The sequence below is a fragment of the Chenopodium album genome, chromosome 14 (genome assembly GCF_948465745.1).
Source record: "Chenopodium album chromosome 14, dcCheAlbu1.1, whole genome shotgun sequence".
Lineage (NCBI taxonomy): Eukaryota > Viridiplantae > Streptophyta > Magnoliopsida > Caryophyllales > Amaranthaceae > Chenopodium > Chenopodium album.
Genome location: NC_137847.1, coordinates 49,869,218 through 50,002,525, shown reverse-complemented (window position 1 = coordinate 50,002,525; position 133,308 = coordinate 49,869,218). Strand labels below are relative to the sequence as shown.

Here is a 133,308-nt window from a genome sequence, read left to right as displayed (position 1 = left end):
TTCGCACTTGATTTCCCCCAATTACCTTCAGATTCCCCTAAAATTCGCTCCAATAATTTCTCTAACCTCCAAATAATTTTGCTATAATACGAATTTTGTAACCCTAGAAATTTGTTTGTGTAATTTCGCAGACTTTGATGAAATGGGAAGACGATGATGAAATGAGGGAGACGACGATGAAATGAAGGAGAAGAAGGGATCAGTCTTCTTTGATTAGACACAGTTGGTTGAGGGAAGTAAATAAGGGCAAATTAGGAAGTCCAGGTTTTTTTTTTTTTAAAAAAAAAGGTTTTAAGTGTTAACCATGGTTAAATAATCAGATTATATTTTAATTAAGGTTACCAATGACTTAGTCATTCTAATTAAGGTTCACCAAAGATAATTAAATTTAAGATTGTTCACCACTTGTAATTTAAATAAGTTGGAGTTCACCAATGAGAATTTCCCTTTTTTTTTTTTGGGAAAATTAGCCTCAATGACACGAAACTTTTAACAAGATACATATATTAGCATGAACTTTGACTGATATCTATAAGGACTATAACAACATAAACCTTTTCTTCAGGTGCATAAAAATATCATAAATGAAACTCGGTACCAGAGATTTTGTTGAAGTTAGTATACCCCCTCCGTGTTTTAACAAGTGTTATACTTCTTTTTTTTTTTTTTTTTGGCAAAGAGCTACATTAAAATATTATATCTCTTTCCTCTCATGGTCCCCACTCAAACCCACTACTACTTTTTTTTATTATATCTTTCCTCTCACATTCATTACTTTTCAATAAACTATTATCCCCACTATCTTTCTTTTACAATTTTTTAATACTTTAACTACCCCACTTACATCTTATTTTATTTAAGTCAATTAAATTGCCTAAAACTATGTGTCAGTTGATAGGCCGTCGTTGAGCCTACCAAAGATAAAGTCCTATCTTGGTCTCACTAGCTAATAGCAAGGGTAAGAAAGGGTCGAACCCAAGAGAGGCGTTGAATCAACCACCGAGATACTACCACATAAATAAGCTAAATGAAGTCGAGATTGGTTTGGTTTTATGTAACAAGTGCTAGTTCAAGTCAACTAAAGTTAGGGGGATATTAACAATATTTAGAGAGTTCTAGGGCTTGGGATATACCACTCAATTTCGTCACAAATCACAATTAGCAAGTAGCAAACAATGGTAATTTGAGGGGATAATATAGGGGAAGTCATCTAAAGCACCCAACTACTCTCTCAAGCTAGAGGGATTACTCGAATTATGAATACAACCTACTCTCGTGGTTACAAAGCATAGAACAAGTATTAAAGCATAATCACGATGACAAAAACATTCCCTTGACTGGAAATTCCTATTCTCATGGCATTTCAAGTCAATTAAGCATAAGGGAGCTAACTCAAGTTCATCTCTCGATCCTTCGTTGAGAAAGCTTAGATAATAGTTCTAGCAATGGCCATATACAAGAACTAAGCAATTAAACCACTTAAGCTCAACTAATTAACACCCAACAATTACCAAATTAACACATGCAACAAGTAATTAGTGACTACATTGAGGGTTTTACCCAAACCCTAGAAAATTAGACTACTCACAATCCATGGAGATTAAAGCAATTAAGGATTTCAAGTAACTCATGAACAAGAATTAACTAAAGATTAAGCTAAATAACAATCTAAGCATACAAGAATTAAGCAAGATAATTAACAATCAAAGCAATTAAAATGGAAGAGAAGAGTGAGAAAATGTTACTAGAAGCTTTAACTTGAATATCAATGGTGGAACTTGTCTTCTACAATGATTGAGAATGAAATTTCCAAGCTAATAATTATAATCTAACTAATGATTGAGAATATTTGTGTTTCTACAATTGCAAACCAAGAGGAAGCACTAAAAACTTGGCTGCCGTACAAATGAGCTCCCTTGGTTATTTATAAAGACCCCCAAATAAAAAGGACGGAGAAAACAAGAGTCGGGCACGGCTACAGGTCAGCACGGACGTGCTGAGGTTGGCACGGATGTGCAGCTATACCTGCACGGCCGTGCTGAGGTTGGCACGGGCGTGCACCTGGGAGGCAGAAGATACTGTTTTAGTCAGGGCATCCTGCACGGACGTGCCAAATATGGCACGGACGTGCAGGCCTTGAAAGCAGTAGGCAGTAGCTTCTGGTCGTGCTGGATCACTTCTGCACGGACGTGCCATACTTTGCACGTTCGTGCAGACTCTCTAAGGCCTTTACCTTCACTTTTCTTCGGTTTTGCTCCATTGTTTCGGCTTCTAACCTCGTTTTATCACCCAAATGCCTCAAATGGTCGTCTTTGAACCTAAAAACCCAACAAAAACACTAACAACCCGTGAAGCAAGGGATACACAAAAGTTGAACAAAAATAGAGTAAAAGTGAACCAAAATGCCAATATACCAAGTAAACAAGGTTCAAAATCACTCTAAAATCGTATCAAATATTAAGTTATCAAATCCCCCCCAAGTTAAGCTTTTGCTAGTCCTCGAGCAAAACAAACATGTCAAATCGAGAAGGAAGATTACTTGCTAATGATCAAACCAAGAAAAGATACTTAAAGAGGAAACACAAACACAAATCCGCATGGCAAGAACCATAAACACTTTTAGCACAAGTGAAAAGCAATTTAAACCCCTAAGTCGCCTAAGAGGACGAGTTTTTATCTCATGAGGGTTTCCCTTGAGCTTAACCCACAACTCACACAAACCATGCCAAAATTATCATAACACATCATCATCATCAAGGTGATCAATACACACCAAAACCAATGTTTTTATTGCCCAAGTCAACTCATCGGGATATAAATCACAAGCGAGACAAGTGAGCGACTTTCAAGAATTACCGATCATACAAATGTGCACATGAGTTGGGGGTAGAGAGGAGAATTAAGCAAGGTTGCACTAGGATACTTCCTTATACCTTTTACTAGTTCATTAGAGCACGTCTAGATATTCCAAAGTTGCAAAAAGCCCTCTTTCGGTTATAAAATCTCAAAATGCAAGTCCACCTCCCAAAATGCACTCCCAAGCCCTTTCAACTACGCTCTAATTGGGAAATTTACACAAGAAACATCTTAATAGATAGTGTGTGGGGGGCACCCACAAATTGACCTTTAGAGAAGAAAAAGTGAAAACTTTGAGAAATTTGGAAGAGCTTTTGATCTCCTTTTCTTTTTCTATTTTTTTTTTTTTACATTCATTGCCCTCGCCTCTTTTAACTGTGAGCGGCTCTTTCTTTTTTTCGATACATGTGGCTTATTATGCCACTTATTACACAAGATACAAATAGAAACAATTCCCTAATAGAGTTTCATTTAGGGGGAGGAGGGGAGGAACATCAAGGGCACAAGGGACCGCAATTCGATTCAAACATATCCTACTTTGGGCAAATTTGACAATATCCTATACTAGACGTGCAATTGAGCATTCATCGGTTTTCATTTCATATACTCTAATGCAATCAAGATTAATAAGCCTCTAAATGACCCCAACTCTTGCACACACCCTTCTAAAAGAACTTTTACTCATCACTCAAGAGTCAAGCAAGCAAATCATATAAGCATCGTCATTTGAGTCTCATCCAAGAAGTTAAGAAAACTAAGCTAATCATAAATAAAAAAAGAAAAAAAAATTGAAGCACAACTATACATCTAAATAAATAAAGAGAGAAGAGAAGAGAAGTATTCACATATTAAGATATTTGGATTTAGGGTGTTGGATTTCAAAGGGAGCAAATTTGGATGTTTAGGGGTTTTGGATGCTAGGGGAGGGAACAAACAACATGCAAAGTTTATACTAACAAGAACATACAAGAACCAACATATGAACCGAAGAGAAAGACTCCCCCCAAGCTATCATAAACATTGTCCCCAATGTTAAAACAATTAAAGCACAAGAAGGGGAAAAAAGAGAACTAACTCATTGGCTCGGGCCTCCTTGGGAGCTTGAGCCCCCGGGGTACCAATGTCGGTAGACGTTCCGGAATTCACCCAATTCCGATCGAAGATCCTCAAAGCTTGTCCTCATATTGTCGTAGGAGGATCTCATGTCTTTGTGAGACTTTCTCATAGTCTCGAACTCGGTGGACATGCGGTTGAACCCGGCATTCATCATTTGCATTTGTTGCTCGAAGGAAAGGGGTGGGTTGCCCTCACCCATGCCTTGACCTTGGTACCCTTCTTGGTACCCTTGTTGGTGCTCATATTGTTGTTGTTGTTGGAATTGTTGTTGTTGCGGTTGTTCTTGCTCTTGCTCATGCTCTTCTTCATCATCACCGGGAATCCAAGGGTGGTCCCTCTCGAAGACCCAGTTGCTCTCGTCGTAGATGAAGGTCCGCTCCGGATCGGGGAGGTAGGCATAGGGGCGGCCACTCACGTGCCACAAGTAAGGATGCGGCCCTTCCACGTCCGCAACCCATCTCATGGCCCTAAGCGACTGCATGCCTAGCTGCGTCGGCCCTGAGCAAACCTGCTCATCTGCAAAATCAAGGTTAAGAGCAGAAGCAATAATAGTGATCATGCCACCTATGGTGATGTTGCCGGACCCAGTGGCAACATCCTCTAGGTGATCGACAAACCAGGCCCCTACATCTAGGGTCGTACTACCCTTGCTCAATTGCCATAGGAAGTGAAGCTCCCTAGTGGACACTACACCCGAACTATCACCTCTAGCGAACGTCGTGTTCGCTATGGTGCGCTGTGATATCCTAAAGGCGGGGTGGATTATGGCCGTAGCTTTATCAGTCCTAGGGTTGTAGTCGAAAAGGCCGGTGATCTTCCTCCAAAACTCACCCGCACAATAGTTACGGGGGGGCCTATCCTTTGGTCCTATGGTGCCGTTGATTGGCCACCCAAAGGCTTGGTTCACCCTCTTTATGTTCAAGCTGTGTTAGGTGTTCATGAGCTGGAAGGTAAGGCGGCGGGGGGAACTGTTGTTGTCTCGTTGCACTTGAAGGGTGGAGAGGAATTCAAGTGTCAACCTTTTGTAGGTCGAGGCGCTTAAATCTAGCAAATTTCCTAAGCCACAACCCTCGAAAAGCATCCTAACATCGTCCCCTACCCCTAAAGCCTCGGCAACACTCTCGTCTAGGGGTGTTAACGAGCCGAGCTGAGACCGAACATCTCTAGGCTCGGCTCGAGCTCGACAATGTTGAACTCAGGCTCGGCTCGAGCTCGAAGCTCGTCAAACCTGAGATATTGAGCTCGGCTCGAGCTCGAAACACTTATACAAGGGCTTGGCTCGAGCTCGAGCTCGGCTTGGGCTCGGTCCGAGCTCGAGCCCAACTCAAGGCTCAGCTTGAGCTCGAATTTAGGATATGAGAATTAAAAGCCTTAATTAGTCTGAATTTTACCTTTTTACTCAAAATTTAACCTGTTTTAATTTAATTAACTTATTAGAATTAGACATACAATTATGAAGCACAAAATAATATTTTTAGCTATCAAAGTACAACAGTTGAATATAAATACTTATAGGTGGCGAAATTTGGTACAAACTACTACATAAATATTACAGAATTTATAAAGTTAATGGTTTAGCTTTCGATCAATAAATAATAGTAGCATGCAGTAGCGCCTCTTTGTTGCCAAATTTTGTTGGTCTTTCAATATTGATTCCCAAACACCTGCACAATATGTAAGAGATTAAGAGTAGTCAATAGCTCAATATATATTTTGAATAATATAGTATAAGGAGAAAAAGTTACAGAAAACTAACCTAAGGAATTGGAAGAGTGATTTCCTTTGGCTCATCTTCATCAACATTCTACATAGAAGAGTTTATAAAATTATAATAAAGTTATATATACAATTTACACATTATAAATAGAAAAGGAACATATAAAAGAAAAATAAATATTAGTATCTTACTTTGTTCTTTCTTTTTACTCCAAAAAGAGACCTACGCCAATCTCCGGTGCATATTAGCATTTGTACGGTTTCGGGAAGCAGTGAAGCTCGATAAGGATCAATAACCCGACTTCCAGCACTAAAAGTAGCCTCAGAAGCAACAGTTGTAATAGGAATAGCTAAAACATCCGTAGCCACTTTAGACAAAATGCGATATTTATTAGCTCTTTCTTTCCACCATTGCAAGACATCAAACTTAGTTGGGCTATTTCCTTCATCAATATAAGTTTCTTCCTCAAGATACAACTCTACTTCCGATTTCCTAGGTTGAGATGTTTGCCCACTTCTTACAACTTGTAAAATTCTAGACATCCCATGAAGACTTGGCCCCATGTTAGCATTTGAAGTACCATTTTCACATTCACCAAATTCCTCCATCAAAGGGGGATACATATTATAATACTCATCATACAACTCAAACAAAGTATCTCTAACTTTATGTATATTATCCCTAACTTTATCTGAAGGAAACATTGTAGGAAATGTAATTTCAACAACCTTCATTTTTACACGAGGGTCTAAAATCCCACCACTAGCCATGATCAAATTGCATTCACCCCAATACTTATCAAACCTTTCTTTCATATTTTTGACCATATCTTTAACAAACATATCAGGGGAATCATAACTTCTATCCAACATTTCTTTAATATAATATACCTCGGACAAAAATAAATTAGAAGTAGGATATTCTGAGCCCGAGATAATATTAGTAGTATCATAAAACACCTTTAGAATATCAAGCAATTTTTCAATTTTCAACCACTCATCGGCACTAGGACAATAAACATACTCATTATCCTCTAAAGCAAGTCTAGAAAATACCTCCTTAAATTTGATAGCACAAGCAAGCATATCATATGTTGAATTCCATCGGGTCTTGCATTCAAGAATTAGTTTCCTCTCTTTGAGATTAAATTGTTGGACAATCTCACAAAACTTTATTAATCTTGCCTCACTTCCATTAAGGTAATCCACAGAATCGTGAACATTCTTAATGATTGATTTGACTTGTTTGAGACCATGTTGCACCATGATGTTAAGAATATGTGCACAACAACGAACATGGAACAATTTTCCCCCACAAATCAATCTCTTAGTATGTGAGAAAGTGTCTCTCATGATTTGTATGCATGAATCATTTGCGGTGGCATTGTCAACCGATACCGTGAAGACCTAAGAAAAAAAAGTGTTAATTTTATCACTAATAACAAGTATATGGAATAAATATATTCAAATGTATAATCAACAACTTACTTCGTTTTCAATGTCCCACTCCTTTAAACACTTAAATATGCAATTTGCTATGTCTTTTCCCTTTCGAGGAGGAGGTATATGTACAAAGCTCAACACTCGCTTTTGTAATTTCCAATCACGATCAACATAATGACCCGTAAGAACCATGTACTCAATCCTTTGTGGTCTTGAACGCCATAAATCCGTGGTTAGAGAAATCCTATCCACATCTTTTAAGGTTTCTTTCAACTTCTTTTTATCAATCTCATAAGCTTTAAATGCATCATTTCTTATAGTATGACGTGATACACTTGTCCATTGTGGTATTCCCCTCTTTAACATCATATTGAACCCTACTTCTTCTACAACAGAAAATGGTTTCTCATGCATTATAATCCAATTTGCAATTCCTTCTCTCATACTCAACATATCAAGCTTACCATTATGCAAAGCACTAATAAACCCAGAATCAGGTGTACCCGCACTTGAATCAGATGGCACAAAGTTTAGTATAGATTGTTTTTTCAATAATTTTTTTTTGGTAAACAACTAGAAGCATGACGTATTAAATGACTTGTACAACCAGATTTGGGAAAACTAAGAATTCTTTTGCAATGCTTACATTTAGTTTTCCGTTTTCCACTTAAGAGAAAAGGTTCGTCAAAGTCCTTCTATACTTCAGATGTCCTTGCTCTCTTAGCAGGTTGGGATACATCTTCCTTATTTGTCTCTGATTGGTTGTTAATGGGTACCCCTTCTTCAACATTGTCCTCCTCCTCCAATTCATCATTGGGCATTTGCATTTCGTCACCGTGATTCACAAAAAATTCTTCCACAAGAGGTGTAGAAGAACAATTAGGAGTTGGTAATTGTGTAGAATTACATTCATCTGAGGAAAAATAATGCAACATAAAAAAAATTAGAGACAATGCACATTGGTATATTTATACAATTTCAATTACCAACCATTTTAACAATTAAATTCTCTAATTTAACATGCACCCACAAATTATGAAGAAAGATGAAACTCATTGCACGAGTACAAGACATTATTTAACAACAAATTTGTAATAAATTTAATAAGTACAACCAGAAACACAATAATTTGACCAAAAATTTAACAAATTTAAACAAAAATAAATTAATTTAAACTCATAGCCAAACAAACTCGTACAGGATATTAAACATAGATCAACGAATTTGATTTTGTTGTTTATAACCAAAATATGAAATCAAATCTTGCTTAATTACATAATCAATTTATCACTCATAACTAACTTAAATAATTTCATGAGACAATTGAACGAAAATCACCTGCCATTTTTTTGTCGGAGCTTCGGAGGACTAACGGACCAAAAGAGCGAGGCAAACAGGTGAAATCGGAGTTTGATCGGAAGACTACTCACCCGTCAGAGGATTGCTTAATTGGATCGGAGGAGTGAGGCAAACAGTGGAGTGAAGAACTAAGGGAGGCAATCAGGCAATAACGGCTAGGGTTGAAACTTGAAGGTAGTATATTGAGATGTGTATAATGGAGGGTAAATCTATAAATGAAAATGAGGCCCAAATGCCCAATATAAGAATTGGGAAATACGTATGCAAAAAAAGTCTAAATTGTTTTTTTTTTAATTTTATTTTATTTTTTTATTTTTTTAATTTTTTTTGTTTTTTTAATATATACAATAAAATGTTAATATTAAAAAAATATTCGAGCTTGTTCACGAGCTTTCGAGCCGAGCCATGGGTGGCTCAGGCTTGGCTTGTTAAGATGTCGAGCCGAACTCGAACTCGAGTCGAGCCCGCTCGAGCCGAGCTTTGACCGAGCCGAGCATCGAACAATTCACGAGAAGGATCAGCTCGTTAACACCCCTACTCTCGTCATAGAACTTTGTAGGTCGAACTCTCCTCCTACTTATTCTTATATAGTTGTTCAAAAATGTTGGGTCATTGAACACGATTCCCATAGTGTCCACTTGTGGTGGATCAACGGGAGGAGGAGGAAAGGGGTTGCGGTACCTAGCATCCGTGTTTCTAGGTCGATTTCTTCTAGACATGGTCGGTCTTAATGCAATGCAATCAAACAAACCAAGACAAAATAATCAACTCGCAACCACACAAAGAGACTAAGTCCACAAGTCGACCAACCAAAGCTCAAACAAGGCCAATGAACACAACACAATCAAGTCAAGTTCTAAGTCTCCCACCTAAAACAAGCAAATCACCAAGCAACAAAGACCACTTCAATAATGTATCTACAACAATTCTACATCGATTTCATGCAATATTATTAAACAAACCAACACAACAATCCACCTAAATAAGCATGTTCTTCCTTCATGAAAATCAATTTTTCAACCTCACTTACAAAAAATCCAATTCTCAAAACACACCAAAATCCATTCAAACTCAATAATGCTTTTCAATTATCAACTATCAATCACTCACAACCAATTCAAACAAACTTTCTCAAGCAATTTCATGCAAAAATTCAAGGAATTAAACATGAAATTAGTGAAATGGAGGAACGATTATACCGAGCTTATCGTGGGTGTAAAACCCGCAAATGAACCTTTCTAACCTTCCTTTTGCTTACTTAAACTTACTCCTTAAACCAATTGTCTTGAACTTTAACTCCAAAGAAAACCCCCAAATTGATTTTTCAAGGTAAGGGTTTGAGTATTTTGGGTGATTTTTGGGTTTGAATGTGGGAAAAGGAGTAGTAGATTGTGAAAATGTTGAAATGGAGTGAAGATTTTGGAGAAAATTGTTGAATTTGGGTGAGGATTTGGGTGAGAACGGAGAATTGAGTGGGTTTTGAAGGAGGAAGTAAGAGTTTTAGAGAGAGGAGGAGTGAGGATTGTGAGATAGAGAAATAAGAATGAGTGAATTTTTATTTTTTTTCGTTATAACCGTGCTGCTGCCAGCCATTTTCGGGGCGACACGGACGTGCAACAATTGGCACGGACGTGCAGCCTCAGACAGAAACGTGGGTAGGGTACTGACTTATTCGGCACGGACGTGCAATATGAGGATTTTGGAGAAAATTGTTGAATTTGGGTGAGGATTTGGGTGAGAATGGAGAATTGAGTAGGTTTTGAAGGAGGAAGTAAGAGTTTTAGAGAGAGGAGGAGTGAGGATTGTGAGATAGAGAAATAAGAATGAGTGAATTTTTTTTTTCCGTTATAACCGTGCTGCTGCTAGCCATTTTCGGGGCGGCACGGACGTGCAGCCTCAGACAGAAACGTGGGTAGGGTACTGACTTATTCGGCACTGACGTGCAATATGAGGCACGGACGTGCTTCGTTGCACGGACGTGCGTAATTTGGCACGGACGTGCAGCCTCAGACAGAAACTTAGATAACATATTGACTTGTTTAGCACGGACGTGCAGTACTTAGCACGAACGTGCTTAGCCACCTTGCACGGACGTGCTTAATTTGGCACGTCCGTGCCAATATGGAGAAATTTATATCAAAATTTCTGATTGCTTCTGACTGCCTCTGCACGGGCGTGCGATGCTCTGCACGTCCGTGCAGACCTGATGCTGCACGATCCTTCCCCTTTTTTTTTTTTTTTTTTTTTTGAATAATAGTAATAGTAAGGCATAATAATAATAAGATTATTATCATTACCATTATTATTATTATTATTATTATCTACTACTTCACTTCCACAAAAACCTTTTCTTACTTTTCTTTTCATCAACACCTACAAAAGACATTGAGAGAAAAGTTAGTAATAGTAAGAGTGATGGAAATTAAATAATAGTTTGTGAGAGAGAGAGAGAGAGTTGAGAAACTCAGGTTGCCTCCCGGAAGCGCTCTTTTAACGTCACTAGCTTGACGACATTGCGAGATCAATGAGAGTAGGGAACATCAAACTCATTAAGGTGAACAAACTTGGCTTCCTCATGCACAAAACCGTCAAAGTATGCCTTAAGCCTTTGGCCATTCACTTTGAACGGTTCACCATTGTCATTTGAGATTTCTATCGCTCCATATGGAAACACCTTCTTAACGGTGAAAGGTCCACTCCATCTTGACTTAAGCTTACCCGGAAACAACTTCAACCGGGAATTGAAAAGTAGGACCTTATCACCTTCCTTAAACTCCCTTTTGCTAATATGCTTGTCATGCCAAGCCTTGGTCTTTTCTTTGTAAATCCTTGCACTCTCATATGCATCCATTCTTAATTCTTCCAAGGCGTGGAGGTCAAGCAACCTCTTCTCACCGGCGCTTTGAAGGTCGAAATTCAATGTTTTGATAGCCCAATGAGCCCGATGCTCAAGTTCTACCGGCAAGTGGCATGACTTCGCATAAACAAGCTTGTATGGTGTGGTGCCAATAGGAGTTTTGAACGCGGTGCGATAGGCCCATAGAGTATCATCAAGCTTTGTAGACCAATCTTTTCTAGACCTATTCACCGTTTTCTCAAGGATCCTTTTTACCTCCCGGTTTGAAATTTCAGCTTGACCACTTGTTTGGGGGTGGTAAGCTAATGACACCTTGTGCCTCACACCATATTTCTCAAGGAGAGCTTGAAAGGATCGCTTTGCAAAGTGTGAACCTCCATCACTAATCACAACCCGGGGCACTCCAAACCTTGGAAAAATTACTCTTTTGAAGAGCTTGACCACAACCTTAGCATCATTAGTAGGAGATGCAACCGCTTCCACCCACTTTGATACGTAATCGACGGCCACTAGAATGAACTTGTTCCCAAAAGAGCTCGGGAAAGGCCCCATAAAATCGATGCCCCATACATCAAAAATTTCAAGTTCAAGGATGTTGTTCAAAGGCATTTCATTTCTTTTTGAAATATTACCGGTTCTTTGACACCGGTCACAAGCTTTCACCACACCCCACACATCTTTGAACATTGTTGGCCAAAAGAAACCGCATTGCAATATTTTCTCTAAGGTCTTGTTGGCACTCATATGTCCTCCACAAGGTGAGGAGTGACACATTGCGATAACATCTTCAATTTCATTATCCGGGATACACCTTCTAAAAAGGCCATCAACACCTTGTTTGAAGAGCAAGGGGTCATCTCAAAAGTATTGGCGAACATCATGAAGAAACTTCCTTTTTTGTTGATAGGAGAGGTCGGGAGGGAGAATAGAGCAAGACAAATAGTTTGCAATGTCCGCAAACCATGGTGCTGGTGCTTGGAGAATAGCAAATAGTTGATCATTCGGGAATGAATCGTCGATTGGCAAGTTAACAAGATCACCTACAAGGATAGGCAACCGTGAAAGATGATCGGCCACCACATTTTCGGCACCCTTCTTGTCCCTAATCTCAATGTCATAGTCTTGTAAGAGCAAGACCCACCGTATCAATCTTGGCTTTGGTTCCTTCTTGGACAAGAGGTACTTCAAGGCTGCATGGTCGGTGAAGACTATGACTTTAGATCCCAACAAGTATGACCTAAACTTCTCAATTGCATGAACAATGGCTAGAAACTCCTTTTCTGTGGTTGTGTAATTCCTTTGTGCATCATCCAAAGTTTTGCTAGTGTAGTAGATAGCATGGAGCTTCTTATCCTTCCTTTGTCCAAGAACGGACCCAATGGCAAAATCTGAAGCATCACACATAAGCTCAAAAGGAAGCTCCCAATTAGGGGGTTGAATGATAGGAGCCAAAATCAATGCCTCCTTCAACCTATCAAATGCTAGCAAACAATCATTAGTAAACACAAAAGGGGCATCCTTTACCAACAATTGAGTGAGCGGTTTTGCGATTTTTGAAAAATCCTTTATGAACCGGCGGTAAAAACCCGCGTGTCCAAGAAAGCTCCTTATCCCCTTCACATTTGCAGGGGGTGGGAGGCGCTCAATGACCTCAATTTTGGCACGATCTACTTCAATGCCCCTACTAGAAATTACATGACCAAGAACAATTCCTTCTTCTACCATGAAATGACATTTTTCCCAATTCAAAACCAAGTTCACCTCTTGACATCTTTTCAATACTTTAATCAAATTTGAAAGGCTAATGTCAAAAGATGAACCAAAAACAGAAAAGTCATCCATTAATACTTCAATTGATGATTCAAGCATGTCGGAAAAAATAGACATCATACACCTTTGAAATGTGGAAGGTGCATTACAAAGTCCAAATGGCATCCTTCGATAAGCAAAGGTGCCAAAATGGCATGTGAATGTAGTCTTCTCTTGATCCTCGGGTTGGATTGGGATTTGGAAGAATCCCGAATATCCGTCCAAGAAACAATAGTGACTATGTGATGCTAGTCTTTCCAATATTTGATCGATGAAGGGGAGTGGGAAGTGGTCTTTCCGGGTGGACTTCTTCAATTTTCGATAATCAATACACATCCTCCACCCGGTGACCGACCTCGTAGAAATGGTCTCACCCTTATCATTCTTGATGATGGTCATGCCTCCTTTTTTAGGCACAACTTGAACCGGGCTAACCCACTTACTATCGGAGATAGGGTAGATTATGCCCGCTTCAAGAAGTTTTAAAACTTCTTTTTTCACAACTTCCTTCATGTTTGGATTGAGCCTTCTTTGGTGCTCAATCGAGGAAGCATGATCATCATCAAGTAAAATCTTATGCATGCATATAGTAGGACTTATCCCCTTGATGTCATCAATTTTGTACCCAATGACACCTCTATACTCCCTTAAAACAACTAGGAGTTTCCCAAGAGAGGTATCATCAAGTTTAGCATTGACAATAACGGGATAATTCTCACTATCATCAAGAAAAGCATATTTAAGTAAAAGATCATACCCCCTCGTTTCTTCACCTTCCTCAACTAAGCCTCCTGTTAGGATAGCTTGTAAAGGATCTCCTTCAAACAAATTTTCTTGGAACTTCTCTAAGTCCCTTTCCAATGTATCAACTCTATGAACTTCATCATACAATGGCTTTTTCAATGTTTGTGGGAATAAAAATGATATTTTCTCATCTCCCACATTCAAGGTCAATCTTCCTTGCTTCATATCAATCACAACACCCGCGGTGTTCAAAAACGGTCTTCCCAAGATTAGGGGCACCGTAGTATCTTCTTCCATTTCCATTACCACAAAATCACATGGCACAAATACTCTTCCAACTTGAACCGGTACATCTTCAAGAATTCCCAAAGGTAGCCTAACCGTGCGGTCGGCCAATTGTAAGGACATTCTTGTTGGCTTCAAGTCTCCCACTTTTAAACTCTTAGCAATAGAATAGGGCATCAAACTCACACTTGCCCCAAGATCACATAAAGCATCCATAGCCTCTAAATCTCCAATCTTCACCGGTATTGCATAGCTACCGGGGTCACCAAGCTTTTGAGGGAGCTTGTTTTGAATGATTTCACTCACCTCCTTAGGAAGGGAGATGGTTGCACTCTCTTCAAGCCTACTCTTGTTGGATAAAAGATCCTTCAAAAATTTTGCATATGTAGGCATTTGTGACATAGCATGAAGAAAGGGGATATTCACTTGAAGTTCTCTCATGACTTCAAGAAAGTTTGAAAACTTTTCATTCAATTTCTTTTCAACAATCCTATGAGGGAATGGAATGGGAGGCTTGTATACTTTCATAGGGGGCTTTTCTACCTTTACCTCATCTCCCTCATTCTTACTTTGTGGCTCCTTTCTCTCAACATCAACTATCTCATTTTCAAACTCATCCTCATTTCTCACCACAACTCCCTCATCTCTCTTTTGTGGCTCCTCTTCACTCATAATCGGCCCTTCATAACCTCTCCCCGATCTCAAAGTAATGGCCTTAGCTTGCTCTTTTGGGTTCACAACCGTTGTGCTTGGGAAGTGACCACTAGGATTGGAAGATGAACTTCCAACTTGTTGCGCAATTTGAGCCAATTGATTCTCAATTATCTTGTTGTGTGCTTGAAGTTGTTAGATGTTCGCTTGCATATCCGCATTGCTTTTTTCTTGTTGTGTAATGAAGGTCTCAAGTGCGGCTTCAAGGCTAGATTTTTGAGGAGGTGGAGGAGCGGGTTGGTTATATTGTTGCCTTTGTTGGTTTTGGTCCCTTTGGTTAGGATGACGGTAAGGAGCTTGTTGGTTTTGTGGATGAGATTGGTTGTATTGGTTTTGAGGGGGGCCTTGATTTTGTTGTTTCCAACCCGTGTTTTGTTGGGGTTTCCAACCTTGATTGTAGGGTTGAGAGTATTGATCGTTTCTTTGCCCAATAGCCGCAGCTTGTTCTTGGTTAGTTGAGTTGCAATAGGAGGACAAGTGATCATTTCCTCCACAAGTTTCACAAGACATGACTTGTTGTGAAGAAGAGCTTGGAGATGTAAGGGTGGCTTGATCTAGCTTGTGAGCTAGCATGTCGAACTTTGATGCAATAAGGTCTATTGCACTAAGGTCGTGGATTCCGTCCTTCTTTGCTTGAGGTTGCCGTCTATCACTTCCATATGCATAGTGCTTTGCCACTTCTTCAATCATCTTGTATGCATCATCTACCGATAGCTTTTTAAGGCTACCACCGGCCTCGTTATCAAGGTTGGCCCTTTAAGTAGGAGTGAGACCATCATAAAAGCTTTGAACAATGATCCATGATGTGAAACCATGGTGTGGGAATTTTCTAGTGTAGTCCTTGAAACGCTCCCAAGCTTCACTTAAGGTTTCATCAATCTCTTGGTTGAAATTGGTGATTTTCCTTCTTAGTTCGGCGGTCTTTTCGGGTGGACAATACTTTCCAAGGAAAGCTCTAGTGACTTCATCTCATGTGGTCAATGATCCCTCTTCTACCGTTCTCAACCAATGTTTTGCTTTGTCACGGAGGGAGAATTGAAATATGTGCATACGGATGAACTCTTCCGTGATATTGTTTTGCTTGATGGTTGTGCACAATTCGAGAAAGTTGTCCAAATGAGCAAAAGGACACTCATGAGAACTCCCACCAAATTGATCACTTTGTATCATACGGATGAGTTGAGGTGAAAGCTCAAAATTATTTGCATTCGTAGTAGGGAGACGTATGCCACTCCGAAGTGTGAAGGCATTAGGGTGGTCATAATCTCGTAACAATGGTGGAGGAGGATTGTTATCACCCATGTTATCTTCTTCGTTGGTTGCAAAGATTTCCTCCGGATCGGAATCCGAATATACAATAGAGAACTCGGGTGTGCCTTGCAAAAGCCTCCTCACGTTTCTCAAAGTCCTATTTAACTCTGGATCAACAGGAATAAGCGGTGATTGCTTACTCTTCCGTGTCATGCAAGGTCAAACAAAGCTAAGAAAAACGTTAGCAATGACTATCATAAGTTGAAAACACAAATATATAAAAATAAATAAGAGAAATTATGATACAAATATACACACTTAGACTCATTCAACAATAATACATTCAATGTGACTTTGCCTCCCCGGCAACGGCGCCAAAATTTGATAGGTCGTCGTTGAGCCTACCAAAGATAAAGTCCTATCTTGGTCTCACTAGCTAATAGCAAGGGTAAGAAAGGGTCGAACCCAAGAGAGGCGTTGAATCAACCACCGAGATACTACCGCATAAATAAGCTAAATGAAGTCGAGATTGGTTTGGTTTTATGTAACAAGTGCTAGTTCAAGTCAACTAAAGTTAGGGGGAGATTAACAATATTTAGAAAGTTCTAGGGCTTGGGATATACCACTCAATTTCGTCACAAATCACAATTAGCAAGTAGAAAACAACGGTAATTTGAGGGGATAATATAGGGGAAGTCATCTAAAGCACCCAACTACTCTCTCAAGCTAGAGGGATTACTCGAATTATGAATACAACCTACTCTCGTGGTTACAAAGCATAGAACAAGTATTAAAGCATAATCACGATGACAAAAACATTCCCTTGACTGGAAATTCCTATTCTCATGGCATTTCAAGTCAATTAAGCATAAGGGAGCTAACTCAAGTTCATCTCTCGATCCTTCATTGAGAAAGCTTAGATAATAGTTCTAGCAATGGCCATATACAAGAACTAAGCAATTAAACCACTTAAGCTCAACTAATTAACACCTAACAATTACCAAATTAACACATGCAACAAGTAATTAGTGACAACATTGAGGGTTTTACCCAAACCCTAGAAAATTAGACTACTCACAATCCATGGAGATTAAAGCAATTAAGGATTTCAAGTAACTCATGAACAAGAATTAACTAAAGATTAAGCTAAATAACAATCTAAGCATACAAGAATTAAGCAAGATAATTAACAATCAAAGCAATTAAAATGGAAGAGAAGAGTGAGAAAATGTTACTAGAAGCTTTAACTTGAATATCAATGGTGGAACTTGTCTTCTACAATGATTGAGAATGAAATTTCCAAGCTAATAATTATAATCTAACTAATGATTGAGAATATTTGTGTTTCTACAATTGCAAACCAAGAGGAAGCACTAAAAACTTGGCTGCCGTACAAATGAGCTCCCTTGGTTATTTATAAAGACCCACAAATAAAAAGGACGGAGAAAACAAGAGTCGGGCATGGCTACAGGTCAGCACGGACGTGCTGAGGTTGGCACGGACGTGCAACTATACCTGCACGACCGTGCTGAGGTTGGCACGGGCGTGCACTTGGGAGGTAGAAGGTACTGTTTTAGTCAGGGCATCCTGCACGGACGTGCCAAATATGGCACGGACGTGCAGGCCTTGAAAGCAGTAGGCAGTAGCTTCTGGTCGTGCTGGATCACTTTTGCACGTCCGTGCAGACTCTCTAAGGCCTTTACCTTCACTTTTATTCGGTTTTGCTCCATTGTTTCGGCTTCTAACCTCGGTTTATCATCCAAATGCCTCAAATGGTCGTCTTTGAACCTAAAAACCCAACAAAAACACTAACAACCCGTGAAGCAAGGGATACACAAAAGTTGAACAAAAATAGAGTAAAAGTGAACCAAAATGCCAATATACCAAGTAAACAAGGTTTGAAATCACTCTAAAATCGTATCAAATAACAAGTTATCAGCAGTCAAACCGTAACACTTAAAAAAACACGGAGGGAGTACATAAAATTTTATTATTATAAAAAATCATCTTGGATTGTGTGCCTTGATTTACGTGCAGGTAAAATGATCAGAGAGTATGATGTCAAAGTTTGTAAAAGTTAATACAATATTAAAGATTTCATGTCTTCGACAAAATCTCCGATCCTAGGTTTCAGTTATGATATTTTGTGCATCCGGTAAAGAAGTTGGTGTTGTTACGAGTTTACGATTACTAGTCAAAGTACATGCTACTACATGCACCTTTTTTTTTGTTGAAAACAAGCTGCAAATTTCATTAAATAAGATCAATTTCCGCCAAGAATGTCAAGCATTGGGGAAAAGGACCGAGGGATACAAACTCATTACAACCTCTAGTTTCCCATCTCGCTACATTATGAGCTAGAGTATTGCCTGTTTCTGCCTCACATACATTCCACCCTGCTCGTTTAATATGCACCTTGTAAAAGATCGTATTGTTGAGGTCAATTTTGCCTATTTTTTAATTAATAACTATGTACTAAAAGCGAAATTAGGAATAACACATGTCATTTCTTAATTAAAAATTATCCCGCCCATTTTAGTTTCCATTTTTCCCTCGGAACTCTTAAATGAAATTATTTTATAATAATAAAAATATCTTCTTTCCATTTGAATTCTTAACTATAATAATTCTCCATATACATTAAACTAATATTACATATATTTTAACATATATCTAATATTTTATATTAGGTATATTTTTTTTAAAAAAATGAACATATATTAGGCAAATAATATTAAACTATACTACTTTAATGTGTACAACAATCAACTTTTTTTTTTCTTCCAATTTTGTTATTTCTCTATATAATGTTTAATTTAATTTAAAAATAAAATCATTTTGTTACCTTAAAATACTATATTTTCTACTCTTAAAAGTCATATCAATAATAATGCATTAATGCACCATATGCGAGTACTATCCTTATATTTTTATTTATCACAAACATTTAAAAAAATTGGATGTGTGATAAAATATTGTACATCCGCTATAAATAAAAGTTACCTTAAAATGATCAAAAGTTATCCTTTAATGAATTAAAGTTACCCAGTATATAAACAAAAGTTATTTATACTTTATTGATAAAAGTTACTAAAAAAGTGTAAAAGTTACCCTAAATTCAACAAAAGTTACCTCAATGTACAGTTGTACAGTAATAAAAGTTTTTATTTATTCAAATAAAACCTCATAGACCCTTAATTTTTTATATCAAATCTAAGTGCCAATAATTTGATATGGGTATAGGCATAAAATTCAAGTTTTATTTATTTTTGAATTAGGGCTGTTCACATTTACTGAGCTGAGCTGAACTGAACTAATTGGAGCTGAACTGAACTGAATAGAGCTGAAATGAATATTTTATGATAGAAGGAAATTAAGAGTTGAACTGAAGTGAATTGAACTGAACTGATTGGAGTTGAACTGAACTGAATTGAACTGATTGGAGCTGAACTGAACTGAAATTAAGCTGAAGTGAATAGACCCTTAGTAATACAAGGTATAATTTTTTTTTTAAAAAAAAATTCAACATATAACAACCCGTTAAGATAAAAGGTTCATCAATAAAACTCTAAACCTAGTTTATCTACAATATGGACAAACAAATAATGCATAATCTTGAAATCACATAACCTTTAAATTCTCAAAAAAAAAAAAAAAAAAAAAAAAAATCTCGCCTCTCCTCTTCTCTCCTCCTCTCTTCTAGGGTTTCTCTAAAATCTTGGCTGTTTAGATCGGAAATTAAACTATTTTCGACCCTTTTCCCTTAATTTTATTTAGTTTTACAATTTAGGTTTCAATAAATCTACACAAACAGTATAGATATTCGTCTGTCTCCCTATGATGGAGTCGTTAGTTTTTGTTAGTTTAGTTGTTTGTTTATGCTTAGGGTTTCTTTGTGTGTTAGAGTTTATAAAAAAAGTGATCATCTTTTGCCTTATTATCAGTTCTTTGGTAAAAATTTGTTCGGATTGCAACGGTTGTCAAGTTTTCAAATGCGTTGAAGCGAATCAGATGAAAATCATCCTTACGGCTACAACAAATCGTTGGACCGTCTCTCCGAAAAGGCTGTATATTCCAACAATGTGTGTGAGAGATGTACCACAGTGTAAGATTTTTTCAATGATCTAATACATGATCTGTGCACCCGGGTGTACCATGCTCATGGTAAAAAAAAAGGCCGAAAAAACATTTAGATGTTCGAAAAAGAACATGCAGGTTTTTGAATTAGAATATGTTCGTGTTTAACAATGAACATGCATTATTAAAGAACATAAACACATTACAAAAAGAACGTGATATAAACTTTATTAAAATTTTATAAAAAATTACACATTAACGGAAAAAATCTTTACCAAAGATATAATTTCCCCAAAAATAGTTTTCTCTCTCTCCAAAAATTCAACTTTCCACAATAATTTTAGTATTATCTCTCTAAAATATTTACAACTGAAAAATTCAAGATTTATTTTCAAATTAAATTTCAAATTTCAAAGTAACATAAGTTAAAAGAATATAAGTTATAATGTAAAGAACATATAATTCATACCCATGGAACACATTGATCAAACTCAAAGAACATACGATAATAAAAAAAAATGATATATGATAATAATAATAATAATAATAATAATAATAATAATAATAATAATAAAAAAGAATTTGTATGTCACTCATTAGCTCAAAGAACATATGAGCCAAATTCAATGAATATATTTTATATTATTGAAACCCAAAAAACATGTTTAATTGACACATGTTAAAGAATATAAGTATAAAAGAACATATTATCAAACATATATGGATATGTTCTTTGTCAAACATAAGTATGTTCTTTGTCAAATACGGTATGTTCTTTATTAAACAACCGTATGTTCTTTCCGCCTTTCGGGTGCACTACGTAATGACAATGGGTCTTGGACCCGATCCATATTTTAGGGTCTGGGTCCTTAAATTTTAGACCCGATGGGTCTGGATCGGGTCTAGGTCTAAGTTTAATGGGTCGGGTCTAGGTTCGGGTTCAAAAAATATAGACTCAGACCCGACCCTGATCCGACCCATGGACCCTTTTTAATTTTTTTTTTTAATTTTTTTTATAAGTAATAAATCAGATATAATATTATTAAAAAAAACCACTTAATTAGATATATTTTAATAATATACTACGTAATTAGAGGATGAGATGATAGACTTTAGAGAAAATCGGTACAGCCAAGAAATTTAGTTTTTAAGATTTTTTTTTTTTTCCATGCATTGTCTTTACTTTTTAATGAACAAATTATTTGTTTGTAAAAATTATAAACAAGTTTTTTTTAATGCATCTTTAATTATTTTCAAGTATTAGTATAGTTATAAATTTATAATATATATAAAAGATTATAAAATGAATAAAAATTATAGTTAAACCCATTTTAGACCCGAGACCTGCTAGATCTGATGGATCTGGGTCTAGGTCTGATTTTTTAGGACCCAGTGATGGGTCTGGGTCGGATTTGGATCTACCTCCAAAATTTCGGGTTTGGGTCTGGGTGGACCCTGATCCAGACCCGACCCGTTGCCATCCCTACCCGGGTATACTATCCTATTTTCATTATTGATGAAGTTCAACCATTATTACAAGTTTGTATAGTATCATGAACCATATGGTCATCCATTTGATTTTGACATTCCTAATTTTTATAGTTTTGAATTAAATACTACAGTAGTCCAGTAAGTTAGTAATATAGATTGTTTCATGATTCCTTTAATCATCACAAGTCGTTGTAGTATAGTGGTAAGTATTCCCGCCTGTCACGCGGGTGACCCGGGTTCGATCCCCGGCAACGGCGCAGTTTTTGGTTTTTTGATATATATGAGCATTGGACGGTTTTATTCTTTGATGCACATTTTCCACAAGTCTCTTGATACCAGCATTCCTTGGAATAGAAATAGCTTAAATCAAAACTTATTCCCTATATGTGTCGGATTGAAAAATAAATGTAGGCTATTTCTACTAGGATCAGTATACTCTCAAGTCTCAACATTATTGATAGTGAACTGTATTTTCCATACTATGAACAAGGATCTAATGCAAACAACTTGAATACTTAAATATATTATCACGCATATTTAGCATAATTGACAAATCTTTAAATCCACAACTAGCTGAGGTTAAGAAAACAACTTAACATTACAATAATACTCGATCCTCTTAATCTTCATAAATAATCCTCTTGTCAAAATACTCCGTATATTCTTTTGTCAAAGACATCGAATCTTCTAATTGAACTCTCCTAGCTAAATCCCCAAATTCTCTTCATATCTCTTATTTATTGAAACTTTGAAAGACCGTGTAATACTTATGATTGGAATTTTTAATACATACGTTACTATATATGATGAAGTACAAGACACGATGTAATTTGATGATTATTCTCCCACTTTCCACAAATTAACTTCTTGTATTTATTCTTATATATATTGTCCATTAGAAATATTCCTGTTTCTTAAAATGATTTTTTTAGGGTGTTGTTATTTGTCGCTCCCATTTTACCGGGTAACGCTCCCTTTTTTTCTTGAAATTCCAATCTTACCCTTGATATATAAATACGGTTTTTTCATTCCCGACCCACATTTCTCACTTCTTTACTTCTCTCTCTAACTCTCTTACTCTCAAACTCTCTTACTCTCTAACTCTCAAACAATTTTTTTGTAAAAAAAAAAAAATTCAAAAATTGTTTTACATGGGTGATTCGAGGCGGATTAGGCTAAGATTCGGAGGGAGGACTTCTGGCGGAGCTGGTGGCAGCGGCGGAGGCGGCGGCGGCGGCGGTGGAGACGAGGTAAAATTTTTTTTTTTTTTTTTAATTTCGGATCCTGGAACTTCCGCCCAGAATATCCGGAAGTTCCATGGAGGATCCGCCTGGAATTTCCGGATCCTCCATGGAACATCCGGAAATTCTGGGCGGAAGTGTGACATCCGCCCAGAATTTCCGGATGTTCCATGGAGGATCCGGAAATTCCAGGCGGATCCTCCATGGAACTTCCGGAAATTTAGGGCGGAAGTTCCAATTTTTTTTTTTTTTTTTTTTTTTTTTTTTTGGCCGTTTAAAAAAGTTGTTAATTTTATTTTTTTTTTCGGATTTTGTTTTGTTTTTTTTTTATTATGAAGTGTTATTATTATTGTTGTTATGGTTAGTTTTATTATTATTATTATTATTATTGTTATTATTATTGTTGTTATTATTGTTGTTGTTGTTATTTTGAAGTGTTATGGTTAGTATTATTATTATTATTATTATTATTATTATTATTATTATTATTATTGTTATTATTGTTGTTATTATTGTTGTTGTTGTTATTTTGAAGTGTTATGGTTAGTATTATTATTATTATTATTATTATTATTATTATTATTATTATTATTATTATTATTATTATTGTTGATATTATTATTACTATTATTATTATTATTGTTATTATTATTGTTATTATTATTGTTGTTGTTGTTATTGTTATTATGGTTATTATTGTTATTGTTATTACTAAAATCGGATTAATTTTTAATTTTATGTAGATCGAGGGTTCTGGTGCTCGACATGCAATATCACGACGTCTGAATGCGTCTGTTAGGAGACAGACATCTCGATCTTCACTGGCTCAGCCCGAGCAGCAGCAATACGGGTCTACTAGTGGTTGGTCGAGAGACCAACAGTCTGGTAGTAGTCGGCCCTTGTACTCTGCAAGTGGAGCACCCATATCCGACGAGGAAGACGAATGTTCGGGTAGTCATGCTGGTGACCGGGATGAAGAACAGGACCCTCAGGATTACCATATGGTATATAGGGGTCAGTTTGGGAGATTTGTTGGTAGTGGGTCGAGTCAGCCTACTTCCAGCTCTGCAGAGGCATGGTTAGTGCAGGAACCGATGCCGGGTGGGCCTGAGGATGGGTCAGTTATCCCTAGTTTTGGCGGTCACGTGGCACGATATATCTGGATGGAGCAGGAGCGTAGTGTTTTGCGCTGTTTGAGTAGGACAAAGTTATGTTCTGACTTGTGTACTTGGCGAGGCCGTCAATCTGTGGAGGCCATTGCGGAGATTGATGCTAGTTGGTTGTCTCACTTGCCCGGCCTGATGTTTAAGAGACTTGATTGGCCGTTGATTTCTGCTTTTGTTGAGAGGTGGCAGCCAGATACGAACACCTTTCACATGCCATTTGGGGAGATTACGATCTTGCTGCACGACGTGTACAACATACTTGGGTTACGGGTTGCAGGCAATATGGTGTCCACTACTCCTAGCACGGACGTGTTACGGGACGAGTGCTCGGTCACCATGGATATGACTCCAGATGATCTGTCTGAGGTTTGCGGCACAAAGACCATTTGGCAGGGTAGTGGGGTGTTGACTGATAAGATTTTTGAGTCGACGTTGGCGGTCGACCGGGATTTTAGTGAGCAGCTTGATGCATACTTGTGGTTAGTGCTTGGAGGTACACTGTTTGTAGACAAGAGTGGTAACCGTACGCATCCTTCCTTCCTCCACGAGCTATGTCACACGGATGTCCCTATTAACGAGTATGCTTGGGGAACAGCTGCACTGGCCTACTTGTATCGACAACTGGGCACGGCATCACGGAAAGGTGCTGATTCGATTGCTGGTTGTCTCACGCTTCTGCAAGCGTGGATTTACGAGTACTTTCCGTGCTTTCGGCCACAGCAGGGTACCTTGACCCGGGACCTTCAAATGCCTCGTGCGTCTGCTTGGGATGTAGGAGCGGGATGTCCTAGCAAGAACCTGGAGCGCCTGTTAGCTTTTCGTACTAGGATTGATGCGCTTACCGACCGTGAGGTGAACTGGCTACCGTACGGAGCTGATCCTGCATTACGAGTGCCCCCCACTTTATTCATTGGCTGCATCCAGTACCGTAACATCATTGAGCCGTACATGCCGGATAGAGTGGTCCGCCAGCTTGGTTTCGTGCAAGGCATTCCCCGCGAGATCATCAGGCCAGAGAAGGCCAAGAGGCCGACTAACTTGAAGATGTATCGGGTAGACTTCCCGACTGAGATGACAGCTGTGTTGTGGAATAGGTTTGTCCCTGGGGTATCTCAGAGTGTTGTTTTAGGTGCCCTACCCAGGCTTAGTGCTGCAGCTCCTTCGGTTGCGCCCGGTTACATGCAGTGGCTGTACAGGTTTTCTCACCCGCGGGTATCTCCAGGTCCAGGAGTTACAAGCAACCTGCCTGAGCGGACTAACACTGATTACGTACGTATTAATGCTTAATATTATATTAACAATGACTTCTATTAATTTTTGTGTTATAATATGTTATTGTTTTATTTGCAGTGGATGGGTCGGTCCATGGAGATTCACCAAAGAGCACTAGCTGAGTATCCTGAAATGTCGAGTGAGACTCGAACAATGACTGAGCAACTTGTATTTGATTGGAAGTCAAAAATGGGACTTTAGATTATTTTGATTAGATGTTCTGTTAGTGATGGTTTTAATTATGTTATGAACTTATTTGTATTTTATTTTTAAAAATGTAATGTATAAACTGGACACTTATTTTATTTTATATTTGATGTTTTGTACAAATATCATGTTAGATTAAAAGCAAATACATATAAAATTAATTTCATAAATCTAATTTTCGTACAAATGTTCAAAGTTAGTGAATGTACATTACAAACTACCTAACTAATGCATCCCACATGTCCCTTCTCAATTGATATGCTTGATCCCATCCGTTGACACTATCCTCGTGGTGTTCCGTCCACCAACCGGCGATCGGCGGGAGTGGTGAATCAGGTACAAGGTCAAGACGGATAAAATGTGATCCACCAACTGTAGCAATCACAAACTCTCGAGTCGGTGACCGAACCCCGTTGCGTGCCCTAAGCGGTAAGACTGTGATGCATGGGTAGTAGCAAGTTGGTACTAGGCCTACTCCGAGACAAATCACCCTTGCGTTGAACCACGTAGCAATAGGAAATAAATCTTGAATTGTAACCATCCAATGCCGCTCCAACTTTACGGTGTCCCTCTGGGTACACAATCATTGGGTGGTTATGTGTCCCGGTGTGATCATTTTTCGCAATGATCTTCCAACTTTCGGTGCTGACATCATAATATATCTTGATGTAGAATGGACAACCATTAGCTTTGGTTTTGGTGTCCTTCCGTATCGCGTTCTCCAAATCTCTCGGCTTGCTCCTTCGTGACCGATCACATCGCAAATACCGATACGGCCGACCATAAATGGTTTTGTTATAAGACGATTTCACCAATATAAATCCCAATTTTATGGAAACACCATCAGCCCATGTAACAGCATCGTCAAATGTAGGAAAAAACGTATCGGTGACAAAATTCCCACTATAATTCACACCGTCACCGCCTTCCTCAGATTCCATATCCTATACAAATTAAAACAAAACATGCTTTATGTCAAAATAATAATAATAAAAACAATAATAATAATAATAATAAAAATAAATAAATAATAATAATAATAACAATAACAACAATAATAATAATAATAATAATAATAATATTAATATTAATATTAATATTAAAATTATATTTCTACTAATTAATAATAACAAAATCAACAACAACAACAACAATAAAAATAACAGCAACAACAACAATAATAATATCAACAACAACAACAACAATAATATCAACATATTAATAATAATAATAATAATATTAATAATAATAATAATTAAACATATTACTAATAATCATATTAATACAACAAAATTACATTAATTATCAAATACTAAATCACAACAATAATCACAAGACATATGTTGATAAACGTACTTTAACAATTTAAAAAAAAAAAAAAAAAAAAAAAAAAAAAAAAAAAAAAAATTGGGACATCCGCCTAAAATTTCCGGATGTCCCTAGGTACATCCGCCTAAAATTTCCGGATGTGCCTAGGTACATCCGCCTGAAATTTCCGGATGTACCATGGAACATCCGGATTTTTTAGGCGGATCCCAACTTCCGCTTGGAATTTCCGGATGTTCCATGGTACATCCGGAAATTTTAGGCGGATGTACCTTGGACATCCGGAAATTTTAGGCGGATGTCCTACTTACCGAAAATAAAAAAAAAAATACTTACAGAATGATCCGACGCATTCTCCGGCGTACGTATGTTCCACTCGCCGTCCATGACCCAAGACCCGTCGGAAAATTTAACGATTTTTGAAAATAGAAATTTTAGGTGGTCGTGGGGACCGATTTGGTTGCAAGGTCGTGGGGACCGATTTTGGGAAGCTCGGGACAACAATGTCGTGAAGTAAGGGTACCGTTTCATGTATGGTGTCCAAATGGGGAACAAGTTCATTTTTATAACTCATATTGCATAAAGGGCATAGTGGTAATTTCAAGAAAAAAAGGGAGCGTTACCTGGTAAAATGGGAGCGACAAATAGCAGTTGAGTTTTTTTAATACAAATCATGTAATTTGTATAGTAATTTGAGTCCCTCATCCGAACTCTGTTTTCCTCGCATGTTAACTTTACCCTACTAAATTTCTATATATGCGTATTCAAGTAAACAAAAGACTATTTGTGGCCAAAGAGAGTAGATAATATAATTAGAATCAAAACAACGAACTATCGTATTAATTAATTATAAAAACGAGGGGGCAAGATAGCCTGACTATGCATTATAATAAAACAACTTTTCCTTCCGTCCCTAAATTACATTTGTACTTCTCTCTATTATGTGAGGAATAAATGCTATAAGTAGAAATGTAATTTAGGGACGGAGGGAGTATAATAAAACGTAACGATGTTGGGATAGAAATCCCTTATTAAATAAATAAATAAATAAAAGATAACTAGATTGAGGACAATTTTACAATGGCTACAATAATTTTGTGGCCATCATAACTATTAATTCATGATCGTACATCTGTCAATAATAGTTCCACATCCTTCATATTGACTATTGGATTGACTTGAAAATAATTTTATTTTACCTTTAAATTAAATACTACATTATCAATTTATCATCCTCTTTCACTCTAGACTCACGATTTTTATACTACTCCATTGTTTACCATGAATTGATGAATTCATTATCTTCAAAGGCCATACCATACATAGATGAAATTAAAATGTTTAAATATGTCAAATTCCACCATTGATCATATCTGATTCTCTTCTATATATACCATTCTTTCAATTTTTGTAATCTTTTAATAATGCTACTATGAATCAATCTAACGCTGCTTGATCGTACAATCTGAATTTCTAATACCTATGTAGTGTATTAGTGTGTATGAATTAAAATTAATTTCCAACCTCCCATCAATGGAAAAGCAGTTATTAAATATGTGGTCAATGGTTCAAAAAAAAATAAATAAATAAAAAATAAATTGGTAAAAGCAGTTTTTTTTTTAAATTTAAAAAATTATGATTTGATTTGATAAATGAATGGATAAGATCTCCTCTAAAAAAATGAAGGATTTAGATCAAAAGTTTATAGTGGCCACAATTTTTATGTAGCCATTGAATAGATTGATTACTAAACTTAATTTTATAAGCTTAAAAACTTCGAATTTTTCCAAAGCTCAGGTAAGTTGAACATCGTAAGATCATTAGTCAAACCATATATCGTTGGACTGTTTTGTGGTTCAACAGTCCCACTCCTGAGGTCGAGGGGAACACCTCCAATCTGCAAAAAATCCGCAAGTACATTCTCCGGAACACCAAGTCGCAAAATTGCACTTCCCGTCTCTAGCGACACAGGTAAGAGGTTTGGTTCCAGCACCAATCCCTTCAAACATAATGTTCGAGAGCGGATGATGGTAATCGAGTGGGCGCCCAGCCAAGTTGGTTTGAGGTACGGTTGTCAAAACCACCAAAAAAGTGAGCTTTAGTACAATACTAACGCTCTTTTTCTTCACCAACTCCATCTAAGCTTCTTCGAACACTACTACTCGTAAGATATTTGTTTTGGAGTTCTGAATATTTTTTTTTTGTTACTAATATAGTGAGTTCGTTGCTTGATAAGATTGAGTGTGTGTCCTATTTTATACTCCGTACATAGATGGGCCAAGACATTCATTTACGTTGCATGTGCGTGCAGGTGAAGTGATCAGATTAACATTACTCATAGCATTGGTACTCGTAATTTGCTCGGTTACAACATTTATTTAATTACTAGATTAGAACCCGTGCGATGCACGATTTATACAAAACCTATTTTTAATTTATACATTTTAAAAATAAATTGCTATTATATATGAGTATAAATAAGAATTACATATATTTTATAATTTTAATTTTTTTTTATTTTCATCATAATTATGATATAGTATCTGTTCAATGTTGTCTAATTTATAGTTCATGTAGGAGGTCATTTATTAGTATATTATTTAAAATTGTTTCAATTTCCTACGATAAATTGATAGGTTTTAGTTGTAATTTAGAAGCTTCTAATATTTAAATTTCAAAAATGTTAAATATGACAGCCTTTAAAAAAAAAAAAAGATGATATCATCATTGCATTTAGGCGGAAATTTTTTTATTGAGAAAGCGACAAGTGGGCAATAGTGACGTCAGCATCTTCTGTTTTAGTAATAATTAATAGATTTACTACTCTGTCGGTACAAGATAGTTGTCGATAATTTTTTTTTATTATGTAGAATTGCAAAAGATTTAAAGTTTATTTTGTTTGAGCTAAGCTTGAAATAATGGATTAATAATAAGAGTTGGCTCGAGCTTACTATTAATATTTTTGTGCGAGCTTGTTTTGTTAAGAGTATGTTGTCATGTTCAAGCTTTGTTTATTAATGAGCTTTATCTATTAATAGAAAGATACATGATCGATCTCACGTTTGTATTAATTAGAAGTACGATTACATATGCCTAAAGTTGACAGTTCTTAGATATGTAATCGTGTGCAAAAAGTAAGACATATATTCTTTTTTTGTTGACACGTATTTATATTTGTTGATTACTATTTAAAAATTTGATTTTTTAAAAAAAAAAACCCAAAACACCTCTCTCCTCCCTCACAACTACCCACCACTGCACCTCCCGCCGCACCTCCATCCGCACCGCCGCACCACCGCGCCTCACTCCTCTCTCCTCGATCCACCACCTCGTCACTCTCCTCTCTCCTTCTCTCTCAACTCCTCAACCCTAATCTCCCCCTCTCTCCTCTCTCCTCGTACCCCAGCAACTACCACACCTAGCCACTTGATGCGCCACCACCCCATTCTTCATGCCTAGATTTTCGAACATTTTTCAAAAAATTTTGGGCAAAAGTCGAACAATTTCGACCATTTGAACCATATTCGTGCAGAATTTCATTGGAAAAATCAATTAAAACAAGTTCTGTGTATTTAACTCAATCTAATTGAACTAAAATTGATGATTTAACAATTAAAATCAAATTGGGGGAAAATTTAGGGTTTTCTATTGTTTTGAATCAAAATTCTTTGATTTCAAAGCGAAAACAACAATTAACAACCTAACTTTGCAATTTGAATCCAATGAAACAAATTAAAAGCCCTAAACCAATTTGTCGAAATTTCAGTTCAAATCAAATTCCTCCATTGCATTCGGACACTTTATTTGGTGGTGCACTAGGTGGTGGTGGGGTTGCGATGGGTGGCGGTGGGGCTATGATGGGTGGTGGTAGGGGTCGCTGGTGGGGTTCATTGGGTGGCCTGGGTGTGTTGGTGGGTGGTGGAGGGGTTGGGAAGAGAGAGGATTATTGGTTGGTTTTTTTAAAAAAAAAATTAAAGTTAACAGATTCTTTCATGGAAAGTTAACGGAGGGATTAGGGGAGGGGTATAGCTAATTAAAGATTAGCAATTCAGGGGAACGGCTTAGAACTTTTTCAAAAAGTATGGGCACAGCTTGGAAAACCCAACTCCTCAGGGGCATAGCTTGGAAAAAACTTTTTTTTAAAAAAAAAAAAAATCAATAATTCACAAAAGTTGGTCAAAGTAGAGTCATGATTTGTTAATAATGACAAAAACTAAAACATGTCAATTAACATAAACTACAGAAAAACATAGGTTTCAAGATGTACTGGCATGATTATTAAGATAATTGAGTTATTTTTTTTCTCTAAATTTTCTCTTATAGGGACTGTTACAATCAGCTTGTGGAGAAATGATTGATCTAATCGACACAACCGGAGAGGAGATACATTTGTTGAAATAAACACTGGCACTTTAAGTGAAAGTAACTTCATTACTCAATTTTGATGGTTTTTTTTTATACTCCAGTAAGTAAAATATCTAGTACTGTTTTACCAAGCAAAGCTCGACTATAGTGAAAAGGTTTATATCTCACAATCATGAGTTTGATATTGATCAAACCCTACTAAAGGTACTTTAGAATGGGGATTCTCTTACTATTCCCCCATTTCTAAAGAGCATAGCTCGCTAATAACCTAGGATGGGCCATAGGTGGACCTATAAGAGGCAAAAAATGTCATATCTCAATTCCCAACTAAATTATAAGCTCATAAAATGATCATTTCAGGAAAACATAGCATTTCCATTTTTCGGTTTTATTGCAATATTGTTAAATACGGGTCTGGGCCGCACCCGTCACGAGAGAGTGCAACTCCACCACTTTACAAGTCCAATGAGGTTCCACCTCAAAACCATATGACAATGAGGGGAGTAGCCCCTTAGCCTTATATTGTGGCGGTCACTCTTGAATTCTTTTAATGTGGGATTCCATTACCACTATACTCCCCCTTTAGTCTTTTTTAGTGTGGGACAAGAGAATGCTCACAGGTGGATTGTTCATGGGCTCAACAAATATACATATACGTTAACATTATACATTTGTAAATAATTCTTGTGCAGTTTGCTTGTGCTTTGCTAATGCTAGGTAAGAAGCTGGATGATTACAATGATGTGAAGGACATCCTTTTTGAGATCGGCATCCACTTCCAAGTACAGGTATCTTTATGTAGGATTATGCCCTTCATATCCTAATGCTTCTTTATGTTATTGCTCGGTCGGGTCTGAATGAACCATGTACGGAGTACTAATTAAAAAACAATCTGTCGGGACCTTAATTACCATGAATTCTCATTGACAAATTGTTATAATTAAGTTAATATCAGGAATATTGGGATGCTTATTTGCAGTTCAATGAATAATCTTTTTTCTATTTTTCCTTGTATTGACAGGATGATTATTCAGACTGCTTTGGTAATCCTGAAATTATTGGCAAGGTGAGTTTGTGAAGTGCTGTGATTATGATTATTCGTTGGCTTATATATGTTAGAAAATCTAAGGGAACTTATAAATTTTTATCCTTAGATTGGAACAGATATCGAAGAATTTAAGTGTTCTTGGTTGTGAAAGCTTTAGAAGTTTGCAATGAGGAGCAGAAGAAATTGTTATGCGTAATAACCCCTTCTTCTTCTTACCAAGTGTTTATGTAAATATTGTTAAAAGTGATGCAGATACACCTTAGCTCGATGATGATGAGCATGAGTTTTGTTTTACAGGATAACTATGGGAAATCGGATCCAGCAAATGTAGATGCCGTGAAATGCCTCTACAAAGATCTCAATCTTCAGGTATGTTAAATGAATAATGTTAGGATATATCATGCACAATAATTGATTATGCTTTTCTCCCTTAATCAACTATTTGTGGTATAAATTGTGTTATGGTAGGGCATCTTTGCTGAATATGAAATTGAAATGTATGAAAAGCTAACAACTAGCATTGAAGCTATACCGAGCAAAAGTGTGCAATCAGCGCTTAAGTCTGTCTTAGTTGGGTAAAATGTTCAAGAGGCAAAAATAGACACATACTTAAAAAGGGTCCTAATTGCAAATCAAGACTTTTTATGAATACCTTTACAATTTTATTTGAAAACTATCCTGTTTTTGTTTAATTTTAATGTATGGATTTACAAGTGAGATTTCATTATTGGACTTGTTGTAGGTATTTTTGGCCTATTTTTAAGGCTTCATGTTGTAAGGTTAATTATTGGGCTATCTAAATTCATTAATTCATTCTTGGAAATTAAATTTGGTAAAACATAATCCAAACTATTTTTGTTGTGTGAACTTTAATCGAAACTATAAATGAATTTTGCTATTGATGAAATGAATTACGGAGTATTGGCATATTTGTGCAATGCAAAATGATATGCCCAATTAGCATTGCTATGTTATTCGGACAATGAGACAAGCTAAGAATTAAGTGTCTACTTGAATATGGGTGTCCATATGCCGGACTCGAACATTTTATAGAGGAAAAGTCGAGTTTTTAAGATGAAGAATTCGAGTTTCGAGTCCATCACAATACAACACGATATGAATTTCTGAGGTAAATAAGGGTGTTGAAGTAACATAACCCAATTGTCATTCTACCAAAAATAATAGCCCAATTGTCAATGGTATTCTTGATAACATTTTTCAAACGTTTAAAATAACTAAATTGTTATTTTTTTCTATTCTAAAATAAGTAAAAATAAGATGATTAAACATGACCTAGGTTAGAAATAATCAAATAACTAATTTATGGGCTTCCTTTACAATAGTTCTACTTACCTTTTTGAAAACTTAAGATTTATGATAATCAACAAAACTAATTAACCGCAAGCTTATTATTCAAGTAGTTGTAGTATAGTGGTAAGTATTCCCGCGGGTTCAATTACTTGGTTAATATTATAGGGGTTATTTTAATCTTGTACAATCGAAATCAACACGTGGTCACATGTGGAGTACATAGATACTAGATCATCAAATCATGCATACAACAACATATTAATGTAGTTGGGATAAAATTCCATAGATTACGAGTACGAAGTACGTAAAAAAACAAAACTAGATTGAAGAACTACACTTCATTTATAAGCTTAAAAACTTGTAATTTTTCTATTCCAAAGGTAACTTGATCTGAACATCGTTAGATCATTAGTCAACATATATTATTGTTGGACTTAGCTTGTTTTGGTGGTTCAACAGTCCCAGTCCTGAGGTCGGGGGGAACACCTCCAATCTGCGAAAAATCCGCACGTACATCCTCCGCAACACCAAGTCGCAAAATTGCACTTCCCGTCTTTGCCGACACAAGCAGTGGCGGATCTTGAAGGTTTTTGTTTCAGGGGCCAAAATTTTCTAACATAATTGTATGCAATATGCATGTCTTAAAAAAAATATAATATAATAAGCTTATAAAAATTATTAATAAATTTAATGTGAATTTGTAATAGATGGTAAGGGGTATAAAATATTTTTGGCTAAAAACTAATCAAAATAACTTACCAATTTGATTGCACCAAAAAACAATCGAATTACCGTATATTGATGATTTGTTTGATTTTAGCCAACAATTGCTATTTTGACATGTAATTTGGAAAAAGTGCTTAATTATATTAAATGTAACCGTAGGAGGGTGGGGGTGGGGGGACATGGGGTTGTGGGTTGTCAGACTTTAATTATTTGGGAATTGGGTTGCTTTCCTAGGTGAATAAAAAGAGACTTAGCTTGTTGTATTTATTGGGTCATTCTTATTGGACTAAGCGCATGTAAATATCAGTCTTTTACTCTATTTTACTACAAAAAAATTTCCCAAATCCAACAGGGGCCAAGCCCCACTGAGTCCCTTAAATAATCCGCCCCTGGACACAAGAGAGAGGTTTATTGCCACCACCAATCCCTTCTAACATAATGTTTGATAGGGGGCGATAATCGAGTGTGCGGGCAGCCAAGGTGGTTTGAGGTATAGTTGTCAAGACCACCAAAAAGACGAGCGTTAGTACAACGCTCGTTTTCTTCACCATCTCCATCTATGCTTCTACTCGTAAGATTTTTGTTTTAGTGAGTTTTGAACGTTTATTTTTTACTAAGATATTAAATTCGTTGCTTATTGATAAGATTGAGTGTGTGCCTTGTTTTATAAATGAGCCAAGGCATACATTTACGTTGCATGTGCGCGCAGGTGAAATGATCAGATTAGCATTAATCTTAGTATTGGTACTCGTAATTTACTCGGTAACAACATTACTTATTTTATTATTCTGTATAAGGATAACATTCTTTATTACTACAAACGACGATATGCAGAGTTTATTCTGTTTGAGCTAAGCTTGAAATGAAATAATAATGTGAGTTAGCTCAAGCTTTTAATTTTTTGTGCGAGTTCATCTTGCTAAGAGTTTGTCATATTCGACCTTTATTCACTAACAAGCTCATTTTTGCAAGTTGAGTTAAAGCTCAATCTTGAACAAACTAAATTCGGACTTGATAATCCTTGAGACCTTGATCGAGTTACCAGCTAAAATAAAATACTCCTTAGAAAATATGAATGAATATTGTATACATTGTAAAATGAGTAACATCTCTAGTATGCATGATATGATTTTGATCTTTATAATAATATACTACCTCCAATTTTTATTAGTTGCAACATTGGGTATTATTTGTAAGATATAAAATATTTCAAAGTTGCAACCAAAATGTTGAGAACACCCATATTCAAGCCCAGGCCCATTTGGCTAAACAACAGAATTAGTCAAACAGGAGTTTAGTCAGCAGTGTAATTAGAGTTAGTTATAACAAACTCTTATTTCTTTTTCTGTTATTTTGTTAGCATAATACAGTTGTATAAATATAGGTGTAATAATTGCTAATAATAACTTTCTCCTAACTTTTCCGGGTTTTCATTTTTTTCTCAATAATAAAACACTTTATGTTCTTCATTCTTCTTCGACTAAGCTCTTCTCTGAATCTTCTTCTTCTCTAAATTCGAAGATTTCTTCCAAAATTAACAAAAAAAAAAATCGGAGGTAGTATTTATATAATTGAAGTTTTACCGGTTGATCACAAAGTCAAAATGTGACAATGAATGAACTAAAAGTATTAAGTACAACACGTTTTGAACCATTTCTGCACGCATCACATAACATATGCCATAAATTCACATTGTTAGGAATAATGATGTAACCATGAAAATAATAGAGAAATTAGGGCAAAGATACAATACTCAATTGTAGATCTCATATAAGTTGTGACGCGTTTTACGGCTGCCCTAGAAGCGTATTTCGCCACCACCGGCATGAGGCTCTTAGTGACGAATGCTCTCCAAGGGTAACACAGCTACCTTCTAACTCCATATCCTGATTGGAAGGTTGGAATTACTTCGAGAACTGCTCAGATCTCTATGGGAATTGGCTATGTGTTTAGGGTTTCACAATACTTCGTATGTAAAATAATGAATAGACACAATGGGTATTTATTGGTTATGAACACGCTATCCATAGTTTGCCCCGAATCATCAAGCCCGCCCGATCGGACATGTGGGGTAAGAAGTCCACGCCAAACATAGATCATTAAAACGATGGATTCGTTCGATTTGTATTACTCCCAACACACATCACGTACAGGAATGCGAAAATCAGCACATTATCAATCGGCATCATATGATGCCTATGATTTATATCAAATCATTTTATACCAAATGGAATCGTACCAAAGCAATGATCGGCCTGAACTGCTTCATGTAACACATATTTTAACTTTTTTTTTTCTTTTTTTTTTTTAAATGAAATCTTTGATTATTTTAGTTTAAAAGATTTTCAAATTAACACATAACATTTTAAACTAAAATAATCAAAGATTTCATACCAAAAAAAAAAAAAAAAAAGATTTTCAAATTAACTCATAATATTTCTTCAAAAAAAAAAATTAAAAAAAAAAAATTAACACATAATATTTACTGTACAAGCTAATAATAAATAATGATCAATTTTTTAATAAGGAGATCCGCAAAACAAATAAAAAGACACTTGATCGATCTCATAGTAGGAAGTACGGAGTAGTAAAATCTAATATATATATATATATATAAAGGGGAGTTTTTTCCCGAGTTTTTAGAGAGCTACGTAGGATTTAATTTTCTTAGCGCACCATGTAAGATTATAAATTTTAGTTGTATCCAATCAAATAAGAGATTTTTATTTTCTTTTAAAATTAAATAATTCAAATGCCACGTAAGCAAAATTGGCGAATGAGATTTTTAAGTTTAAATTAATTAAATATAAAATATTATCTTTTGATATTAGGAATTTTATCTAAATATGTAATATTTTAACACATAAATAAAAAAAATATTTTAAATAATCCAAACAAACCGTGCATCGCACGGGCTTCATCTAGTTATTCCTAAAGTTGACTTTTCTTAGATATCTAATGTCGCATAAACGGCATCTATCTTTTAATTTTTTTATTATTAGTTAACACGTATTTATATCAACGAGGTATATTATTATTATTATTTAAAAATTCCCAACCCTCAACTTTTAGCTATGCTACATCAACACTCTAAGTGCCTATGTGAACAACACAACTGCAGTTTAGCCGTTTGCTGGGAACATTATTGATAAAACTAAAGGGGAAAACACACATGTAGTTGAAGTTGCTTGGTTTAGGGAATTGACCTTTCTAACATGAAATTAAAACCTGATATAAGTTGTTGAGATGACTGATCAACTTTGATTCGATTTGATAGGAATTTAGAGGTGCTGAAAATATTTTTCTCATAAAAAAAAACTTGTCAAAATCTTTAATTTATCTGCTACTAGGTTAATTAGGTTTTGTGCCATACACAACAAGTTTCATTATTGAATTGTTTTCAATTTGACACTATATTTAATTATAAAATTTAATGTCTAAAATAATACTTCCTCAGTTCCTCCGTTCCAATAATATTGCAACAAGGATGAAATCACGTATGCCAAATCATATTTTATATGTTAAATATTTATAATTGTATAAGAGGAAAAATTATAAGAAAATTGATATTGTGAAAGTATTTTATGAGACGATTTTAACAGGATTCACATGACTATATTTTGCTTAACATATAAATAATATTATATGGTCAAACAAGAATAATAAATAGCGCAAAAGTTCCATTGTTGCAATACTATTGGAACAGAGGAAGTAGAATTTAACATATCAATTTTAAACTTTTATTGTTAGAGCTCAGCACGTGTTGGCTTTTTAGTCTACGTTAAAGCACTTTTTGCAACATAAATCTACATTTGTATAAAAATTAAGAACAGAGTAATTATTTTGATCGGGGTAGGTTATTATTAGGTTTTGTTTAGCTAGCTTTTAACTCTTTAATCACCATGCAATACTAAATGCAATGACAAATAAAGGAGAAATTCTCATAAGTTTAATGATCATTATTTCTAATTATCATTAGGTAAAATTTATTAAAATTTAATTTTATAAAAAAAATAAAAAAATAATAAAAAAAAAAAAAAACATTGAGACGAATCCAACTAGATTCCACATGATTATAATTAAATTATAATCATAAAAGCTAGTTAGTTAAAGTAGATTTTCGATTTTAATATTGTCAAATGTCAAAACATGTCAAGACATTTTGTATTATAATGAAACGTAACACATCATTTCTTCAATTTCCAAAACCATGATTTTAGTATATATATCATTTGCATGCCTAGAAAATTGTTATTTGGTAGCTTGTTACAATTCCTCCATTGTTTTCACAAAGTTCACCAAAATCAATCACTTAAAGTTTAAAAGAAATAGATTGGGTTAGCTAATTAAGGAAGATGGAGAGAGCAAAGGATGATATGAGAGAAAGATTAAATGAAGTATATCATGTTTTGAAGACGGAGTTGTTACAAGATCCTGCCGTCGACTACGATCATGTCTCCCGTCAATGGCTCGAACAGGTGCAGTGGTTCGATCAATTCATTTGTTCTACTACATTTAATTCTATGATTGATCTAATATATGTTCGATCTCTCTTTTCTTAGATAAGTTCATTGTTACGTGTAGTTAACGTTATTTCATTCTTTAAACTTGACGTACAGATGATGGATTATACTATACCTGGAGGTAACACGTATATTCTCCGAATTACACTATATATTCAATGTTTAATTGATTATTATTTTGTTAATCATATATACTGTACTAAAAAATCATATTATGATCTAATTAATTACAATATTATATATATTAATGATCGAATTTGAGTCATCAGGAAAAATGACTAGAGGGCTGTCTGTGATCGAAAGCTATAAGTTACTTAGTGATGGAAAAGGAAACCAAGTCTCTGAAAATGGCCTTTTCCAAGCTTCTGTTCTTGGCTGGTGCACTCAATGGGTATGCTTGACTCCTTCCGTTCCTGAATAATTGACATATTTAAACTTTTCCTTTTTTTTTTCCTTTTTTTTGAGAAAAATTGACACATTTAAACTTGACACGTATGTCAATGCACAAGTTTAATACTTTAGATAGATAAATATAATTAAATATTAGAAAAAAAATATATAAAAAAATGATATTATTAAACATTATATTAATACCTAAAAATATATTTCATGATATTAAAAATATAAATTACTAGAAAATTATGTATATATTAAAAAAAATAAAGCAAAAATTGTCCGAAATAATCCCACTTTTGGGGCATCCGCTAAAAATAATCCCACCTTTGGGTTATTTTTAAATAATCCGACCTTTATATCTAATCCGCTCAAAATGATCCCGAGTGACTAGTAACCGGTTTAAAAGGTAAATTTTTTTTATTAAGTTTAATTTACACGTGTCACTACTTGATTTGTCCAAAATTAAAAAAAATTAATAAAAAAAGTAAAATCAAATAAATAAATAAAAAAAACCACCACACAAACCCACCAGAACCACCACCATCATCCCTACCACCACCCAAACCCAAAATCCAGAACCACCACTCAACCCAGACCCGAAACCACCGCCACCCACAACCCCACTGCGTCGATCAGAATGCCACCCAACCTAACCCCAAAACCTCCTTCGAAAAATCAAAACCCCACTAACCCAGATCCCGGTTTACGAAGTGGGGAGGTCTACGCGCGGACAAAACCAGGGGCTGGGGAGATAGGTGCATGTGAAACCGGAGGAAGGGAGGTTGGCACGATCGGAATCGTGGGCAGGGGAGTTCAGCGCGGCTGGAATCGTGGGCAGGGAAGGTTAGCGCGGCTGAAATCGTGGGCAGGGGAGGTCGACGCAGTCGGAATTGGGGGATTGAGAAGCTAGGTCGGTGCTGCCGGAAAAACGGACGGGGGACGGGGAGAGGGCTGGGATCGGGACGGGAAAGGGTTTTCGAGGTAAGGGGATGCCGGGATCGGCGGTTCAAGGGAGAGAGGGATGTCGGTCGCTCGCGGCGCTCCGCCGTCAGGGGGCAGGTAAGGTGTCAAGATGGTGGGAATGGGCGGCCATGGAATCAGGAGGCAGGAGGGTGGCAGCTTGGGCAATCCCGATAGGTGGTTTATAAATTATTAATTAATTTTTTTATTTTTTCATTATAAACATTTAACTTTTTAAAAAAAAATTATTTTATTTTATTTTTATTTTTTTGACCAATCACAGGCCGCCACGTGTCTGGTAACTTGTTATAACAAGTTTAATGACTGGTTGGGACCATTTTGTGCGAATTAGGTATAAAGGTCGGATTAATTAAAAATAACCCAAAAGTGAGATTATTTTTAGCAGACGCCCCAAAGGTGGGATTATTCTGGACAACTTTTCCAAAAATAAAAGCCTAACGTGTCAATTATTTAGGAAAGGAAGTGAGTGTTCAGTTGTAAATTAAACTTAACTATTCCTTATAGATGCATGTTTGCACTGCAGCTTGTGGGATACTTTCTTGTTCTGGATGATATTACGGATAATTCTCACACAAGGTGCGGCCGGCCTTGTTGGTTTAGATTGCCTAAGGTTTATGCTGTAATTCTTAGCATTCTGATGAATTGCTTCCCTTTCAATTCTTCTTTGTTGAAGCAAGTTTAGGTAAATTATTAAAGTTTAACTTGTTTATTTGCAGGTTGGCATGATTGCAGTGAATAATGGCATTCTACTTTGGACTCAAATTAATAGGATTCTTAAGAAACTGTCAAAGTAATTAGGGCTCAAAGCTTCAGTTATGCTCATTGATCTCAAATCATATATGTAGAGTACATAGCTTCCTAAGATAACATCACAAGATATGCTAACAATTATCTTGAGTGAAATAAGGCTATAATTAAGGAAACTAATTTATATGATAATAATGAATAATATTCTCCTAATCTTTCCTAACACCCCCCTCAAGTTGGAGCGGGTGGAGTGAAGACGCCCAACTTAGGAAGGAGATGGTCAAATTGCGATTTGCCCAATGCTTTGGTGAAGATATCGGCCAATTGAACATGAGTAGGAACATAGGAGGGATCAATGAGTCCATCTATGATAGCATCTCGAACAAAGTGACAATCAACTTCAATATGCTTTGTTCGTTCGTGAAACACCGGGTTTTTAGCAATATGCAATGCAGACTGACTATCGCAGAACAATTTAATAGCCTTGGGATGATGTACACCTAAGCTCGAAAGAAGACCCTTCAACCACTTTAATTCACAAGTGATGGCATACATGGAACGATACTCTGCATCTGCCGAACTAGTAGCCACGGTTGGTTGCTTTTTGGTCTTCCAAGAAATAGGTGAGAGGCCTAGAAACACCAGCCATCCTGTCAAAGATCTGCGTGTTAACGGGCAAGCAGCCCAATCTGAATCACACCAACCCTGCAGAGTTAGTTCACTGTCAGACCGTAACAAAATCCCTTGACCCGGAGTACCTTTTAGATACCTAACAACACGCAGAGCTGCTTCCCAGTGTTCTTTTCTTGGTTCCTGCATGAACTGAGATAAAATATGAACCGAATAGGCTAAATCCGGCCTAGTGACTGCAAGGTAGATCAACCTGCCAACAAGTCTGCGATAAGATTCAGGATCAGAAAGTACAGGACCACTTGCTAGACCAAGCTTGTGGTTTTGTACCATAGGAAAATCAGCGGGCTTGGAACCTAATAATCCTGCCTCTGAAATAATGTCAAGGGTATATTTTCTCTGACACAAAAACAAACAAAAAGAACTACGGGCAACTTCTATGCCCAAAAAATATTTCAGAGTGCCAAGATCCTTCATATGAAAGCAGTCACTGAGATATGCCTTGAATGCCCTTAGAGCAGCGGAATTATTCCCAGAGATAATTAGATCATCAACATACACAAGCACATTAATTTGTGTGCGACAATTAGTGTAAGTAAACAAAGAATAATCTGAGTATGACTGGAAGAAACCATATGCCTTCAAAGCAGAAGTAAGTTTGGCAAACCAACATCTAGGAGCCTGTTTTAGGCCATATAGGGATTTTCTAAGGCGACATACCTTATTAGGGTGCGATGACTCAAAACCCGGAGGAAGTTTCATGTAGACTTCCTCTTCAAGATCACCATGAAGGAAAGCATTGTGGACGTCCATCTGATGAAGCTCCCAATTTTTAGAAGCTGCAATAGCAAGAAAGGCACGAACAGTGACCATTTTAGCCACAGGAGCAAATGTTTCGGTGTAGTCAATGCCCTCCTTTTGATGATTGCCAAAGACAACCAATCGGGATTCAAACGTTCAATACTCCCATCAGAATTATATTTGATCTTGTACACCCATTGACTCCCTAAAGGACGCTTGCCAGGGGGAAGATCTTCCATTGTCCATGTTCCATTTTTTTCAAGAGCCTGAATTTCATTTTGCATTGATTTTCTCCAACCTGCATCCTTCATAGCCTCCTTAAAAGACCTTGGCTCTTTGCCAGAAGTAATAGCTACAATAAAATTTTGGTAATATGGAGAAAAACTGTCACAATTAATATAATGCGCTATAGGATAAGGAGTACCTGAGGGATGCTTTGGAGACGGAGTGTTAGGAGATGGAGACGATGGACTATTAGTGAGGACCGTGTGAGTCACAAAATCCCGGTGTCGAACATTAGGAAATTTCTCACGCATACCCCGACCCATTTGTGCTTCTTGAGCTGCTGTTTGGGGCTGATCTGATGGGGTCGGTGCTGGTGTGTTGTTCTGTTTCGGCTGGAATTGTGGCTGAAGTTGGCGGTGGCTGGGCAGGGTCAGCAGGCTCACGTTGCTGCTGCACCGTGAGCTATTGTGTGGGAGGGGCAGTGAGCTCCGCGGCCTCCCTGCGGTGAGCACTAGGTTGCCGCGGGTAGCTTGCGGAGTAATCTGACTCCTCTCGTGCTTTAGGTGAGTGCAAGTCAAACTCTTCCCCATTAAATAATGTAGGCATATTATCATTATGCACCACATTATCCACATAATACTCAGCTTGATTGTCCAAAGTTACATCAACAAAGTCAAAATCAACAGCAATATTCATGGGCACAATTTTTTTAGGGACAATGTTGGATGATGTCGGATCAAGAAATGGGAAAACATCCTCGAAAAATTTAACATCTCGCGACACAAAAAATTCTTTCGATTCAAGATCAAATAAATTCCAACCTTTCTTCCCAAAAGGATAACCAACAAACACACATTTACAACTCCGACTGGCAAATTTGTTTCCCTGAGTTTTCTGATTATGGGCAAAGCATAGACACCCAAAGGTACGAATAGTAGTGTAAGACGGAGGAGTGCCAAATAAAATTTCGTAGGGGGTTTTATTTTGCAAAAGAGGAGAGGGAGTACGATTAATTAAGTGGGCAGCAGCTAAAACACTCTCCCCCCAAAAATAAATTGGCAAATTAGCCTGAAAACGCAAAGCCCTCCCTACATTGAGAATGTGTTTTTGTAGATGATTAAATTACCTCGGCGACTGATACCATGTCAAAGTAATTAGGGCTCAAAGCTTCAGTTATGCTCATTGATCTCAAATCATATATGTAGAGTACATAGCTTCCTAAGATAACATCACAAGATATGCTAACAATTATCTTGAGTGAAATAAGGCTGTAATTAAGGAAACTAATTTATATGATAATAATGAATAATATTCTCCTAATCTTTCCTAACAGAAAAACTTTCGAGACCAACCTTACTATGTTGATCTCCTTGAATTATTTAACGAGGTATTGTGGATGAACGGTCTAGTTTTGTTGAGAGGTACAACGTACAATTGGTAGTGGGATCCACCGTGATGTCATCTAGGGGAGTTGGGCAAAGTGGTGAAAAAAAATATAAAAAAAAAATAAAAAAATAAAAAATTGTGAAGAAATGGTAACACCCAACAATACATTGTATGTTAAGATTATTTATGAGAACATATTACTAAAAACAATCAAGTTCAATTCTTATATAACTTGTGTAAAATCAAAGTGATGCATAAAAAAATAATAATAAAAGTAATTTTTTTTCCCTTGCTTCAATAGTAAATTTGCTTTCACAGGTTAAGCTCCAAACAGCATGTGGACAAATGCTTGATATGATAACCACAGTCGAGGGGAAGAAAGATTTGTTGAATTATACTCTAGCAAAGTGAGTGAAAATCACTTCAATAATACTTATAATCTTGGAGGAATTTTTTTGAAAGTTATAGATGTAATTATTAAATTTGTCCATTGATATCTTTCTCATTGCTAGTGAAGATTGTTTGATCCCAATTTAGTGAAGTAATCTTAATTGCGTTTAGAATCTAGAGTTGTAACCATTGTGAGCTAAGGAGAGACACTTCGCATTATTCCAAAGACCATGGTGCTAGTGAATGAAGATTGCATTTTACTGCTTCAAAATGAGTTGCCAGAAAAATTGCAATCGCACATAAGAATAAGCTTGTTGAATTGGTATGCCCCAATAACTCAATTTTTATTGGCTGATATTTGATTTATTTTTAATGTTAAAATTAATTATAAATGTTTTTTCTTATTTTTAAAATTTAATTTTTTTATATATATTTTTACTGTTAATTTACGAATTATTTTTTTTAATTTTAGTAATAATAAAAACTCAACTTTATAAATTAATTAGAAAAATTATAAAAATAATTCAAAAATTATTTCGAAATAATAAATGAACTTTAAAAATTAAATAGATGATTTATAATTAATTTTGGCATTAGAAAGTGATTCAAAATCAGCCAATAAAGAATTAGTATAATGGTAGTCATTTTAAGGATGACTACCATAGAATCCTCCAAATGAAGTAAACTCGATAATAACAAATGTAAGGTGATAATTTTTTATTTTTTTTATTTAGAAAAGATACTAGTATTTATTTACATGCTAATTGATTATTTGATGCTTGCAGTTATCGACGCATCAGCCAGTACAAGACTGCATATGGGACTTTCTATATCCCAGTATGTGGAAATATTTAGCTTCCATGGCCTTACAAAATATTGAATCTATTTCTTGACATTCATATAGCCTATGTTCTCATCACCTAATTTTCATATATTTTAACAAAAGCTAGTTCAGAAAAAATTTAGAAATACCCTAGGCCAGTTCAATTCTCAAATAAAAATAAGTTTTAATAAATGCAAACCGATTAAAGTTTAGATATGTTTCAAGTTCAAATTTGTGAAAAAAAAAAAGTGAAGAGAGCATAGCATTTATTTGCATATGTCATTCTCACTTGCATAATACATACTTGTATACGTCAACATGCATTTTAAAATTTTAAATTAGAATTCTTGTGCAGTTTGCATGTGCTTTGCTAATGCTAGGTGAAGAGAAGCTAGCTGATGATGTTAAGGATATCCTTCTTGAGATGGGCATCTACTTCCAAATACAGGTACTTTTATGAGTGCAGCTAGAAAATCATCAAATTCTTTATTTAAATTAGAAACTTGAATTGCTCCCTACTAATGTAATTCTATCGATTAATCGATCTGATGCTTTGTTTATGTTGCTTGGTCTGAATGAGACGTGCACTATCATAAATCCTCATTAGCATGTTTATGAATCCTTCATGCTTGTTTGCAAAGGGATCGATCATATCGGAATGATTTATTTTTCATTCTATTATTTAGCAGGATGACTATTTAGACTGCTTTGGTGATCCTGAAATGAGTGGCAAGGTTAGTTTGTGAATTGAAGTGTGATGATGAAATTGATGATTAATTACTCAGTTCATTGGCCGATGATAAATTAACTAATTAAAGGAACTTGTAAAATTTTATACTTATTTTATCAGATTGGATCAGATATTGAAGAATTCAAGTGTTCTTGGTTAGTTGTGAAAGCTTTAGAAGTTTGCAACAAGGAGCAAAAGAAACTGTTATGTGTAATAAACTCTAATTCGATCTTTTTACAAATTACATGAATAGTGTTAAAGCTTAAAAGTGATACAGACGCACATTATTACCTCAATGATGAACATGAGTCTTATTTTACAGGAAAACTATGGGAAAGCGGACCAACAAATGTTAATGTCGTCAAATCTATCTATAAAGATCTCAATCTTCAGGTATAACGACGATTGAATATAATGATAGAAAATATCGTGCGCACAATAATTGCTAATTCTTCTCCCCCTCGTTTAATAAATTGTGTTATGGTAGGGCATCTTTACTGAATATGAGATTGATGTATATGAGAAACTAACAACTAGCATTGAAGCTCTACCCAGCAAAAGTGTGCAAGCAGTGCTGAAGTCTTACTTGGATAAAATCTTCAAGAGGCAGAAATAGGCTAACATAAAAAGGGCTCTGAATTACAAATCAAGACTGTTTATATAGTTATATGACTATTTTCACGGTTTAATTTAGAAAGTGAAACTCTACTGTTGGTTTTGCCTAGCTTATTCTTAAGAACGGAAAGGATTTACCAATTTACAAACGAGGTTTTATTACATTACTGTCCTTATTATTATGGGAATTGCTTGGCTCCACGTTCTTACTCTTGTATGTAAGGTTAATTATTATGCAGTACAACCCTTTGTTGCGAAATAAATGTTCCATGTGTTTTGATTTTTTTCATATTTTTATGAACACTATTTGTACTTTATACATAAGATTAAACATAATCATGTGGATACTTAGAATCGTTTCAACTCGATGACAATGTGTAATATAGTATTTAAATATCAAGTTCTTATCATTCATAATTTTATACAGGCATATTCAAACTAAATGGTGAAGTGTCAAAATTAATCCAAACTACGTAACTTGCTCTTGGTAACATAAATTATTGCCAATTTTGTGCTATGATTTACTTTGATGAATGTAAATAGAGTAGTTGGCATCCACTGAGTTAAATGTATACGAAGTATATTTATGCCCAATTTTAATGGTATTGACCTTTAAACATTCTTGCGAACAATTTCTAATTTTAAAAGAAACCATTTTATAAGCATTTTGTGTTAAATTTAAGCCACCAGCAAAATAATTTCCAAGTTTTTGACAATTACCATCTACAATTGTTGTTGTTTTAGGAATTACCACCTACAAGTTTTTTTTTGTTAAATTTACCACCTACATTTTTTCAAAATACTAAAACTTCCCACCACTTTAACCAACCCCTCAAAGATGACGTCATCCTTGCTATTTTCCTCCGTTTTCTTTCTTTTTCACTCAATTCTCACTTCCCTCTTCTTCCACTTCCATCTAAATTGAGGCATACCTTGAAATCGAATTGCTAAAAACCCTAATTTTTGAATATTCAAAGCAAGACCAATGAATTTGAAACCCTAATTTTTAATTTTAGCAATTTGATTTTAGTATATGTGCAAAATTAAAAAGGAGATGAAAAAGAAAGACAGAGTATCGAAAGAGGAAGGAAGGAAAGGGAGAGAAAATGAGGGGAAGACCGTTTGTAGCCCCACCACGACGTCATCTTTCAAAGTGGTGGGAAGTTTTCTCATTTTTATAAAATAAAGATGGTAAATTTCAATTAAAAAAAGAAAAAAAAACTATAGGTGGTAATTCCTAAAACAACAACAATTTTAGGTGGTTGTTGTCAAAAAATCCTTATTATTATTCAAATAATAATTGAAACAATCAAACTTGACACATATCATGAATATATGGCAATAACAAGAGTACGTCGTAACTTTTAATTTTAACCTTATATTCCGTAATAAAAAGTTTAATTCTCTCTTCTTGTATTAATACTTCATAAGATATACTCACCTATAGTCCTATATGGTATTTGGGAAGTTCAAACTACAAAATTAACATATAATACCATTAAAAGATACTCCATCCATTTTTAAATACTTGCTTCACTTTTCATTTCTGGTCATGTTTAAATACTTGTTCCATTTCCTTATTTGGAAAGTTTTTACAATATTTAATTTTTCTCTCAACTAGTGACCCCAACATAAATCATATTTTATTAATTTCATGTTCTCTTTTCAATTCTCTCAATTACTTTTGCTTTTTACGAAGTATAATTTTTTATTCTTCTACCTACCCTACTACTTCTATATTTTATTATTTTCTTCAAATTCTCCTAAAATTTCAGGAATAATGAAGGAGAAATGGAGCAAGTATTTAAAAATAAAGGGATTATAATGATAAAAATAAATACGTAGATTCAAATACCAATATGAGATCTGATAGTTAGATTATTTTAATACGGAGTACATTATATAATAATCCAACTATGTATTAATTGAACTATGTATTAATTTGGATCGAAATAGGATCAAAATAACCCCAAAAACCTTATCTGATCAATGTCTCCCACGACAAAAATAATGACTGATATAATCCTCAAAAACATTTTTTTCTCTTAAAATTATATCTCTATATATCCTCGCAGGCTCTCATAATCCCCACCCAAACCCACTACCACCTTTTTATTATTTCTTTCCTTTTACATTCATTATTTTTTAATAAATCACTGATATAATTGCTGTATATAACTGATAGAAAAATGATATCCTTTGCATGCCCTTGAAAATTGTTATTTGGTGTACTGTCTTGGTTAAAATTCCTTCATTGTTTTCACAAAATTCACCAAAATCAATCAAGTATTGGAAAACATAAATTGGGTTAGCTAAGCTAGCTAATTAAGGAAGATGGAGGGAGAAAAGGATAAAATGATAGAAAGATTTAAGAAAGTTTATTATGTCTTGAAGACGGGAGTTGCTGCAAGATCCTGCCGTCGATTATCACCATGCCTCCCGCCAATGGCTCCAACAAGTAAGTAGTTCATTTGTTCCGATTCTTTGATTTTTTTTTTTTTTTTTTTTTTTTTTTTTTTTTTAAATATACTTTTTCTTTCGGTTGTTGCTTGCTAATTATATTTTTTTTTGTCATTCTTTATTTATTTATTTTTTTGACAGATGCTGGATTATAACGTTCTAGGAGGTAGCTTATTTCTCCTAATTACACAATTTAATGCTTATAATTAGAAAAATTTGTGGAATTACTTACCTTAATGGTCACCCTATTTTTTATTTTATCGAAGAAGGAGGTGTTTTTTTTTTTTTTTTTTTATCAATCGCCCTTGTTGGTCGATCAAATAGGGCGATTGTTTAAGTCGCCCTTATTGTTTGATAAATGAGGGCTAATTTAATTCAGTCGCCCTTATTGATCAAATATAAGACAATCACCCATTTTTCAACCTCTTTGTCGTCCTATTTGATGGTTTATAAGAAGGCAAAATTAAAGTTGCTCTCTAAGAATAAAATCGCCCTTTTTGAACTATTTTCTTGTAGTGCTTATTACAAGGTTTGCAAATAGACACCTTATATGGAGTACACCGTAAGATTTTAAAATTACATATCTTACTATATGAACATTTTGTGTCGTTAAATTAGCAAACAGAATTCATTTTGTTTCAAAAAAATAGCAAACGGAATTCATTCAATTTCCGTCAATGGGCCCATCACCACCTTACCACTATGAGGAATTATATCAGAAGATAATTCTAACCCAAGATGTTCATAATTTCGTACTTCGTATAAGGTAATTATTTTTTTAAAAAAAATTAAACTTGCAAAACTTATGTTTTTAGATAGTTCCACATAAACTTTCAGAACAATAATTTGTAAAGTACAAGAGATTTTTCGGTTTATAATTGATTTGTAATTTTGTTTTAGGAAAAATGAACAGGGGGCTATCTGTAGTTGAAAGTTATATATTACTTAGTGAAAGAAAAGGAAACCAGCTCCCAGATGAAGACGAGCTTTTCCGCGCGTCTGTCCTTGGTTGGTGCATTCAATGGGTGTGCTTGAAATTCATGTTAGAGGACCAACTCAATCAGAAGTTTTAGCACGCAGATTTTGATTTGTTAGTTCATCGATCACATGCATCGATCTTATGTGCTAAGTAGTCCTTTTGATATATAGATTTTTGTATGCATTGCAGCTGGTGGGCTGTGTTCTTGTTCTTGATGATATAATGGATAGTTCTCACACCAGGCGCGGCCAGCCCTGTTGGTTTAGATTGCCTAAGGTTTCTTAAATATTATTATTGCTTCTTTCAATTCCTATTTGTTGAAATTAAACAAGCTTTTATATATGCTAAATGTTTGTTTGTAGGTTGGCATGATTGCTGTGAACGATGGTACTCTACTTTGGAATCATATTAATAGGATTATTAGGAAACACTTTCGAGACCAACCTTACTATGTTGATCTCCTCGAATTATTCAATGAGGTAGTTGTTTATTGTTTTGTTGATTACAGTATTACGTTTTAGCCTGCAAAAGTATTTTTTTAGTCAACAATTCACAAAAGCTGGTCAAAGTAGAGTCATGATTTGTTAATAATGACAAAAATCACATGTTGACGGAGAAACATAGGTTTCACCCTGTACTAGCATGATTAAGGTAAATGAGTTGTTATTTTTTTCCCTTCTACTATGTATAAATTTTCTTTTATAGGGCTTGTTCCAAACAGCTTGTGGAGAAATGATTGATCTAATCGACACAGTCGGGGAGGAGAGAGACTTGTTGAAATATACCCTGGCACTGTGAGTGAGAGTAACTTCATTACTCAATTTTGATGATTTCCAATTGCATCGTGTGACTAAAGTCTTTGCTTCTTGTTAATTGATTATGTCTGCCACACTTGCAGTCAATGACGCATCAGCAAGTACAAGACTGCATATGGGACATTTTATACTCCAGTAAGTAAAAATATCTAGTTTCATCAAGCAAAGTCGGGTCTAGTGAAAAGGTTTAAACCTCACAATTATGAGGTGAGATAAAACCATACTAAAGGTAATTTAAGATGGTGATTCTCTTATTTTTTTCCCCCATTTTTAAAGAGCATAGCTCGCTAATAACCTGGGGTGGGTGGACCTATAAGAGGCAAAAAAGCCTTATTTCAATTCCCAAGTAAATTATAAGCTCATAAAATGATGATTTCAGGAAAACATAGCATTTCCATTTTCCGTCCTATTGCAATATACATATACGTTAACATTATACATTTGTAGATAATTCTTGTGCAGTTTGCTTGCGCTTTGCTAATGCTAGGTAAGAAGCTGGATGATTACAATGATGTGAAGGACATCCTTCTTGAGATGGGCATCTACTTCCAAGTACAGGTATCTTTATGTAGGATTATGCTCTCTCGTCATATCCTAATGCATCTGATAGATATTATATTTAGGATAATATTTGTCGTAGATTAGGATATATTTTGTATATTTTGTATGTTTATCGTAACTAGGTTTCCTAACATGATTAGGCCTACCATTGTAAACTCTATATATTTTGATCAATGGTACACACTCCAGATTGAGGAGTTTTCCCGAAATCTAACATGGTATCACAGCTTAGGTTTTAGATCTCAAAATTTTTTTATTTTTCCAATCTTTATTGGTTTTTTGGTTTTATTGGGACCTTGCCTTCATCACACTTTCCGCAATTCTTGTTCTCTGCCTCTTCATCAAGATTTCAACTCCTTCTTTTTCCTTAAATTTTTTGCTCATTGTCCCATTACCTATCGTCAGACACCAACACAACCTACTGTAAACACCGCCCACCCATCATGACTAAAGATAGTGAGACACCACCACCGCCTCCACCTCCACCTCCACCTTCGCCTGAATTTCACCCTGCACTTACTGTCAATAACATTAAAAATGCTATTCCCTTAACTCTCGATTACGAGAAGGTACAGTATTCCAATTGGGTGGAACTTTTCGAGAACCATGCCTGCGCTTATAACGTTCTTGATCACATAGACCCAAACACTTCCCGGCCCTCAACGGTTTCGGATGCGTTATGGACGAGGTTGGATGCGATTGTAAAACAGTGGATATATGGCACAATATCCACTGATCTTCTTGAGACTATTCTCTCCCGCAAAGCCACGGCTCAACAACTGTGGGATCGAATCAAGGAAATTTTTCAAGACAATAAGAGTACAAGGGCGGTGTATCTTGAGAACTTATTCAACTCTTTGCATCTTGATAATTTCTCCAACGTGACTGCTTATTGCCAGCAACTCAAGAGTATTTCCGATCAACTTGCTAATGTCGATCAACCCGTCTCGGATCAGAAGATGGTTTTACGGCTTGTTGCGGGTCTTAACAAAACTGATTTTGACACAGTGGCTTCTATGATTGCTCAAACCGACCCCTTACCTTCTTTTAACACAGCCCGATCCCGTCTTCTTCTTGAGGAAACGCGTCGTGGCACTGATAATTCTAATCCGACCACCACCTTCGTCGCACAACAGCAGGGCACCTCCGACTCTGCTCAGTCGAACCAGCAGCAGCAGCCCGCCGGCCGAGGGGGCGGTGGTGGCGGAAAAGGTCGTGGCGGCGGAAAACCCACTCGTGGAAAGGGTCGTGGCCGCGGAGCTCAGGGTCGTGGTGGCTCTCCTGCCCAGCAACAACAGACCCCGCAACGTCAACAGCCCCAACAAAATTGGCAGCAGCAGCAGGCCTCTTCTAATGGTCAGAATTGGGCTCCTCAAAACCCTTGGCCCAATCCGCCTTATTGGCCTCAAGGGTGGGCTCTTCCACCAGCCCCATTCCCAACTTCTGGGCAGGCTACACACGCGTACAATTGTGGGCCATCTCAGCAGGCCTACACAGTGGGGCCACCTCAGCAGTCTTACGGGCCTCCCATGACTCCCACGGAGTTCGGCAGTGCGTACTCTTCCATGAATTTCACACCACCAGACAACGGTTGGTACATGGACTCTGGAGCTACATCTCACATGACCAATAATGCCGGTACACTTCTACCCCTTTTTAATTTAAGCACTAATAATCATATTTTAGTTGGTAATGGTCATCGCATTCCAATCACCGGTTATGGTCACACCACCCTCCCTAATCATACATTAGCCCTTAAAAATGTTCTTCTCGCACCTCAAATTATTAAGAATTTAATTTCTGTTCGTAAATTTACTTCTGATAATTCGGTGTCTATAGAATTTGACCCTAATGGTTTTACTGTGAAGGATCTTCGCACGGGGAGGGTAATAACGAGATGCAATAGCAATGGGGAGCTTTATCCAGTCACCTCAACTACTCCAAGCACTTGCCTAGCCACTTCTCTAGCTGCAGCCACCCCGTGGCATGATCGTCTAGGACATCCCAGGGCTTCCTCTTTAAGTTTTCTTAGGAGCAATAAATTTATTTCTTGTAATAAGGAGCATGACTCCACTGTTTGCAATTCATGTCAGATAGGGAAACATGTTAGACTTCCGTTTTATGATTCAAATAATAATACCTTTTCTGCTTTTGACATTATTCATGCTGATTTGTGGACCTCTCCCATTAAGAGTATTAATGGTCATAAATATTATTTAGTGCTTCTTGACGATTTTACTCATTATGTGTGGGCCATACCCCTTGCTTATAAATCTCAAGCCTACCAATCTTTTCTTCACTTTAGACAATATGTGCAAACACAATTTGAACGTCCTGTTAAATCTTTCCAAAGCGATCACGGTCGCGAATTTGACAATGACCCTTTCAAAAAGTTTTTCCTAGACAATGGTATGGTTTTTAGATTCTCATGTCCCCACACATCCTCTCAAAATGGGAAAGCCGAACGTATGATTCGGACCATTAATAATGTCAAACGCACCTTATTATTTCATGCCTCATTGCCTCCTTCCTACTGGTCACATGCTTTAGAGACGGCCATATATCTTCTTAATATTTTGCCAACAAAATCTCTCAAAAATATGACCCCGGCTCAGGCTTTGTTTCATAAGTATCCTTCATATGACCACTTGCGGGTCTTTGGTTGCCTTTGTTTCCCTAATCTTTCCGCTACGGCACCTCATAAGCTTGCTCCTAGATCCACTCCTTGCGTTTTTTTGGGATATCCCTCTAATCACCGTGGTTATAAATGTCTTGACCTTGCAACCCGCAAAATCATCATCTCACGACACGTAACCTTTGATGAGACGACATTTCCCTTTAAAAACTTGGAGCATTTCACTCTTAAAGATTATGAATTTTTGGGTAATGATGAGACATCCCCTTTGCTGACCCATTATTATTTGCGCCACTCCTCACAGCAAGCCCAACCCCATGCAGGCCCAATACCACAAGTCAGCCCAAACCATGTCAACCCATTACCCAATACCCCACCGCAATCCCCTGTTCTTCAGCGAACATCGCAGCTTGGCTGCGGCACGCCTTCCCATGCCACACATACCCCGCGGACCCCACTGCCATCACACCACACGGCCAGCAGTACACCCGCACCTCCACTGCCTTACTCACCGCCACCTTTGTGTGGTGTTCCCCCCATCCAACCCACTCGGCCACCACCTCCCTCTCCTCGTGTCACCCGTAGTCAACGGGGTATTTTCAAGCCTAACCCGAAATATTGTAACCTCTCTGTTCAACACTCGGGTCCATTTCACCAAAAATCACCTCTTCCTAAATCATATAAACAGGCCTTAAATGACCATAATTGGAATGCGGCGATGAATGATGAGTATAATGCTTTAATTAAAACAGGGACATGGGAATTGGTGCCTAGGCCTACGGGGGTGAATATTGTTAATTGTATGTGGCTATTTAAACATAAATACAAGTCTAATGGTGACCTTGAAAGGCACAAAGCTCGTCTTGTATGTGATGGCAGGTCGCAGGAAGTTGGTGTGGATTGTGATGAGACTTTCAGTCCGGTAGTTAAACCGGCCACTATTCGTACTGTTCTCAGTTTAGCTTTGGCTAAAAAGTGGTCGATACATCAACTTGATGTCAAAAATGTCTTTTTACATGGTAATTTGCAGGAAACTGTTTATATGCATCAACCTCCGGGTTTTGTTGATCGGAGGGCTCATACTCATGTTTGTCGGCTCCGCAGGGCTCTATATGGTTTGAAACAAGCTCCTAGAGCTTGGTACCAACGCTTTGCAAATTTTCTAGTCAAATTGGGTTTTGTCATTTCTAAGAGTGACAACTCTCTTTTTACTTTCCGGCAGGGTGATGATATGGCATATTTGCTCTTATATGTTGATGATATTATTTTAGCTACCTCATCTGACAGGTTGCGTAATGGAATTATTTCTCAGTTGCAAACTGAGTTCCCTATGACTGACTTGGATCCTTTGAGTTATTTTTTGGGGATTGTGGTGACCCGCAAACCCTCTTATATGCTACTTTCCCAGGAAAAGTATGCACAGGAGATTTTAGAGCGTGCAGGTATGGCCTCTTGTAAGCCTGCCGCCACTCCGGTTGACACTAAGTCCAAACTTAATGCAGATGCAGGACCACCTTTTCGGGATCCTACTTTGTATCGCAGTTTAGCAGGTGCTCTTCAGTATCTCACATTTACCAGGCCAGATATTTCTTATGCGGTACAACAGGTGTGTCTATTTATGCATGATCCCCGGGAACCTCATTATGAGGCATTAAAACGCATTATGCGTTATGTTCAGGGTAGCATTGATCACGGCTTACATTTATATCCTACTGTTTCTCATCGATTGATTACTTATACTGACGCTGACTGGGGAGGTTGTCCCGATACCCGGCGTTCCACTTCGGGCTATTGTTGTTTCCTTGGGGACAACCTCGTGTCTTGGTCATCTAAACGTCAACATACTTTGTCTAAGTCGAGTGCAGAAGCAGAATATCGAGGCGTCGCAAATGTTGTCTCTGAGGCATGTTGGCTTCGTAATTTATTACTTGAGTTACATTGTCCTCTACGGCAAGCTACTATAGTTTATTGTGATAATGTCAGTGCTATCTACCTTTCTGGCAACTCGGTACAACACTAACGCACCAAACATGTGGAGATGGATATTCATTTTGTTCGAGAAAAGGTTGCTTTGGGGGAAGTACGAGTTCTCCATGTTCCTACTAGATATCAGTTTGCAGACATTTTCACCAAAGGCCTACCACGAGATTTATTTCTGGAATTTAGGTCCAGTCTTAGCGTACGCCCTCCTCCCGCTACGACTGCGGGAGTGTGATAGATATTATATTTAGGATAATATTTGTCGCAGATTAGGATATATTTTGTATGTTTATCGTAACTAGGTTTCCTAACATGATTAGGCCTAGCATTGTAAACTCTATATATTTTGATCAATGGTACACACTCCAGATTGAGGAGTTTTCCCGAAATCTAACAGCATCTTTATGTTATTGCTCGGTCTGAATGAACCATGTAAGAAGTACTCATTAAACAACAATCTTTCTGAACCTTAATTACCATGAATTCTCATCGACTATTGTTATTATTAAGTTAATATCAGGAATATTGGGATGCTTATTTGCAGTTCAATGAATGATTTTTTTTCTTTTTTTCCTTGTATTGACAGGATGATTATTTAGACTGCTTTGGTGATCCTGAAATGATAGGCAAGGTGAGTTTGTGAAGTGTTATGATTATGATTATTCGTTGGCCTATATATATTAGAAAATTTAAAGTAACTTGTGAATTTTGATTCTTAGATTGGAACAGACATTGAAGAATTCAAGTGCTCTTGGTTGGTTGTGAAAGCTTTACAAGTTTGCAACGAGGAGCAGAAGAAATTGTTATGTGTAATAATCCCTTCTTCTTGTTACCAAGTGTTTATGTAAAAAGTGATGCAGATACACCTTAGCTCGATGATGAGCATGAGTTTCGTTTTACAGGATAACTATGGGAAATCGGAACCAGCAAATGTAGATGCCGTGAAATGCCTCTACAAAGATCTCAATCTTCAGGTATGTTAAATGAATAATGTTAGGATATATCATGCACAATAATTGATTATGCTTTTCTCCCTTAATCAACTATTTGTGGTATAAATTGTGTTATGGTAGGGCATCTTTGCTGAATATGAAATTGAAATGTATGAAAAGCTAACAACAAGCATTGAAGCTTTACCGAACAAAAGTGTGCAATCAATGCTCAAGTCTTACTTGGGTAAAATGTTCAAGAGGCAAAAATAGACAAATGCTTAAAAGAGGTCCTAACTGCAGATCAAGACTTTTTATGACTACCTTTACAATTTTATTTGAAAACTATCTTGTTTTTGCCTTTTAATTTTAATGTATGGATTTACAAGTGAGATTTTATTATTGGACTTGTTGTAGGTGTTTTTGGCCTATCTGTAGGCTTCATGTTGTAAGGGTTAATTATTGGGCTATTTGAATTCATTAATTCATTCTTGGAAATTAAATTTGGTAAAAATAATCCAAAAATATTTTTGTTGTGTGAACTTAAGTCAAAACTATAAATGAATTTTGCTATTGATGATATGAATTACAGAGTATTGACAGATTTGTGCAAAATGATATGCCCAATTAGCATTGCTACATGTTATTTAGACAATCCCTTCAAAAAAAAAAATATGTTATTTAGACAATGAGGCAAGCTAAGGATTAAGTGTCTACTTGAATATGGGTTGCAAGTGCCGGATTCGATCATTTAATAGAAAAGAAAAGTCAAATTTTTAATTAAGATGAAGAATCCGAGTGTCAACTCTTATCACGATACAATACGACATGGATTTTTGAAATAAATGAGGGTGTCGAAGTAACATAGCCCAATTGTCATTCTACCCAAATAAAATAAAATAAAATAAAATAAAATAAAAACCAATTGTCAATGGTCTTTCCTCGTCTTCTTGATAACATTTTCCAAACCTTAAAATAAAACAAATTGATAATGTATTTTTTCTGATCTAAAATAAGGTGATTAAACATAGCCTAAGTTAGAAATAACTAGTTTATGGGCTTCCTTTACAACAGTTCTAGCTACCTTTTTGAAAACTTAAGATTTATAAAATAAACAAAAATCACCACTAACTAAATATCAAAGTCGTTGTAGTATAGTGGTAAGTATTCCCGCCTGTCACGCGGGTGACCCGGGTTCGATCCCCGGCAACGGCGATTTTATTTTTTTTATTTTTTGGCTTTTTTCATAAAATTATCGATTAAAAAAATTTGCTCATTTAATTTACTAGCTCTGGATCATATTATATGCAATTTTGGAATTTTTTATATCTTACAAATAATACCCCAAAATTGCATATAATATGATCCGGAGGTAGTATATAACATACTCCGTATTTTAGCTTATGCACGGCACAATTACCGCTTGTAAAATTTGCTTATTTAATTTAATAAGAAAAACTTGTACATTAGTACTAATTATAAGAATAATCACATAAGAATTTCACTTTAGTACTAAGAATAATTCACATAAGAATTTCACTTTGCTCATTTAACAAAAAAAGTATTTGTTTGGAAAGTGGAAAACTTTGTCTGAGTTAAAAATTTGGAAATACTAAGGTGGTTGATGCGTGCGATGCGTTACATAGTTAAGCTTGTCTAGAATCTCTTTCAATTGGTTTTATATCGCAACTTTAGTTTTAAAAGGTATAATTAACCAAATGATATTTATTAGACTAATCTCAAACTTTTTAAAAGGTAGGGAAAAAAAAATGCTATAGTAAAAACAAAAGAAAAAAATAATGTCAGTGATTTACATGCATAAATGGAGATATTTATATAAATAATTTTTTTTTTAACACTTAGAAGGCATAACATTGTTCATAAGCGTTTAGTTAATAAGGTAGGAGACCGGATAATTGATGTTGTTTGGTCGTGTACTCGTATTCTCGGAATATAAAAATTACTTCTGTAGTAAATGTTGAGATTAAACAAGAATTTAAACTTTAAACCAACCAATATTCCAAGTCGTTGTAGTATAGTGGTAAGTATTCCCGCCTGTCACGCGGGTGACCCGGGTTCGATCCCCGGCAACGGCGTTTTTTTTGTAATTTTTTTTTTGTAATCTGTATTTTGTTCTTCCCTTTAACTCTGCAATCCACTCAAAAACAGATGAACCTGAAATTAGGGTTATCAAAAAATTATACTCCTATTCATCAGGTAAAATTACTTTATTCCAACTTAACTCTAAAATTTTCCATGTCTTGTTTCTACTTACTTCTAATATTTATGCCAAATTTTAATGAACTTAGATAATTTTTATTCTTACTGTCTGTATTATGTTCAGTTTTTAAACGAATTGAGTTTACTTTTTATATGTTAGATTTCTAAAGAGCTGAATTTATTCACTTAAAAATTACCCCCAAAAAAAAATTGTTGAATTGGGTTTTATTTTAGCTTTTATATTCTTTACGGTGCCAAAAGATTATGCTGAAACTTTTTTTAGTTAATTTTTGCTTTCTTGTAAATTGGCTGATGATATATTAGATTTGAATGTTTGTCCAATTTTCTGTGCTTCTTCATCATAAATATGTAATTTAAGGGCTAAATTAGTCTTTTGCAGTATAATTATATGATTACTCAGCTAGGTAGCTTTAGCTGGATCAATTTTTTTTAGAAAGCAGAAAATTTCATTGTTAAGTACATCATTGTGTGTTTGATTGTGAGGGTAGGTTGCCTAGAGCGAGGCGATGAAACTGTTTGATGCACATTGTCACCTCCAAGACCCTAGGATTTTAAACCTCGCCCCACGATTAATCCGTTCGTCTCTTGATACCGGCATTGCCCATTTTGCTGTTAATGGGGTTTCGGAGAAGGACTGGCATTTGGTTAAGCAGATGAGTGAGTCTTATCCTTCTGTTGTTCCGTGTTTTGGTGTTCATCCGTGGTTTGTTCCTGAGAGGACGATGAACTGGTTTACCATTTTGAGACAGTTTTTTGAGTCTACACCTACTGCAGCTGTTGGGGAGATTGGTTTAGATAAAGGGTCGCGGGGGAAACAGATTGATTTTGATGATCAGGTTGATGTATTCAGGAAACAGCTAGAATTAGCGAAAGAACTGAAAAGACCGGCTTCTGTTCATTGTGTTCGTGCTTTTGGTGACCTTCTTGATGTGATGAAGGCAACTGGGCCTTTTCCTGATGGTGTAATTCTTCATTCTTACTTAGGGTCTGCTGAGATGGTCCCTGAATTAGCAAGGCTTGGTGCTTATTTCTCCTTGTCTGGATTTCTTATGTCAATGAAGTCACAAAAGGCGAAGAAGATGCTGAAGGCTGTGCCTTCTGATAGAATCCTGCTCGAGACTGATGCACCTGATGCCCTGCCTAAGTCGAATTTGGGTGACTTGTACTTTGTGGAAGGTGATCCTTCCCTTACTCCTGAACTTCAGGCACTAGGAGAGAATCCACATTTGAGGGCTAGCAGTAATGTGTTAGAGGTTGAGAAAGATACACCAGAATTGCCAAAAGAAATGCTGAATCATCCGGCTAATATTCATAATGTACTTACCTATGTGGCATCTCTGCTTGAGATGAGTAAAGAAGAACTTGCAGGATTAAGCTACTCAAATGCAATTCGCCTGTTCTCTTGTGAAGGTTCTAAGGTACTCCAAGAAGGTTAGTGCATTGTTTTGCTTGTATCTATTCTGAGAATATATGTAAATGGATACTTTCCATTGTCCTTCTTCTGCCCTGTCATGTTATGGCTTTCTGATTTATGTTCTTTCATAACGTTCTATCTGCAAACAAATGGTGTATAGTTTTAGTAAACAAAACATGAATTAATCAGGGCACAAATATCATTCATGGAAATTCTTTGCAATGACATTAATTTAGCTAAAGGCCTTTCTTAAATCCACCCTAAGGATGCATAAAACTATGTTTGAAGGTTAAAGATGTCCAGTAACACCATTATTTTCTTCCACTGAGCCACAGAAGTTGTTTAATTTCAGTAAACAGCTAGGTTTTTTCATGAGCACCATTTGTTCCCTGTACAGCTGTACTGAGCCCATTGATATTGTTCTGCCTAAAATCTGCTATATTTCTCAAATGATTTGCCTTTAATTGGAAAAATAACAGAAGTGTTCACTACTACAGAGCTTTTCGAGGTCTAATCCTGCTGATAAGTACACAAATTCTCATAAATTAAGGCCTTATTAGAAATTTGAACTAGAAAATCAAATCATCTTTTTGGGAGCATTATTAGAGGATTGTACTTAACATGATGAGTAACCTGATTTGCATTTATAATTCTAATTGTGGCCAATCAACTGATTAACTTGTTGCAAGAATGCAGCTAATTATGGAGGGTTAGTTTCAAGTCCATTTGCCACTATTCCCCCTTTATTAAACCATTAGCTCATGCTATTCTCTTATAAGATTTCAAATACCTGATAAATATCGTTGAATAGAAAATCCTTGAAAATGTGGGGAGCATCTAATAGATATTGCTTTCCTCTCTGTCCTTTAATATGCTCAAATGATTATTTTTTTTTAGTACAAGGCTATGTGTGAGTGCAGTAGCGAGTTGCCTCTTAATATTTATATCTGCCATGAAAGTGATGAAACTAGTCCTATGTAGCTATGTTAGTATATTGTAGTTATGTTTGCTAATGTGAAGATTGCTACAGAAGGTGAAAGTCTCTGCCAGATTAAGGCAGATGAAGCTGAGTTGATATAAAAATCCTCATCAATATGCTGTTCTATCTGATTACTCTTTAGATTGAGTGATGGGGAAAAGGTGAAAATCATACTATTATACAGGTATTATAACATCAATATCTTAGTTATGAGGGGTACGAGCAATGTGACAATATCTTGTTAATGGAGAAAGTACTCTTTAGGTAGTGTTATACACTAGGAATATCTGATTGATATATTGAGCTAGCTATCCCTTTCCATCACATCATCTGGTTCTCCATCTGGTTGTGCGACGGAATTTCTATTCTCTTAGGATGTGACCCTGTTATTATCTTGAAACAAGTGGCAATATATGTTTCTCAGGTAACACTGAAGGTCCTGTTCTGGAGTAAACTGTGGTAAACTGAATCTCTTGTCTGCATCACAAACTACTCAAGATCTGTGTCAAATGTTCGGCCAACAATTGTGGCACCTGTCCTTCGCTGCTAACTCCATGTCACATACATACATCTCTTGAGTGTGGTGTCATCTCTGTGCTGTTGCTCTCCATAATTGTCGACGTCATCTTGTGGATGTGGTTGTACTAGTAGTATTGTATTAAGATCTCTTTGGAAGAGGATGGATGGAACTTCTTTTCACCCCACAGTGAGGTGTACAAGAGATATGTGTAAAATCTGTAAATATGTTTTGACAGCTAAACGTTATCCTATTACTAGGCAAATTGGATGGGCAGCGAGTCGTGTTAAATGCTCCCTCCATCTGAAAATGATTTCACAAACTGTATTTTGAATTGTCCCAAACAAAACTTCAAACTTCCTTTTCGTACTTTGGTTATGTTTGGTTCAAAGAAAATTTCCAAGGACATCAATCAATCTCGATTATTACCCTTAGTCTTTGTGGCATTGCACCAATTTCAAGTGTGAGCTACATTTTGGAACGGGGAGAGTTTAAGTTAACTAAACCAAACGATTCTTGTCGTATGTTACTTGGCCTCTAGTCTGTTTAATAATGCAGTACATTATTACATTCATTATAGGCATCGTTATTGTTCTGATACATAAGGAGCAATTCCTAAGATTCAACTAGACTATTCAATTCATTCATATTACTTCAAAATATTCAATATGATAGCATTCTAGCAATATGTTTCTCCCTATAATACTGCAAAATACAGGGCCACAACCCCAATAGTTTTTCTTCAGCTACATGTGTCGACTGAGGTCAAACTAATAAATAATGACCAAACTTGATTATTCTCATCATTCATTCTTCTTCGTTTTCCATTTACCAACATCTCCCATGTAAGGTTGAGCGCTGTAGGCATATTGTTGAAGAACAGAGAACACAACCATCTCTAAGCAAACTAGCACATTCTGGATTCCTTCTTCAATATGTTCAACATCCAGCCAGGAATATCGAGATCGAATAATCCCCACAGCAACCAGAAGCTCAAGCACAATGCCCTGACAATATTAAGACAACGAATGAGCTTTTTGTATGAATTGAAGTGGACTAGCACAAAAACTAATGTACACAAAGATTGCTACATAAAAAGCCAGCATATTACTTTAATGGAAACACACACAATATGATTTGCGAAGATTTTACCTGCCAAAAGCAAAAGAAGACGATGCCCTTAACGCATAGGAACTTAGCAAGCGGCTTGTGTGGTTCAAGTTCCTTACCAAACACATGATAAAAGACCACCAAAGAATATAGAGCCAGTGATACTGAAACATTGAGGACTATTGTGAAAATCCAGCTGATTGTAGAGGTGTATAGCCCGGCAAGTTGTAATGCTATCATTAAGATGGAGCAAACTGGCCGAATCATGACAAATTGCCATGTCCATAGCTTCAGAAGCTTCAGTGTATGGTGGTCTAGGCGTACAGTGTGAGGCTGCATTAGCAGGCCAGATCAGCAGTAGACTTAGCAAGCAACTTATCAAGTTAATAAATTCAACTTGACCCTTATCAAACACTCATTCAGGAGTGTTCTAATTGTGATATATGCTTAAGAAACTTCAAATATGCATGGAACCATAAAAGCCAATTCCTGATCATATTTTTACACAAAATATGCTACCATTTCCATATTACTTTCTTTGAAGTTCATCATCTCAACAGAATATTCATGGTCTTTCTAACGGTCACTAGATAAAGGCCGATGCATGCATGAATCCAAACCTCACTAGACCTGGAAAGCAGTAGGATGCACATTATGGTGTCGGCAGTGATGGTGGTATTGATCATATTGCAGTATGATGTGTCTCACCCACAAGCAATCGGAGTACGGACTAACTTGTAGTCCTAGCTTAAATCTATTACAAAAGATGCCTTATAATAACATAAATAAAGTGTGTGTGTGTGTGTGTGTGTGTGTGTGCGTGCGCGCTTTTCTGCAACAAGACTGCTATGTGTGAAATGTGTCAATGTTAAATACTTATGATTCGGTATACTTAACATTCTAGTATGGCATTCTTATGTATGGCCATGCAATACAGCATGAAAACTTTAGCTTAGAAAACAACTTGCAAATTTCAATACTACTACTACAAGAGACTGGGCTGCCAAGTGCAAAGTTTGCTTGCTTAAAAACTGCCAAGTTCAACAGATCTCAGAAGGATTCAATTTGTTTGGCTTGAGAAACACCTTCACAGTCCTGTTATCCTGTCCTTTATGTATTTTTATTCAATTATGAAAAGAAAAACTGTCGGTATATAAACTCACCTGAAATAGTGTCATTGGAAAAGAATGGTGGATTTCTCTTCCTTTGATTTCATCAGGCACTATATTTTTGCTGATTGATACATTTAAGTAACTATACATTAATGCCATAAATTTAGCAATGACCTGCATGAAATTAATGGGGAAAATTAGATTTATAGTAGTTAAGCTAACAAATCACATGATTAGGAGTTATGCAAATAAGAAACTTACCAAAGCCTCATAACATTCCTTGATCGATTCCAAGGTCATGAAAAATGCTTTGCTGCCACGAATATCCATCAGACCCACAAAAGACACAACAGCATATATGGGAGCCATGAGGATAATGACAATGATAGCCTTTTGTTCCTTAGGGTTTTTCCAGTAAAAAAGATGCTGTGATAGAAGTTGTATCGTGAAATGCAGTGAGAGCAATACACAAAATGCATTTCCCACTATGATAATCTCACCACGATTCATTTTAGTGAAATCCAACATGGGCAACATCTTGAGTATTTATGAGAATCCAGACAGTAGACCTGCAAAATGAAAACCAAAGCATCATTAAGACCGTAGTTCAAATTTATGGAAATCATTTTATGATATTACACGGAATAATTTTGGTTGTAAGGGAAGGAGGAAGATTTTGGTCGATGACTACACATAATAATCAAATTTGGTTCATGTAGCCAACCCACTTATGGGATTAAGGCTTAAATTGATTGATTTATTTTGTGATATTACAAAGAGCGGTGTTGCAGTGAGCTTAGAAGCAGAAACGGTAAATATCAGAAGAGTCATGACAACTCGCAAATAAGAGTTAAGATTCATCACCAAAATCTAATGTGTTCAAAGTCAAAATATGTTGTCATTTTGAAAACAGCTATTTATTTTTGTCAAAACAGAAACCAAATATCAGCGTTCGTTTTTTAATCATCTGATTCGGTTCTGAAAGTAACCATTCAGGGCAAGATCAAGTTCACACTACAGAATGTTTACAAATTACAACTAGCATATCCCTTTTCAAACTCTCTTCTCCAGTTTTAAGAAATGAAGGTTACCAATTTGCCATAATCTTCCTCCCAAAGAGTTACACTGTCAGTTGCCATAATTGCCATTCGCGAACATCTGAGCACTTAATTTACTAATATGAAGTGATTAAAAAGTTAAACTACCCTAATCATCCAGCAGAATAATTGATAACATTATCCAAAAATTAATAACAAGGCATAACTTGATCATTCAAGATGACTAGCATAAGTGCAACCCTTCTAGAGTAAGCTAAATGCTTGATTAAATCAAATTTATAACGATGTATCAGTTCCGAAAAACTAAGAATACTTTATCAATTATATTCCTCATGTGTCTTATGATTACAGCCATCTTAGTTTCCCGCAACAGAGAAGGTAATACAACAAACAACCCTCAAAATTTCCTCAATTTTCTCTATTGAGAATTCGAAACACCCAAACACACATTTCACTTCTATTCATCAAAATATTGATTAATCATGGTGAAATACAACAGTTTTAGCCAAAGTATCTCCAGAATCATGGTAAAATCCCCCCCCCCCCAAATAAAAAAAGTTAAATTCTTTGAAAATCCCCCCCCCCCCAAAATAAAAAAAGTTAAATTCTTTGATTAATTTAGTTCAATTAAACTACAAGCTCATCATTACATTAAACCCCAAAAATCTAAATCTTTATGAAATTTAACAAAATTAAACCCAGAAATGACTAAAGATGCAAGATCCTTCCAGAAACCAAAATTTCAACCCAGAAAAAGTAAATTACTAGAAACAGTAATAGCTTAGTGATTATGCAAAAAAAATACAGAAAAATGCAAGAAATAATTGAATAGGAAGAACTTACTTTTATAAATTTGCAGAAAATCGATAATTATTTTGCAGTGAGTAAATGTAATGATCAAAACATTATCAAGATTTAAGCAATTTAATAGAAGCAGGGTTCAGACTTGATGTGGGGAAAAGAGACTTTGAATAGTTTGATAATTGAAATAATGTCAGGCATTTAGGCAATGGGTCAAGCCTCGCTAATCACGTGTACCATATCATGACGTCTGATTTTTATTACTCGTACTCGCTTTGTCCATAAATGATACCCGTTTTTATATTATTTGTAACGATTAGACATTTTTCCTCTATATTTTACGTCTAATTATTGCAAATAATATGAAACGAATGTAGTACAAAAATCTATCTCAAAACTCCGTTTAGTATATTTAATTAAAAAAAATCAATCATACAACCCATGTAGGTAGATAATCTCGTAAGATTATACGGAGTAGTATGAAATCATATTAGATTATAGTATGAAGTCATACAAGATTCTACACAATCATATACTTTTTAGTTATCTAAAGATCTAATAATAGGGGATTGATTCTTAAATAAATGTTGCATAAGAATTTTTGAATGAGAAATGGGTCGACATTTTTTGTATCGTGGCATGAAATTGCCTCAAGCTTGAATTGGCCTTTTCCTCATACCAATAATAAGAACACTTAATATACTCGTTTGTAACAATCCAAAACAAAACACCACTATGTGTACAAGTGAAACATATACTTGTATATCAAATAAGCATCTTAAGGAAACAAACCATTAAAATATCAACAATGTAAGATTTCATTTATTGACTGTAGATCTTCTCAAAAACTTAAATATCCAACATACATTGTGGCTAGAACAATCGGCCATTAAGGTTGTTTCTAGGGGTATATTTACTGCACTTGTTCTGAGTCGGGGCTGATTGGGAGAACCACCTCATCTATCATGGAAGAAGCAATATTTTGCCAATGTGCTTGCTACTTTCCATAAGCTGGTGGGCTTCAGCTGCCTGTGAGAGAGAAAAATACTTGTGAACTACAGGCTTCACCTTCTTCTCTTTGATAGCAGGCCACACATTCTTCCCTACTTCCTTCACAATAAGCGCTTTGTTCTCTGGAGTTCTATTCCGCAGGCCAGCAGCTAAAAAAAGTAGAGAAACATTATCGACTTAACAGTTGATCAGGAGTCTAAATTGTCTTATCTTGTCCAAACTAGGTATGTCAATTGCAGACTTTGCAATGGAGAAAATTAAAAAACGAAAAAACAAAATTAAATGTTAGAAGGGTTTAAAGGTGGAACATGTTGTAAATTAACTTTCCTGAAGGTAAGGTTGTGTACCCTTTACAAAACTAGACCTGCTCCACATTGACCAACAGGTTGAACAGGCCCAGCATGCGCGGGAAACTATCATGATCCTCAACAACTAAGGGTGTCTCCAGTGGACATGAGGTTGCTGATGTTTGGGTGTCACTTAAAGGGTAGGATGTTGGATTGGAGTGATCATGTTGCTAGAATACAAAAGTGTTGTGATTAAGAGAAATTCCTACAAACCTTTCTAGAGCAATAGAATGCCAGCTTTGTGTAGAAAAAATCTGCATACCTTGCACCGTGAGTCTCTTCGCTGCTAAACTTGCAAGGTTGATTTGTGAGGTAGATCCACCTTGGAAGCCAATAATAAAAAGCCGTCCATCAAAATTCAAGCTGTCAATGTTTCGCTGCAAGTAAACTCCTCCCATGTTGTCCAATATAACATCAACACCTGTTTGTTCAATACAATCAATTATTCTTACTAGATAGCAAGGATAAAGGGAAACATTATCCCCTTGCCAAAATAGTTCACTTCTCTGTACCAGACATTGGCTGGGTCGTAAGAAGAGTATATCAATCATAAGAACGTGGCCAATTATGTAACATCACAAAACGGAAGTGAAACAATACATCGGTAACAAAGCGGGTTTCAGTCATCAAAAAACAATTTGAATACCCCGTACTACAGCATATATGATCTGATCCTCACAAATAATACCTTTTCCAGCTGTTTCTTCTTTTACTCTCTCAACAAAATCTTCTGTCTTGTAATTGATACACACATCAGCTCCAAGATCTTTACAAAATGCCAACTTTTCTTCAGAACCTAGAGAAGAGAGCAAATAACAGACCTTTAAGCTTAATTTAACCCACTCGATTCTCCAAAAAATACAACTTAAGTCTGTCAACCTGCTGTTACAAATACTTTGGCTCCATAATATTTAGCTATCTGAATAGCGAAGGTACCAATGCCACTAGATCCCCCATGAACCTGTAAACATAGTGATTGTAGAGAAAATAAAAAATTACAAGAATAGTTCATCAGCCACTTACAAAGAAAGAAAGCTTATGAACAAATCATTAAATGAGATAGCACCTAATGATACGAACAGATATCAGAAGATGGTAATTTGACAGCAAACTTAAGACTCTCTTTGGTAGTTCTCTCAGTAGACCTTTTGACAAAAGAAAATCAAGTATTTCCCGTGTAGCATGAAAATCAATAACATATATTCATCAAAACATTCCAAAGGGATTTGAAATTAGTAAGAAATCTGCAAATCACATGTTTGCAGTTGCATTTTCCTACAACTTATTTAAATGCTTCACAGTATCTGATGATACTAGAATCTCTTGAAATTTATATATGAACCTCCATTCTCATTTAATCATGTGGGCAACAACCAAAACACAGCCTAGAATTCTAATTGAAACAAATTTTTGTACATAGAGACATTTTAGAATGTAGGAAAGGGATATGGTCACTGGTATGGAGTCACGGAACTCAGCAACAGTCACTACCAAGCCTCCCATTCAGGTGTACAGCAGACGCAAGAAACAGGGAAAAAGGGAAACAGCAGTAGCAGAGGTCCAGATGGCAGAAGGTGACATATATAATCAATGAAGCACGAAGTGGAGGTGTATCAAAGGCCCTGTAGTGATTCTCTGCTAAAGGGAGGTGAATGGCAAATATTTTTAATGCTGTAGTAGGTTAACAATTAGCTTGAGTATATATAGAGAAGAAGGAATAGTAGTATGTTTATGTGAGAATTGAGATATTGTTGGAGAGTTGTAACCTTAAGTTACTTTTGAGAGTGATAACCTCAAGTATCAACTGTCTTGTATTCCTTGCCATTAGTGAATCAGAAATCAAGCTTACAACCTATATTTTTGCTCTTTGTGTTAGAATATATCTGTTCCGGTCTTTAGTTTATAACAGTCACATAAAACTTATAAACACTGACAAAGATACAAAATCAGAGTAGCCTTGTAAGTTACCAAAAATGCCTCTCCTGCTGAAAGCCGGCTTGTCATGAAAACAGTCGACCAAACAGTGCATGCCACCTCTGGGAAACTTGCAGCATCCTTGAGAGAAACACCATCTGGGGCAGGAAGAACTTGCCCGGCAGGAACAGCCACTTTCTCAGCATAACCTCCTCCACTAAGAAGTGCACAAACCTACATTACAACAAACACCATTCATCATCAATATAGCATGATAGCTTACCTCTGAGACTCTGAAACTCAAACACCAATTCCAATCCAAAGTACTAAATTCTTTAATATGTATGATATCATTAATATGACATTTTACCACTTCAAAGGAGAGCAGAAGCAAATGAGATTTATAACAGTATAGCCAAGTCTGATATCAAATACATGCACTTGTAAAATCATCCGAAGTCCGCTGTAAAAAATTAACTTACTTTTAAATGAATCTATAGTACTAGGACTCAGAACTCATGACTCAGGGTTGCTAAATAAATACAATAGTAAAATTATATTCAGATCACTACAAGTCTACAATGCTTTTAGGTCAGTCATAGTCTTGCATGTCTGCGATACATTTCTCATGTTCTTACAGAATAACAAGTGAACAAATGCATCAGAAATCAGCAAATGATAGTTATTACGAAATAACAAAAGAGGCAATCAGGCAATCCACCATTACATTTACAATGCTATAATTGTTCACCAACAGACTATTGGGTATACTAATCAACATGCCTAGTTTACACCATTATACTCTCAATTAATTCCATAAATACCACAATGTTCCAACACAAGCACCTTTGGGGTTGGTTCCATTCTTTTAAGGTAGACCACCCCCCCCCCCCCCCCCCCTCTTCCCCCTCTTCCCCCTCTTCCATGCTTTACTTAATACAGATTCCTTAGGTTTTGCCAGCTTTGGATTTACAACATTCAAAATCAAAACTTTCAGGGACGATTTTCGGCCAGCTCTAAATGCATTTCATCTCTAGCATTACTGATTATTCTGCTACATCAAACATACAACCAGCTTATATAATAACAATTAGGTTACCTCCACTATCATCAATCAACAATTTATTGAACCAAATTTAATCACAATCCATCCAAAATAACCCATATCAAATGCAAAGAGAAAATGCACAAATTAACATGATAAACTAATCAATTCAATCGCATACAAATCAAAACTACCAGTTTATCAACACCCCCACGTTTAAAAATTGACAAGATTACAACTTTGGAAGACCCAAATCACCATACTCCAAAGTACAGCAAATAATAAGAAAATTGAAGCAGAAAAGGCAAAAATTAGTAACCTGATCACCAACTTTCCAGCGAGTGACACTGTTGCCAAGTTGAAGGATAGTTCCAGAACATTCTAGACCAGGATAAGGACTAGCCCCAGGTGGTGGAGGGTAAGAGCCCTTCCTCTGAATGGTATCTGCTCGATTAAGGGCAGTTGCTTCAACTTTGATTAAAACTTCATCGTCTTTGATTTGGGGGTCTTCAACCTCTTGCAGCTGCAGTACTTCTGGACCTCCTGGGCTTGTTATAACTACAGCTTTCATGGTTAATTTTGCTCCTCTGAAGAGAAAATTTTAATGGGTTCTGGGGGAAATGGAAATTGGGAGAAAGATTATACAAATGTTTATTGAAATGATGATATAGCCATACAGGTGTTTTCGTTTGAGCTTTGGACACAAACCGATGTCTAGAGTCTATGACCTCGCTTATATTGATTTGATTATTTATGGCCTAGAAAGTGTCCGGTAAGATGGCTTAAGGTAATCAAAGTTAGAATTTTCACACAAAGACACAAACCGATGTCTACAGTCTATGACCTCGCTTATATTGACGTAGTTAGGAAATAATGATGGAGCAAGCGGTTTAGATTCATGGGGCAATACTCTGTACAGTACAACCTTACAAATGGAAATTACAAATGGGGTAACATAACAGATCCTAATTCTTAAGCGTTTAGCCACTAAGATAAAACCTCATTAGTATATACTCTGTATAATTAATTACTACAAAGTACTCACTAATGAGTAGGCTAACTCGTCCGGCACGTGTGTTTTACTTCGTATTTAGTTAATCCAGCAGCTTTACGTTAACTCATTGTTTTTATATCTACTACTCTACTGGACTACTAGTAATCAATTACAAGTATTAATATTAAATCCTTAACTCCATAGGGTGTATCAATTTCTATTTATTTTAGTCCTAATACATAATTCACATGTCGAATTGTCGATGATAAAGGACGTAGTAGAAAAATACAAGTAGCTCGGAGTAGCTCCAATTCAAATTAAAAATAGTACACAGTATGGAATATTAGGTAGATAATGTAACATATAATAGTGAAGTATAAAAAAATGAACCAAAAATCTCAATGCTGATCTCAAAGTTGCTTATAATAATTAACAAACTCAAATTTCTCCAAATCTTAGTAATAACAAAATCGTAGTTTGATTCATCTAGCCAACCACTCTAAAACACTTCACATTGTATCTTGGTTAAGGTGATATTTGCAAATAGTTTATACAAATTTGAGTATTTATGAAAAGTTGATTAATTTTATTAAGTATTCTTGTTGGATAACAATTTCAGAAGCTATGGAGTGTATGAAGCTTAATTGGATTGCTGGGGTGCTTACTTTTTTGCACTTGGTTCCTGCAATTCTTTGTTGGGGACAACATGGCCATTATGCAACTTGTAAAATAGCCGAGGTAAGAACTCGTGTGTAATGTAACGTGAATTAGACTACTTAGACGTGTCAAACGAGTTGTTCGGATCAGATTAAGGTTGATCAATCTGATTTTTCGAGTTTGAAGTGAAGTTTTTATGTACCAATTTCTAGTAAACTTTCAAGATTTGACAGTCAATCTAGCTTGCATAAGTTTAATGATTAAAATTAGTTATCGGATCCATAAATGGATTTTGTCTGATGCAATGCTGCAAATGATAATGCTATTGTTTTTAGGAATTTCTTACTGAAGATGCTAAGGCTGCAGTCAAAGAATTGTTGCCTGAGTCGGCTAAAGGCGAACTAGCAGCTGTTTGTTCTTGGCCTGATCTGTCTGAGATTCGTAAAGGATATCCCTGGAGTTCTGCATTACATTATACTAACACCCCAAATTTTGTTTGCAAATATGATTATTGCCGTAAGTTTTACTTCATTCATACTATTTACCATGGATGCAGTGGCCGATCCAGAAATCCAGCAATAATTTGACAGTTTAGCTAGTTTTCTTTTTACTGTCAATATTGTCTCAAGAGTCTTAAGAGTCTGAACTCAGCTAACCATACTATATGAAAATCTCGATAGTATGGTATAATGTTGACTTCTTATTTTCATTTTTACATTACAGGAGACTGTCATGATTCTGCTAACCAAAGAAATAGATGTGTGATTGGAGCAATGTACAATTACACCATACAACTTGTGTCAGCTTACCATAACTATGGTGCTCAACAGAAATGTATGTCGTATATGCTCTACAAATATGTATATTACTTTGTCTTTCAGTTTCTATTAATCTAACTCATAGAATCTACTGTGTATTCATAGATAACTTAACAGAAGCTCTCATGTTCCTGTCTCATTTTGCTGGTGACATTCATCAGGTAAGTCCTGAGTAATTCCCTAAAACATCTAGTAGACTTTCCTACTAATTAAATTTGGCATCATCAATTTATAAATAATGGTGGCTTTTTTTTTTTTAATGCAGCCTCTACATGTTGGCTTCATCGGAGATCTAGGTGGAAATTTGATTAATGTCACCTGGTACAATCAAAGCACTAACTTGCATCATGTACGTTGTTGTATTGGTTCCTGTATTTCCTTCTCTTTTTTCCTTGCGTACTGTAAATAAATGCTAAACCATTCTTTAGTCTTTTATGCCGATGTATGATGTATGTATGTATTGAAATGATTTTTTTTCCCTTAGGTATGGGACACAGAAATCATTGATTCTGGCTTGGAGAGATTTTATGATTCAAATCTGACAATCATGATAGGAGCGCTATTAAGTAATATCACGGTAGGTTTCTTTGCTGAATCAATGTCTTGATGGCCCTTTCTAGCTAAAATTCTTTATTACATCAGTAAAAATGTTTTCAAGAGCTGTATGACAGTATATACTATATGGTAGATCAGAGATGTAGTTTCAGCATACTTTCAAATGTTGCGCGTGTATGATTTATTTCCTCTAGCATCATATTGTGATGCACATCGCAAAACTTAACAAATTGTCTGTGTTTCAACATCTAATTTTCATGTTAATTTTTTGGGTATAATCAGGATGACTGGTCCAACGAGATCAAAATCTGGGAAAAATGTAACCATACAGTCTGTCCTACTCCGTAAGTTTCTACTTGCACTCTTAATGCTGTGTGTTTTCGGCAAATTTCATAATCTCCCCTGCTCAACAGAGGTAATGTAATACTATAAACTTGTGCAGGTACGCATCTGAGAGTATTTCTTTGGCTTGTAAATATGCGTACAAGAATGCCACACCAGGAAGCCACTTGGATGGTATATATCCTTAGTTTCCTATATTGGCAATAACAAAAAATTATTATATAAATATGCATTTCTTAATCAAAGAAGATACTCCATGTAAAATAGAAAAAAATGTGATCTCTTAGCTTGGTTGCACAATAAAATATAGGCTACTAAGCTAGTTGTAGATAAAACTTGTCATGAGACTATTGTTATACAAGCATCTTTGTTAGTCTTAGAGATGCATATTAGCATATATTTGCTTCCTAAAATGGATATCTGTTTTTGTTTGTAACAGATGAATACTTTCTGTCGAGGCTGCCAATTGTGGAGAAAAGGTTAGCTAAAGGTGGGATTCGCTTAGCTGCTACGCTTAACCGGATTTTTGATGGACAAGTCACGATTGAGAATCATAAACTTAGTTTCTTGTAGCAGGATTGGTGATTTGGTGTTGATAGTCAATGAGATAACTGTTCTGAATGCCACAAACATTTTAATTAGCATTATGCATTCAAATTAAGCTTTGTTAACCGGAAGATTGATTATGATTTTGTGTAAAGATATCAGATTCAAAGCCAATGCATATTGATTCAATTTAAATTTACAAAAGCAAATAAGAAAAGACAAACCAAAAATTGGGCAGGAAGCTTTCTCATAATCTATCAGAGCCAGGTTTCGATCCTGGGACCTGTGGGTTATGGGCCCACCACGCTTCCGCTGCGCCACTCTGATTTTGTGACTATAATTGCGCTTCAAATATAAGACTCAATCATTTCACCTCATTTACATTTTTTTTGAAGGACCTCATTTGCCTTTCTACTCATTCTATTTTAAAAAATTTCTTTACTATTCTTTTATTTAATTCGAATAATAATTTGCTTGTCCGTCTTATAATAAGATCAAAAAAATAATAAAAATTGTTGATAGTTTTTTATTGTTAAATTATGGACTCCTTTAAAAAAAAAAAAAAAAAAATTATGGACTTGCTGTTTTAAAGTTACATTTAACTATAATTAGATTACTAAAAAATATAAAAAGTATTTGTTTTTTTTTTTTTTTTTTTGAAATAAATATACGAAGTACTTGTTACTTTAATGTGATTTTTTTTTTAGATTAATGTTCTCCGTTCTTCCCATTTTTTTATTTTATTTTTATTTTTATTTTTATTTTTTTGTCATATGAAAGTCACATTTGTTATTGGAAATGCTAACCAAAATTCAATTTTTTTTGAGAATTTAAACTTTCTCTATTGAACTAGTAAGTCCTTAAATACTTCTATATAATTTCATCTAAACAAATTCCCCTCGTCAGTATATTCAAGTACAACTTTATACAAAAACAAGAAACAAGATATTAAACTATACTTGCAAAATTCTTGAATCCCCAGAATTATGAAGCTACTAAGTATCTTACAAGTTTACTACTACAAATGCTGTTCCTTTTTGCAGCTACTAGCCGATTCTAGAGCTGATCCCATCCACCAAAAAGAACTCATTGCCGTTCATTTCTTTCATCAGTTTGAGTGTTAGGTTCTTGCCGTTCTTCATCCTCTGTATCAATATATGCTATTCTGTTCACTTCACTCTGTAAAGTGAAACTCAAATATCAGGTAATTCATTATTGAAGAACTTTAAATAAAAGGAAGAACTGAAGAATGGAAGAGGAGGTATGTTCGAGAGCTGTATAGAATGTAGCTAGTGGCTTTGCAACAACTCCAAAATTTCTATGCCTATGCTACTTCAATGATAAGACAAGTGACATATTTCTACCACCGTATTCAAGCGATATCCATATTGTAGAAGCACAAAACCAGGACCGATAGGAGGAGACTAAATTCAAACGAGGCAACTAGACAGCATTTTTGGTTCACATGAAGACATCAACTGCATAATAACGGGCAAGAGATTATATGGTATGTCTAAAGTGACCATATTCCAAGATAGTATCAGGTAAATTTGTCTAACAAATCAACAGCAGTTTGCACACATAGTAATGGGGAAGTGAATAATAATGGGGAAGTGAACACAGAAAATGAAGAAGTGGGGAGTTCAAAGAATGAAATTCATAGAGGCATAAATGTGAAACAGCTGTAGAGCTATAAGCCTATAAGTTAGCCATTCCTTCAGAAATCAATTTTTTGTATATTTCTTTGTTCCTTGTTATTTTCATCCCGTTAACCCAACCTTTTACATAAAGGATTGGATCTACTAAAATGTCCCAGCGAGCCAGAAGGAAGGGGGATATATAATAGTTTGGAAAGTATAATCAAACTTTTGTTGGAGAATATCACAATCACAAGAAAACTGTAAGGAAACTCAAAATGAATCGATCACGGAAAAGCTATAAGGATAGCACTCTTAAAAGTAAAAGGGCCACATGAAATGGAACAGGCTATATGTTAATCAACAATTTTGATTCAATTGTCTAACATACAGATTTAACATCAAGTAGATATACAGCTGAAAATGTAAAGTTTGAACACATAACATCAAAATGTATGAACATACCTTTTTATTCAAGCCCAAAGCAGATGTGAGCTCATAGAACTTACGCATTAGCATTTCTTCTTCTACCTGTAAGTCCATGAGATCATAATAATCATGATTATGCTTAAACTCATCCAAAGAAGAAAACAGAAGAAATAACTATGGTGTTCTAACAATTCAACACCAACATAATGTCAGATCCTTCAAAATGTACCATTAGTTTATGTTTTGAATAAACTAGAACTAAATACAAAGATAAAATCTATATTTTTTCCTAAATGTCTTTTATGTTCCACCGAGAAATCATGTATGATTAACATTATAAGCTCCAATATCTGCAATAAACACTGATATATTAACGATTAAAATAGTAAAAGACCTGCAGCCTATGCAATTCATGAGACATTTTCTTATGAGCATCGTCGAGTAACTCATTCTGCTTCTCCAAGTGCCTACAAAAACAAAGAATTAACTCATTAAAAAAGGACAGAAAAGAACGTGAAGCTAATATAAATATATAATAAACACTTAAGGGTGTGTGAAACAAAGATTCAAAGAAAAAACATACTTCAACATCTCTGCAGCATTTTTGGGATCCATGCAGTTTTCTACAAAGAAAAGACAGAGGGTTAATAGATAGCTATTTGGCACAATCACAAGGAGAGTGAAGCAGAAAGAACATATTCTCAGGTCAGGAGGAAGTGCTAAAAATCGACATTGCAACCAGCCAACACTTGACAATAAATTTTAAACCTCATAAAAGGCATGCATGCAATGATCAATTCCATAAGAGAATCAATATTTAATTCCATAAGCTAGCTCAGCCAACCAGGCTACCACAAGAAGACACACACGTTAACACATACTCAAGCCTCTTTAATAAGTCGCATCATGATATCAAAAATGTATAGGTTCTAGTAAGCATGTGGATGGCATAACATGTTAATAGATGTGGGTTAAAGCTATAACCATAAAATTAACCAGACAAGATTACTCAGCCATTCAGACTGCCAACAACCAAGGTAATGTTTAATCTGACCAAGCTATCAGTTTCATCTCATCCTGCATTGACAATTTGACATCATGCCTCAAGCTTTTATGCTAAGGGACCCAAAAATCTAGCGTACAGCAGTAATACTTGCAGCATTTCCAATTGTATAAAACTCTTGGAAACATATATCCAGCAAACCCATCTTCTCCCACTACCTCAATCTCCCAAGAACTTCTCCTCCCCCTTATTTGGGAAGAAGAGAGGAGATCATAGAATCACTCCTGAAATCACCCACCCCACCCAACACGAAACCACCAATCTAAAACTGAAAATCCACACTACCCACCCCAAAAATCACCTCACCAAGGCACATGCCATACACCCTCTTCAAAACCCCACCTGACCCACCCATAAAATAATACGAAGTATCTATGAGTGAAAAATGGGGAGATGGTGGTAGACCGGCCGGTGACCTCGTAATTATGGGCTTTAGGCTTTTCAATTGAAACTACTTCATTTCTGGAGGAATTACACTTCAAAGCCAGTATCTTCAGCTTTAACATTTAACACGGCTTACGTTATTTAACTTAAAAATCAGATTCTATTTTTTCAATCAAAAATACATTATGATGAAAGGGAAAAGCTCATTAAACATGTACCCAAATACACCCATGATGCAATTGTTAACAATACCAATCAAGTCTAAACTGAATACGCCCGTTGAGTTTAGCTACAAGCTTTTATATTTAGCCAAAACTCATTCAATTCATTCACCATAACCATCCATATTGAATGGAAAGCACCCGTGCCATCAACATAACCAACATTATTAACCTCCTTCAATTTGCATGTTTAGAAAAACAAGCCAACACCATCATCCTTAAGTTAAATTAAAATTCAAGATAACTCGAAGTACTCCCTAATTGCCTCTATCAACAAACACCATAATACCACAAGAAAAGAACATCCAATGCAAACATTACTCCATCAATCCAATCCAAAACCAAATAAACAACCAAAAAAATTAACAACAACAATATAACTACCAATAATACCTGTATCACATTATAGCAAAAAAATCAATAGAATACAAAGTAACAAGAACAATAAAAGAACCCAAATTTCAAATATGATGATACTTATGATACAGAAGGTGCAGAAAATATCAATCAAGATCCTAAACTAAATAGAAATTGACTTGAATTTTGGAATTTCAAGTAAGCTTACGCGTTTTTGAAGATAAACCCAGAAAGTATGACAATGGGAGAAATGCGGTGGATGTGGAGCGACCGACGATCAGGCGTTGCGGTGGAATTAAAGGGTTTTGTTGAAGTCTTGAAGATTGGTGCCGCTGGTAGACCGTAGGAGTAAAAATGGGAAGTTGAGATACAGTATTCCACAACTCTGCCGAAATATTGTTAATGTACACCCGAGCGTAGGACACATCGAGCAATTTGTTCTCATTTTTATTTTCATTTAATCATCAAGTAAAGAGTAATAACTAAGGGTTTTTTTCTCATAATTTCATGAAATTAGGATATTAGTTGGTGTACTGTTATGATGATTTGTTGAAATTGATGTGTTGTTTGAATGAATTTTTAATTTATGTTGTTAGATTTCGATTTATTTTTGCAAACATAATGCATTCGTTGCAATTTATCATGAACTTCATTACAAAATAAGTTAAAGAAAAGTAATTTGGGAGCACAAGCTAAATATAATAATTAAAGTAATTAAATAAATTAGAGAAGATTTAAAAAGAATGAAAATTGGTTTAAAATAATTTTAAAAAAAAAAAAACACTTTTTCGACAAAATCTCCATCATCCGATGTCATTTATGACATTCTATACACCAAACTTAGGGTCTGTTCTCTTCAGCTTATTTTCAGTTCAACTCCAATAAGTTCAGTTCAGTTCAGTTCTTAATTTCCTTCTCTCATAAAATATTCAGTTCAGTTCAACTCAGTTCAGTCAATCAGAACAAGCCCCTTAATAAGTTTGTGATGTAGAGTGCACCTCAACAAGATTGTGCTATTCTCTGCACCCAACCTATAATTGGTGCTATTGAGGTCAATTTTGACCATATAAAATAAAGAACATTACATATATACGAGACTTCATAAAAACAAAACATTACATATAAATAAAAGAACATTAAATTTGTCCCAATGTTCTTTTATTTATATGTAATGTACTTCTAGATGTAACATGCACATGGTACACCCCCTCTACCATACTATTTTCACTCATATAGCTATACGTTGGCTCGCTTGGTAAGGCTTTTATTTAGATCGAATTTTGTCAATTAAAAGAGATCGTCCAAAATAGTTCAGGTGCACATAGCTGTTTAAGAACGGATTTTTCTTTTCTTTAAAGACCAAAATGTTTTCATAAAGTATTAGTAGACAAATAGATAGAATGTCTTCATATTTCCTTCATTCTCTCTTAGTCACATCGTTAGAAAATTTACATTATTTATATACATATTTTTTGTGCTGCATTATTATGTGGCATCTTGATTTACAATTTCACGATATCAAATTTCATTTTACTTGTGTACAATTAGAGATATAACGAGTTAAAATTATGCATAGGCAAGCGTAAAAGTCAAAACGTTGCAACTAAAAGAGAACCGATGAAGTAATACTCAAGGCTCTTTGTTCTCTTGGTGCTTAAAGCTAAATCTTTTAAATACATCATCAAATTGTTGGCAAGCTAATTATATATATTAGTCACCAATGAAGAATGAGGAATTTTCCTTCACAATTAATGAGATGCCAATTAGGTCTAATTTGCCAATTTAGACTACTAAAACATGCATTATGGAATTGATTTGTGGGAGGAGTACGATAATTAGCATCTCACTTAGGGTCTAAATGGTCCTCCGAAATTGAGGAATTTTATGTATAGAGCTTGCAAGAGAAATGATGTGGTGGTATAGAGCGTGCAAGAGAAATTATGCGGTGTAGGAAAGATTACTATGGTGCATGAGGTTGCGTACTCATTATGTGGGATGAAAAATGAGATAACTATCCATGATTTGTTTAAATGTGAAAGCTTATTCCATATAGCAACTTTCCATGCCAGCAATTTAGATTGATGTCGCACCTTCTTCGTTTTTTGCACTGAAGTGGCTATATGACAGTGAAGGACAAATCGTTTACTTTAATGGCTTCCAAAGAGCGAGTTATGTAGGGGTGGCAAACAGATCAGGTCGGGTAGGGTTCATGTTTGGGTCAGCTGATTTCGGGTCAGATGTCCTCCAACCCGAACCTGATCCATTTAAGTTTTCAGGTTGAAAACTCCAACCTGAACCTAATATTTTCGGGTTCGGGTTAACCCGAAATTGACCTGTTTTGACCTGATTTTTTTGTTTGGGTTTAAATTGGGTTGCTTTGACCTGAAATTGAACTAAATCATCTGGAATTTTTTTTAAAATAACCTGATTTTTTTAAATTCAAACAAGTGCATCTTCAAGTTCTCAAGCAAAACAACACTTTAATCCTAACTAAAATAAAGAACATTGCCTAACAAGCCTAATTATATATTACAATCCAAAATAAGTCTTTAACGAATTACAAACCAGAATTACAAATAAGAATTACAAACTTTATTTAAAAAGAACAAGATCTAAAGAAACAACAAGATTTAATTCTACTACCACACCGTATTTCAAAAGAAAAACTGTAAAAAAAAAAAAAATACAAATTGAAATGTAATTATCTTGAATCGTGAAGAAGATTAAAGCTTGGAGGTCTGGTGAATGGCAAGCTAACAATTATTCAAGCAGATTGTTAAGAGTTGAAGAGAGAAAAAAAAAATGTAAAGTGAATGAGGCGGCTGGGAAGAAAATTAGGGTTTTAACTTTTAACATCTAACATTTGTATGTGCAATTGGGCTTGGGCCAATATTAACAATTTTTTTATTTGGTCTTGAACCTTTTAGTGTTCGAATTATCAGATTGGTTCCGACTTGATTTTGACCCAATAACATTTTCGGGTTACATGGGTCATTTTTGGGTTGGAATTTCAGGTCGGGTTCGTGTCGACCCATTTAAGATTTTGGGTCGAAAATCTCACCCCTAACCCGCTATTTTCAGGTTGGGTTATCGGATCGGGTCAACTTTTGTCATCCCTAGAGTTGTGTGCTATCTTCGTTTTTGTTTCGCTCATTTTGTTCTGCGTATAAAGTCTCAAAACTATTCACTCATTTTGTTCTACGTATAAAGTCTCGAAACTATTCCCTCGGTATTACTTTTTTATTATTTTCATTTAATTCCTCAATAAATCCTAATTACACTCTCATTAAAAAGAAAATAATAATAATAATAATAAACTTTCACTTGCTCAATATCTTAACAAATTCATCTCAATTACATTAAAGATTTAAAGTTCATGCAAGCCAAAATGTTTTAAATATGGAGGAAGTAACGAGTATTAGTATAATATACAACTAGTTTAGGCCCCGTGCAATCCACGGATTTATAAAGATTTATTAATAATAATAGTCAATTGAAATAGAGTTAAATGAAATTAAATGAGTAAATTTTTTTTTTCAAATTTGAATTTATTAATTTATATCATTTAAACTCTTATGTGTTGCATATTATATATATAAATAAAATTTATTAATTGTTGTAAAATAAAGGGAACATGAGAGAAATTGGGAAGAGAATGGATCAGTCTATATTATTCCATAGAGTGGGGGATATATATATATACAATATAACTAAGGTTTGCTTAGATAACAAAAAACCTTAGATCTAGAATATTCTGGATGATAAAAGGAGGATAATGGATATCCACACAATATTTCATAAAACTCCCCCTTGAATGTCCATTATCGAAGAATATGCCTCGTTAAAACCTTATTAGAAAAAACCTAGTGGGATAAAAACCTAATCTAGGAAATATAGTACAACATCTTCGTAATACGCTCGGGATGCTGCCTCGGTAAAAACCTTACCAGGAAAACCCAATGTGGGACAAAACCATGATTAAGGGAAAAAGAGTGCAGTGCGTATTTTCTCCCCCTGATGAATACATAACTTGAGATTATCCAGTGCTACAATGAATCCAATATGGTTAGGTGTCTTCTCATATGCAGTGGAATATCATTTCTTGCTCTTCAACCCTCCTAATTTGAATTTGCATCTTCAATTTTTCACGTGAACATATAAAGTGTCTTCATTTCATCACCATGTATGGATTTATCTCTATATCATTCCAAACCTCTGTTTGAATAAAGTTAATTTAAAAGTTAAACTTATGCTGTTACGCCTTCTTCTGGAGGTCGTGAATAATGGAAATTGATGATCATTATTTGATCAAACATTCCTTAATGGCAACATATGATATTATTCATGTTGCTCTTCAATCTCGTATGAATTAATATAACATATGTAATTATATACATTGATCATGGTTCTTCTAGACCATAATAAAACACTCTCACGCATAAATATCCCGTTGATATTCAGTAGAATATTCATAATTGACATGATAGTTCTCTTGCAAATACAAATAGTAATTCTCAGTAACTTTCATATGTTCAAACTTCAGGTTGAGATGTCAATTATATAGTCACATAGACTAAAAGTTTGATAATAATTACAATATTCAAAATATAAAATTTGTAGGGCTATAAATACGTTGCATTAAGTTCTTCGGGAACTTTTCTTACATTATTCATAAATAATATTAGATCAACATCATATATAATTTCATCATAATTATAAGCCTATTGGAATATAAATATGTCATTCTAATTTTCCATCAAAGTTGTAAATATGCCTTACTATATATATAATGAACATTTATATATACCACAAATATTATATAGAAACTAATGCATGCAATTTGAGATATAGTAAACATGATAACACATTAAACAAAATATACAATAAGTAATAATGCATCTAACAACTTATTACATATGCAACGAACAATCCATTAACCTATGCCTCATACATGCATATGAACATACATAGGACTCAAAAATAATGCAAGACACTGTATAATGTGGATTTTAAAATCCATATTTCATTGGACTTCTGGTCCATGATAAACTTTTAATTATGATAATTATGTCGACATATATAAATGGACATATATATTTCTGATCCCTTATTCACTAGTCCATTCTATCATGCATATGCATAATTCATCAGTTTCATTGTTACTGGTATCATAAAATTCTTTTAATTTACATTCCGTATGCTATTTTACCACGATATCTATATACATACATTTCTCATTGGTACCATCATAACTTTTCTTACATCATAAGCCATCTATTGTAATAATTCAGATATCTATACCACTTTTGGAGTATTTCATACACTATGGTAATTCTATATTATTACACTATTAAAAGTGTTAACTGCACTATTTTGCCATATATATATCATATCTATTAGACATATCTTTATTTTGGAACCGATCATGGGTGTAGTGATTCAAGTATAATTGGCAAGATTTAATCTCAATATATACACATAATTAATATGACCAAAATGTATCTTCAACGCTATGCAACATGAGTCGTAGGTGAATACAAATCAAATCATAAATGTGCAACATATCTTGATAATATATAGACAAAAGTTGGCATATAACTTTTCAAACTACCGTTATAGGGATCATCAAAAAAAAAAAAAAAAAAAAAAAACCGATTTTTCCACCTTTTGCTAATTCTTCTCCCCCTAAGTTGGTAAAATATCTCATTTATAGGGGCGTCTAATTACATACCAACTGAGTATACAAATTTGAATTAAAATTCATTTCATTAGGACAATCACAATCAAAATTTATTTTTTAGAAGATTTGTATTAAATAAGTTTTATCTCTTATGGAGAACAATTTCTATGTAGAATCATTTCTTCATTAACTTTACATTGCACGTGTATTTATTATTACACTTTCCATAATATATTCATTTTTATTTTTTTTTTTATTTTTTTTGGTAATCAATGTCAATGGGGAGACATGTGTTGTGCAGTTGTGTGTTTTTCCTTCTTTTTCAATTTCTTATGTGCTGACATATAATAGCCCTAATTAAAAGAAATGTTATACAAGCATAAATCACTTGCTTGTAATTCTACTAGGTAATGATCTTTAAAGACTTCAATAGTATATTTGGTAAGCTTCCGGTCACCTAATAGTTGACAATAATATATAAGTTATTCTGGTGAAATTCTGGTCACCCATTACTCATTCGTATATAAAAAAAAAAAAAAAAAAAAAAAAAAAAAAAAAAAAAAAAAAATCAAAACATATTAACTCTTGAAATTTTCATCAATACAAATTATTATGAATCACAATCCAAATATAGCTCAATATCAATGTTATGTCTTGCCATTCAATTCATTTCATATATCTAACATTGAGAGAGGGTCCGCACATATCAAATGAAACTTCAGGTTTCTATAATGGGTAATTATTAAACCCGGATGACCTAATTTAATTATCACATCCAATCACTTCTCTAAATTTGAACTGGTCAGTTTTCCAACACTAGTGCTCACTTTATTAAACTTACTTTATGCATGACCATGAATTTGATGTGATATTTGAATACCAACATGTGTTTCTTTATACAATTGACAAGACAATTAACTAATATTTTATCCAATAATTTACTCATACTCTGCTAGAGTTTTGACTATAATCTTGATACATGTTAAACTTGTTGGACATTATATTTTCTACTCTTCTAGAGCGCTTTACATAATCTCTTCAGGAAAGCTATCACAAATTTTTTTTTTCACTTTCTCGAATAAATGTGTCATTACCATCTGTTGCTCCCTTCCTCTTTTGAGGATTCTTATCATTATAAAATATTATGTTACCACGCTTCAAGCGTGCTATATATTCATTAGCAATTGATGTTGTCATTTTGGGACATCAATTTTGATTGGAGCAATTAAAATCAGTATATGATCAATGACATCTATCCACATCCATCTTCAAGATGGTTCATTCTAAATAATTGGTAATTATGTGGCCACATTAAAAAAAATGAAATATTTTTAAGCTAATATATGTGTCAAACTGACCATTAATACATCTTATTATTCATGTGCGCAAGGATTTCATAATTTAATTGAATAAATAATATCTCCCCTAATCATTGCATATGGGGATATGAAATTAGTCCAACAACCTTTCAAATCTCTTACACCTTGTAAGTCATAAATTCTTTTGATAAATTCATGTATCAAGTAAAGTGTTCCTCTTGCATTCATTTTAAATTGGAATATCCTATAAGTATGGGCATAATAAATATATTTATCAATGAGTTGCTCACAATGCCATTTTCAATTTCTTAAACTCATGAATAATATGTCTTGCTCAAAAGATAATATGCACTCATGTTTGCAATTCTTATGAACTTTTCCATGAATTATATATAATCAAAAGAAAATCATGCAAACATGCTTATAACTCTTTCAAGTATGCAATTTTTGATTCACTTCTGGAAATGAGTATATCTTGTTATTTATTAATACCCATCCAATGCTTGTTATCTTGAACATCCACCTAAAAGAGAATATATAACTATACAAATACTTTGTATTTTCACATGACAATTGTGTATATAGGAACACATTATTTATATAAATGGTGGATTATCTAGGCAAAAGCTTGAGAAACTATTAGAAAAGTTTAGGTTAGTACATGTCTTCATATTATTCTGACAGGTTTAAGCTCGTTTATAAGTTTAAGAGGAACTTCAAGTCCATATGTATTAGTACTCTTTATATATATCTAAGGAACTTCAAGTCTATATGTAAACGAGCTTCATCCCAATAATCAGCTTCATGTAGGTGTATATAATTTAATGTAATTAATCACACATCAATCAACATAATATATAGTATGCTTCATAATATTAATATAACCAAGTTATTAAGTTAAAGACCAAGTGTAATGCATATACATGAGATGTTAAATAATTAAAGATGATAGTATTATTTTAGAGAAAGACAGTATCACTTGTAAGTTTCTAGCGGCACACTATTGGACTTATGGCACATTTATTAGGAAATTAAATTTGCAATACGTCATAAAATTGTCATCATGATCACAATCAATTATAATCCATAAATCGATTCATTTCATGTCAAATTAACAAAATAAGAGACTAAGAGTACTATGAGTATATAGTAAAGTTAATTACTTAAGGTAAAATCTGAAACATATTCCAATCAATTACTCCATATTATGTAACTTTTACATAAGCTTTTAGTATTAGATGCAAAAGTATGAATGCCAACAAATATTGTACCAAACATATACGTCCATTTGTTTGGCCGATTCTCGCACATTAGATGCTACATACGAAATACTTGATGTAATTATTAGATCAAATAAATCACATATAGAAGCATATATAATATAATTTTAGATAAGAAACAAAGTAGAGGTATCGAGACAAAATAGTATTTACTTTGTGTTATACTAAGACAAAACTTATAAATCAAAGACAAATAAAAATAAACTTATTTATTCAGTTATGATCATTAAATTAAAAATGGATAATAATAATCAAATTATGTATCATGGTAATATTTAATCAACAAATATTCTTTGGTATATGACTATATATACTTTAAGCCGCAATTCATAATTTTCTATTATTCGATGCTTTAAGTTGCACGGTGATGCATATCCCCTTAACAAACTTTACCTAGTTCACTATAAAAAGTCACATATAAGTTTCAAACAATTAGGGGCGGTTTATAATTATAATTATATTACTGACTCTTATAAACAATACTGAAACAAATCCATATATTTCACTTATAGTTTAGTAAGTCAGAAGTCACAAATTCAATTTTTTGTAAGATTCTAATTCAATACATATTGCTACATAGAAAAATATTAATTGTGAATCGAATGAATTAACAAACTATCATCACATGTACATAACTGAAAACATTTAGTCAAGTTTTAGGTTTTCCAAAAATTAGTGAGAAAAACATGAACTAGAATTAACAATTGTATACTACGTGTACACTATACATAGATTTTATTATTATTACATGTAAATATTGCTTTATCTTAAAATGATAGAAAATAAATAAATATTTTTCTTAGAAAATATGTAAATATCTTTTATAACCATCTTTATGTTATGGTTTTTTTTTTCCAATTTTATCTTTATAACAAACTCCTTATCTTATCTTGGGATCAGGAGATAAATTTATCCTGTTGGATAAAACTACATAATTAAGCAAAACAAAACATGGATTAACTCCCTTCAAAGGAAGGTTAAGAAAATAAAATATTCAAAAAATATTTGTCACAATTTAATAACCATGCAAAAAAAAAAAAAAAAAATTAATATCCAAAAAATAGAATATCAAAGCACATGAACAGATACACTCAACGTCCAAGCAAAACAACTAAACAAGTATAATGAAAGTTAGGCCATGCAAGGAATTAAATAATTAACCAACCATTAAACAGGTTGTACTCCATGATCTAGAAGATCGACAAACATGTTTGCAACTTTGATTTCAATATATGCATAATGAAAATCTAGTACTTAGGGCCCGTTCACATTTACTGACCTGAGCTGAACTGAACTGATTGGAGCTGAACTGAAATGAACATTTTATGAGAGAGACAAATTAGGAGCTGAACTGAAATGAACATTTTATGAGAGAGGGAAATTAGGAGCTGAACTGAACTGAACTGAATTAATTGGAGTTGAACTGAACTGATTGGAGCTGAACTGAACTAATTGGAGCTGAAATTAAGTAAATATGAACGGACCTTTAATCATTATTCAATATATGCAAAATCACAGCAGGTGTGATTAATATGGGAGAAATAAATTAATATACTTCCCTGATAGTGGTGCAAGTCCACAAAATTTAAGATTAACAATCCAAATCATCAGATCATAAATTCATGGTCATTATATTGACACTCATGGACTCCACATCCTCTAGGAGCTTAGCGTGAAGAAGCTAAAACCAATTTAATTATCCTAAAATTGTATTATATTTAGATCAATACCACAAAACAATAATAAGCCCGACCAATTATTGTGACACGATTATTGAATAAATTGGAACATAAATTCGAGCATCCGAAGGAATTATTTAAGGGTTGGTTTTTGGTGGCTTAGAACTTGGTGCTGATAACGTGTTGTAAAATAAAGGGAACATGAGAGAAATTGGGAAGAGAATGGATCAGTCTATATTATTCCATAGAGTGAGGGATATATATACATACAATATAACTAAGGTTTGCTTAGATAACCAAAACTCTAGATCTAGAATATTCTGGATGATAAAAGGAGGATAATGGATATCCACACAATATTTCATAACATTAATAGAACTTTTGTAAGAAATTAAATAAATAGCATTTTGTAGGAAAATTTTTTTACAAAATTGTGCGTTAATCTCGTGCGATGTACGGTTTGAATAATTAAAAATTTACTTGTATGTGTGTAATATAAATATTTTAAGAAAAACATAATAAATCGTGATCGATCCCTTTTGTTAGATTAATTAAGCTAAAAAATAGTCTAGTTTATAGTTATAATAAAATTTTTAAAATTTTATCTTTCGTTTTTGATTCATTATAGAAAATTTGAAGAATTAATAAAGAGGGAAAAATAATCCAAACTCTACTATCACTAATAAATTGTGTAATTAACCATTTTAGTTATAAATAAGAGCTTTTTAAAAAATGTATAATTAATCAATAATTTTCAAACATTAGGTTTATTTTGAAAAGGAAAAAGAAAAAAGAAAAAAAAAGAGAGAATGATGTCACAAATAATTTAGGAGGGAAATTTTTTTATAAGAAGGTGACACATGTATAATGGTGATATCAACAGTAATTACTTTAGTATTAATTATTATAGATAGATAGATTTTCTAACTCCATAAGGAAAAAATTAATATTTTCTTGGCATATTCACCAATTTGACCAAATTAGTTTTACCCGTCGCATTCACCAAATCTATAGACAGATAGTAATCATATATTTGACCCACAGTATTGTATATGATATATGGAGTAATATTAATAGTTAGGAATAAATAGATGTGGAGAATATTTTAATTTAGATTTGGGAAATATGTGAATAAAAAATATCATAAGTATATGATTTGGTGAATATTGTATATAATTTATAAAAGGTAGTTGATGGCATTGACAAAAATAAAAAAATAAAAATATTAAAAAAAGGAGAAGGGGACTTTTGAAGGGAAAATACAACACCAGGAATAACACAACATGTGTTATTCCTGGTGTCTGTTTTAATATTATGTTATTGATTACTAATGAGTACATCTTAATCTTGGTATAGAGGGAGTATTACTTATCGACTAATCAAAAAAATACTACGTAAATAAAAAAAAAAAATAAAAAAAAAAAAAAAAAAACCTTGTAATTATTAGCAAAACATACAAGGGAGTAAAAAGAAAAGAGGAAGTACAGCACAACGATTGAAGAGCCTATATTGCTCTTCGTCTCTTACATCTAGAAAGCCCGTTCTTCTTCCTTCCTCCTTCCCCTTCCCCCAAATCGATTTTCGAGGATCTTTTTGGGCCATTTTCCACTATTTCCAGATCCCACTCGCTATTCATTCGCAGGTAAATCAATGCATCTGCTCTATATTCTTTGATTGCTGAATTCATTCCAATTCAGATTTCTATTTCTAAATTTCCAGATTTGTATGTTCAATTGTATATGCCACCGATTTTTTTAGGGTTTTAACGGTTAAGGGTTCATTCTTGTTCAATTTCACTGTCATTGCAATGGATTTTTAGGGTTTTTACGGTCTATTTGATTAGTGAAGTTATTTGGATTGTCTTTTTTGTAATTAATCGAATCTAAGAGCATTTGATAATCAATTTATTCAATTTTGTTTAGGGTTCTTGAAGGTCAATCGTTGGTCTTAGCACTCTTAGCGTAATCTAGGTAGTGGGATTTTAATTAATGACCTTTTTTTTTTTTTTTTTTTTTTTTTTTTTTTTCTTAACCAAGTTCTTTGTAGGAAGAAAGTTAATTTTAGCAATTACGTTATTGCTTGATTTATGATCAAAGATGTCACTGTCGATCTTTTTTGATGTCGTATTGTCGTTTGAAGTTTTATTCAGTTTCGCGCTAGATTAAGAATTTTTAGTTGCATTGACATTCTGAACTTATGAGTGATACTCTATAGATTGGTAGCTTAAATAAAGTATTAGTGCATTGAAATTTCGAAGGGACTTATGATACGGAATAAAGAAACTTTGTTAATGGTTAGGTAATATGGAATGGAGTTTGTTTATATGCTTTTGTAATTCTTTGAGGAGATAGCTGTATTGTTAGGAATTTGTTGCTTGTGCTTTTAATGATGTTACTTTTAGATGACTTTTGGCCAAAATTTTACAGATAACCAACATGTATAATAACGTGGGAGTTCAGCCTGGGGGCCAAGCCGGCCAACAGCCACAGTTTCCTCCCCAAGCTAGTCCATTTGGGACTGCTTTCACTGGAGCTGGTTCTGGGTTGCTTCGCAGTGGATTGAGTGCATATGGAGAGAAAATTTTTGGTTCAAGCTCAGAGTATGTGCAAAGCAATGTAAGTGCCAGTATTCTTTCTATTTAGAGATCTGTTATGGCTGTCATGCTGTTTTTGTGTTAAAATCTATGATGTTTTAAACTTCTTGAGTTGGCATCTAATTTTCTTGGCTTATGGGATTGTCACATCGCTGTTTTACAAATGTAGAAGGATGCAGATTTTAGAAATAACTTTGTTGGTTGATGAGAAAATCCGGTGAAATTGTTCATCATTTAGAAAAGTGAGAACCCTGGTACTTACTCCGAAATTGCTTGTTGATTATTTCATATGTTTATGAGCTTCTTTGACATCTCGAACTCTGCATTGAACTCCCCCCCCCCCCCCCCCCCCCGTCTCCCTTCCCCCATCTGTACACTGAAGAAATGCAGTTTAATTTTTAACTGCTATACCTTTAGAGAATTACAGCTGTAAAACCAATTAGGCTGGCTAATAAAAGAGTGTTTGAACACTTGTATAGTTTTATCTATATGTTGGAATGGTAGGTGTGTTTCTGAGTGAGCAGATGTTAACTTACTGATCAAGTTGTTATACACATTACTTATTGGGTTTGATTTGCCATTATTAAATTCACCTATAATAAAGTCATTGGAAATCAATGGTGGAATTTTGATTTCTTTGGCTACATATAGCATTTGCTGATAGATATATTGGTTGGAAGTTTAATTTTAAATCATTTGCGCTGAGAAATCACATAATTGGTCATGTGAGTTAGAAGCACACCAAAGGCTCATAACATTTTTTGATCGATTTCAAAGACATGAAAATTGCTTGCTGCCACGAAAATTCATTGGACCCACAATAGACTCAGCTGCATTATATGGGACTCTTGAGGATAATGATAACCTTCTAGTAAAACAGATGCCTTGACAAAAGTTGTATCACAAAATTCAATGTGAGCAATACACAAAATGCACATCCTACTACGATAATTTTGCCGCACTTATGTTGCGGGCTTATAAGAACTTGGACAGTGGACAATGGAGACAATCATAATGAAGACCATAATTCAAGTATATGGTTATTTTGGAAAAATACCCCTATGTCCCTATTTATATGCCCCATTTGACTTTTAACCCGTCTTCAACATACGTTTCAAAACATAAATATCTCCAGTTCTATATGCTTAAAAATTATGAAAATTTGATATTCTAAAAGTGGATAGTGTAACAAATGTAACAAGATCCCACTTGAGTATATTATTTCTTGTAAATTAGTGTGAATTTGTGGTAAATTTTTATGAAATTTGATCCCAAAAGTTACAATGGAGCAAACAAATTGGATATAGGGATTAATAATAGTGGTGACTTGAAAGCGCAAAAAACGGAAGATTTGTGACAATTTGCGACTAAGAGCAAATATTCATTATCCTAGTCTAGCATGTTCAGAATTAAAGGATTTCCTCCGCTCTAGAAATATTGCATCATTTGCACATTTGACACCATCCACACGATCCTTTCCAACCACATATTATGATTTATACTTAAAGAAAGATATATTCATGTGAGGTCATGTTAGATTTGTCTCGGAATATACTTTCATAATGTTAACTTTTTATAATTTTTACTTTTACGTAACTAAAGCTATAAGGTTTAAAATGTGCATTGGGATGCGTAACCTCCTTCTCCCCCCATGATGCAATAATAACATAATGGAGGAAGTATATTTTTATTTCAAAAATAGCTATCCTTTGCTGTCAAAACGGAGACCATATATTCTTGTTACTCAGCTGATTCAGCTCTGAAAGAAACCATTGGGGCAAGATCAAGTTCAAGCTGCAGATTTTATTGCAGCCCTCTGATCCCTTTTTATCCTTTATTTTCTGGCTGTTAAGAAGTTTAGGTTGCAAATCTTCCATAAACTACCTCCAAACTACTTCAACTTAGAAAGATGTGAATTACAAGTTTTGAAGTAGGCAAACATCTAGGTATGAAGGGCTTACAAGAAAAATAGTAATTAGCTGTTATTGCATAGGGAGTATTGTACATGAGTGATAAAGTCACTTAGTAGAAGTAAATTTGTTCACAAATTCTTGATAAAAGCAGATTTTCATTAAGTTATTGTAAGACGGGTTAAAAATCTCTTAAAAGTATTTAAAGTTACCCTTACATACTACGAAAGTTACAATTTTCCTTACATAAATTATACCATTAAAAAACACTTAAATGTATTAGCATGGTTACTCCGACACCTTCCTTGACCATGGGTGTTGCACGTCGACACGACACGACGTGCAACACGACCCTTGACACAGCTCGGGGAAAGTGTCGACTCGAGGATCGGCAAAGTGTCTGAAATAGGTGTCGATTTCAGATAATCAAGATTTGTAATTTAAAATTTTAGGGTTTAATTCAAAATTTTACCAAAATTTCGTGAATTACTGATTTGCAGGACACATATAGACAATAAAAGTATAGGGCTTTTGGTCGCTTGAAAATTCCGATTTCACCGATGTATTTTCTGGCACATTGAACAGATCACCGGCGAGTTGTGGTTGCCATTTGTGGTGGCTGGCTGTTGAATGAAAGAACAAAGAATGAAAGAAGTGTTTGCAAAAATAAATGACATGCTGCCTTTGAAATTTGAAAGAGAAGAGAAAGAGGGGATTAAGTTTGATTTTGCATGCATCTGAATATCTGATTTAATGGAGGAGAGAGAAGATAGAAAGAGAAGATAGAAGAGAAGATAGAAAGAGTAGAATACGTATAAACTAGAAAGAGAAAGGAACAAAAGAAGACAAAAAAAAAGTGTATTGGAATTCCCTATGTATTACTGGCTCCGTATTATTATTTTTTTATTTTTTTGAGAAAAATGTTCCTTATGTATTATTAAGTGTGAAACATTAAAACGTTTATTTTGAAGTGTCACATTAAATTTTTTGGACACTTTATACAGTAGCCGTATCCTAAATATTAGTCAAGACACTCCCTTGACCTTGTCGACGTGTCGACCAAAATTTAGGACTGAGATGTCGGACACTTCGACACCTTGTCGGACACGACACTTAGAGACGAGTCTGAGTAACCATGGTATTAGATTAATTATATTAGCCTTCATAGCATGTATCCGTTAGAACTTAAACAAAAAGTTACAATTAAACCCATTACAAATTAAAAGTTATCTTTAAAGGAATTGAAGTTTACATAAAACTATTTAAGTTATCCTTAAATTGACCGTCCTACAATAAAATTAATGTAAGCTAGCCTTATACAAGACTTATTGAAATCTGTTAGTTGCCTTGAAATGTCATAAAAATGGCTTTGAGTAGTAACTTTTTGTTGGTGTGGATTCAACATTTCAACTGTCTTGACCATTATAATTTATCAGCAATCATATTGTTTTAACCCTTTTTTTTTTTTTTTTCTTTTCCTTGACTTGTTCTGCCTAATGACTAAAAAATTTTAGTGCCATTTGTTGGAGAGACTACATTCTATTTTGGTTATATGTGGCCTATTTCTGGCCCCTAACTGTATTTCTGCTCTCCTGTTTCAAGTGTTTTCATTTTTTTTACTTGCTGTGATGATAAATCTGACAGATAAGTAGGTACTTTGCTGACCCGCAATATTATTTCCAAGTGAATGATGACTATGTGAGGAACAAGTTGAAGGTTGTTCTGTTTCCTTTTATGCACCGGGTAAGCTTTTCACACCACAATTCTTATATTGTCTGGTTGTTAAGCAAATTTCTGTATTTTTATTGCAATGTTGTTCTTATTCTGTTTCTCTTGATGTCTTTTTAATATAGGGGCACTGGACGAGGATCACTGAGCCTATGGCAGGCAAAATCTCCTTCAAACCTCCAATTTATGATATTAATGCACCAGATCTATACATTCCTATGATGGCATTTCTTTCCTATGTTGTGCTTGCTGGATTATCCTTGGGGCTGAATGGAAAGTAAGTATTTGGCTTACTTGTGCATGTCTTGGATCAAACTTTAATCTGTCTATTCTATGTTTTGACTCCCCCTTATTATGTATCATAATTGATTGGGATCCATTATCTAGAATATGTAGGACAGGAATGTTTGTGGGCCCTGTGAGGTGTGAGCTTCATGTGTGGGCTGGTTCTGTCTCCCTGTATGGAGGCCCAACGCCTTTCCTGTCAATAAAGAAAAACTGTTTAATTTGAGTAGTATTCTTCAATTTGATGCTTCTGTAGACACTTTGAGATGGCCAGCATAATCCTATCCATTCGAGCACTTGGAAGTTGGAACAACTTTTAAAAACCGTGTATAGTGTACTTGTTTTATGAACTTAGGTTCAGAAAATCTCTGGAAGTTTGCAACTGAGTCAGTAGAATGAGATTCTTTTGACCTCAATTTTTATGCATATAGATTTGCATGAGAATGAGGTTTTTGATCGTAAGGGATGGAGGAAGATTTTTGTGGATGATTATACGGAATAATCACTTTTGTTCATGTAGCCGACCACACTTATGGGATTAAGGCTTTGATTGATTGATTGATAGGTCACCGGTGGCTGGTTTTATTAGTATATAAAAAGCCGCGTCTAGACGTTGAGGTACTAGGGATTAGGCCATTAGGGTTGACCGGTAGAGCTCCAATTTTGTTTTAGGCGAGGCACATATAAAGAGGCGCATGAGGTGCACTTGAGGTGTACCCTGAGGTGCACTTGTGGTGTATTTTGAGGTACTCATAAGCAAATTTCTTTTAAGTGTTTTATATTGTGCACCTCACTTCAAAGAGGCGCACCGAGGATGCGCGCTTAGGCGCAGTAGGACCTTCATCGCCTCATTGTCTTTGAGCTTTTTTATACATTTTGTTGTATTTCGAGGTTGTTGAAAGAGTTTGTGAATTCACATTGAACAAACAAGATGTAATTAACTCTGGAGTCTGGAGGTATTTTCCAAATGTGGGACTAGGTTTCTTATGTACTTTGTGAAGATGACTGGCCTGTATCACAAGTGTAATGGTGGCCATTGTTTAGTTTATGCCATCTTAATAAAATCTCAACACTTGCAGAAGATTTGATCTGATTCTGGCCTTTTATAAATTGAGTGCCTTTGTATCATAATTAGCATGCAAAGATTTAGTGATTGATATGGGCTTCAATAGAGGGGTAAGCTCTAAAATTCCGTAGATAAAGAAGGAAAAATCTCTATCTTTGATGACTTTGTGGTAGCTGATGCAAGGGGTTTGAAGTCATGATCTCTACCTAGGGCATAAGGTTAAGGATGGCTTTGTTTGATCTTGTTGTTGATCAGTGCTCCTCTAGTTTGAATTAGGAGGCAGTAATTCTTTTGTGTTTTATGATGCTTAAATTTCTTATTGTAATGGTTTTGTGGCCTTTTTACTTCAATCATTTATTCCATGATCAAAAGTATTATAATTCCTGAGCCTCCTGCTGTTTTTCTAATTGTGAATAAAAATTTTGAATTTTTTTTTTCTGGGTTTCTGTTTGTCTTTATACTCTGAACTTAGCCACTTGTTTTACCAAATTGGTTTCTGATTATCATCATACACTTAGCCACTTGTTTTACCATATTTCAGGTTTAACCCAGAGACTGTAAACTGGCTGCTCATGAAAGGATTAGTGGGGTGGTTTTTACAGGTTTTACTACTCAAAATGTCGTTACTGTCACTCAGCAGTGGGGAAACACCATTGTTGGATATAGTGGCATACGCAGGGTATGCATTTACAGGCATATCTTTGGCTCTTGTTGGAAAACTATTGTGGAGACACTCTTATTACGTCACGTTACTCTTGACCTGCCTTAGCATGGGAATTTTTCTGGTGAAGACTATGAAGAGAGTTTTGTATGCAGAGGTGAGGAGTTATGACTCAGGCAAACATCATGTGCTCCTGCTCTTGATTGCATTGGCTCAGTTTCCACTCTTCTTGTGGCTTGGGAACATAACTGTCAACTGGCTGTTTTAGCCCCCAAATATCTAGTTGCTTGTTGTATAGCTCTAGCCTCTGTGTGGTGCGTACTTGGAGACCTGGTTGTCCGGACCATACTGTTGTTTGTTAACAGTATAAAATAGGAGTTATTCATTGTCTATAGGATCAAACTGTAACCCCTAATGTTGTTATATTGATAATTTTTGGTAATTCAGGAATAGATATGATTTTCATATGCAGTTGAATTTTGGGTAATTCATCCCGGAAAGACAAATGATGCATTTTAAATTTTTAAGGATATATGTCTATTAGCTCTGTTAATTTAGTGTGCCGAATACACAAGGAATCTGCTCAACTTATCTTTTGTGTTTGCCATTTCCAGATATCGAATATGGAAGTTGTTAGCCCACTGAAACATTCTAAGGAAATAGATGGGAACTGTTGATTGTGAGTAAAATTTCAGGCACTTCTGGGGAAAGTAAAGTAGTAACCTCATCATTTATGTGAAGTATATGCTACTATCTAGCAAAGCTTGTCTATAATAGCAAAGCAAAAACACATTGTAATCTCGAGGCCTTGAAGTTGTTACATAATGTTAACATAAAGTAAATCTCTTGTTTTGATAAAAAAGTGTATCTCCCATGGAAAACGTGTACCCATACTCCATAAGCACAAAATAAGAAATAGTATAAAAGATTCATTATCTATAAATTGTTCTAAAAAATTTAATGAGAATATTTTGTTGATTAATTAAATAATGTTGATAACTTTTAAAGATTTTTAATATAATTTACCCTTTTTATAACTTAACATGTACCCATAAACACACATTAGACAAATCGTTTTGTTATTTATTAATCATTTTATAAACACCAAGCGAAAACCCAAAACTACTTTTGAAAGATTTTTAGATAGATTTTGTTAGATACAGTTTAGAATTCTCTCTCACACGCACCAAAAAAAAAAAAAAAAAAAAAAAAAAACTCCGTATAAGTAACAAAAAAGTAAAGGTCAAAGAAATTAGACGGGAAACGTTCTCCAAAAGAAAGAAAATGCGCACTGATCACTCTGATAAAAACGGGGATCAAATAATAATATCCGAATTTTCTTTTGCTTATTAGTTATTACAGTATGATTTATGACCAATAATTTGCAGTTTACTTAGGTGCTGTTTCTTCAGCACCAGTACAATCTTCAAAGTGTTGACTTTTCTGGGTTTTGAGTAGCAATTGAAGAACAGGTGAAAATTGTTTCATTTCATTTCCAATTTTATACTGTAATATTCTATGACCCTTTTTCCTTATTTTTTGTGGGTATTAATTTCTGCTAATTAAGATTTTTTCTTTTAAAATTTAATTTATGTGCAGGTAATTGGAAAATGGGGTTGTCCAAGTTTTCATGGGTTAGTGGGATGGCAATTGTGTTTCTTCAGCTGGTTACTGGTAGTTTTGGTTGGGGACAGCATGGTCATTATGTTACTTGCAAAATTGCTGAGGTAAAATTAAGGTAGATTTTGTATAATTCTTGAAAATTTGATTTAATATTTTTTGTTTGCTAATTTATTTTTTTCAATTGATTTTTGAGTAATGATTGATGAATTAATGTTGATTTACAAATACTTTAATTTTATCTAAGTATTGGTTAGTTCTGATTGTAGAGTACTAAACTGTGCAGCATGGTTCATTATTATAATGATGCACCTAAGATAAGATAGATAAATTTATTGATGGTTTATTATTGTTGTGTGGGGGTGTTGTGGTATGACTCCTTCAGTGAGAACTTAATTTTTGGACGGTAGATTAAGATGCTGGATTAAGGCTTTGCTTCTGAATTGATGATTTTTCTAGCTTGGATTATTGCTGTGACCAAGTGTCATACTTTGCTCGGCTACTGTGGTTCGAGTAAATAGAAGTGGTTAAGAATGCACACTGATCACTCCGAATATAATAGGCATGTGATTTGGCTGGATTATCCCCTGGGTGATTATATTTTGGTGTTGGCAATTCAAAGCTTACAAGTGTACTTAGTTTACATAAAAAAATATTCTTGTTTTACATCATTCACATTTTTGTGGCAAAGAAAAACCACCTGAATATCAATTTTGTGGCTAGATGTTGCCCGGTTTGATATATTTTAGTGTTAGAACCCAGCACAGGATACTCTGATACTTAATATGGCTCAGCTCCACTTGAGAGATTTCTGCAATAATTTCAGATAGCATGGGTCTCAGTTCTATTTGCCATATGTTTAAGCTCTGCGGAGCAGCTGAGTTGATTTGTCAATTTGCAACTTTGTATCAAAAGTCAAAGGCTTTGATTAGTTTGCCGGTTACATCAAAAGGAATAATTTTCTATATTTTATATGGGTTTCAACTTTTGCTTGACCAGCCAAGAATTGAAATCCGTTCAAGTGAAATATTAAGTTGCTACGTGCTATATATTGATCATCTTGAACAATTCTCCTCCTGTCACTGCCAAGTATTATTTAATTTCTTTGAAACTCATTTGATACTAAGAGGTGACATCTCTGGATTAGTTTATCCCTTCCTCAGTTCCTCTCATGTCCAGATTTTTTACAGCCTGTCATACTGCTCATTGTTGTCTCTTCTTGGAGGTTGGAGCACTAATTTTTTTCTTGTCATATAAAACCCATTAAAAATAAATAAGGAATGAAAAGCAAGGAAAAGGATTATTTTCTCATGTGAATATTCATATTTCAGGCATATCTTACTGAAAATGCCATGGCTGTTGTAAAAGAACTGCTCCCAAAGTCTGCTGAAGGAGAACTAGCTGCTGTCTGCTCCTGGGCTGATTTATTTGCAGTTCGTTCCCACTATTACTGGAGCCGTGCATTGCATTTTGTTGATACACCTGATTTCAGGTGTAATTATGACTACGCCAGTAAGTTGATTGCCAGATCTCATCTTCAGTCTGCATAATTGCCTATCTTTCACAATCTGAATTAGTGCAAAAACTTGATTGCGGATATGTGACATTTGGCCAATTTAAGGCCTCCAAATTGAAAAATATGTTTCGAATACTTGTTTCCTTAATCCTGATCAAGTTGGCTTGACACTGGCTGTAACATGTGTATTTACATGTTTTTCTACCTTACTATGTTTCCTATATTTGTTTACTCTTACAATGTTTGGATTGTATTCTGCAGGAGACTGCCATGATTCTTCTGGACGCAAGAATAGATGTGTGACTGGGGCGACCTACAATTATACATTGCAATTAATGTCAGCATGCCATAACTCAGCTTCTAAATCTAGATGTATGAGTACCAAAATCTTCTCGTTTTAGCTCTGTCTGCGATGCTGAGAACTGATAATTTACTAAATACAGATAACTTGACCGAGGCTCTCATGTTTCTGTCTCATTTTGTTGGTGATGTTCACCAGGTTAGTGCTCTTCCTTGTTAAATAGGCTTTGTAGCAGTGAAGTCCTACATTGCATATAGTGATGCAGAATATAAAATTGAAAAACTCTGCACAATATATACAAATATATGTATAATGTATTTCTTAGTCAAGTGATCTGCAGGACTAAATTTTATGCTTAAGATAGAAAAATGTTACTATCAAGTGCTCTTATTCAAGTTTCTGGTTATGGTTTCATTTTAGCATTTGAATGTAAATTTGTTTATTCTGGGTTTTTTTTTTAGTTTTACAGTGCTTATTGTCAAGCTAAGCTTTCAAGTCATTTTTTAGACAAGTTGACACAGGAAGAAGGGTTTGTGGCAATATTTTTCCTACTGGAAATGAATTCTTCTTTATGTGTCTAAGCTATCTCTTATTTCCATTATCTTTTTGACCTAATAGTTGTCACAGGTGTGTGTATTCACTAATTACTGTATCTATGTAAAACAAGCAGTTATTTGGGTTTGTCCTGTGTAGCCTCTGCATTGTGGTTTCCTTGGCGATCTAGGAGGGAACAGAATTCATCTTCATTGGTATCGCAGGAAGGCAAATTTGCACCATGTATGTTTTCTGTGTCCCATGATTCCCATTTCCTTTTATGGATTATGAATTCAGTGAATGACGTTAAGATGGAAGCCAATCAAATTTTAAAATACATCATGAGGTGGACATGAGATTTCCTTTCATTTGGCTGAATTACATGAATATATGTGTACTGATGACAGAAAAGATTACTGTAGTGTGTAGTCTGCACAGAAAGTAATTAACATCTAATATTAATATCTCGCACCCTCACACCAGGGAATGTTAATCATTATGTTTGTGTAGTTTAAACTAGTAAGGTAACTACTAATTCAACAGTGTAGAATCATACTGAATAAAATTGTGCAGGGTTTATCCATCTTAAACTGCCTGTGTTTGTTTCAGGTGTGGGATACTGAAATCATTGATACTGCCTTGAAGAGGTTCTATGATTCAGATCTGAACATCATGATAGAATCCATGCATAAAAATATAACGGTAAATTTTCTTTTATTGAATGTTGTCTTACAATAACTGAATATTTCATTGCATAATAAAACTTCTTAAACATAGATTCCATTTTCTGCAAAGATTCAAATTGTGTATGCTTACGTATCTACCAACTTTTGGATTTCTGCTAATTTATTAGTCTTCTAGTCCATCAACATGCTCAAAACTTGTAGAGCTATCATTCAGCAAGATAATTTGTGTCTCTACAATATCTTGGATTCACATTCCATATAAATTCTTCTCAAGAGAGGGGAAAAACAACAAAATGCTGCTATCTCTCTTCTCGTTTATCAGTATCTGCTGTTTCACTAACTTGTTCTTGCTTTCTACCTCCCTTTAACGTTTCTATTTCTTTCCATTTGGATATTTTAGGAGGATTGGTCTAACTATGTTGAGTCATGGGAAGAATGTGATGGAAACTGCACAGTTTGTCCAAATCCGTAAGTATGCTCATTGGAAATCTTCTTAAACGTTGTTTGTCATCTGGAAATAGGCCATATGGGAATTTTGTGCAATTCATGTACTAGAATTTTTGTTCTGCAAAGCTCAAAACATTCTGTTCTCATGAAAGCAGAAGGCGACAAGAACCATCGATACTATAAATGCCAATAGTATGGCTATAAAAGACAGCAGTCTCTTGTAATTTTAAAGATTTACGACGGAATGTCCTCCTGCAGGTATGCATCTGAGAGCGTTAAACTTGCTTGCAAATATGCATACAGGAATGCCACACCAGGAAGTGTATTGGGAGGTGAGTATTACAAAATTATGTGCTTCATGGTCTCTTGACTAGCAAGACTATTAGATTGCATACTGCTGGTATGAGGCAAGACTAATGAACATTTACAGCCACAAATTGACCTTCTGAAAGGAATAAGGCCCTCATACGTCACAGCACAGTGGAATCCATTGTTCTTTCTGTATTTAAAAATGGGAGTAAAGCATATAAAACAAGTACTGCATAAGATTTTGGACAGGAAAACCCTTATAAAAATTGAAGGTCAGAATAAAACATAGAGCGAGAACTGATTAAGCTACTCAGATTGATCTCTAGAACCCTTTCCAAATTAGCTTCTTTTGGACTTTTGGTTTTCTTGCTTTCTCAGTAGATTGATTCTTTCTTCTGTGCTGCTTGTTAGCCTTCTTATCCCAATTCATGTATACTGGAGAATGGAGATCTGGTGAGTGTTTCACGGTACATAGGAATCAAAGCAAATGTCTGAAGCTGAAGCACCCTAAATTTGCAATTTAGTCTAGCCTCCTCCTCTCATCTCACCCCCTACACCTCCTACTTTTACTTAACCTTTTAGTCTTGAATAAGTAGTATAGACTATCTGATTCCAATTCTGCTTTGTTACTGCTTCTTGAATAAGTAATAGTATATACTGCCTGAATGTTGGGTTAATCAAGTTGTGAGAAGGTGAACTAGAGTGTTTTTTTATTTTTATTTTATTTTATTTTATTTTTATTTTTTTTTACTTTTTAAAGGTGGACTAGAGATGGAATTTATGATCATTTGCATCGTATCACTATTACGGTGTAGCGTCGTACAAAGAATGTTTTCAATTTGTTTTCTTTATCTAATTAGATTTCTGCTGTCTTCATTTTGTGTCATAGACGAATACTTCCTCATTCTTTATCTAATTAGATTTCTGCTGTCTTCATTTTGTGTCATAGACGAATACTTCCTCACTCGGCTACCCATAGTGGAAAGGAGGCTGGCTCAGGGCGGAATTCGCTTGGCAGCTACTCTCAACCGTATATTTAATAGCTCTTGCGGGCTGATCTCCAATGCGGGAAAAGGAGAGCAAGGAGTCAGTTTTGCATGAGACTGCATCGTTCAATTCTTATTTTAAAACGACACAGACATATTGGAGAAAACCATATCATCATTCTTCATTGCTGTACATATTGAGGTAATCTATGGAGAAGTTACTGGATCATGTATATATTGAAATGCCTGTACGAAGAAAAATGTAATATTATTCGTTCAAATACAGATTAATTCAGTGAATGTATTTGTTGTTGTAAAATACTTTAGTTGCATTTGTTCAGACATCAAGCATTATGTACAATACAAATCAATTGCCTTAATAAAGAAACATCATTTGACTCATTTTATTTTTCCTTCTAATCCTTAATTGTTAAGTTCATAGGCTTGTTTGACAATTGGTTTTTCCTTTTTTTTTTCTTTTTAAATATAATTATTGTTGGCTTTTAATTAATCATGTAGTCACACGACTAAGGCCCTGTTCTCATCAGATTATTTTCAGTTCAGTTCAGTTCAGCTCCTAATTTCCTTCTCTCATAAAATATTCATTTCAACTCAGTTCAATTCAGTTCAGCTCTAATAAGTTCAGTTCAATTCAGTTCAACTCAGTTCAGTCAATGAGAACAGACCCTAAAAATTTTGTTTCGAGAAGGCTTTTCCATTGGTGTATGTATAACCAAAGCAAAAAATTTGAGCAATAATGTCACAATGAAAAAGTTGGTCGCGAGTTCTTGAGAAGTTGAGAGTTTAGGACAATGTGACTATTGAGATCAACATTGGATTGGATAAGATGATACAAAATTATGTATACAATCATATAATATAATACGACTTAACTAGTTTATAACTACACGCATGTCTTGTTCTTGTTCCATACGTTATTAAGCTATTATTCAAATTTTCTTAGCTCATGGACTCTTATAATTTTGAGTCGCACATGATTGAACATAAAAAGCGCCATCTATTTTTACCTTAAAATAAATTAATTAGTAGGAAAAGATGCTGTTATAATAGATAGAATATGCTTAATTCGCTTGTACAAAGTCATAACTTATTAGTTACTCAAGGACTGAAAATGGTTGATAAATGAGACTTGTACTCAATGTTAACAACTATATGACATGTATCTATATATAATGCTGGTCTGCCAACCCATAACACATAGGTCTACTTGTGTGTTGCTTTCATTTGGAGAGTCATATATAGTATCACATAAATTTCATAAGTTGCATAATTGAGATTAATTAAGTTGTTTCATGTTGAATAAGAATAAAGGTTTTTCAATGTCGCGTTCAACGTGTTTTGTTTCTTGTCTTGTTTATTGCTTGATCTTGATTGCTGGAGTTCAAGCATGGAGCAAAGAGGGTCACACCATCACCTGCAAAATTGCTCAGGTTAGCTACTACTACGCTCTTTTTTCGTGGTGTGTTACTCCGTTTTTGTTCATTCACTCTTGAAAAACACGAGGTCTAGTACATATAAGAGACGGCCTTATAGAAGCTTTGCATTATAAATAGATTTAGGAATGAAGTTTATATGTTCCTTCTTTTTGTTCTAAATCAATCTAGCTCTAATTATCGGTTGCCTTAGCTTCACATATATAGTGTAACCGTAAACTAAACTAAGCTAGCACTTTTAGCACATAAATAGCTAAATCTACTTATTATTTTACTTCTCAAGTTTTAAGCCAAAAAATATACAGAGTATATGCAATGATATCAGGTAATGATCTTATTATTCACTAGTTCTTTCAATGGAAATTGTTGTAGCATAGTATATATCATGTTAATCCTCTAACCTATTATATTGGTATTAGGGTGCTGCTTTTTATTCCTTTGTTCACTATTATCGTTGATAGTCTTAATTCATGTTACTATATCTCGTAAGTCTTAAAATCTAGCTAGGAAGCAAATTTTCGAATAGCTACCGAGGAGAAAAAAGAGAGAGATAGTACGAGTTTTGTTTTCATTGGTTATTAATGTCGTTAATAAATATTGATAACACCACTACGCGTTAGCAATTTGTTGCATACAAGCTAAGTGATGTAACGCCAACAAATTATATTTCCCTTGTACAACATAGAAGCTTACGTCGAATGGCTTGAGTCATTTTCCACCCTACCAACTTTGTGATGTGATGAACTTTTGTTGTCGTAATACTTAGAACTTGCTTGCCTTGTACTCAAAAATCAGTCTTGAGTTAAGCTGACTCCAAATGTTTTAAAACAGACAATCCAAGGAACTCATCAGATATTAGTACAGAGCTTCTATTAGGATGAAGTATAAGCAACTACATAATTTACTATCTTTAGAAACTATCTTTCAGCAAAATCCGGTTTATTTATTAATTAGTCTCTAATTGTAGTTGGATTATTATCACATTTCAACCTTCCTTGTACGATATATCTATCATTTAGAAGTACATTGCAAAGTCGTATATATCATACATTAGATGTTGTGTACGTGTCACGTGTATGATGCTCCAAATGACCAATATCGATTGTTGTTTTCTAATATATCTAGCCCACATTTAATTTAATGTATAACAAAATTGATTAAAATAATGGGAAGTTAAATTAAACAACATTGTGTAAATAACTGTGCTATGCAGGATCTGTTGGAAACAGAGGCACTAGATGCAGTGAAGAAATTATTACCAGACAATCTAAATGGTAACTTATCGGCGTTATGTGTTTGGCCAGACCAAGTGAGGCATTGGTACAAATACCGCTGGACTAGCCCTCTTCACTTCATTGATACTCCTGATGATTCTTGTTCTTTCAATTATAAACGTAAGCACTCGAACACAGTTACAATTAGATTACGTAGTATTAAGCTTTATCTCATCTGATAACATAAGCGCGATTAGTATGTACTTGTATGTCTTCAGTAATAATATGGTTGGATTGATTTATAGGGGATTGTCATGATCAACATGGTGTGGAGGATATGTGTGTTGCTGGTGCTATTCAAAATTACACCTCTCAACTTCAGCATTACCGCGAAGGAACTGCTGATCGACGATGTTAGATCTGATCTTTTTAATTTACTGTTGTACTCGTTTATAATATCTGTTATTTTTTAGCGTGCACATGTTAAGTACAATACTCACTTCGTCTCAAATTACTTAGAATGAACAAAACAGCTATTTTTGACGTGGTGTACCTTAAAAAATGCAGATAATATGACTGAGGCATTGCTATTTCTGTCACACTTTATGGGAGATATTCATCAGGTATGTATGTGATGATCGAAATTCTCACTACTCTCGATCTCCAAGTAGCTAACCATCATATATAGATTTTTAAGCTTAATTGATCATTATTTTTGTAAATCTAATTTAAGTTTATGTTAATCATTGTAACAGCCAATACATTGCGCGCATACCAGTGATGAAGGAGGAAATTCTATTGATTTACGTTGGTTTAGACATAAATCAAATCTCCATCATGTATGTATTCTACTATATACCAATTCTTTTACAATATGTTATTAGATTGGCTCTTGAATTTATATTTTACACTCCGAGTGACAATTTATATATTCTCAACATAAATATATACTCCCTCTGTCCCTATTTTTTTGCTCCATTGGAATTTTCTCGGTCTTCAAGATACATGTTAAAATGTATATATCTCAAGATCTATAAGTGTAAAAATAATAAAAACTTGATATTAATATATAATTCGACGAATCCAACAAGATCCCACTTGACTATATTATCTCTTATACATTAATGAGAATTTGTGGTCAAAGTTATTAAAAGTTGACCCAAAAATTAGCTATGGGGAAAAAAGAGGGACAAAAGGAGTACATCTTAATGCAACAATTCCACCACAAATAGTGTTACCACCATGACACTCTTTTTGTACTCGGGTTTGAGTTCATGGAATGTTTGGTACCTTAGTTTATATCATGGAGATTTGTGCGTAATTGCAAGGGGTATATCCCTCATACATAAACATGGATTATGCCTGCAAGAGCCTTTTTTTTAGTTGTCGCGTTTCATCAGTAGTAAAAACTTATTACCTTTAACATGGTTGCTATTGTATTGTCCAGGTATGGGACAGAGAGATAATTCTTACAGCCTTGAAAGATTACTATGAAAACGACGTGGATCTCTTACAACAAGACATTGTAGGAAACTTCACTAATGTAAGACTACTTATACATGACTATTTATTTCATTATTTGCAATTTGTCATAACTCATAACAAATAACTAATTCCTGTAAATCATAATTGTAATGAACAAATAATGTACTAAATTATGGATTGCCTTAATTTTACTACAGGGAATATGGTCGGACGATGTCTCACATTGGACAGATTGCAATAGTCTTCATACTTGTGTAACCAAGTATGATTATTTTGACTATAAAATTTTCATTCGAAATGTTATTTTGCATTTTATCAAGTAATTATTTACATAAGATTTTTTGTTTTTCCCTTGCCATATAGGTATGCCACAGAAAGCATTAACATAGCTTGTAAATGGGGTTACAAAGATGCTGAGCCTGGCGTAACTCTTTCAGGTAACCAATTAGTTTTTTGTACTCTTTTCATATCCATTAAAACTAGACACGTCTCATCATCTGAACCTTATTGTACTTGTAAAATGTTATGTTGTGACATAGTGATTAGTTTTGAACGAGAGGTTAGATGTTCAAATTAAATCATGGCCCCTCCAATATACGTAGTATGTAATATATCCGGCCAAAATCTGCCACTGTCTGCTAACATGTATTTATTTTTGATGTGGTTCATTATAGATGAATACTTCAATTCAAGGCTGCCTTTCGTGATGAAACGTATTGCACAAGGAGGGGTTCGATTAGCCATGATTTTAAACAAGGTGTTCAACCAAGGTCATGAAGCAGTAATGATAGCAGCAACATAAGATCACTTGCCTTAACCTTATGATGATCGGCAAAAGAAAGAAATTGCAACAAACTCAATAGTCTTTGGCTAACTACAAGACTAATTTCATCCTCTTTTCCCCTTCATGTCTAGATTTCATAATTCATTGATATGTAAGTATAAAAGTGGCATCTATTATTTTACCAAAGCGTTGTACAATATTTAGATTCATATAATTTGTTGAAAAATTGTAACTAGTTGAACTATCCCTCACTCTTAGCGAATATTATGATTATTTATTACAAAACATAACAATATATGTGTGAAATTTTATACAGTAGTAGCAGCCATTAAGACAAATTTAACAAAGACAAAATAATTACTTACCATTGTGTTTCCGTAAAGTTTTGTACCTTCTTACTGAATCTGAACAAACCAAAATTATAAAGGTAAAACCAACGACAACCAATTTTTTTTATTTTAATTAATAATACCAACTTGAAACATTTATTATTCCTTTTTAATTGGAAAATTTCTTCTTGCCCAAGCCTCCCTTTTCAGATCTCCTTCCATATTTTATTTTTTTGGTAATATTTTTACTCCTCTATTACCATTTTTTTTTTTTTTTTAGACAAACTCTATTACCATTTTTTATTTATTATAATTTTGGCAAAAAAAATTATTATTAATACATTCTTAATTTAGTGTGCTATAAAATGCCTGTGTTTTCCTATTTTTTATGAAGGAGTTTTCATGATTTCATCACCGTTCACCAGCCGCCAAACAGAAAGTTGTTTTCTTACAAACCCCAGTAATATTCCTTTACTTTTAATTCTTATTAAAATTTCTTTTTATAATTGTTCTAACAAGTTTTTCATTTTTCTATATTTAATCATTTCAATTGTTTCATTACACGTATTATGATTTCAATTTTCTTCGTATGTTCAATAGATTACAAACTAGGTTGTGATTAGGAATGTCCACATTTACTAGGTTGTCGTAACAACTAACAAGTGTAACACAATTTTAGAAACAATAATCAAAGTTGTTCAATTTATAAGCGAAAAAGTTGTGACGTGTTGATTAAATTATAAGCTAAGGTGTAGCTATCCTATGTAGCATTGTGAATCACATTAGTGATTTATAAAGTAAGAATCTCATTTGAACGAAAGGTGTATCAAGGGATTCAAGCCCTGACATTTTAAGTCTATGTAGCTCGAGAAGGAGTAGTGTACATTTAGGTTAAAGTGTAAGATTGCGTTCATCTGACCCTCTTTGTTGCACCGTGCTAATGAAATGTTGTAGTAATATGGTATATAATATATAATCTATGTCCATTTTGTTAGCATAGGTTAGCATATAGTGCTTGTAACATGATGTGCTTAAAATAGTAGTAGCTCTGTCCATTTTAGTCTTTCAATGTTACAAAACTTTAGGCATTCTTCAATGTAGATCCAGTGTGACTTCTTTGATTTATTATTCATTGCTAAAATTTTTGTTTATGGCGCCTAATTTAGTGATTAAGTTTTATTAGATTAGATGTTACTGTTATGTCAGTTTATTCTATATTCTGTTATTGATATGTTAATTTTTAGGTAATGCATCACTCTTAGCATTAGTCAAGGTAATATAGATGATGGTTCTTTTACATCTTTCGAGATTGCTATTCTGGAATCTTGATATTAATTCATATTTCTTCATCTTTGCCTCCATATTTTCTTGAAAGACTAAATAGGATCATGTTGAATCTTCACATTCAGTTCTTCGGTTGAACTCTATTTTGAATAAGTTTCAATTCGAAATATGAGAGGAACATTTAAGCTCTATTAACAATGTATCATTCTAAAAATGCTAATGTCGTCTAGAGCTGAAGAGTATAATTTTGGTGTAGAGTTTGGGTGTTATCCTCAGAAATAGCCTTTGTGTTTTAGTTATATCAATGCTAAAGTTTTCGCGTTATTGCACAAGTATGCCATGATTGATATTAAACCTGATTTGAATCTGTTCTCTGCAGGGCAAATTTAAGTATATTAAAGCACGTAGATTTATAGGAATTTTTGCAGCATCAGATCTTGTAATAAAACCAGAAGTTCTCGAAATGGCATTTGCAAGAATTGCAAGGACTGGCTTGAGAAGGTCAGGAGGTGCCAAAGGCAATTATACAACCGAAAAAGATGCAATATCTGAGGGTATTTCCTTCTCCAAGTACCAACCTTCACTAGAAAATGCAATGCTCAAGTACAATAATCCATACACCTTTGGTAAGATGGATATTCCCAGTTTCCAAAGTAGGGGATACCAGGCCACTCTCTCTTCTCAAGTACCTTCTACAGAGAAGATTGCACGTCAGCAGTCAGTGTCAGAGCCGGAGAGTATGAAATACCCGGGGCTAGAAGCAACTAAGCCAGGGGAAAAGCCAAGGGTTGTGGTCCTTGGAACTGGTTGGGCAGCATGCCGTTTCATGAAGGGACTTGACACCAAAATGTATGATATTGTTTGCATATCACCAAGGAACCACATGGTTTTTACTCCTTTGCTTGCCTCAACTTGTGTTGGGACATTGGAATTTCGATCAGTAGCTGAGCCTGTGGGTCAGATTCAGTCTGCTCTTGCTACGGATCCGAATTGCTATTTCTATTTGGCCTCCTGCACTGGTATTGACACCTCTAAACATGAAGTAAGTCAACCAATTAATCTTTGGAGGGGTTGATTAGGATTAAACCATCTGTTTAAGCAATTTTTTTTTTTCATTTTTGCTCATTTCAAGGGACTTCTATATGACTTAAAAACAATCTTTCTTGTAAATCAGGTTTACTGTGAAACTGTGGAGAACTTGGGGCAAGCAAATGAACGACATCGATTTAGGGTGGCATATGACAAGCTTGTAATTGCTGTAGGATCTGATCCCCTGACATTCAACATTAAAGGGGTGCAGGAACATGCTATTTTTCTGCGAGAAGTTAATCATGCACAAGAGATAAGAAGGAAACTTCTTTCAAATCTTATGCTTTCTCAGAGTCCAGGTTGTTACTTAAGATCTTTTGTTCAAGGCTAAAAAGCCATCATTCTTTTTTAGATTGAGTTTTTGGATGTCAGTTTAATACTTCAGCCTTGTTGTTTTCGCCTTGAAAAGATGATTTTCAGGTGAATAAGTTCATATAAGGGCCAATAAGTTCATATAAGGACAGCCAAGTTCAATTTACAACTAAAAAATAAGGTTTACATAAGCTCAGCTAAGGAGTTTTCAGGTGAAAGAATGAACAAGCCTTAATGTATGAGGAAAATCATTTTCCTTGCATGATGTAAGGCTTGGTATTATAGTATTGTCTTTCAGCTTATGACATAAACAAGTTTGTTTAAATTTTTATCTTTTTGGTCTTTCTAGGCATTTCTGATGAGGAAAGGAAGCGCTTGTTACATTGTGTTATTGTTGGAGGTGGTCCAACCGGTGTAGAATTCAGTGGTGAACTGAGTGATTTTATAAAAGGAGATGTTAGCCAGCGGTATGCTCATGTTAAAGACCGCATCAAGGTCACTGTTATTGAGGTATGTATGTATATCATGTACTCAACTTATTGCTTCTCTAGACATTAGTTTTTCTGCTTGTAATCTCAGTATCACCCTAATTACCTGCCTTGAAACAGGCCAATGAAATTTTGTCATCGTTTGATGTGGGATTGAGGGAATATGCTGCAAGTCACTTGACAAAGGTTATTCATATATTTCTATCATCAAATTCTTTGCAATGTCTACGAGTTCATTACATCTGACATAAAATTTTTGCATCAGTCGGGTGTGTGTCTAATGCGGGATTGTGAAAGAGGTTGAGAGGGAAAAGATAGTACTTATGGATGGAACAGAGGTACCCTATGGCATTTTGGTCTGGTCAACAGGTGTCGGTCCTTCTGAGTTTATTAAATCTCTTAATCTCCCAAAGTGCCCTGGTGGAAGGTGCCTTACCTGCCTCAAAATTTTGGTTTCATTTCTGCTGTTTCAGCTGTGATGTTAGTAACATTTGACAAATACAAAATTATGGTAATCATGACTGTTTCAGGGTTGGGATTGACCAATGGTTGCGAATTCCTTCAGTGGAAGATGTATTTGCTCTTGGTGATTGTGCTGGATTTCTGGAACAAACTGGAAGAAAGGTTCTCCCTGCTTTAGCTCAGGTAATAATGCATACCTTTCTGCAAATCTATGCTGCTAAAACTTGGATTTTCATGTCAAACATGGGTGTGTTTCCAAGTGTTACACTATTATAAAAAGAATCAATGTTTTGGTCCAAATTGAAGCATTTGAGGTGAAATGAAGGGTTCATGTAACTTATCTGCAAACTATTATTGTTGCAGTATTCTTACCCCATATCAAACTTTCTTGACTTTATCCTTAGATGGTCACATATTTCATGCACAAACACGGTCTTTTGAAATGGTGATTGGTTTGTAATTATAATGTATAACTATATATCTGCTCATATAGGTGGCTGAAAGAGAAGGCAAATATTTGGTTGAGCTATTCAACAACATGGCCAAGCAAAATGCAGGAAAGGCTTATTCAGCAAAAGATGTTACTTTGGGAGAACCGTTTGTTTACAAGCATGCTGGTAGCATGGCTTCAGTAGGTAGCTACAAGGCTCTAGTTGATCTCCGCGAGTCAAAGGTACTCCTTACGATTTTGAATAACAAAAGTTTAGAGTGATTTATTCTCTTCTTAACAATTAACATCTATTGTTTGATGAATTTTTCATTGTATTTTTTATCATCAGGATGCTAAGGGCATCTCCATTGCTGGGTTCCTCAGCTTTCTGATTTGGCGCTCAGCATATCTAACGTGTGTACTTAGCTGGAGAAACAGATTCTGTGTTGCTGTAAACTGGGCAACCACTCTAGTGTTTGGCAGGGATATTTCAAAGATAGGAAGCTGAAGATATTAGCTTCAAACATTGCTGTTGTTGTTGTCCCTATTGCATTGAGGTCCTTTTACTTATAGCTTGTGGTAAAACTTTGGATGTTATATGATTTGTTGTAATCAATTTTGCAAAACTGAATTCTTCTATATATGATATTATGATGGAATTTCAGCATTACACAAACAGATGTCTTTTGAACTAATAAAGTGTGAAACACAAATACTATTTGGTAATTAGTACTCCGATTTATGTAGTTTCTCAATTTTATTTTGTTTACTCCGATTGCTATACTTTTTTTTTTCTTTTTTTTTCGCATAAAGTATCATATGTGGTTGGTCACGCGGTGTGGATCAGGGTTTCTCAATCAGTCAGGGGTTACTCAATCAATGTTTTAGTATGTGTCAACTTACCGCACATTGTGGTTGGTCATACTAAAAAAGTGTGTTGTTCTTTTTGTGTTTTCATTTCAAGTAGTCCTTATCAAAGAGGGGGTTGGACCGAGGCTGAGGCCAAAATAATCATCCCATTTCTTAGAGTGGGCCAAGCTTCGGGCTAGAAATCGCATGCCCAAACCAGCCCAAAATGGCCAAACCATGCGGGCTTTCCAAGCCGGGCCAAAAAAATCAACTAAAAATTATACATTAAAACACTGTCTCAATCTATTCAAAAAAAAAAAAAAAAAAAAAAAAAAAACCCACCCAAATTTGGGCTGGCCGGGCCATCAGGCTAATATTGATCAGCTCTAATTTCAAGCTTTTTTTCTTTGTTCCAAAGGTTGTTAACGTGGTATATACATTCGAATGTAAAGTGCATCAAAGATATAATGATTTCTTATTTTGATCATTAAGGGATGATTATTATTTATTTAATTATCCAATGAGCGAAAATTAGCCTTGATTGTTTAAGGAGATTAAAACAAATAAGATCAGCAATAATATAAATTTAGATAGTTCTGATGATTGATAAAGATTATCTAAGCTCAATTTAAAATAAGCTATCAGTTTTGATAAGTTTAATAAGATAGGATAAGTTTTGGTGAGGGTTGTGTTTTATTCACATGATTTTCAATAATCTACTTTTACTTTTTTTTTTTTTTTTTTTTTTTTTGAATAGCTATCTAGATTTACTTGAACTTTGCGTAACCGAACTTATCTCAACTAAATAGAACTAATTAAGTTTTTAATTTATTAAAACTGAACAAGTGAAAATAAGGTGAACAAAACATGTCTTAATATAAATCATTCAAATAAGAAAACATATGTTAATAAATTAAAATGCACTAAATGTGTATATTATAGACATGAACACTTTTTTTAACTTATTAAACCTACTTAGGACTTAACCACCCTCTAAATTAGCCTTAACATTAGGTATCGTACAATTTGTGTGCATGCACTTTAGTTTAAATCCATCCTTCTTTATTTACTTACTCTGTACAAGTTACACCACACCAATTAATTGAAATAGTTTTACCACTTGTAAGACTAAGAAATAAGGACAAGATGTTACCACTTTTACCCTGTACCTTTAATAGCTTAGTTTGTGTGTTTAATTTTCAATTCACTCCATCAAATAACATGTCAAAGTGTCCTTAGTGGCCTAGTGGGAATTGAACCATCAACGTACCCTCGTAATTAAAAGGTGCAACCTCAGTCACTTTAACTACTTAGAAATTTGTAATGTGAATTAAATTTCACTTTTTCAATTACCAACCACTTTTTTTTTTTTTTTTAGTAACACTTTTAAAAACTTCTTAGGAAATCCAATTATATGTAGTAAAATTAATCTAACTATTGCATTAATGAGTATGAATAAATCAAATCAACATGGTTTCACACAATCTGAAAAGAAGGCTGGCTGAACTGCTGATAAGACAACACGAACTTGGAACTTGACAATTACTCCGTATTATTTTGGGGGTTGTTATTTGTCGTTCCCATTTTACCGGGTAACGCTCCCCTTTTTTCTTGAAATTCCAATTTTACCCCTAATATATAAATACGGTTTTTCCTTCCCGACCAACATTTCTCACTTCTTTACTTCTCTCTCTAACTCTCTTACTCTCAAACTCTCTTACTCTCTAACTCTCTAAAACAATTTTTTTTTAAAAAAAAAAATTCCAAAATTGTTCTTCAATTTTTAAAAAAACAACAATCATCATAAACACAAAAGAAAATGGGTGATTCGAGGCGGATTAGGCTGAGATTCGGAGGGAGGACCTTCGGCGGCGCTGGTGGCAGGGGCGTAGGCGGCGGCGGCGGCGATGGTGGAGACGAGGTATTTGTTTTTTTTTTTTATTTTCGGATCCAGGAACTTCCGCCCAAAAATTCCGGAAGTTCCATGGAGGATCCGCCTGGAATTTCCGGATCCTCCATGGAACATCCGGAAATTCTGGGCGGATGTCACACTTCCGCCCATAATTTCCGGATGTTCCATGGAGGATCCGGAAATTCCAGGCGGATCCTCCATGGAACTTCCGGAATTTTTGGGCGGAAGTTCCAATTTTTTTTTTTTTTTTTTTTTTTTTTTTTGGCCCGTTAATAAAATTGTTAATTTTTTTTTTTTTCGGATTTTGGTTTTTTTTTTTGTTTTTTTGAAGTGTTATGGTGATTATTGTTGATATTATTATTGTTGTTGTTATTATTGTGCTTATTATATTTTAAAAAATATGATAATTTTTATCATTTTGTTGATATTAGGTTTTTATTATTAATGTTAAGGTTATTGTTGTTGTTGTTAATTTGTTTTTTTTTTTTTTTGGATTTTGTTATTTTGAAGTGTTATGGTTAGTATTATTATTATTGTTGTTATTATTATTGTTGATATTATTATTATTATTATTATTATTATTATTATTATTATTATTATTATTATTGTTATTATTGTTATTATTATTATTATCATTATTATTATTATTATAATTATTATTAGTGTTATTATTTTTAAAAATATGATTAGTATTATTATTAAACTAATTTGATATTAGGGTTTTCATGGTTATTGTTGTTGTTTAATTTTTTTTTTTGTTGTTGTTGTTGTTATAATAATATTATTATTAGTGTTATTAGTAGTACTATTATTAATATTTTTAATTATGATTAGTATTATAGTTGTTGATATTAGTGTTATTATTATTGTTATTATGGTTATTGTTGTTGTTAAGGTTATATTTGTTGTTGTTAATTTGTATTTGTTGTTGTTTTTGTTGTTGTTATTATTGTTGTTGTTATTATTATTGTGGTTATTATGGTTATTGTTATTACTAAAATCGGATTATTTTTTAATTTTATGTAGATCGAGGGTTCTGGTGCTCGACATGCAATATCACGACGTCTGAATGCGTCTGTTAGGAGACAGACATCTCGATCTTCACCGGTTCAGCCCGAGCAGCAGCAATACGGGTCTACTAGTGGTTGGTCGAGAGACCAACAGTCTGGTAGTAGTCGGCCCTTGTACTCTGCAAGTGGAGCACCCATATCTGACGAGGAAGACGAATGTTCGGGTAGTCATGCTGGTGACCGGGATGAAGAACAGGACCCTCAGGATTTCCATATGGTATATAGGGGTCAGTTTGGGAGATTTGTTGGTAGTGGGTCGAGTCAGCCTACTTCCAGCTCTGCAGAGGCATGGTTAGTGCAGGAACCGATGCCGGGTGGGCCTGAGGATGGGTCAGTTATCCCTAGTTTTGGCGGTCACGTGGCACGGTATATCTGGATGGAGCAGGAGCGTAGTGTTTTGCGCTGTTTGAGTAGGACAAAGTTATGTTCTGACTTGTGTACTTGGCGAGGCCGTCAATCTGTGGAGGCCATTGCGGAGATTGATGCTAGTTGGTTGTCTCACTTGCCCAGCCTGATGTTTAAGAGACTTGATTGGCCGTTGATTTCTGCTTTTGTTGAGAGGTGGCAGCCAGATACGAACACCTTTCACATGCCATTTGGGGAGATTACGATCTTGCTGCACGACGTGTACAACATACTTGGGTTACGGGTTGCAGGCAATATGGTGTCCACTACTCCTAGCACGGACGTGTTACGGGACGAGTGCTCGGTCACCATGGATATGACTCCAGATGATCTGTCTGAGGTTTGCGGCACAAAGACCATTTGGCAGGGTAGTGGGGTGTTGACTGATAAGATTTTTGAGTCGACATTGGCGGTCGACCGGGATTTTAGTGAGCAGCTTGATGCATACTTGTGGTTAGTGCTTGGAGGTACACTGTTTGTAGACAAGAGTGGTAACCGTACGTATCCTTCCTTCCTCCACGAGCTATGTCACACGGATGTCCCTATTAACGAGTATGCTTGGGGAACAGCTGCACTGGCCTACTTGTATCGGCAACTGGGCACGACATCACGGAAAGGTGCTGATTCGATTGCTGGTTGTCTCACGCTTCTGCAAGCGTGGATTTACGAGTACTTTCCGTGCTTTCGGCCACAGCAGGGTACCTTGACCCGGGACCTTCAAATGCCTCGTGCGTCTGCTTGGGATGTAGGAGCGGGTTGTCCTAGCAAGAACCTGGAGCGCCTGTTAGCTTTTCGTACTAGGATTGATGCGCTTACCGACCGTGAGGTGAATTGGCTACCGTACGGAGCTGATCCTGCATTACGAGTGCCCCCCACTTTATTCATTGGCTGCATCCAGTACCGTAACATCATTGAGCCGTACATGCCTGATAAAGTGGTCCGCCAGCTTGGTTTCGTGCACGGCATTCCCCGCGAGATCATCAGGCCAGAGAAGGCCAAGAGGCCGACTAACTTGAAGATGTATCGGGTAGACTTCCCGACTGAGATGACAGCTGTGATGTGGAACAGGTTTGTCCCTGGGGTATCTCAGAGTGTTGTTTTAGGTGCCCTACCCAGGCTTAGTGCTGCAGCTCCTTCGGTTGCGCCCGGTTACATGCAGTGGCTGTACAGGTTTTCTCACCCGCGGGTATCTCCAGGTCCAGGAGTTACAAGCAACCTGCCTGAGCGGACTAACACTGATTACGTAAGTATTAATGCTTAATATTATATTAACAATGACTTCTATTAATTTTTGTGTTATAATATGTTATTGTTTTATTTGCAGTGGATGGGTCGGTCCATGGAGATTCACCAAAGAGCACTAGCTGAGTATCCTGAAATGTCGAGTGAGACTCGAACAATGACTGAGCAACTTGTATTTGATTGGAAGTCAAAAATGGGACTTTAGATTATTTTGATTAGATGTTCTGTTAGTGATGGTTTTAATTATGTTATGAACTTATTTGTATTTTATTTTTAAAAATGTAATGTATAAACTGGACACTTATTTTATTTTATATTTGATGTTTTGTTGCATATCATGTTAGATTAAAAGCAAATACATATAAAATTAATTTCATAAATCTAATTTTCTTACAAATGTTCAAAGTTAGTGAATGTACATTACAAACTACCTAACTAATGCATCCCACATGTCCCTTCTCAATTGATATGCTTGATCCCATCCGTTGACACTATCCTCGTGGTGTTCCGTCCACCAACCGGCGATCGGCGGGAGTGGTGAATCAGGTACAAGGTCAAGACGGATAAAATGTGATCCACCAACTGTAGCAATCACAAACTCTCGAGTCGGTGACCGAACCCTGTTGCGTGCCCTAAGCGGTAAGACTGTGATGCATGGGTAGTAGCAAGTTGGTACTAGGCCTACTCCGAGACAAATCACCCTTGCGTTGAACCACGTAGCAATAGGAAATAAATCTTGAATTGTAACCATCCAATGCCGCTCTCCGACAGCCCCACCATCCCATCGAATACGCTCCACGTTCATCCAAAGTCGCCCAAGCCCGTAAATCCGTTCGTACAAATCAGGATGACCAGCGACCTCGTTCGCTATTGTTTCCCGAGCGTCATACCACTTATTTTGATCGCCAAAGAAGAAGTCGGCGACACAACGAAAGCCACAGTTCCCATCACCAATGACATCCTTCCAAGACGAAATGTACGGCAACATTGGGGCTGGAAGCAAGTTCAAATACCTGCATTGACTAATGTCACTTGGATCTACAACACAAAATTAAAAGATAAATTATTAGTAAAGCTACAAGTATTAATTTTACATATTTTTATATTAAATATAGAATTTTAGTATTACCTGGTTCTTGGTCACCACCACGTTGAGTGTGTTGACGGTTCACATGCTCGAAATAGCTACGATCACGCCTGGTGTTATTTTTTTTCAGTCGACCACGAGTGTTAAGGTTGATATGTGGTTCTTCAAGGTGTGAATGATCTGGATGTATCTCCTCTTCAATGATTCGCGTTACATTTCGACGTACGGCCGGGTCACTTTCCATGACTTCGTCGATCAGGGACCGAAAATGTGCAGCCTCCTCGGTCAAATCATTTACCACTTCAGGAATGTTAACACCATCACAACCAATAACCAGTGTCTTCCAGAAAGAATGAATTTGGCTGCTATACAATCCCGTCTGTGCAACTATCGATTCATGTATCTGGCAAGCACACGGAAGACCATGGGTCAGACGCATAGCACATCCACACCGTTCATGGACCTGGTAACTCAAATCCCGCATCCTTTTCGTCTCGTTATCCAGAACTTTCAAGCAATGTTGAGACACTTTGCCATTTATACGTGACAGTGGCAACTGTTTGTACATCTGACCAATTTTAGACCTTGATGCCTCCAAGTCATTACGAATTTGTATGATGCGATTACCGATGTGACTATGGACTCGGGCCCATACGGTATCCAAAGCACCTGCCAATGATTCTAATTAGTAAATTCAAATACAATTACAATTAATACAATTACAATTACGTAACAACGAGAACAACTAATAAAATAATACAACTAGCCTGTGGATGATTCTAACCAAGTTTTCACTGCTGAATGTTGGCTCTCAACTCTGCAGTTGGTGGTGTTACCAAAATGAAGAACCTGGTTCGTCCAAAATTTCACAAATTTCTCCTTATGACAAAGCCAAGTTCTCTGAACATACTGAATCACTTCCGGATATTTTCCCCACCTCACTTGCATGGCAGTTAGAGCATGATCATACTCCACCTGTGTTGTTGCATTCACGATTTTGAACCATCTCCCAGCTCTAAAACTGACACCAACCTTCTTGTTTCTAAACATCTTCGTCACCTTAGCCTCCACATCTCTGTTGATGTGCCATAAACAGAGTAAATGTGACGTCCCTGGAAAGACTTCTCTCAAAGCCGCACATAGCCCAAGATCACGGTCTGAAATAAATACAGATGGCTCTTTATCAAACCCAATCAACTCCCTTAATCTCTGCAACACCCACCGATAGCTAGCCGTGCACTCGTCGCGCATGAAAACATATCCAACTAGAAAATTCTGGTTTGTCGGTGTCACGCCTACTATCTCAAAGAAAGGCATGTTATATCGATTGGTCTTGTAAGTAGAATCCATACCTATGACATGTGGGTATGTGCAGAGTATGTTGACCATGATCGGGTGCACCATAAATGCATGTTGCAAAACGTTGTGATCATCATTCGTGAACCAGTAAATGTATTTACTCTCTCTCGCCAGATGAAGAAATTGCTGAACAACTCCTCTTCCTTCGGACATCTCCATCCTGAAGTCACTTCGGCAATTGTAAATGTGTCGGATGTTTGGATGATCATCAGGGAATTGCTCGGCAATAGTGGACATGATGTTACGGGGAGCAACCTTGGACTTTGTCATGTCCCGCACAACCTGTTTTGCACCCGGACTCAATCCGCTCACTTTACGGTGACCCTCTACAACACAATCATTGGGTGGTTATGTGTCCCGGTGTGATCATTTTTCGCAATGATCTTCCAACTTTCGGTGCTGACATCATAATATATCTTGATGTAGAATGGACAACCATTAGCTTTGGTTTTGGTGTCCTTCCGTATCGCGTTCTCCAAATCTCTCGGCTTGCTCCTTCGTGACCGATCACATCGCAAATACCGATACGGCCGACCATATTTGGTTTTGTTATAAGACGATTTCACCAATATAAATCCCAATTTTATGGAAACACCTTCAGCCCATGTAACAGCATCGTCAAATGTAGGAAAAAACGTATCGGTGACAAAATTCCCACTATAATTCACACCGTCACCGCCTTCCTCAGATTCCATATCCTATACAAATTAAACAAAACATGCTTTATGTCAAAATAATAATAATAAAAACAATAATAATAATAATAATTATAATTAAAATAATAAAAATAATAAAAACAATACTAATAATAATAATAATAATAACAATACTAATAACAATACTAATAATAATAACAACAAATACAAAACAATAACAATATTAATGATAATAAAAAATTATAACAACAACTACAAAACAATTTATAAGACCATAACGTTAATTAATAAATAAGTAATAATAATAATAATAACAATAACAATAATAATAATAATAATAATATTAATAATATTAATATTAATATTAAAATTATATTTCCACTAATTAATAATAACAATATTAATAATATTAATATTAATATTAAAATTGTATTTCTACTAATTAATAATAACAATATTAATAATATTAATATTAATATTAAAATTATATTTCTACTAATTAATAATAACAATATCAACAACAACAATAAAAATAACAGCAACAACAACAATAATAATATCAACTACAACAACAACAATAATATCAACATATTACTAATAATAATAATAATAATAATAATGAAACAAAAAATAAACATATTACTAATAATCATATTAATACAACAAAATTACATTAATTATCAAATACTAAATCACAACAATAATCACAAGACCACGAAAAAAAAATACATAAAAAAAAAACTTAATAAACGTACTTAAAAAAAATAAAAAAAAATAAAATAAAATAAAAAATTATAGGGACATCCGCCTAAAATTTCCGGATGTCCCTAGGTACATCCGCTTGAAATTTCCGGATGTTCCTTGGTACATCCGGAAATTTTAGGCGGATGTACCTAGGACATCCGGAAATTTTAGGCGGATGTCCTAATTACCGAAAATAAAAAAAAAAACTTACAGAATGATCCGACGCATTCTCCGGCGTACGTATGTTCCACTCGCCGTCCATGACCCAAGACCCGTCGGCAAATTTAACGTTTTTTGAAAATAGAAAATTTAGGTGGTCGTGGGGACCGATTTGGTTGCAAGGTCGTGGGGACCGATTTTGGGAAGCTCGGGACAACAATGTCGTGAAGTAAGGGGACCGTTTCATGCATTGTGTCCAAATGGGGAACAAGGTCCTTTTTATAAGCCAAATTGCATAAAGGGCATAGTGGTCCATTCAAGTCAAAAAGGGAGCGTTACCTGGTAAAATGGGAGCGACAAATAGCAGTTGAGATTATTTTCATTGGGCTTAAAAACCATTAATGGGCCTGACAATTAAATTTACACTAGTGAGAATATAAGTTCTACTCCCTCTTTGCCTTTTATTTTGCTTTTACAGTGAGAAGGTAAAAGATGGAGTCTTTTCATCTTCAACCTCCATTAATGTCTTCGAATAATAATTATAATGGTTATGAATCAAGTTTTGGAGAAAATATGGTAAAAACAGAGAAGTGGGTGAAACATTATTCATCAAATCATGAAATATTATTAGTGGGTGAAGGTGATTTTTCTTTTGCATTGTCTTTGGCTATGGCTTTTGGTTCTGGCTCTAACATTATAGCAACTTCTCTCGATTCATATGGTCAGCCTTTCTTTTCTCTCTCTTTTTCTGAACTTTAATTTTTGTTAAATTCTTTAAATTTCTGTACAAAATACATTAGTTGAAATTTACTTAAATTGTCAAGTATTATTCTTATTTTAAATATTATTTGGGCTATGTATTATGAATTTATGATAGAGTTGATTTTGCTTATTGTTTTTTTTGTATATATAGAAGTAGGTTTTTGTTAAAGTTTTGATCTTTCTACAACATGCATGTGGATGATTTTTTATTTTTACTCTCCCGGTCCCCGAAAAAACGAACCTTTTTGGATGATTTTGCGGGGATTAAGAAAGTTAAATAAAAAGAATGAAAAGTATATTGGTCCATTGGTTGATTTCGCGGGTATTAAAAAGTTAAATAAAAAGAAGGAAAAGTATTAAAAATACATGAAAAACAAAATTTTATACGTGAGCTAATTTTGTACAAGTACTGTTGTAAATTGGTGGGTATTTTAATGCAAATGGGTCGATCATTTTGGAACTAAGATTAAGCCAAAAGGGTTGAACTTTTGGGGATAGAGGGAGTAATATTTTGTGAGGAGGAATTAGTGAAGTGAAGTAGTATAAGGCATTGCCTACCATATAAACTAGAATTGAGTAAATTGTGCTTCAAATCCGACCTATATTTCATTAAATCTTACCAAGTGTAAATGTGTAATAGTAAGACTAAAATAAAATACTTGACCCTATAGTTGCTTTGGTGAATAGAAGGGGACCCATATGAGGGTTAGATGAGGGGATTCCTAAACAACACGAATATGAGGTGAAAAGCGATGTCACTACCCCTCCACCTTGTCTCATGTATCCATTGGTTGTTTTTTGCAATTAGGTTGTTTTTGAGTGAGTGTGCAACCATCAGTTTAAGCGCTTTTGGTTGAGGCCCGGGAATATGTTTTGAATTTTTTATACTCTATCATGTGCGATAATTAAATGTGAGTGTGCAATTAGGTTGGTTGTTTAGGAGAACTTGTTGTATAGAAAGGATGTTACATGTTTGAATGGATTAAGAATAGATTTACCAAATCTAGGAATTGAGTTAATAGAGATTTACCTTCAATAATGTTTACTTTGAAGTTTGAATCATTGATACTTTGCACATTGGATCTTCTTGGACTGCTTCTTAGAGTAAAAGTTTAAAGAACTTCATATGGATTACTTTGAATGACCGCACTTTATAATAGTAGGACAATTTGCTAGGAGTAAAAGTATTATTAATCACAAGTATAAAAATAATCTAAGAACTTGGGATTTTTATTGTGGTTTTTGTTGATGATATTATTTTGCCACCAACTAGCCATTATACTTGGATGTCATCTATGCACATATGCTGAAATGAATCAATGGTGCTGCAGTCTAACATTTGCTAGTATTCAATCTACTTCGTAAGTTGCCAATGAGTGACTAATTTATTGATTAATTTCATTGCATATCGAGTATATTACAGTATTGCACCCCTTAGTATTCATTGTTTCACCATAATAGTAGTATGAAGGTTTTTATTAATCAATGATGTATTCCATAATGCATAACTCAAAATATTCTTCTAGAATCTTAGACTTTAGGAGTATGATCATAAACAACTATGGCTAACGATTAGAATAAAAGAGCAATTTTATTTACGAAATGGTTTTGCAACATTATTGTACTAAATGTACTAAGGGGAGTCTAGTCTTATATTGTTGATATTGGAAACAGATTCTTTGATCAACACATATAAGAAAGCAGCGTTAAATTTGATGCATTTAAGATTTCTGGGAGCTACTGTTTTACATGAAGTAGATGCTAGGCAGATGCAAGATCACCCCTCACTCTGCTGGAGAAAGTTTGATTACATCGTCTATAATTTCCCTCATGCTGGCTTCTATGGATCAGAAGACAATCCTGATATGATCAAGTATGAATACATGTTTTCTCTAGAATCTCTACTCTATTCTAAACTTATTGATGCATTCATTTTTATGTCACATTTTGTTCGAATTTTAATTGTTACTTTATTTGATTAGATGATAAAAATTATGCTTTTGTAAAATTTGTTTGGTTGACTCGATGAAGTAACCATCAGCTGCTTCCATGTATGATAAGGGAATTGTTCAAGCTTAACCGTGGAATGCAACACCGTTAACAGTGGGAGCTTTGTCCTGTATGTTTAGGCCATGACCTGGCCTGACTCTTAAAATATGCTTCAAAGAAAAATTTCTTTTTTGGGAATATTTTCCAATTTAAGGGGTTATGCATTTTATTATCACTTCTAATACTATATGATTTGAGCTTATGTTATTCAAGTATGCCCTGAAGATAGCAGCTTGTCATAATATTGTTGGAAATTTCTGAGCTAACGCTTGTATTGGTACACATTACATATGTTTCCTCTTCCATGTTTCCTGAATTGTCATATGTCAAATGAAATTATTTTTTACAATCTTGGTTAACGGCACCTTGTTATTCGCAGTAAGCATCAGGGTCTAGTCTACGACTTCTTCAGCAATGCTAGGTGGTTGCTCCGACACAATGGCCAGATTCATGTTACTCATAAAATCAAGCCTCCTTACTCTTTTTGGAATCTCGAAGAACTTGCACACCAAAACTCTCTACGCCTAATGGAGTGCGTCCCTTTTGATATCAAGGACTACCCGATGTATGAGAACAAGAGAGGTCATAGTTCAACAATCGATGAACCTTTCAACTGGAAAGACAGTTATACATTCATCTTCACTGTCGCGCCACCTTCCCCTGACATATATTCCAATGATTACTCTTCAAGTCATTTTAACCTGCAGGGTCGCAGGGACGCTCTACCTAGAGTAAAATTCATCGTCAAAGCAGAAGTTAGACACTTTCCAATGGCAGCAGGATATGCAGGTGTCTTAGTAGACGAATATCATTCAGTTCGAGCTATGTTTTGGGGACCATTGCCTTACATGTGTGTCAATTTTGCTGAATTGCTTGCTATCAAATGTGCATTACTGATGTACGAGAGATCACACTTGTGCCACAGAAATGTGGCACTTGATGTTGAAAGCAATTCAAATGTTGCAATTTCATGGATCAGGTCAAACTTTGGAAACACCCTAGAGTTGTCCACAGAGCTTCAGGAGATAAATATGGCCTTGGGTCGTATTCCTAATCCTGTTGAATTATTCTGTTGTTACGGAAAATATGAAGGCGCACACTACCATTTGGTCCGTCGGTTGGCAGTGAAAGCATTAGATACACTGAATATGTGTGAAAGATGGATCCCTGAAAATGCTGGTTACTGATCGGGTTTGTGCTTTGCAGCTGATCTGAAGTCCTTATCAAATACAGAAACGGAGATCCAACCTATGTAAGTGGTTTTCATTTAGTTTACAAAAACACGGGAAGTTGCTCTTCTTTGAAACTTTTGCATGAATTGTCTAATAGTCCTTGGCAAACTAACGTCCACAAAGTCTAGCTTAGCTTATTTTATATGGATTATCTCAATATTCCCAGGCAAACTTACGTCCACTAAATCAAGCTTAGCTTTTATACCGAGCACCTAATAAATCAATCCCAAGTCATTGATAATGCATGATGCTCTCATTTATGTACTTTAAAGAGCGAAATTCAAAACTTGTTACACAACAACACACCATTAGCAATATCTCATAAAATCTTAAACAAAGCGAGTGTACTATGAACATTATAAGACATGTGGGTGTAAACTTATGAGTTATGATCCACAAATGTAAGCTCTAATGTACATTACTAAGAACTTACTTTCTATCAAAATTATGATGATTTAATAGGAATGAAAGTTTTACTTAACAACGAAGGAAACTCCTTGGCTTTGGATGCTTTATGAAGTTTGTTATAAAAGGGCCTACAACGTTAGAAGCCAACTATTCAGTCCAAAAAAACTTCAATACTGATAAGACTACTCGAACTTAGACTGTTCAAGAGCTGTCATTTTGTCAACGAGCCGAAAACTTTACTAAGAACTTGTTTTCTTTGCATTAAACAGGTTTGATTTTAATAATTTGGTATAATCTGAATTTTATCATCAAATATGGTCTACTCTGATCTGTTTAATGATTTGACTAAAATTTGACCACATTTTAATACTAATCTATAAAGAACACCAAAATAGATCTTTTAAATTCGTCAAATTATAAACTTTTCATATATGTAATTTTCATTATTTTTTTAATACGCAATTAACGATATTTAGTGATATTTAAATAAAATTAAAAGTTATAATATGATTTAATTTTATTAAGGAATAAAGTAATAAGTATTTGAAATAAGTTGAAGAGAACAAGTCCTTAAATTGACGGTTAAAGAGCACACACCAAATTGTCACAGTTACTCCCTGACGTACTAGTATAAATTTTCATTTCCATACCCGTAAACATTATAAAAAAAAATATGATATTTGCTTCGTTTCATAATAATCGCAATAGTATAGCTTTACCATGCACGAAGTTCAAGAAAATTATAGAGTTAAAGATCAAGAGAATTTTTTCATCATAAGTAGTATAACATATTAAAGTATATAGTTAATAGAAGAGAGAAATAAAAATGAAAAATACGAGTAAAAAAATTAGTGTAACTGTGTAAGTGCGATCGATAAGAGAGAGAAAGAATAAAATATGTGTGAAAATGCAGTTAGTAGAAGATAAGATATTGGGTTCTTATCAATAATAAAGTGTTGTAATTATGATCGCCAAAAAAAATAAAGTGTAATTATTATGAAACAAATGTAAAAAGGTAGTGTTGTGATTATTACGAAACGGAGGAAGTATATTAATAAAATATACAATGAGATGAATTTATCTACATTTTTATATTAATCTTGTCGTTTTTTTTAAGTGCTCATTCCAAAAAAAAAAAAAAAAAAAATTCTAAAAACGACTTCTTCTTTTTTTTTTTCTTCTAATAAGTGCTCATTACCAAATTTAGAAACCCAACTCACATTATACTACATCGTTAAATATTATTGAAGGTTCAACTTTGAAATATTTTATATCTTTTAAATAATATTTTAAAGTTGCATATAATAATTAAAGGATGTATTATATTATTTCTCTCTTCTTTTGTAACCCACCATCATTTTATAAAAGTAGTACTATATTTCTATGTTTCACATTATACCTAGGAGTTTCCCATTTATATTTTCTTTCTTACTTTTCCATTTTTTGTTTATTTCTAACCATACCTACTTAAATCTCACAAATAATACACTAAAGTTGCATACAATACGAACTAGAGGTAGTATATACTTTCTCTGATTTTTTTTTATATATAGTTGAAACAATTTGATTTTTACACTATTCATGTGTTCCACTTTGACTAGGTTTGATGATTTATACTTAAGCAAAAATCATGTGGAATCTTGTGAGATTCGTCTTGATTTATACTATTTTTAGTACCAAATGTTTATTATTTTTACATTGATAATTAAAGATTAAAAATTGAAATCACGCATTAACAACACATGAAAAGAGAAGTGTTGCAATTAAAAAAAAAAAGTATTTTTTACTCATTTGCTTAAAACTCCTGTCACACTCCAATGGGACACTTAAAAAAACAGAGAAAGTATTTATAGTCAAAGGTTTTAAAGCTTGACCCCAAAAATTTGCAATAGAGCAAAAATAAAAGGACATATTGTACTCTGTATTCTAAGCATATGTTCCCTAAATTGCCTAGTAAAGTGACATTTCTTATAGCACATAATTAATTTGAAACAGAAGTACTACCTTTGTTTCATATTATTTGTAACGATTTGACATATTCGTTGCAAATAATATGAAATCGTTGCAAATAATATGAAACGGAGGTAGTAGTATCTACCCGTCTACTCCATATGAGTATAGTATGTGACCAATTGGTGATCCACATTTTTCCCACAATCCCACCTAAAACAGTTTTTGATAAGAACTACTCCGTATGTAGTATTTCGTACTTATTTTATTTTATTTTATTTCATTGGGCTCATTTCATCACATCAAATAATTTGAAGGCCAAATTCCACTCTTAAATGAATGGGCCGCAAAAAATAATTCCATATTTTAGAATTCTACTTTAGTAGTGATTAAAAATATAAGTGTAATTTGAAAATTCTAAAACCCTCTTTTTTTTTTTTTTTTTAAAAAAAATTCCAAGATCATAAATATGGAGTCTTTTCATCTTCAACCTTCATTGATGTATTTGAATAATACTCGATGTAACAATAATAATAACAATAATGTGTTCGAAGAAATATTAATGGAAGAAAAATTGGTAAAAAAAAGAAAAGTGGGTGAAACATTATTCATCAAATCATGCAATATTATTAGTGGGTGAAGGTGATTTCTCTTTTTCACTGTCTTTGGCTGTTGCATTTGGTTCTGCGACTAATATTTTTGCCACTTCTCTCGATTCTTATGGTGAGCCCCCCTCTTTTTCTCTCTTTTAAAGTTAGTTTAATTTTTGTTTAAATTTTGGAAATTTGATTTTTAAAAGTTGAAATTGACTGAAATTGTGTTGAGTTTAATTATTATTAAAATTGTTGTGTAAAAGTTTTTATCTTTCTAACTTTTTCCTTTTTTATTTTAAATTTGATAGGGATGAAAGATATAATAAATACATTGCTAAGAGTAAAATACTTGAAGAAGTGAGTCCTAATGTTGTTTTCTATGAGAAAAACGTTGAATAGAGTCAATAGATTATAACACTATAGAGGCTAGAGAGGATGTTGATTTGGGTGGGTCATGGTGTTGTGGAATGGATCGTATTTACCTAATGTTTTTTCCGTTTGGTTAATATTTAATGCTTGTTCGGTTGACATTTGAGTTAATTTTGAAGTTTACATGGATTTTGATTAATCAAAAGGTTGGTTATGTAATCTATCTTATACTACGTATATTGTAGGAAATGTGAATTATGGTTACTTTCTACTTCTCCACTATTTATTTGTGAGTTTGGATCTAGATCTAGTTTCGCTTATTATATGCAGATCAAGATTTGGATCCAAATCCGTCGATTTGAAATTTATACCTAATCAATCAATTTTCATGAATTTTCAGTTCCTCATTCAATTGTTAATCAAACCAGAACTTAAAAGTGTGGGCAACTTGCAATTGGAGCGTTTGGTTAACAACAAAAATTGAAAATGAGGAAAAGAAATTCTTGGGTATATTAGGCTTCTTCAAAAAAAAAAAAAAAAAAAGGCTTCTTACAACATATGGTGAGTAAATCACTAAAGCCTCTTTGATCAGTTAACAAAAATTATTAAAATTTTTGTTCCCTTTGATTTATACCTAAATGATTATAAATTCCTATGAATTGCTTGTGGGAATTAATTTCCAATGAAATGTAATTTATAACTTCCAATAACAATTTAATTTCCCATGTAAACCAAACAATCACTTAATTGACTCGTTTTGACTTTTAAAATTGGGGGTTTATCTTGTGTTACGTGTTAGTAGTAATCCTAGGCTTTTGCTGATACTATGTGTAAACTGGAAACAGGTTCTTTGATCAAAACTTATAAGAAATCAACAATAAACTTGGTACAGTTAAGAGTATTAGGGGCAACCGTTTTACATGAAGTGGATGCTAGAAACATGAAAGATCACCCTTTGCTCAAATGTAGAAAGTTCGATTGCATCGTCTATAATTTCCCTCATGCTGGCTTCTATGGATCCGAAGACAATCCTGATATGATCAAGTATGTATGACCACCTTTTTTCTCTATCCTATCTTAATTGATGCATTCATTTTCATGACACATTGTTTTAGTTGTCATTTGATTGAATGTTAGAATTTATGCTCTCTTAAAATGGTAAATTTTTCATGTATTGTAAGCTCTTCAAAGTTTCTCAAACTTGTTTGGTTGACTCGACAAAGCAACTAACCACCATACACTTTTACAAATGGTAAGAGTTTGTTCGAGATTAATCAGAGAATGTAAGTATGTAACAATGTTGGCAGTGGGAGCCTTCCCCTGTCTGGGGCATGACATGGCCGGGCTTTGATTACTCGGGTTCTGGTTACCAAGTGGTTTACAGGAAAAGAAAGACTCCATGATTTAGAAGTTCTATCCTATATGCCCTAAAGTTTATACTTGTGAGTTGTGAATATATAATCTGATCACATATTAGTGCATGCCCTGCAGCATTTCAAATTATTGTTGGGAAACTTCTGATCTTATTGGTGTTACTTGTACTTGTTGTTTTCTCGATTTTTGAAATAACCTATGGAATGTTGGTTAACTGTGCCTTGTTGTTCACAGTATGCATCAGGGTCTTGTCCATGGCTTCTTCAGCAACGCTAGGTGTTTGCTCCGACACAGCGGCCAAATTCACATCACTCATAAAACCAAGCCTCCGTACTCATCTTGGAACCTTGAAGAACTTGCACGCGAAAACTCCCTATTACTTAAGGAGTGTGTTCCTTTTGATATTAAGGACTACTCGTTCTATGAGAACAAGAGAGGACATGGGTCTACGATTGATGAACCTTTCGACTGGAGAGACAGCTTTACATATAAATTTATAATCGAACCACTTTCCCCATACATATATTCCTATAATCATTCAAGTTATCTCAACCAACCTTCGAGTCATTTCTACCAACGTAAAGTAAAATTCATTGTCAGAGCGGAAGTTAGACACTATCCAAGGGCAGCAGGGTATGCAGGTGTGTTAGTGGATGAAAATCATTCAACTCAAGCTATGTTTACTAAACCACTGCCTCACATGGATTTGGATGTTGCGGAATTACTTGCTATCAAATCTGCATTACATATGTTTGAGAAATCACACTTGTGCTATAGAAATGTGGCTCTTGATATCCATAGCAGTTCAAGTCTTGCAGTTTCGTGGATCAGATCACACTTCGGAAACCCCAGAGAGCTGTATGCAGACCTGCAGGAGATTACGATGGCTTATAACCGTATTCAGAATTGCATTCAGAATCCTGTTGAATTCTGCTGCAGTAGCAGAGTGTATGGAGATGAACACGGCCACATTGTTCATAAGGTCCATCAGTTGGCAGTGGAAGCAATGGATATGCCAGAAACATATTGGCCCCGAGATAATATTGGAATCTGAATCGATCTTTCTTTTTTCTGGTTTACGGTGGTGAAATCTGTATGTTCTACACAGTTTACTTGTTAACTACATACATAAACTTATACATGAAGCTGAAGAGTGAAGATTAAAGCACAACTCTGTAGTTACTCTTTTTTCGATCTACTCGATCTGAAACTGACTTTGAAAGTATTTTAGTATTTCACATTCATAAATTCAAGTTAGATTTGGCATAACCAAATTTCTGGACATTCATATATGGAATATGTTTATTACTGACTGGGTTTAATTTGCGTTTTGCAGCTGAAGTCCTTGTCTTGTACAACCAAAATGATTAAATACAAGTAAGTGTTTGTCATTTGGTTTACAATAGGGGGTGTTAAATACCGCCATAACATAAGAAGCTAAAACATACCAAACAAAACAAAGAAAGTAGAAACCTAGCTATTGCCTAATCTTCTTAGGCAAACCAACGATCATGAAGTCTAGCTTAGGGCTTGTTTGGTTCACCTTATTTTTGCTTATTTGATCTGGTTTGACATGATCTGATCTGAATGTTAAATTTGACAAAACTTTGACCTTAAATATTCGATAATCTATACGGAAAAAAATATATCATGCAGGGTCTTGTTAGATTCGTAATGATGTGTATTTTATTAATATGTGATTTTCATAATTTTTTCATTACGAAATTAAAGATATTTAGCGATACAAAACTTCACATAAAACTAGAGCTATCAAAAGTTGACCTGACCCGAAATACCGACTCAAACCCGATTATTAACCGACCCATCTAAACCCGAAAAAATGGTGACCAAAACCCGACCTAAAACCAATCCTAGACCCGAGTTGACCCGAGTACGTGAGACCCGAACCTGAACATGAATTGACCTAGAGATGACTCGACCCGAATGTAACTCGTAAATTATTGACCTAAACCGAACCCGACTTGAACCGAAATTGACCCAAACCCATTTTAACCCGTCAAAACCCAAATTTAACCCGACTTGTTACTAACCTGACCTGAATTCAACCCGACCCGTTCCTAACCCGACCCGAATTTAACCCAACCTGTTACAAACCCGACCCGAAATCAACCCGACTTGTTATTGACCTGACGCAAATTCAACCCAACTTGTAATTGACACGACCCGAATTTTACCAGATCTATGACATAACCCGACTCAAGCATGAACCAACCCAAACTGACCTGCATGGGTTATAGAATTAATTTGAATTGACCCGACCCACTCTTACTGACCCAAACAAGACCCGTTTACCAGAATTGTCAGCTCTACCCGAAACCTCCAAAATTTCTCAAAAAGCATGGATATTAGCCTTTAATGTTGGAATTTTTTTACTTTTTTTCACCCGAAAATAAAAATTGCCGAAATGTTTATTATGGTCCCTAATACCTCCAGGAGTCCAATTGGTTGATTGGAACCATCCAATTTGCCTTTAAACGACCAATTTACCAGTTTACAACTTGCATCGATTTCATTAACTCAAGCTTACCACGAACATTTATGACAACATATAATGATCATATATGGATTCAAATGATCATATATGGATCCTAACGGCTATAT

General features: G+C 34.9%; 8 protein-coding genes, 1 long non-coding RNA gene, 5 other non-coding genes and 5 pseudogenes across 16 annotated transcripts; 16 read left to right on the top strand and 3 right to left on the bottom strand.

Annotated features, from left to right (window-relative positions):
- The first annotated feature begins 15,704 nt into the window (after positions 1-15,704).
- Positions 15,705-15,811, top strand: LOC145580542 (small nucleolar RNA R71). The gene has a single exon (XR_014099561.1). It is a non-coding gene; the product is annotated as a small nucleolar RNA R71 (small nucleolar RNA).
- A 6,089-nt stretch (positions 15,812-21,900) lies between these two features.
- On the top strand, positions 21,901-21,972 carry TRNAD-GUC (transfer RNA aspartic acid (anticodon GUC)). Its single transcript has one exon. It is a non-coding gene; the product is annotated as a tRNA-Asp (tRNA).
- A 2,621-nt stretch (positions 21,973-24,593) lies between these two features.
- LOC145579462 (uncharacterized) lies at positions 24,594-25,755 on the top strand. The gene is made up of 2 exons (XM_081636710.1): positions 24,594-25,391; positions 25,473-25,755. The coding sequence occupies exons 1-2, from the start codon at positions 24,870-24,872 to the stop codon at positions 25,593-25,595; spliced, it is 645 nt and encodes a 214-aa protein (XP_081492836.1). The 5' UTR covers positions 24,594-24,869; the 3' UTR covers positions 25,596-25,755.
- A 5,008-nt stretch (positions 25,756-30,763) lies between these two features.
- Positions 30,764-32,919, top strand: LOC145578254 (farnesyl pyrophosphate synthase 1-like; annotated as a pseudogene).
- A 5,813-nt stretch (positions 32,920-38,732) lies between these two features.
- LOC145579461 (farnesyl pyrophosphate synthase 1-like) lies at positions 38,733-46,625 on the top strand (annotated as a pseudogene).
- A 2,213-nt stretch (positions 46,626-48,838) lies between these two features.
- LOC145579460 (farnesyl pyrophosphate synthase 1-like) lies at positions 48,839-57,256 on the top strand (annotated as a pseudogene).
- An 870-nt stretch (positions 57,257-58,126) lies between these two features.
- Positions 58,127-58,198, top strand: TRNAD-GUC (transfer RNA aspartic acid (anticodon GUC)). The gene has a single exon. It is a non-coding gene; the product is annotated as a tRNA-Asp (tRNA).
- An 809-nt stretch (positions 58,199-59,007) lies between these two features.
- On the top strand, positions 59,008-59,079 carry TRNAD-GUC (transfer RNA aspartic acid (anticodon GUC)). Its single transcript has one exon. It is a non-coding gene; the product is annotated as a tRNA-Asp (tRNA).
- LOC145577431 (uncharacterized) lies at positions 59,078-62,499 on the top strand. The gene is made up of 3 exons (XM_081634861.1): positions 59,078-59,200; positions 59,713-60,655; positions 62,042-62,499. Exons 2-3 carry the CDS (start codon positions 59,731-59,733, stop codon positions 62,068-62,070), a joined length of 954 nt encoding a protein of 317 aa, XP_081490987.1. The 5' UTR covers positions 59,078-59,200; positions 59,713-59,730; the 3' UTR covers positions 62,071-62,499.
- A 131-nt stretch (positions 62,500-62,630) lies between these two features.
- On the bottom strand, positions 62,631-71,236 carry LOC145578253 (uncharacterized). The gene is made up of 10 exons (XM_081635607.1): positions 70,852-71,236; positions 69,542-69,721; positions 68,453-68,534; positions 68,262-68,369; positions 67,836-67,994; positions 67,182-67,375; positions 64,618-64,893; positions 64,408-64,530; positions 63,287-63,577; positions 62,631-63,141 (listed from the first exon to the last, which is right to left on the bottom strand). Exons 1-10 carry the CDS (start codon positions 71,101-71,103, stop codon positions 62,938-62,940), a joined length of 1,869 nt encoding a protein of 622 aa, XP_081491733.1. The 5' UTR covers positions 71,104-71,236; the 3' UTR covers positions 62,631-62,937.
- Positions 71,237-72,150: 914 nt separating this feature from the next.
- On the top strand, positions 72,151-74,502 carry LOC145579459 (endonuclease 4-like). Its single transcript, XM_081636708.1, has 9 exons — positions 72,151-72,264; positions 72,519-72,699; positions 72,907-73,017; positions 73,107-73,162; positions 73,267-73,350; positions 73,486-73,578; positions 73,839-73,900; positions 73,999-74,072; positions 74,338-74,502. The coding sequence occupies exons 1-9, from the start codon at positions 72,151-72,153 to the stop codon at positions 74,469-74,471; spliced, it is 909 nt and encodes a 302-aa protein (XP_081492834.1). The 3' UTR covers positions 74,472-74,502.
- Positions 74,503-74,699: 197 nt separating this feature from the next.
- TRNAM-CAU (transfer RNA methionine (anticodon CAU)) lies at positions 74,700-74,771 on the bottom strand. Its single transcript has one exon. It is a non-coding gene; the product is annotated as a tRNA-Met (tRNA).
- Positions 74,772-75,290: 519 nt separating this feature from the next.
- On the bottom strand, positions 75,291-78,960 carry LOC145579458 (uncharacterized). The gene is made up of 5 exons (XR_014099149.1): positions 78,744-78,960; positions 77,094-77,133; positions 76,905-76,977; positions 76,547-76,612; positions 75,291-75,623 (listed from the first exon to the last, which is right to left on the bottom strand). It is a non-coding gene; the product is annotated as an uncharacterized LOC145579458 (long non-coding RNA).
- An 11,022-nt stretch (positions 78,961-89,982) lies between these two features.
- LOC145577430 (uncharacterized) lies at positions 89,983-97,201 on the top strand. The gene is made up of 5 exons (XM_081634860.1): positions 89,983-90,135; positions 90,920-91,108; positions 94,641-94,739; positions 94,850-95,001; positions 96,617-97,201. Exons 2-5 carry the CDS (start codon positions 90,929-90,931, stop codon positions 97,002-97,004), a joined length of 819 nt encoding a protein of 272 aa, XP_081490986.1. The 5' UTR covers positions 89,983-90,135; positions 90,920-90,928; the 3' UTR covers positions 97,005-97,201.
- Positions 97,202-97,980: 779 nt separating this feature from the next.
- Positions 97,981-103,537, top strand: LOC145579457 (endonuclease 4-like). Of its 2 annotated transcripts, XM_081636706.1 has the most exons (10): positions 97,981-98,208; positions 98,336-98,463; positions 99,688-99,868; positions 100,134-100,244; positions 100,316-100,371; positions 100,867-100,950; positions 101,317-101,409; positions 101,794-101,861; positions 102,099-102,172; positions 103,099-103,537. In XM_081636706.1, exons 2-10 carry the CDS (start codon positions 98,347-98,349, stop codon positions 103,248-103,250), a joined length of 936 nt encoding a protein of 311 aa, XP_081492832.1. In that variant the 5' UTR covers positions 97,981-98,208; positions 98,336-98,346; the 3' UTR covers positions 103,251-103,537. The 2 variants fall into 2 exon arrangements, with proteins under 2 accessions (XP_081492832.1, XP_081492833.1); XM_081636707.1 differs by lacking the exon at positions 97,981-98,208 and having other exon boundaries at positions 98,342-98,474.
- An 831-nt stretch (positions 103,538-104,368) lies between these two features.
- LOC145579456 (endonuclease 1-like) lies at positions 104,369-108,353 on the top strand. Its single transcript, XM_081636705.1, has 9 exons — positions 104,369-104,586; positions 105,803-105,983; positions 106,109-106,216; positions 106,371-106,426; positions 106,559-106,642; positions 107,251-107,346; positions 107,486-107,550; positions 107,652-107,725; positions 107,963-108,353. Exons 1-9 carry the CDS (start codon positions 104,449-104,451, stop codon positions 108,088-108,090), a joined length of 930 nt encoding a protein of 309 aa, XP_081492831.1. The 5' UTR covers positions 104,369-104,448; the 3' UTR covers positions 108,091-108,353.
- Positions 108,354-110,148: 1,795 nt separating this feature from the next.
- LOC145579455 (internal alternative NAD(P)H-ubiquinone oxidoreductase A1, mitochondrial-like) lies at positions 110,149-113,195 on the top strand (annotated as a pseudogene). The gene is made up of 8 exons (XR_014099148.1): positions 110,149-110,727; positions 110,860-111,073; positions 111,436-111,596; positions 111,695-111,760; positions 111,840-112,001; positions 112,105-112,219; positions 112,530-112,709; positions 112,816-113,195. The product of XR_014099148.1 is annotated as an internal alternative NAD(P)H-ubiquinone oxidoreductase A1, mitochondrial-like (transcript).
- Positions 113,196-117,624: 4,429 nt separating this feature from the next.
- LOC145578252 (uncharacterized) lies at positions 117,625-118,235 on the top strand. The gene is made up of 2 exons (XM_081635606.1): positions 117,625-117,945; positions 118,027-118,235. Exons 1-2 carry the CDS (start codon positions 117,625-117,627, stop codon positions 118,147-118,149), a joined length of 444 nt encoding a protein of 147 aa, XP_081491732.1. The 3' UTR covers positions 118,150-118,235.
- Positions 118,236-122,413: 4,178 nt separating this feature from the next.
- Positions 122,414-125,446, top strand: LOC145578250 (heavy metal-associated isoprenylated plant protein 41 pseudogene; annotated as a pseudogene).
- The last annotated feature ends 7,862 nt before the right edge of the window (positions 125,447-133,308 follow it).

What these genes read in the sequence shown, in the direction of transcription:
- LOC145579462 (XM_081636710.1), top strand. Translation starts at nt 24,870, where the DNA reads ATGCCTCGTGCGTCTGCTTGGGATGTAGGAGCGGGATGTCCTAGCAAG. An exon ending in AGCGGACTAACACTGATTAC is followed by an intron (nt 25,392 to 25,472) that starts GTACGTATTAAT and finishes TTTTATTTGCAG; the next exon opens with TGGATGGGTCGGTCCATGGA.
- LOC145577431 (XM_081634861.1), top strand. Translation starts at nt 59,731, where the DNA reads ATGAAACTGTTTGATGCACATTGTCACCTCCAAGACCCTAGGATTTTA. An exon ending in TTCTAAGGTACTCCAAGAAG is followed by an intron (nt 60,656 to 62,041) that starts GTTAGTGCATTG and finishes TATGTTTCTCAG; the next exon opens with GTAACACTGAAGGTCCTGTT.
- LOC145578253 (XM_081635607.1), bottom strand. Translation starts at nt 71,103, where the DNA reads ATGAAAGCTGTAGTTATAACAAGCCCAGGAGGTCCAGAAGTACTGCAG. An exon ending in GCTGGAAAGTTGGTGATCAG is followed by an intron (nt 69,722 to 70,851) that starts GTTACTAATTTT and finishes GTTGTAATGTAG; the next exon opens with GTTTGTGCACTTCTTAGTGG. An exon ending in AGAAGAAACAGCTGGAAAAG is followed by an intron (nt 67,995 to 68,261) that starts GTATTATTTGTG and finishes TTGAACAAACAG; the next exon opens with GTGTTGATGTTATATTGGAC.
- LOC145579459 (XM_081636708.1), top strand. Translation starts at nt 72,151, where the DNA reads ATGGAGTGTATGAAGCTTAATTGGATTGCTGGGGTGCTTACTTTTTTG. An exon ending in CATACAGTCTGTCCTACTCC is followed by an intron (nt 73,901 to 73,998) that starts GTAAGTTTCTAC and finishes AAACTTGTGCAG; the next exon opens with GTACGCATCTGAGAGTATTT. An exon ending in ACCAGGAAGCCACTTGGATG is followed by an intron (nt 74,073 to 74,337) that starts GTATATATCCTT and finishes TGTTTGTAACAG; the next exon opens with ATGAATACTTTCTGTCGAGG.
- LOC145577430 (XM_081634860.1), top strand. Translation starts at nt 90,929, where the DNA reads ATGTATAATAACGTGGGAGTTCAGCCTGGGGGCCAAGCCGGCCAACAG. An exon ending in CAGAGTATGTGCAAAGCAAT is followed by an intron (nt 91,109 to 94,640) that starts GTAAGTGCCAGT and finishes TAAATCTGACAG; the next exon opens with ATAAGTAGGTACTTTGCTGA. An exon ending in TGTTTCCTTTTATGCACCGG is followed by an intron (nt 94,740 to 94,849) that starts GTAAGCTTTTCA and finishes TTTTTAATATAG; the next exon opens with GGGCACTGGACGAGGATCAC.
- LOC145579457 (XM_081636706.1), top strand. Translation starts at nt 98,347, where the DNA reads ATGGGGTTGTCCAAGTTTTCATGGGTTAGTGGGATGGCAATTGTGTTT. An exon ending in TTACTTGCAAAATTGCTGAG is followed by an intron (nt 98,464 to 99,687) that starts GTAAAATTAAGG and finishes TTCATATTTCAG; the next exon opens with GCATATCTTACTGAAAATGC. An exon ending in TTGTTGGTGATGTTCACCAG is followed by an intron (nt 100,372 to 100,866) that starts GTTAGTGCTCTT and finishes TGTCCTGTGTAG; the next exon opens with CCTCTGCATTGTGGTTTCCT.
- LOC145579456 (XM_081636705.1), top strand. Translation starts at nt 104,449, where the DNA reads ATGTTGAATAAGAATAAAGGTTTTTCAATGTCGCGTTCAACGTGTTTT. An exon ending in TTGTTCTTTCAATTATAAAC is followed by an intron (nt 105,984 to 106,108) that starts GTAAGCACTCGA and finishes ATTGATTTATAG; the next exon opens with GGGATTGTCATGATCAACAT. An exon ending in TTATGGGAGATATTCATCAG is followed by an intron (nt 106,427 to 106,558) that starts GTATGTATGTGA and finishes TCATTGTAACAG; the next exon opens with CCAATACATTGCGCGCATAC.
- LOC145578252 (XM_081635606.1), top strand. Translation starts at nt 117,625, where the DNA reads ATGCCTGATAAAGTGGTCCGCCAGCTTGGTTTCGTGCACGGCATTCCC. An exon ending in AGCGGACTAACACTGATTAC is followed by an intron (nt 117,946 to 118,026) that starts GTAAGTATTAAT and finishes TTTTATTTGCAG; the next exon opens with TGGATGGGTCGGTCCATGGA.